The sequence below is a fragment of the Bos mutus genome, chromosome 9 (genome assembly GCF_027580195.1).
Source record: "Bos mutus isolate GX-2022 chromosome 9, NWIPB_WYAK_1.1, whole genome shotgun sequence".
NCBI classification, from domain to species: domain Eukaryota; kingdom Metazoa; phylum Chordata; class Mammalia; order Artiodactyla; family Bovidae; genus Bos; species Bos mutus.
The window spans coordinates 50,919,855-51,064,033 of NC_091625.1; the positions used below are offsets into that span (position 1 = coordinate 50,919,855).

General features: G+C 39.2%; 2 protein-coding genes and 1 long non-coding RNA gene across 4 annotated transcripts in view; 1 reads left to right on the forward strand and 2 right to left on the reverse strand.

The window, feature by feature from the left end:
* Positions 1 to 22,771: 22,771 nt before the first annotated feature.
* Positions 22,772 to 32,024, reverse strand: LOC138989168 (uncharacterized). The gene is made up of 3 exons (XR_011465379.1): positions 31,788 to 32,024; positions 28,093 to 28,159; positions 22,772 to 23,207 (listed from the first exon to the last, which is right to left on the reverse strand). It is a non-coding gene; the product is annotated as an uncharacterized lncRNA (long non-coding RNA).
* On the forward strand, positions 31,440 to 108,096 carry FBXL4 (F-box and leucine rich repeat protein 4). 2 transcript variants are annotated; one of them, XM_070376569.1, is made up of 9 exons: positions 31,440 to 31,594; positions 51,345 to 51,462; positions 52,107 to 52,690; positions 61,682 to 62,027; positions 71,190 to 71,434; positions 79,593 to 79,806; positions 99,456 to 99,527; positions 102,192 to 102,504; positions 107,909 to 108,096. In XM_070376569.1, exons 3-9 carry the CDS (start codon positions 52,179 to 52,181, stop codon positions 108,070 to 108,072), a joined length of 1,866 nt encoding a protein of 621 aa, XP_070232670.1. In that variant the 5' UTR covers positions 31,440 to 31,594; positions 51,345 to 51,462; positions 52,107 to 52,178; the 3' UTR covers positions 108,073 to 108,096. The 2 variants fall into 2 exon arrangements, with proteins under 2 accessions (XP_070232670.1, XP_070232671.1); XM_070376570.1 differs by having other exon boundaries at positions 51,345 to 51,433.
* A 35,823-nt stretch (positions 108,097 to 143,919) lies between these two features.
* The window catches only part of POU3F2 (POU class 3 homeobox 2), a 1,425-nt gene continuing 1,165 nt past the window's right edge, over positions 143,920 to 144,179 (reverse strand). Inside the window, exon 1 of the mRNA XM_070377129.1 lies at positions 143,920 to 144,179. This exon is cut by the window's right edge and continues 1,165 nt beyond it. Coding sequence (XP_070233230.1) covers positions 143,970 to 144,179 — 210 coding nt within the window. The 3' untranslated portion in view covers positions 143,920 to 143,969.

Below are 144,179 nucleotides of genomic sequence, written 5' to 3' on the forward strand. Positions count from 1 at the left end.
GGTTTGCAACCTCAAAAGAAAATCTAAAGAATATTTCCTGGAGTTTGAATATGCAAAGTTTTAACAGCTCCATCTGGTGCCCTGCCCTCTGATTACCCAGAATGTTGGCTGGCAGTTTGAGGGACGCATTTGATAGCCGGCCAAGTTTAAAGGTCTATTGGAGGTAAAACAATGCCCACCCTTTAACAAGAGCGCCATTGTTCCTTAACCATGAAGCTCTCTGGCTTATTTGAATGTCAACAATTCAGAAAAGCTGATGTTTGGAGCCATCAAATAAAATGTTTTTGTGAAACAGTTTATTATTTCAGTGGTAATTATTTGAATCATTCATGGTAAAGGATGTTTGCTAATGAGAGCTTGGCACTGGAAATTCCAGAGAGACTGAATGCTCTTTGTGCTGACAAAAAGACCCAAATCACTGGAGAGCGACTGACTGGACAAATCATTCATCTATGCAAATGCCAGCCGAAATGGTCAGATGCATTTATTACCCTCCTCATTATAGTAAACAAGGCAGGAATCGTGACTGGCAGTTATCAACTTGCCCTGAAGTGTGATTTGTTCTCCTACCACTATTTAAATGAGAGGAAAAAAGGCATGCCACCAGGGGCTTCATTGGTTTATAAAAGAGTAAATGTCACATAGCCCAGTGCTTAAAGACTTTTGATTGACAAATGTTTTATTTGACATATCAAACAATGATGGTTTTCATATCAAATAGTCCATATTTGTTAGCAAAAATCTTAACCCCTTGAAGTTTGGCCAATGCTTTTAGCTCACTTCTGCCAAAGCTTAGAAACTAGAACACAGATGGCAAGTTACATTAAAGGCAATACCAAATATCTCTACACATAATGTGCAAAGACCTAAAAATACTCTGCATTGGGTGACAGAAATGACACAGTGTTTTATCACAACACATATAGTGTAAAATGTTCTTCTGAACTGATAATGCAAATTAAAGTGATGTTGACCTACTTGCACTTACTAAGTATTCTTCTGCTGTTTAGTGCAAGATAAGCTAAACATTAAAGAATTTATACAGCATATGTCACAGTGAAATCTAAATTGTCTGGTGTAACTCTTCTTAAATGTCACAACAATGTCACAACATACTCAGGGTTTCAGGGCTTATAGTTAAAGCCACAGTACCCTCATATAACCTCTAGTTCTCATGTGTTCAAAACTTTTCCCTTCTTGTTTCCTGGGACTTGAGTCTTGTGTGCATTTCCACCCAGCGAATATTTACAAGTATACCTCAAAACACCTGAAACCTGCCAGGCGGATATGTGAGCTTATGGAATCTTTAAATCCAGGTTGTGAGTTGACAAATGCCTCAGGATGGCCTGCTTTCGGGACTTTTAGGATGGTGTATTCTTCCATGTGCTTTCCTTCCTTTGTTGTTTTATTTTCAGCTGTCACCACCGCTGGCAGTGAGGGTCTCCTCTTTCTTAGAACCAAGATGGAACTGTTCATCTTGAAAAGCCAGGAAATAACTGCAATCACGAGAAGAGGTTCTAAACACACCCCAAACTGTGGTATGCTCTCCTTGCACAGAATACAACACTAAATTATCGTTTGAGAATCAACTACTGGTTAGTGGTTTGCATTCCACTGTTTTTCAGTTGGGTAAACTGACACATTTTGTGACCTGTATATTATTACCTTAAACATAAAAATAAATTTAAGTCATTTTCATTGATATAATTTGAGCATCCCAATGAGTGTTTTATTTAAAGAAATAGTAGTGTTCTTCCCTTTAAATGTATGGTTGTAAAAGTAGACGTTCTCAAGTAAAATCATTCATGTCATCTTGGATCTAAACTTTCTCTACAGAAGTATTTCCACTTCTGTAAGGTGCAATCACAAAAAGAAAACATGATTATTAGGGGAGAACACTTTGTCCCCAAAGCTGCTGTTTCCTTCTATGTGGCGTGTGTGCTTAGTCATGTCCAACTCTTTGCTAACCTATGGACTGTAGCCCGCCAGACTTCTCTGTCCACGGGATTCTCCAGGCAAGAATACTGAAGTGGGTTGCCATTCTCTTCTCCAGGGGATCTTCCTGACTTGGAGATGGAACCCACATCTCCTGCGTCTCCTGCATTGCAGTCAAATTCTTTACCGCTGAGCCATTTGGGAAGCTCTTGGCCTCTATCATCCCCATCACTTAGGGGTCTCTCTGGGTGATGCACTTGGGAAAAAACTGAGTTTCTTTCTCTGCTTATTGCTTTGGGGGTGAATCTCCTGGGGTGCATTTTCCTGGGCTGCCTGGAGAGTGCATGAGCTCTGACGTGCCCCTAGAGTGGGTGGGTTGGATCTCCAGCCCCTCCTGAGATTGAGTAAATCTTCCTCATAATTCAGGCTGTAGCATGAGGAAGCCCACTGTTGAGTTCATACATGAATGTTGTTGCCTTCAGTAGTTTTATCAGAAATGTTATCACCTTCCCCTGACTTCTTTTTTTCTTAATCAGTTTGGAACTGGAGGGAGGAGGGGAAATATGTTAATACTAAAGTGCAATAAAGGCCATTACATTAATAAGATTGGGGGAACATATTTCTTCTCAATGCAAGTGTACAAATGCGTTAGGAAAGCTTGGAATTCAGCTGACTATTCAGAGAGGCTGGGGTTGAACAAAGAAAAGACAGGAACACGAGAGGCCCACAGGAAACTTTACTGAGGGGTGCTTGGACAGGATGGTGAGACAGGGAAGCCCCTCCCAGCAGGAAACTTCCCAAGATAGCAGCACAGAGAGTCCACCACCTACAGGGCACGAGGGCCAGAGGGGAAACCGGAGGGGCGCTTGGTGTCTAGTGATGCTCCTCAGCTTCCAGGCGGGGAGTTTCTGAGTCTGGGAGCTGTGAAGGGCAACAGTGGTGTGAAGTCTTTTATAGTTACAGGCTTTGTCTTATTCATGGTTAGCAGATACTGGGTGCAGTTTTGTGGGGTGTGTAAAGTAGGTAGGCTCCAAATGGCTAAAAATACAGTTATGTGGACTCTATTTAAAGCAACTGGATGTGTGAGAATTTGAGTTTGGCGCCGGCTGGCTGATGGTCTGAGTCTGCAGTGAAGTCATAACTTTGGGGCCATTTTAGGTGAATGAGTAGGGGCTGTATCTTGCTCATTGACATAACTCTGACTCTATTAGTGGAGACCTGGGTTCGATTCCTGGGTTGGGAAGATCCCCTGGAGAAGGGCATGGCAACCCACTCCAGTGTTCTTACCTGGAGAATCCCCACGGACAGAGGAACTTGGTGGGCTGCAGTCCATGGGATCGCAAAGAGTCGGACATGACTGAGCGACTAAGCACACAGCACACAGAGGTAAAAAATACCTCTTTAGGACTAATGCATTAGCTTTTGTTCTCTAATGCCCAGGAATGTCTCTGGGGGTGGGAGTTTGGGGCTCAGGTGGGAGTGCCTATAAAAGACCCAGAGTGAAGGCACTTTTCTCTTCAAATGAAGGCTACTCCTGAAGTCACACTAAGTCATGGCTGTGATTTCCCTTTTCTTCTTTCTGACTGGGAAGCTTCCTGAGGACAGGGACATTTAAACAGATGCCCCTTTTCAAGCTATGATTTTTGCTTGGCTTCCGTTAATGACTGCAGTTCTTCTTTGACATAGAGATTTACATGTGTGAATTTGTCTAATCAAACCTGGGTTAGTCAAACCCTGCCTTTTGGTTTGGAGCTATCATAGCAATTTCTTGTTTGCAAGGAATAATTATAATCTTTGCCACAGAGCTTTCAGCAAAGAGATGGTTTCATCTTGTCTGACAATCACTGCTGATTGCTTGATGCTATGTGTTATATGATGTTGCTGTTCTAGTTTGCTCCCCAAATCCCACCCTCATTTTCCAACTACAAGTTTGTCTTCATCCAGTTGACTCTGCCTTTTGAAATTCTGCTTCCTGAAATGTTAGCCTGGTCATCTCTTCATGATAAGGCTATGGCAGCCTTGTTTATGTTGTCTTTATGCTTTGCCATGTTTGTTTTATAATTAGGAAAAAACTGTAAATGTACACATAGAAAATATGCAGATTCAAATGATCTCATCAGTTGCTTTCTGGTTTCCCTCTTTTTGCTACTGTACTAGGAAAGAGAGAGAGAGGTATAATTTCTATACAATGTTGTGTTAGTTTCTGTTGTACAATGAAGTGAATCAGCTATATGTATACACATATCCCTTTCCTCTCGGACTCCCTCACCTGCATTCTACCTATCTTAAGTCATCACAGAACTGAGCTGAGCTGAGCTCCCTGTGCTGTACAGCAGGTTCCCACCTGCTATCTATTTTATGCATGGTAGTGGATTTATGTGAAACCTGATCTCCCCATTCATCTTACCCTCTCCTTACCCCACTGCATCCACATGTTCGTTCTTTACATTTGCCTCTCTACTACTCCCTGGAACTAAGTTCATCTGTACCATATATTTTATCTCTGTTGATTTTACTTTCAAACTTGTGACTCTTCTTGTCAGTGCAAGATGGTTGCCAAATGCCCTTGGCTACAAGATTTCTGGCTCATGCCTACTCCGGAAAGTGTGGGAGTATTTTTTCCAATGCTGTCCTTTAAATTCCTGACATTTATTTTGATTAGACCAGTTTATATTATGAGCTTGCCTTTGAACCAATCACAGTGATTATGAAGTTTGCCATTTTGAGTGGATTACACCTGGGTCTACCCCTTAGGAGTCTTCTCTAACCCGTGACAGTGAGAGCTAAGTGTGGAGAAGGGGTGCATCACTAATCAAAAATTATCCAGGCAGGGTAACAACAAATGTCCACTCTGTCTTTCTGGCCATCTTCATGGGAAGTGACCAAAAGAAGAGTTACTAAAGTCACAATGTTGATAGTAGTCTTAGGACTCTCTCAGCAAATATCTGAAACACCTTTCTTGTGTTGGCTACATAGATTTTCATCATGAAGACTTTTGAAAATGATTTAATTTTCCATAAATTTCATATTGTTTAGCATAGAGCACCCTTGAGTTCACTACAGTTTATTTCCTTTTAGCCTTTGAAATATATGAATACATATATGATCAGCCTAACTTATCTTTGGAGGGCTAATTAACAATGATAAAAATGGTAATTATCAATGGTAGTAAACTCTTTAGACTACAGCAATGATTTCTCCATCATACTTATATTTTTGTTGGAGTGTGGTTGCTTTTCAGTGTTGTGTTGGTTTATGCTGTACAGCAAAATGAATCAGGCAAATGTATACATATACCTCCTCTTCCTTGTATTTCCTTCTCATTTAGACCACCACAGAGCACTGAGTAGAGTTCTCCATGCCATACAGGTCCCACCTTACATATATTGTCCAATAAATTATGATAGAAATTTTATGTCACATTTGGAATATTTAGCTAAAATTTTTGACAAGAGAAGGAAATACTTAAATTATTACTATATTAAATTTAATGAGATTAATGCTTAGAAAATGTGGTGTATGTATTCTAGATGACTCTGGGACTAAATTAAAAAGTAACAATTTATTAAAACACATATAAAGTTCTGTAAATCATAGACACCTGCTAAATCAACTATTGATAGACCTATAGTAAGAGAGAGACTGACTATCCAAAAAGATAATGGCCAGGTTATAAATACAAATAAAACTCAGACCCCAAAATCTGCAGCAACCAGAGCAGGAAACCAATACATTATCTGCAGTAACTAGTCTATGAAACCAGCCCACTGTAAGTTAGGCTTGTACTCAGACCACTATCTCCAGTAACCAACCCAGAAAGCCAAACGCTAACCTCTGTAATGAAATGGCTGGGGCGTGATTAATAACTGACTTCCCCAATAGCTTCCCCAATTGTTGTCCCTACTCTCAAATGAAGATCAACCAGAGAAATATATACTCTTAACCAATCTCACAGGATTTTGAAGCCCCCTGAGGTTTCCCATGCCAACAGTCTTCAGTCAAGGCATACCTGAAAGTTCTTTCCTTTTCTGCTATAAAGTTTTCCCACTCCTCTGCCTGCCTTTGCCTCTCTGCCAGAATGTAAATAATGGTGGCTGACTCTCTTGGTATATAACAAGTTTTTGCATAATTATCCTCTGTTCTCATTTGAATGGTCTTAGTTTTTTCCCACAACAGTTATCTGAGACGTCACACAATAAATGAATGCATGTATCCTTTAGTGTTTGTTAAGCACGCAAGGAAAACTGTAATGCTGCCCACTTAACATTTATTAGCTGCATAGTATCAGTTATTTAAAAAATATTTATTACTTCTATCAGGGTCTTCATCTTGGCATCTCTATTTTATAAATGGAACAACTTAAAACTGCTAAATTGAGTAACCTATAATAACTAAAAGGCAGACTAAGAATTCGAACTTGACATTTTCGTTTCACAACTTATCTTTAAACAAACATATAATAGGGATTGTAAGAGAAAAATATAGCTAGAACTAGATTTAATTTTTTTTTTAAATCAAAATCCGAGGAGAGACAAGATTGAAGTTTATAAAATAAAGAGAAGTATGTTTACCAGGAGCATCCTTTGATATTTGAAAGACAACATAAGGCAAATGAAAGAAATCGCTATTTTATTTGGCTGGTATGAAGCATATTTCTTAGTTGCTGTGTTCTTTGCACTGGGAAAGGATAATAGGTAAGTGGAAGAATTGTGTACTTAAATGAAAACCAAAGGCCCAGTTCCTGTCCCAGGACTGATCTTGTCTACCTGAGTAACCATGGTCAAGAAACTTCACCTCTCTGGACCTCAATTTCCTCATCTTCTGAAATGAGGTTTCTAACCTCCATCTGCCAGTCTATCGTAAGAATTAAATGAGATAACGTGTGGCATCTGATCCATATTGGTTTCTTTTTTCCTTTCTGTTCATAGTGCTGTCACTCTCAGAATCATAGCTGTACATTGATTGTATAGTATCATCTTTATTGACTTGCCAGTCATCCTTTCCAGATTGTACTCCTCTAAGATAAGCATGGAGTCTTACTCATCATCTCTGTACAACCAGTGCCTGATGTGATACAAACACTCTGCTAGTCAAGGGCTAGTCAAATACAGGTGAATGTGTGATGTGTGATCTGGGACTTCAGGAAGCATATGTATATGCTTTATATATATCACTTATATATATATATATATATATATATATAGAGATAGAGAGAGAGAGAGAGAGAGAGAGAGAGTAACCTTTATATATATATATATATAAAACCTCTTTATTTATGTATATATATAAATATATATAAAGAGTAACATGCATGATTGAATGACTAAAAGAATGAGACAAGATAACAAATACTTAAGGGATAAAATGTGTGGCACTGAGTACATTAAAAAAAAAAAGTGAAGTTAGGGAACACATAATTGAGAATGAATGAACCATGAGGTAGATCTTGGCAAAGAAGAGGAATTGTGGGGCCAATTTCTTAAAAAAATGAAGTACAATTGTTGTACAAAATTATATGTTACAGGGGTACAATATAGTGATTCACAGTTTTAAAGGTTACACTGCATTTATAGTTATTATAAAATATTGGCTGTATTCCCTATGTTGTATATGTCCTTGTAGCTTATTTTATACCTAGTACTTTGTACCTCTCAGTCCGCCACCCTTATCTGGCCCCTCCTTGCTACCCTCTCCCCACTGATAGCCAGTAGTTTGTGCTCTGATCTGCTTATGTTTTGTTATAGTCACTAGTTTGTTGTATTTTTTATATTCCACATATAAATGATATCATACAGTGGTTGTCTTTCTCTGAGGGCATGATGCCCTCCAAGTTCATCCATGTTGGTGTGCAAAGAAGAGGATTTTACTACTAAAAGAAAGGTGCAAAATGTAATGCAAGAGCAAATGCGCATGCATACAGGTAAAAAGAGACAAAATGTCTTGGAGGAATGGTGAAATGTGATATTAACAAGCAGACTAGCCATTAGGGACTGAAAAAAAAGATTGCATAGTTATAGCCAGATCACATGGGGCCTTCAGTTTGTCAACAGGTATATTTCTGAGTACCTATCCATACCTATGGTTGCAACAGCCTACAGACTCTGCTAAACCCCCTACACCCCAATCCTTGCTGTTTCTTGAACATTCTAAGCACCATCCTGTATTAAGGCCTTTGCTTTTGTTGTTTCCTCAGCCTGAAATATTCTTTCCCCAGACATCTTTTTGGCTGTTTCCCTCACATCCTTCAGGTTTATGCTGTGTCACCACCTCCATGAGGCCCACCTTGATCTCCATATTTAATACAGCAACTCCTCCACCCTGCTTCTTTTCCTAAATCCTCCAGAGCCTCCTCTGCACTTTCTTATTCTCAAAGCTCTAATCATCTCCTCACATACCATAGATTAATTTATTTATTATGCTTATTGTTTTATATCCTTACTCAAGGGTAAACTTTATGAGTAAAAGGTCTTTGTTTTGTTCACAGATGTAGGCCAAGTGTCTGGCACACAGTATCCCCTCAATAAGGACTCACTGAATGAATAAATGAAGAAGTGGAAAATATCCAATTTTACTACAATGAAAACAAGATTGAGGATTCAAATTGAAGTAAATCCTTTGCCAACCAATGTTAGGAATATTGATGTTTTAGCTTCCCAGTTTAGTATTCTGACCACTTTGGTAATACATTCTCAAACCTAAACAGAATTTCAGTATTTACTGAAAGTCACTTGAACTCTATAGAGGTAAGGGTAAAAAGAGAAGGTAATGGAAGGTAATGGTGGCTCAGCGGTAAAGGATCTGCCTGCCACTGTAGGAGACGAGGGTTCAATCCCTGGGTTGGGAAGATCCCCTGAAGAAGGAAATAGGTACCTACTGCAATATTCTTGCCTGGGAAATCCCATGGACAGATGAGCTTGGTGGGCTACAATCCATGGGGTCGCAAAGAGTCGGACATGACTTAGCAACTAAACAATGCTGGGTGAAGAGCCCGAGACTTCACAATGCATTAGTTGATGCAGAACAGGAAACTGCATCAGTGAACTTTGTTTCAAGAATGTATTAAGAAAGCCTGGAGTCTTAATTCCTTTCCTCAGGAACGCAGAAAGGTCAGGAAACTGACAGAAGTTTTTGATCTCCCAGATGAAGTTTCCAAATGTTTTTCAGATATTTAAATGTGGATAAAAGGTCAAACTTCTCGAACAATAAGTTACAATCGGAACTTGGTGCGTTGAATAGTTATACAAACTAAATCACCATTCATCAGGGAGCAAGAGTAATGAAGGAAGAAAACTATGGCACTTAAACCTTGTTGGCACAAATGGCAATTTGGCAGTCAGCTCAATTCTGGACAAGAAAACTTATTTTCCCAATGATAATGGTTGTTGTAAATATAATGAGACTTTTGTGCCAAATGGAAAAATAATTTAGTCATACAATGAAAATTCAAATTGAAGTTTCTTATTAAAATTAATAATACTATTTATTCCTGTCATATGACACTGGTACTTTACCCAGGAATTAAAGTTGGAAGACAGGAATCATCTTAGCTCTTCCCCATCTTCCCCCATCATACATTGTATTCTACTAACCAATCAACAGAGTTCGTAAGTTTTCTTTTATTTTAGATTCCACATATAAGTGAGATCACACAGTGTTTCTCTTCTGTCTGACTTATTTCATTTAGCACAATGCCCTCAAGGTCCACTCATGTTGTTGCAAATGGCAATATTTCATTCTTTTTTACTGCTCAATTTTGATGGTGACTGCTTGCTCCTTGGAAGGAAAGCTATGACAAACCTAGAAAGAGTATTAAAAAGCAGGGACATCACTTTACCAAGAAAGGTCCGTGTAGTCAAAACTATGGTTTTTCTGGTAGTCATGTATGGATGTGAGAGTTAGAGTGTAAAGAAGGCTGAGCACCAAAGAATTGATGCTGTCAAAATATGGTGCTGGAGAAGACTCTTGAGAGTCTCTTGGACTGCAAGGAGATAAAATCAGTCAATCCTAAAAGAAATCACCCTGAATATTCATTGGAAGGACTCTTGCTGAAGCTGAAGCTCCAATACTTTGGCCACCTGATGTGAAGAACTGATTCATTAGAAAACATCCTTATGCTGGGAAAGATTGAAAGCAAAAGAAGAAGGGGGTAACAGAGGATAAGATGGTTAGATAACATCATGGACTCAATGGACATGAATTTGAGCAAACTCTGAGAGATAGTGGAGGACAGAGGTGCCTGGTGTGCTACAGTCCATGGGGTCACAAAGAGTCGGACACGACTTAGTGACCAAGCGACAGTAACAACAATATATTTATATGCAAGGCTATGGTTTTTCCAGTGGTCATGTATGGATGTGAGAGTTGGACTATAAAGAAAGCTGAGTGCCGAAGAATTGATGCTTTTGAACTGTGGTGTTGGAGAAGACTTTTGAGAGTCCCTTGGACTGCAAGGAGATCCAACCAGTCCATCCTAAAGGAGATCAGCCCTGGGTGTTCAATTAGAAGGACTGATGTTGAAGCTGAAACTCCAATACTTTGGCCACCTGATGCGAAGAGCTGACTCATTTGAAAAGACCCTGATGCTGGGAAAGATTGAAGGTGTGAGGAGAAGGGGAGGACAGAGGATGAGATGGTTGGATGGCATTACCAATTTGATGGACATGGGTTTGGGTAGACTCCGGGAGTTAATGATGGACAGGGAGGCCTGGTGTGCTATGGTTCATGGGGTCACAAAGAGTCGAACATGACTGAGTGACTGAACTGAACTGATACATTATATTATCAACAATATATGTATATATACATTATATTATACAATATAATGATTATATGTGTGTGTATGTATGTGTATAAACTTTCCTGGTGGCTTAGTGGTAAAGGGTCTGCCTGCCAATGCAGGAGATACAAGAGATGTGGGTTTGATCCCTGGGTTGGAAAGATCCCCTTGGGAAGGACATGGCAACCTATTCCAGTATTCTTTGCCTGGAGAATCCCATGGACAGAGGAGTCTGGCTGGCTACAGTCCATGTGGTCACAAAGAGTCAGACATGACTGAGGACATTCACTATATGTATATGTATATATATATATGTAAAATCACTTTTTCTCTCTCCATTCATTCATAGATAATGAACACTTAGGTTACTTCCATGCCTTGGCTATTGTAAATAATGTTGCAATAAACATGAGGATGCACATATTTTTTCAAGTTAGTGTTTTCTTTACTTCAGATAGATACCCAGAAGTGGAGTTGCTGGATGACATGGTAGTTCTATTTTTAATTTTTGAGGAATCTCCATACTGTTTTCCATAGTGGCTGCACCAATTTACACTTCCATCTACAGTGCTCCAGAGTTCTCTTTTCTCCATATTCTCCCCAACATTTGTTCTTTGTAGAATTTTTGATAATATTCAAAGAGAAGGGGGCGACAGAGGATGAGATTGTTAGATAACAGCGTGGACTCAATGAACATGAATTTGAGCAAACCCTGGGAGATAGTGGAGGACAGAGGAGACAATTGCATAGGCAATATCTCATTGTCCTTTTGATTTGTATTTCCTGATACCTAGTGATGTTGGGCAGGGTTTCACAGGGGGCTCAGTGGTAAGGAATCTGTCTGCCAAGCAGTAGACATAGGTTCAATCCCTGGGTTGGGAAGATCCCCTGGAGAAGGGAATGGCTACCCACTTCAGTATTCTTGCCTGGAGAATCTCCATGGACATAGGAGCCTGGTGGACTATAGTCCATGGGGTTGTAGAAAGTCAGATATGACCGAGCGACTAAACAACAGGAGCGACAGGATGTTTAAAAACAGCCCATGTTTTCTTCTAGGAGTTGTTATGGTTTCAAGTTAGTGATTTTTCTTTCCTTTCCTTTTATCACGGCTACACTCTAACTGGGGTCTCTGGCTTTTGTTTCTTGTTTAACCAGGGCCTGTGACTTGTGGCTTTCAGAATAATCTTCTTAAAATTCCTATTCCAACATTCAACTTAATAAAGATGTGTTAGCCCCTTCTAAGTGTAGTCCACCATGCTAGGTGTTACTTCTTTTTATTTCCTACTAGCGAATTTCAGACTAGTGGATTCTCCATCCTTCTCTCATTCAGCCTGGAATATGGGCATCTTGTCAGCTTCTTTCCAGCACATGTCAGTTTTGTCTGAATATCTCTTACCCCAAATCCTTTCCATCCCCACTGATACTATCTTAATCCATTCAGTTTTGCCTTAATTAATGCACTAATCTCCTAAATTGGCATGCATTCTTGTTTCCCTCAATCCTCATTGTGTGCAGAGCAATATTTTAAAAATATAAATATTAGTCTGCCATGGCCCTTGTAAATTTCTTCAATAGCTTCCCATTAACTCCAGGATAAATCCAGCCTTCTTAACATGCATGCATTATGTTTCTTGCTTTGGCCTTGTCTAAAGTTGATATGTTGAGAGTGGGTCCTTAGGTGTTTTTATGAGGGGCATCATTCTCATCTCCTCTCTGTGTCCCAGACCCAAACATTCTGGCTAAGAGAGAGATGGAGCATTGCTAGCCCAGAGCACATGCTTCCTTCTATAGCATCACATCCTGGCCTTACAAAGAACTGTCACTTTTCTAAAGTAGTCTAGTTAAAGATTAATATTTTACTGAATTCCAGAGTAGGAACTGAGAGCAGGTTCTTTTCCTCTAACCAAATGGATTCTCTAAGAACTGCACCTCACCAATGCCAGAGCAAACTCAGACAAGTTTCAGTGCTTCTTTCCAGCCTCCCTCAGACCCCATGAGTAGGGAGGGGCTGCATTTTCAGCCCAGAGAACAGTAGAAGGTTTTATTTTTCATGTCTCCAGGCAAGATGCCGTACTAGCTAGAGGTGATGGTGAGAAAAGAGATTGAAGTAGCATCATCCCAGGAACGATGAAAATGCCCCTTCTTAGCACAGCCAGTGGGCATTGCCTGTTACTTAAGGATGTCTGGATGAAAATCGCAGTGTTTACACTCTTCTCATGCTAATTGGGTGCAGAACATGTTCTTTTTTTTTTTTAAGTCAACCTGTATGACTGGTGTCCAGTATAAACCCTAAACACCAAGATTCAGTAGACATGCTTTTTTGGGAAACATTTTGTATGTGTTGTCAAATATCATTGCTGGGAAAGTTAAGTGTGTCCTTGTGCAATTCCACTGGAATGAGACATTTAGAAAATTGTGCCTGGTGTTTCCTGGACTTCACCCTATGCACCTTTACCCTTTTCTTGTCTTCTTTATATTTTCTGTGTAATAAATCATAAGCATGAGTACAACGCTTTCTTGAGTCCTTTCAGCAAGACATTCACCCTGACAGTAGTCTTGGAACTTGTGACATGGCTGCCTAGGCATAGAAACCACCAAAGGGTATTTTTAAAAAGTAATCACATGTATATTGTTACCCTGCTTATTTAACTTATATGCAGAGTTGCTGCTGCTGCTAAGTCGCTTCAGTCATGTCCAACTCTGTGCAACCCCATAGACAGCAGCCCACCAGGCTCCTGTCCATGGGATTCTCCAGGCAAGAACACTGGAGTGGGTTGCCATTGCCTTCTCCAATGCAGAGTACATCATGAGAAATGCTGGACTGGATGAAGCACAAGCTGAAATCAAGATTTCCGGGACAAATATCAATAACCTTAGATATGCAGATGACACCACCCTTATGGCAGAAAGCAAAGAACTAAAGAGCCTCTTAATGAAAGTGAAAGAGGAGAGTGAAAAAGTTGGCTTAAAACTCAACATTCAGAAAACTTAAATCATGGCATCGGGTCCTATCACTTCATGGAAAATAGATGGGGAAACAATGGAAACAGACTTTATTTTTCTGGGCTCCAAAATCACTGCAGATGGTGACTGCAGCCATGAAATTAAAAGACGCTTGCTCCTTGGAAGAAAAGTTATGACCAACCTAGACAGCATATTAAAAAGCAAAGACAGACACCTTTGCCAACAAAGGTCTGTCTAGTCAAAGCTTTCGTTTTTCCAGTAGTCATGTATGGATGTGAGAGTTGGACTATAAAGAAAGCTCAGTGCCAAAGAATTGATGCTTTTGAACTGTGTTGGAGAAGACTTTGAGAGTCCCTTGGACTGCCAGGAGATCCAACCAGTCCATCCTAAAGGAAATCAGTCCGGAATATTCACTGGAAGGACTGATGCTGAAGCTGAAACTCCAATACTTTGGCCACCTGATGCAAAGAACTGACTCATTTGAAAAGACCCTGATGCTGGGAAAGATTGAAGACTGGAGGAGAAGGGGACGACAGAGGATGAGATGGTTGGATGGCATCACCTACTCAATGGACATGAATTTGAGTAAGCTCCAGGAGTTGGTAATGGACAGGGAAGCCTGTTGTCCTGCAGGGAAGCCCTGCAGTCCATGGGGTCGCAAAGAGTCAGACACGACTGAATGACTGAACTGAACTGAATCATATGTTTAGTTCAAGCATCATCTTTTCATTTAAATTTATTGCATATGTAAACAATTTTCATCACCTCTTATAGTTTAATGCCTGGTTCATGGGTCCCCCTCAAAGGCTGTCTTTGCTTCACATACAGTCTTTTCCCCAATTAGCAGTGGCCACAGTGAAAGTTTGTTTTCACATGAAGTTGAAGCACATCTCATCCCAGCTTTTAAAGGGAGAAAAAAACAAAACAAAACAAAGCAGTTCAGGAGACTTTTTTTTTAGAAGCGGGCAAAGTACACTGTAGACCCTGCAGTCTTCATGGGCTTGTGTAGCATGATCAGTAAGTACCTCCCTCTTCCTTCATCCTACAAATTGTATGATGAACTCAGCTATAAATAAATATCCCAGACTATAGCACATCCCCAGTGTGGTTCCAGGTATAATGAAGGTAACATATTTCTGTCCTGCCCCAGTTTGGGTGCTCTTCTTATATTGAGCTGGATCACTGAATTTTTTTTTCCTCTCTCCCCCACTGATCAGGTCTTCAGTCATCTATGTTAAATGAGCACTTCTCTACACCAGATCTGTGATGCCAGTTCCAGAGAATGAATAGACTTCGCATTAGCAGTTGCTTCATCAATTATATTTTTTCCTGACATCATTTCTTGAAATGCCTGCTGTGACTGCCTGCTTTTCCAGGAGTGGGGCTTTCATACCTGTGCAGTGCTCTCTGCTCCCTGCCTTGCCTCCCTGTGGTCTGTCTATACCTACTCTGGTCCAGGGCAGTTACGTGGGAAGCACTTTACATCTCATGCTACATTTCTCGGGGGAGGGAGTAGCCAGAATTGGACTGAAACAGGCTCTGCACAAAATGTATGGCGTTTATGATACCTTGTGGCATCTCAGGGGTTTATTGTTTAACCATTTCATACCCATTTTAAGAGTAGGTGATAGTTACACTAAAAATGGATTGTCTGCATTTTCCTAGTTTAAGTGTATCAAAATAAATGCTCTTTTTTCATTACAGAACTATAATATGATTTTCCTCTTTTGATCTATTAATACATTTTTTACTATTGAACTATCCTTGCATTTTTAAAATTAACTTTGCTAGGTCATTCTGTAACATTTAAAAATATTCAAAGTAAACGGGCTTATCTTTTACTTAAGAGTTTTGTGTCAGTTCTTTTAAGGGCAGTTGGTTTGAAGTTTGTATTCTCCTTGTTAGAATGGATGCTAACTTCATATGAGGGAGAGAAACAGTTTCTTTCTTTATCTATGTTCTGGACCAGTTTATATAACATGGAAAAAATTTGTTCCTGGAAAGTTTGAAATAATTCATCTGTAAAACCATCTGCGTCCTGCACATTTTTGAGGAGTAGTTCTGTGACAACTTTATTTTTTCCATGAAAATTGATTTATTTAGATTTTCTACCTCGTCAAGGGCCAATTTTGGTAATTTATATTTTCTTAGACTACTGTTCATTTCTTTCTGATTTTATTATTATAGAGATGTGCAAAGCATTTTCTTGGAGTTCTTTTAATATCCTTTCTGTTCTCTTTTTCATTTCTATCTTTGTGTAGGGGCATTTCTGGCAGCATAATTGCTTCTTGTATGATTGTTACGAGTCAAGTCATTTTTAGATAAATTCTTTAGATAAAGTCCTGTAGAGAACAGTGTTAAGAATTAGAGCTCTGGCTCTAATCATACTATACAATGTTCATCATAAAAGTAAAGGCAAGGAAATTACAAAATATAGGTAATTAGAAGCAAATATTTATAACTCCATAAAACAAATATTTAGAATAAAATATATATTGCATATATCCCTTTTTGAGAATTTTTCTCTGTGGAATTACACTAGGTGAGTGTTCTTAAAATGAATTCAGAAAGTTTGGATTGAGATTGCTTTTCTCTGTTTCTTGAACGTTTCCTTGAATCAAAATACAGGTGCTTTTTGTTGATCAAGGTAAGATCTTCTGCCTTGAGAATTCCATTGAGCAGAATTTTTGAACAGGAAATTCTGGACAGTAGAGTTATTTTCATGATAATTCTATATGACTGATCATAGGGTACAAGGGGTAGAGATGAATCTGGAGAGAGAGGCAGAGAGCTTATTATGATGTATCCTGTATGTTATGTACCATCTACAAAAATTTGGGGCTAGATCCTTATAGGCAATGGAGAGTCATTGAAAAGTTTTAACCATTAGTGTAAATGATCATATTGCATTTTATAAATATAACTCTGTCAATGTGAGACATGGATTAGAAGGAAGAAAACATGAAGGCAGAGATACAAGTTATGAAGTAAGTTAGAAGGCAGAAGGGATAGATTCAAACAATATTTAAAAGATGAAATGGCAAGTCTTAAAGACCAATTGAATATGAAGATTAGAGTAAAAGAAGATATTTTTAGATTGGTTTCCAGATCACCCATGGCCTGAATGATTGGGTAAATGATGGCATCATTTGTTAAGGTAATTTAGAAAAGGAACAGATGTTAGTGGGAAGATAATAAATCACTTTGCACATATTGAATGTTCAGTGAATGTTCTATGGAACCTTCAAGAAGAGCTATGTGTGGGAGCCAGCTGTAAAAACTAGTCTAAAATTCAGCAGAGAGGTTTGAGTTGTATCATGAATTTTGGCACAATCAGAATACACTAACCAAAGGTATGAGATGAGTTTGCCTAAAGACTGTTTTGTGGAAGAATGAAGAGGGCCCAGGACCAAATCCTGGGAAATACCAAATTTAAAACAGTTATATTTAAATATAATATTTCTCCACTCCCTTCCCACATTAGGTCCTCTCTTCTGATGAATATATTTTCAAATGCTGGGGCTCAAAATTTTGAGTCATACCCCCCCTCTCCTCTTGAGTCCCCTCTCATTAAGTGTCTCCTCTCTGTCCCTGACTCTCCATTCTCTCAGTCCCTTACCTAGGGCCCCAGCATCAGCCACCTGGCAAGAGCCCTCCGGATATCAAAAAGCTCTTTTACCTGAGATTGTTTGGGTCAATGGCTTGTCAATGTTGTTTTTAAGTCTGTTTAAGGAATTATAAAAATACAAACATTCATATACCTTAAGAACCTATAAATTTACACTCATTCATCTTTTGATGTAGCCATGATATTTTCCTGACTGTTGATCCATTTATTGCTGTTTTTTATTATCCTCTTAAAGCCATATCCATAGTGAATACTAATAACAGTAATAATAAGTCTTTTTTGTAACACTTTCAATGTAGCAGAATCTTTTTATACCCTTTTAACTCAATCCTTACTGCAGTCTATGAGGTAGGTACTATTATAACCCTATTTTACAGATAAGGAAACTGAGGCACATAAAGGTTTATGCAAATTACCCAAAGTCATAGACGACAAATGGTAGAATTGGAATTGGATTTACTAAGTTTAGCTCTGTAGGTGCTTGATTACTGTGCTGTATTCCGAAAGTGGAAAACTCTTACAAAGTAACTTGACTATAGAATCTTTCTTGATGTTCCTTTCCACTGGTCCCTGCCCAGTCTTTTACCTGTCTCAGCCACCCTTAATCCTACAGTGTTTATTACACTCTTCAGTTCAGTTCAGTCGCTCAGTCGTGTCCAACTCTTTGCGACCCCATGAATCACAGCACGCCAGGCCTCCCTGTCCATCACCAACTCGCGGAGTTCACTCAAACTCATGTCCATCGAGTCAGTGATGCCATCCAGCCATCTCAACTTCTGTTGTCCCCTTCTCCTCCTGCCCCCAATCCCTCCCAGCATCAGAATCTTTTCCAATGAGTCAACTCTTCGCATCAGATGGCCAAAGTATTGGAGTTTCAGCTTTAGCATCATTCCTTCCAAAGAACACCCAGGGCTGATCTCCTTCAGAATGGACTGGTTGGATCTCCTTGCAGTCCAAGGGACTCTCAAGAGTCTTCTCCAACACCACAAGTTCAAAAGCATTAATTCTTGGCGCTCAGCTTTCTTCACAGTCCAACTCTCACATCCATACGTGACCACTGGAAAAATCATAGCCTTGACTAGATGGACCTTTGTTGGCAAAGTAATGTCTCTGCTTTTGAATATGTTATCTAGGTAGGTCATAACTTTCCTTCCAAGGAGTAAGTGTATTTTAATTTCATGGCTGCAATCACCATCTCCAGTGATCTTTCCCAAAGCAAGTAGTTTTGTTTTCACAGAAACAACTACTCTCTTTCATTTTGTACTCGGTTAACTTTGTCTTAAAGTATTTAATTAAATAAAACAATAGCAATTAAAGTTCACACACATTTAGTAGCAAACATCCTGACTCTTGGTCAGCAGGCAACTTATCTGGAAGGAGGAGGAGGAATACAAGGGCGTGTTAGAATATGTCTTCCTGGCCTCAGCATCCAGAGATTTGAGAAGCAGCATTGACAGCAGGGCTTAATGAGGTGTTTCAGTTAACAGGGGTCAGTTAAGAGAACTTCTACTTTTTCTCAATTTCCAGTCTCTTGCCATTCTGATCCATTCTGCTCAGGGCTTTCATTCTGAGTCATTTTTCTGAATGGTTATGTTGCTTTCTCGATCAAAAATATGCAGCCATTTCTCCAATGCCATGAAACAAAGTCCTGAGTCCATCAGAAAACCTAAATACTCAGCATGGCATTTAAAATCCTCAGTGATTTATCCCAAACCATATCTCTAAATACATTTTCCTCTTCCATGAGCCAGAAATACTAACCTATATTGAGCTTGGATTTTGAAAACTCATAATCAATTTTATTAATAATTCCCTTAAGCAGAGTCAGGGCTTTCCCAGTGGCTCAGTGGTAAAGAATCCACCTGCAATGCAGGAGATGCAGATTTGATCCCTGGGTTGGGAAGATCCCTTGAAGGAGGGCATGGCAACCCATCCCAGTATTCTTGCCTGGAGAATCCCATGGACAGAGGAGCCTGGAGGGCTATGGCCCATTGGATCGCGAAGAATAGAACACCACTGTTGTGACTGAGCACACACCCACGCAAGCAGACTCCAGGTTTCTATTAAGTCCACTGCCCCTCTGTATATTCTAGAAACTGCAATAGCTATAAGGGGTGTAGGAAAGGGTCAGAGAAAGGGACAAACAAAGCATGCAGGATAGGTTGGTTCTATGATCTCTCCAAGGCTTAGGGGCAGATCTTCCTGGTATGACTATGGTAAAATTTCTGGTTCAAATATGCCCTTCAGAACTTTGCCATTCTTTCCTCCAAGAGGTAGGATCTCTGTTTTCTGGTCATAAGTTTGGGCAGGAACTTGTTAACTACCTCTGCAAATAGTATATGATAGAACTGATGCTATATAACTTCCAAAACCAGGGAATAGAAAGGATATAATCTCCATTTGACTCTCTCCTGTAGGATGCTTGCCCTTTGAACTCTGCCACCATATTGTAATGAAGTCAGACTAGGTTTTTTTGGCTAAGAGACCACATGGAGAAGCCCAAGTGGAGAGGAACTCCAGCCCCAGTTGACAGTGTTAACTGCATGACATGTGAGCAAATGAGCCTCCAGAAGATTTCAGCCCTCAGCTTTGAAGTCTTTCAGCTGAGACCCAGAAAATATAGGACACAGGCAAGCTGACTCCACTATACTCTGTCCAAAAGCCCAACCCACAGAATCTGTGAGCATGATTAACTGTTGTTTTTCTCCATCAAATATTGAAGTAATTTGTTGTATAATCACAGTAACTGAAATAGGCCCTTTGTACAAATAAGTAAATAGTATGTTTAGGGATCCTTGTCTCAGAATTTTAACTTAGAAATGGTTGAAGAAATCCCTTCATTTGAGGACTACTTGCTCAATGTTCTTATCCCCAGCTCCTACTCTCATTTACTACTGGGTTGCACTGGACTATGAAGTGGTACCAGGGCCAGGACTGGCAGTCTCAGTTGACAGCCCGTCACCCCAGGGCCCTCCTGTGACCCCCTTGCCATCTTCCCTGTGCTCTAAGCTTGTCAGCTGGCTGCCAGCTCAGTATTGCCAGATGATTCTTCTTCCCTCTTGGGCACTCCTTAGGCTCCTAGTCAATGCTGACAATGTCAGTTAATGCCAACCTCAGTCATCTTGGGCCATTTGAAGCTCTGAAATTATTGTGTATGTGCTTTCTAGAAAATCATTCCTGCTTTGGAATTTCTTCACATACTAATCTGCATTCAAAAACGTTTTCACATCATGGATAAAAAGGAGGTAAAATGATCACAATATGCTGTAAACAAAAAAGCAAAAAAAGGATTGGAGATATTTTGCTTCTCTTGGCAGCTCTCTCCCATCACCAGTGCCAAAATGCTTCCTGCCTCTTTATTCCTCTGCAGGCTTTTCTTCATGTCCTTGCCTTTGCCTGGAAATCCCCAGAATTGTGAGTGAGTGAATGAGTGAAAGTCGCTCAGTCATGTCCGACTCTTTGCGACCCTGTAGACTATACAGTCCATGGAATTCTCCAGGCCAGAATACTGGAGTGGGTAGCCTTTCCCTTCTCCAGGGGATCTTCCCAACCCAGGGATCGAACCCAGGTCTCCCGCATTGCAGGAGGATTCTTTACCAGCTGAGCTACTAGGGAAGCCCCAGAATTGTACCTATCTTTTTATCTCAGTTAAAAACTTGTTGTTTATTCACTAAGTCATGTCCAACTCTTTTGTGACCTCATGGACTTCACAAGACTCCTCTGTCCATGGAATTTAATAAATCTCCACATAAGAATACTGGAACGGGGAGCCATTTCCTTCTCCAGGGGATTCTCCTGACCCAGGGCCTGAACCCACAGCTCCTGCTTTGCAGACCATTTCTTTACTGCTGAGCCACCTGGGAAGCTGACCAGCCCAAGTAGCCATGCTTGGTTTCATCTTATCCAACTTTATGCTCCCTCAGAATTTTATTAAAAAAAAAGTATAATACTTTAAAATCTTCTTCTTGTGATTAAGATATCTGTACACATGGATTATGTCCTTGACTAGAAAGTGAGTCTCCGTTAGTGTTTATTTCCTTTGCATTTAGCAGAATGTCTTTCACATGAGAGATCCTCAATACAAGCTTGTTGAATTAAATTTCTGAGTTAAATTTCTAAATGACAAGGAACAGTGAAATAATATAAGGTTATCATATTGTAATAAAGTTTATATGATATGCATGTATTTCTTATTTATTATAATAAGCTTCAGAAATTTAAAACCTATCTGTCATATTATATATATACCAAACTCAAGTCAAGGATCTGTCCTTGACTTGAGTTTGGTATATATGTGTATGTGTACATAAGTATAAATATATATATATATATTTATATATGATATAAATCAGTGTCTCATTTCCTTCACATTTCTGTAAATTATTGTTCTTACTATTGGGGCTTAACTTTGGATTTAATTTCAGAAATGAATTCAAAGGACTTACCTGGGAGGAACAAGGAATTTTAGTGATGGCAAATTATTACACACACCTGGTGTTTAGTTTGGATTGTTGGTAGAAGTGTACTCTAATTATTTGGTTCTGATCAAGAATTAATAAACCCTTACAGCAGCTAAATGTGAAAATTTGACCATGGAAAGTGATAGAAAATATGATAAGAAGAAGCAAGAAAAAATTTTCTGTGTTTTAACATCATTTAACTTTAAGTTAAAAAGTGTTATTAGCATATTTCTATTTCAAAATATTTGCTAGATATATTGAATAGCTTCTATTTTGGAAGTGAGATAAACTACATAAAATAATTGCTTAGAACAAGTACACATGAATGAATTGTTCCTTACTAACAATATGATATACATCTTCCATTCAAAGATATTAATATCAATCCTTTCATTATGCAAAATTTTTTCCAGCTACAGCATTTCAATTAACATACCCATCTATTTCCATATGAACAGGGATCTGTGCTAATTTTATACTAATTCCTAAGATGAATAATTGAGATATTGGATGCAATGTCTCAAAAAACTGAATCTTGTTTGGTGCTTGAAGTAACAAGTCCTGAGCCATGAGTTAATCAAGAAAACTATACATAGGTCCTCATTAACATACCAAGAATCAGCCCACCAATAACAAAATCACTGAACATGCACATTTAATGGTGCAAAATTCAATCACACTTAACTCAGCCTGAAAATATCAGTATCTTAATAATTCCTTGTGTTTATATAGACTAGAAACTTTCCTGTGCAGAGAGTGAAGTTCTTTTGCATATCTTTGATTAACCACATTTAAGAGCAGATGCCATTATCCACACTTTACAAAATATCAAAAAGGTGAAGTAACTTAGCCAAGGTCATAGTGCCAGAGAGAGATCTAAATCGCTCTAGACGTCTTGGCTTCAATTAACACTCTCCTGAAGTCAGAAGTAAACAGGACAAAATATATTTCTACACGTGGATGCTTCCAGGATATTATATGGTCTCAAATGGTGCTGTCACCAACCTCTGCCTCCCTCCCAGTGCTATAGGCAATGAATGAGGAAGTGTGAAAAGGGAAGGGGGCACCTGAAAGCAGTTTTGAAGCCTTGATTCTGGAAAAGGATATAAATGGAATCCAGAGATGTATCTATGCATCCAACTACTGTGAGCTGTGACTTGGTCATAAACATTCCATAGTATGATTCAAGGACTGCTGTAACATGAACATTTGTGATCATGGAATCAGGCACAAAGCACTCAGTTATAATACAGACCCTTTAAAAATGCTGGAGGATGATGGTTGCCATGTATGTGGTTCCGGGGAGCCCCGGATGCTGGTCAGTCATGCGATAAAGGGTAGAGAAAGTGTGAAGGGGAGATGAAATTGCAGAGTTGTCCCAGGCTCGCAGTATGTCTCCAATCCTTCCTCAGATGTTACTTTGAGGCCTGGTTAGTATTTGTATCTGGAAAGGGAAATAAAACAAAAAGAGAGAGAGAGAAAGAAAGTAGGAAAAAATAGAAAAACTCAAAAGTTAGGGTCACACTGTTGTATGGGAGAAACCAATACAACATTGTAAAGCAATTAGCCTCCAATTAAAAATAAATTTAAAGAAAGAAGTTAGGGTTGATACTAGATCTGGATTGGAAAATAAAAGGCATATCTGCCCTCACTCCTCTGTCCTGTGACACTGGAAGGGAAACCCGTTTGTCACCCTGGATTAGTTTATAAATCCTTCTAGTTCTATCATTACTGTATCCTGCTTAAATAAAGAGGTTTTGACAATTATAGAACAAGAAAATTTATTTCCCCAATGCTCTAGTCTGTTAACTGCCCTCCCTGAATGCGTGAAAGTGTGGTGGTTCTCTTAAAGGGATAGCTTAAGGCACATAAAGTGCTACAAGGTCATCTCAACAGCAACAGGTAAAACAGCAAGATGTGCTCTGTTTAGATATGTCAACAGCAAAGCTCACAGAGAACGTGAACTGACTTGATTCAACCCATTTCCAGAAGATGAAGGTATATTAGAATCCTGAAGGAAATAAGGCAGGGAAAACTTTGCCCATAAATCAGAAATAAGGCAGAGAAAACTTTGCCCATAAATCAGCAATTACTGGTAGTTGGTCAATATCACAGGTTTGATAAAATGCCAGAGCCCATTAATGATATGAGACCAGTAAGTCTTTGGTCACAAAGTCACAGCAAGACCTTGCTCAGATTTACCCTGAAGCTTTCTGGGCTTCGAGCTGTTGCTGTGAATAACAAATCTTTTTCTTCTGCTCTCATTTCTGTGCTGTACTTGGACTTGGTAAAAACAAAAGCAGGCCAGAGCAGAACAGCCCCTAGAGACTGACATTACTGGTTGAGAACTTTGACACACAGAAAGCTAAACTCCTCCAGTTCATTCAGTCTTGGCCCATGCCAGAATTGTATCTACAAAACTCTGCTAATACTGGCTGCTGGCTTCCTCAGTTACCTTGCAAGATGGATCAGAGACAGTGTTCTGAGACTGTAGGGATGCCCACTTGTGGCATCACTTATAGATTTTTCTCTTGCATTGACTCTTTCAGTAAAATGAAAATAGAATCTGGACTTGGTTGTTATTATTCAGTTGTTAAGTCATGTCTCGATTCTTTTGTGACCCCATGGATTGTAGCCCACCAGGCTCCTCTGTCCATGGGATTCTCCAGGCAAGATCACTGGAGAGGGTTGACATCTCCTTCTTCAGGGGGTCTTCCTGACCTAGTGACTGAACCTGCAGCCCCTGCACTGCAGGCAGATTCTTTAACACCGAGCCACCACTACTTGGCCTATTCCCAAAGAAATTTAAAACCATCTAAAGGAGTCACACACATGTTTAACAAGATTCTATCCATTCAATACCTTGTTTAAGACTTCAGTCAAAGTTGAGATACTGCTCTGTAATATTGGTACTTGGTCTTGCCAAATCCTCATCATTCAGATACAATATTCGCAAGTGAAACGGCCTAGAGCGTTCTCTTCAAAGTGTAAGTCAAGCCTCAGTAGCATCCACATTGCCTGGGAGCTTGTTACAAGTTCAGAACTCAGGATCCACCCAAAATCAGAATCTATACTTTAATATGATTTCCAGGAGATTCAAATGCTCAGTAAAGTTTGGGAAGTACTGGCATATATGACTTTTACTATTTTTACTACAAATGGTATTTGTCAAGCATTCCCTGAAAAGAATGCCTACTTAGATTCCTACTTACAGTAAGAGGCACAGACAGAACTGAAATAGAATAAACCACCAAACACAATTTCTATGTGAGGTCCAACTCTCAGTCTAAATGAACATAAATGCTTATTAGTGAGAGAATAAATACTGATATTGTCCTTCCCCTCAAATGGCCCCTCCCATCCTCAAAATATGACCTTCACAAAAAGTAGCTTAAAAACCCACTCTTTTGAATTTCAAATACTTGTGTTGTTTCCCTAAGGAGGTACTTTTGAATGATTGCATTAAGTTTGTTTTCTTGCTGCACTAAAGACTATGAAAAAATATTCATTATTAGGGAAAGAGGACATCCAAATATGAAATTAGCTCAAGACCTCTCATCCTACAAAATAGTCCAACACTATATGAATAGCAATCTACTTAGGAAATAGTAAATAAAGTGCTTGGTTCCATAACAGATCGATCCTGCTGACCATTGTTAAATCTTGCTTGGCCCATCTCCAAGATGTTTGTGCTATCCTGGCAGCCGCAGGCATTCTCAGGGGGCAGGAGGCCAAGAGGCAGGTGGAAGGGGGACCGCTGCCAGCAGATCATCCTGGCTTTTCACCTCTTCTTTTAATGACTTGCTTTGTGAGTTATTTGATTTGGAGGAAAGACCCCCTACTCTAAAGCAATCAGATCGCTCACCATTAAAGGGTGAAATGATAAACAAGCAAAAAAAAATAGCAAAAGGATAGTGTATAATAGGGAACTTTATCCTTGGTAACATTTTGAGAAACCCTTTAAAGAGGAAAGTCAATTTCTCCTCAAAACTTGGAAAACTTCTACAATTTATAATCAGAAGAAAGAGAAAGAAGGAAAGCTATTTTTTAAATTTGTTCTCCTATATTTCTTTGACATGGAGGGATTTTTCCCTGTAAGGTACTGAGGATTCTAGTTACAAAATCCCAAACAGTTATAGCATCATAAAGAAGGATACTTAAAAATGCACTTTTAGGGAGCTTCTTGTCAGACGATGTTTGTCCCTTTACACACTATCCAAAAAAGAAACATAATCTGTTGCCTCTATTTTATTACATCATAGACAAATGGGCTTCCTAGCTGGCTCAGATGGTAAAGAATCTGCCTGCAATGCAGGAGACCTGGGTTCGATCTCTGGGTTGGGAAGATCCCCTGGAGGAGGCCATTGCAAAGTATTCCATCATTCTTGCCTGGCAAATCCCCATGGGCAGAGGAGCCTGGGGTCTACAGACAGTAGGGTTGCAAAGAGTTGGACATGACTGGGCAACTAAGCAGAGCAGAGAGGTGAGAGATACCGCTGGATGAAAGAAATGCATCGTCAAAGGGTACTGAGTTTGGGAGAAGCTTTATAATAAAGATTCATCAATTATAAATATTTCATTTTAAATTATGCAGAATAAATTATTCTTGGGGCATGTGTACTCACTATATAGATGACATTATTTATATTAACTTGATGAGGAAAATATTAGGAATCATTGGTAAAAATAGGATATACTTCTCTATGTGCCAATGGATATAACCTAGAAAAAAATTTTTTCATATTTTTCTTTTAAATAAATACACACATTAAGTTACAGGGGGGCCAGGATATTCACACTTGTGCCAGGGCACGAATAAATGAATGAATACTGAGTGTTTATCTGGATAGTTCAGTCCCCCAAGTCTTCTACTGAGGACAAGTCTTCTACTGAGGATTAAAAACTTTGAATTATATGGAACATTACTACTGAAACTTCAGAAAGTCACATGTTACTTTTGCTTTATCAGTATGGCAGAGAAACTGATCTTTTTCTATTGATTACTATGTCACCCTATGTATAGACCACAGGGATCTGCCTAATGCAGACACACATGGACTCTTTCAAAAGCACCTCCACTTAAAACAGGAGTAAGTTGGAAGGAGAGAGATTGTAGCTTCATTTGGGCTCAGTGGAGGTCCTGACCACAATCTTCATTTTCAAGCTGTGTGTTCCATCTATCACAGAACCATAGGTGTGAAGTTACCTCAGGAAGAGATCTATTTTGTCCACTGCTTCCAGGTGGAGTTTCTCTTTTATTCTCCACCACTGACAATCTTTTATTAACGCTTAAAATTTTAAGTAAATGATCCAAGCTACAGAAGAAAGAACAGTACACGTGAAAACATTAAAAAAATTTTTGGGGGTGCTGCACTGAGTCTTTGCTGTGATTTTCTCTAGCTGTGGTGTGCAGGCTTAGATGCCACATTGTATGTCACTATACCTTAGGGAAGTCCCCTAAAATATTTTTTTTTAATATTTCAAGATATCCCTTCTAGGCCTATGTAAATTGTCTAAAGGTTTATCTGGTTATTTTAAGCCATGTTACTGGTTTGTAATTAGTATTCACTTATTATTGGGCTTCCCTTGTTGCTCAGATGGTAAAGAATCTGCCTGTGATGTGGGAGACCTGGATTCGGTCCCTGGGTTGGGAAGATCCCCTGGAGAAGGGAATGGCTACCCACTCCAGTATTCTCGTCTGGAGAATTTCATGGACAGAGGGGCCTGGCAGGCTACAGTCCATGGGGTCACAAAGAGTTGGACACGACTGAGCAGCTTTCACTTCACTATCAAAGACATTAGCAGTTGTAAGTTGCTGCTGCTGCTAAGTTGCTTCAGTCGTGTCTGACTCTGTGCCATCCCATAGATGGAAGCCAACCAGGCTCTCCCATCCCTGGGATTCTCCAGGCAAGAACCCTGGAGTGGGTTTCCATTTCCTTCTCCAATGCATATAAGTTAGGAGACTTATATTCAAGTCCTGGCTTTGCCAGAAATTTACCATAAGCCTTTGAATCAATTATTCACTTTTTCTAGGCTTTTCTCTCTTCTGATGACAATGGGAAGGGTTAGACTAGAGTGAATTTGAAGGTTCTATTCTGACATTTTGTGAATTTGAAGGTTCTATTCAGACTCAATTTCTGATCTTCAATACATTTTACTAAATATTAATAATATTCATATATTTGCATACTACTTTATAATTCACAAAGTGCTTTCACATGTATGATTTCTTTTAAACCTCTCCACTGCCTGTGAGTTAGGCGTATTTCATAGACCCGAGGACAAGCTCAGATAAGTTGTAGCCTACCCAAGATCACAGAGTTACTTACATAGAGGAGCAGGATAGTCAGGTCTTCCTACTCCCAAGTTCAATTTTCTTTCTATTGTATTCAGCTCCTTCAAGGTTATGATAGTAAGATAGAAGCATGATTAGTAAAGGTTTTGTTAAATCATAAAATAATAACGTGGTATCATTAAACAAAAAAGACTCTGGATTTAAAATCACAGAAGTAGGTTTCACAGACAGTTCTGACACTTTGATTTGGGGAAGTCACCTAACCTCTCTGAGTCCCAGTTTCCTTATCTGTAAAAAAGGGATTTGGACATGACTTTGGGGCTTCTTGCTTAAAATTCGTATTTTCTTTTTAATGGCTGTGGCTATATCTAGACTAATTTTGTGACACATTATTGCTAAATTGAAGCTTTTTACTAGATTGTAAGAAGTTAAAAAAAGTACACAGAGAGACCACATCTACTGCTGATTATTCATGCTCTTTCACCAGCTGCATATTAAAAACCTTGGACTAATATTACTGAGTGAAAGTCATTTTCCAACAAACTAGTTAACTTAAAATTTCACAGAGGGGTAAATTATTTTGGCTGAGTTATGTAAGAAATGTATAGGACTGCATTTTCTGAGAGGTCTTTTCAGAAGAGCTTGTTTAGGAACCAGTAACAGAAAACCTAAGGGTTTTCTCTTCATCTGCCTGTGAAGACATTTTGGGTCCCTTGGGAAGAATGATGAATGAGATCTCTGCCTCTCTGGTATATTATCTCATTGCCACGCTTACTCCTTGCCATGAAAGCTTATTACAACTGGTAGACATTTCTTTCTAAGATGAAGAAAAATCGCTTGAAAATAGAGGTTATGATGGTGAGTGCTTCAAGAGTTAGAGACAAAGAAGAGTTTTGAACCTGCTGCTTCTTTGCCCGCCTTCCCATCTGAGTAGAACACTGTAACTTTTGAAGCTAACATAGAATAGATCATAACCAGCTTGCTGAGCTGGTGACTTTAAGCACAATTAAGCTTTGTTGGGACTTTATTTATTTGTAATAGCACTGTTATGGCGTGGGATGCTATTCAGTTGCAAACAACAGTCCATTTAATAACCAGGCATTAGTTCATCTATCAAATCAGCGCCATCACGAACTGATAAGTATCACCCTTTGCCTTGGCCTCACTTGGCTCTTCTGCCCAGCAAACAAAGCATACAACGGCATGGCCCATGAGATGAGAAGGTTGGAGGGAGAACAGATTGAACAATGATGATCAAAATTCCATTTACTCACAGAAATGTAACTTTGCCCTAGTCTTTTCCTTTCTTTGAATATAACCTTATATACACTCCAAGCAGGACTTCAAATGCCTTTAGAAACAAAACTAAACCAAAATACTGCATGAAACAACAGCACCAACTACTACATTTCTTACTCACCAAAAAAAGAGAAAGGTATGGGAGGGCATGCAGAAGATAGGCACTGAAAGATATGAGTAAGAATTTCATGGTATCATCACTTCTAATAATCAAAACTAAAAACAACTCAATGTTGATCACGAGTAGAATAGGTAAATAAATTAAGGCATATTTGGGCAACAGAAACTCAATAAACTACCACACTTAAAAACATAAATAACTGTCCCAAATCTAATGTTGAGAGAAAGAAGTCAGATTCAGAAGAGTGTATCATGTATGAACCTAACTATATAAAGGCAAAAGTTAGCAAAATGCCTCTCTGGTATTAGAAGTCAGGAGAATAGTTACCTTTGAGGAAGTATAAACAGTAGTGATAGGGTTCTGAGTGCTAGTAATTAATTTTTTTATCTGAGTGGTGAATATATGTGTATGCTCACTTTTTATTAAACTCTTCACTTATATTTTGTGCCTTTTCTGAATATATTTTAATACTTCAATGAAAAGTTTATTTAGAAATTAAATGAGAACCTGTTTTAGGAAGACTGATTCTGAGTACTTCATGGACATCAACTCAAGTCTCACTGGCAACCATAAAAGGGTCAGTTTCATTTACTTGTAATTAATTTATTATTTGCAATCCACTCTTTATTTTAGAATAGATCTAGATTTACATAAAAGTTCCAATGATGGTACAGAGAGTTCCCTTATACCACTCATCCATTTTCCCTTTATTGTTAATATTGTATGTTAAATAGTGTGTTTGTTACAACTAAGAAACTAACACTGGTATATCACTATTAACTAAACTAAAATTCATTCATTACTCTACTACAATTAGTTTTCCCACTAATGTTCTTTCCATGTTCCAGGATCAAAAATACCATGTTACATGTAGTGGCCCTGTTTCCTAAGGCAGAGAGCTCTGGTCTGTGAAGATTTCTCAGTTTTTTTCCCCATGAAAAAAATTTGGCATTTTGTTCAGGTATTTTATTAGGATACCTGGACTTCCTGATGCTTTCTCAAGGTCAGACAGGGTTTATGGGTTTTGAGGAAGACTATCACAGAGATGAAGTACCCTTTTCATCACACCATGTCAAGATATATGCTATCAACTTGGCTTATCACTAATGGTGTTAACTTCCATCTGACCAAGATTGTGTTACCCAGCTTTCTCCACAGTATAGCTACTTTTCTCTCCTTTCTATATTCTTTGGAAGCAAGTCACCAGGTGCTGGCTACACTCAAGGAGAGTTGAGGGTAGAATGGGGATTAAACTTCAATTTATTTAAAAAATTTCCAGTTTTGTATACAATTTATACTGTACATCATATATTAGTTCTGTTCAGGTATATAATTTCTAAGAATAAATATACTTATTATTTTGCCTCTTTAGGAGTAATTAGATAGCAAGTAATGTGTAGTTTTATTCATTATTAAATATTTTTTCATCTTAATGGAAACCGTGCAATATGCAAGATAAATATGCAAACTAAAAAAAGGGTAATATTGTATCTATTGCAAATACATTAAAATGATTAAGGGAGACCATGAGATCATCTTCTTCAACAGAGGTAATAATCATGGGCTTCGTAATGTTGGGAGGGAGATGAGCCTGCAGAAAGGATTTGTCTGGGACAGAAGAGTTTTGCAAACTTGGTGAAGTATCCCTTTAGAACACCTATTACTTTTGTTCCCCTTTTCTTCTGAGAACATTAACACCCATAATCCTTGTGCATCCTTTGACCCAACAACTCTAGACTGAAGAAGCCCTAGCTCTGCTACATTACTGATGGAAGGCCGATTAGAGGAAGAAATTCTTTCCACAGCACATGTGCAACCACTGCCCCTTGAGGAGTAACTGGCAATTCGTAGGGTACCACTCAGGCCAGGACCGCAGTAGGAAGCTCCTCCCCTCGGCCTGGGAGGGGGCGGTCCAGACGCCGACGTGGCCCCGCCCCGTCCCTGGCTCCGCCCCTCAGCGCGGCTCGAGCGTCTTCCTTCCGGGTAGCCCTGGGCTGGGCTCGCCGCGGTCTCGCCGCAGCGCGGGAGCCTGGGATCCGCCCCCGCGCCCCGGCCTTCCCGCGCCGTCTGGTCGCTGGTGAAGCCCACGGCGTGCGCCTCTCCCGGACCCTACAGGGTACGGCCCTTCCTTTACTTCTCCCTCCTAGGTGTCTCCGTCTTCTTTCGGCGCTGGGGCTGGGCCGGGCCCGGGCGGAGGCGCTCTTTGGGGAGCCCGGGCGCCCGGCAGAGGTCCCCGCTCCGGCTTTCCGCCCCCGCCGCCAGCTTGCGTTTGCTGGGCTTGCTGGGGACCCTGCAAGCATCTAACTTACCTCTGGCGCCGCTTCTCTGCACGGCTGTCTGCTAGGCGTGAGGCGTCGCCCAATGCGGGCGGCGCAGGGTTGTTTACGCTGAGGGGTTGGCAGGTAGCGCTGACCCTGCAACCCCGAGTTGGCCACCCTCCCGCCTGTATACTTGTTGCTCCTGCGCGTGCTACTTTGATTTCTCTTTGGCACCCGATGGTTTTCGCCTAGTCAGGCCAGTGTCTTAATTCAGGACTGCCACGAGATGCCCGGCAGCAGCCCTGTTTCTGTGTTTAGAGCTATCATTAGAATGCAGTGAGATGGTGAGCATTCACTTGGCCTCCTTGTCAGCCTGTTTGCAGTGGGAGCGGTTTTGGATTTCCTTCATGGTTTCCCAAATACTCGTTGCCACAAAGCCTCTCATTTAGTCACTAGTTAAAATATACAAGTAATTAGAAAGTCAAGATGCTATAAACCTGTGATCAGGTAGTTGAGGGGGCGTCTGGCTTTATGCCTTGGAGGACTCACAAAGTGCGGGGATCTTGTTTGCTTTGATGTATTAGAGGACACAGTCTGCCTTTACTGCTTCTTGGCATGCACTCTCTGGTGTCTTAAGTTCAGAATATTAGTACATTTCCCCCTCTAAAGGTCACTTCATGCTTGTGTTGTCCTGTATTACATATTGTACCTGTTGGCTGAGTAGAGGGAGATTTTCCTGAGACACCAAGGCTTCTCTAGTCCTTTATTAGATACTAAGCTCTTGGGGGAAAGGGACAGTTATATTTACTCTTTCTAGTGGTACTGTGCGGAGAAGGCAATGGCACCCCACTCCAGTACTCTTGCTTGGAAAACCCCATGGACCGAGGAGCCTGGTAGGCTGCAGTCCATGGGGTCGCTAAGAGTCAGACACGACTGAGCGACTTCACTTTCACCTTTCACTTTCATGCATTGGAGAAGGAAATGGCAACCCACTCCAGTGTTCTTGCCTGAAGAATCCCAGGGACGGAGGAGCCTGGTGGGCTGCCGTCTGTGGGGTTGCACAGAGTCGGACACGACTGAAGCGACTTAGCAGCAGCAGCAGCAGCAGTGGTACTGTGTGCATCACCCCATAGTAGACACTCTACTTGTTCATTGAATTGGATCCTTCTTTCTGCACTTCCTTTCAGAGTACAATTTCTTTTCTTCCCTCTTACTCCCTTTTTACTACTACCCCCAAAATCCCTCCAAAGCAGATTTTGGGCCCTGCGTTTTCATACTCTTCCCTTTTATTATGGACGTAAAAATCAGAGAGGTCAAATCAGTATAGATAGTTATATCCTTTTTACCAGCACCCATGATCCAGTAATGCAATTATAGGCCTGTGTATGAGGCATCTTAAAATGTTGCTATTTATCTTTTACTTCTAACCATGGCCAGTAAAGGGAAAACTCCCTCTTATTTCTTAACTGTGTTAGTTTCATTGCCGCATCCTCTTTAACTTTTGCTGTGATGAACGTAATCAGTTTTAACTTCATGGGTCTAACTCTGGTATCCTCTTAAGAATGGTGTTTTGCCACATGAATTGTATATGAATATACTCCTTTATTTTCTTCTAGTACTTTTAATAGTCTTATTCTTCATATTTGGGCTTCCCAGGTGGCTCAGTGGTAAAGTATCTGCCTGCCAATGCAGGAGATACCGGAGATGCAGGTTTGATCCCTGGGGTGGGAGGATCCCCTGGAGAAGGAAATGGCAACCCACTCCAGTATTCTTGCCTGGAAAATCTCATGGAAAGAGAAGCCTGGTGGGCTAATCCATGGGGTTGCAAAGAGTTGGACATGACTTAGTAACCAAGCATTCTTCATATTTAAGTCTTTACCTCAATTATATTTAATATAAGCAAGGAAATAAAGCACCCCTTTTTCTCTCGTAGTTGTTAGCCATTGTCCCCATCAGCAATTGTAGAATTCCATTTTCCCCTACTGATAGCAAATACTGTTTTTATCTGAGGCCCTAATTCTAGTATATTCTTGAAACTTTTACTGATTAATGTTCAGCAATCTCTGGCTTCCTGTGCTGATACCATGCTGCTCTTATTACTTTAGTTTTATAATGTGTTTTCATGTCTAGTGCTTCAAACAGTGCTTGGCATTTGTAGACATCTCTAAATAGTTTTGAAATGAACCCATTTAGAGAGAGTAACTTGACTCCCTTTTTACCCCTTCCTTTCTGCCCCACCCCTTCCTTAAAGTGTCTTGCCTCTTGAAATTATTTTTTAGCTTGCCTTCCTCATGGTCAGTTGAATTATTAACCATTGTTAAATAAATCCCTTCTCTTGCTAAGTTAGAACTTGCCCTGTTAGAGTTGCTCCTCAGAATTATACCTAGAAAAGCAGCTTGATTCAAAATCTGGGTGTCTTTTGACTTTGTGTTGTGTACTAGTGAGTGTTGCTCTCCTCTTCAGTTAGGACTCAGGATGTTCTGTAGCTGGTTTCAGTAGCTCTAAGGGGTAAATTGGGTTTCCCTGATAGCTCTGTTGGTAAAAAATCCACCTGCAATGCTGGAAATAGATAGCTCAGTTGGTAAAAAATCCACCTGCAATGCAGGAGACCCCAGTTCAATTCCTGGGTCAGAAAGATCCACTGGAGAAGGGATAGGCTACCCACTTCAGTATTTTGGGGCTTCTCTTGTGGCTTAGCTGGTAAAGAATGTGCCTGTAATGCGGGAGACATGGGTTCAATCTCTGGGTTGGGAAGATCCGAAGATTCCCTGGAGAAGGGAAAGGCTACCATCTCCAGTATTTTGGTCTGGAGAATTCCATGGACTATAGAGTCCCAAAGAGTTGGATGTAACCCAGTGACTTTCACTCACTGACGAGGGATAAATGCCTGTAGACGTGATCCCTGAGACTGCCCCATGTCCATTTTTTTTTTTTTTTAAATGATTGAACAACTTAAATATAATGACTTTTCAAGTGTTGTTATAATAGATACTTAGAAATGTTATTAGATCATAAAATAAATGCATACATTCTTTTAGAGAAGCAATACAGAACTAGCCAAAGGATAAAGTAAAAATGTTGTGTGTCCATCTCTCTAGTAACCCCATTCCCCAGAGATCGTCACTTTTAATCATTTGTTCTCTTTTCCTTCCAGACATTAAAAATACATGTGTGTAAGTCTATGTGCGTTTCATAACTAGCAGTATACTATATATAATGTTAAGTAACTTCCAGTTAGTAATAATTGATGAACATCTTTCTATGTTGATGCGTATAACTATCTTTTAAAAGTCTTTTTGATATTTCATTGTAGGAATAACCTAAAATTTAACCAATCCCCTGGTGATATTTAGGCTATTCTGAATTTTTTTCTATTAGAAACAAAGCCTCACGGATTCCTACTGTGTGTATATATTTGCACATTTATTTAGTTCCTTAGTGTGAATGCTTAGACATGGTATTGCTGGGTCAAAAGTTATATACCTTTTTTAAAAAATAAAAAGTTACATATGTTTTAAATTATGATAGATCGTTCCATATTTCTCTTCAAAAGGTTGTTGTCAGAGTCAGTTTATACAGTTTCTGAAAATGTTGCCTACTGTTGCTGTATCATTGCCGGGAATTGTCAAGATTGAATTTTACCCTATTTGCAAGCTCACAGTTTCACGGATGCTGGTAGAAGACAGGAGCCAGCAATAACAGTAGCCAGAGATAATTATTTAAACTAATAATTATTTAAATTAGATAAGTTTAGATAATTTTATCTAATTAGATAATTAGATAAAATTATCTAAACTTTAGAAAGTTTAGATAATTATTTAAACTTTTTATTTTATATTGGAGTACAGCAGATTAACAATTTTGTTGTAGTTTCAGGTAGACAGCAAAGGAACTCATTCATATATATACATGAATCCATTCTCCCCTAAACTCCCCTTCCATCCAGGCTGCCACATAACATTGAGAGAATTTCCTGTGCTATACAGTTCTTGTTGTTTTTTAGTTGCTAAAGCCTTTCTTGGTTATCCATTTTAAATATAGCAGTATGTACATGTCAGTCCCAAACTCCCTAACTATCCCTTCCCCCAGCAACCATAAATTCATTCTCTAAGTCTGTGAATCTATATCTGTTTTGTAAATAAGTTCATTTGTGTATTTTTTGAGGCTTCCCTGGTGGCTTCAGTGGTAAAGAATCTGCCTGCAATGTAGGAGATGTGGGTTTGATCCCTGGGTACAGAAGATCCCCTGGAGAAGGAAGTGGCAGCCCACTCCAGGATTCTGGGAAATCCCGTGGACAGAGGAGCCTGGAGGGCTACAGTCCATGGGGTCCCAGTCCATAGGGTTTCAAAAGAGTTGGACACAACTTAGTGACTAAACAACAACAAATATTTCTTTTTATATTTTGCATATAAAAAATGTCCTATGATATTTCTCCTTCTCTGTCTGACTTCACAATCTCTAGGTCCATCCATGATGCCGCAAATGGCATTATTTCTGTATTTTTAATGGCTGAGTAATATTCCACTGTATGTATTTACCACATCTTCTGTATCCATTCCTCTGTCGATGGACATTTAGCTTCCTTCCATGTCTTGGCTATTGTACACAGTACTGCAGTGAACGTTGAGGTGCGTGTATCCTTTCAGACCATGTTTTTCTCTGGATATATAATTTCCCTGGTGGCTCAGATGGTAGAGTCTGCCTGCAGTGCGGGAGACCTGGGTGCTATGCCTGGGTTGGGAAGATCCCTTGGAGAAGGGAATGGCAACCCATTCCAGTATTCTTGCCTGGAGAATCCCATGGAGAGAGGAATCTGGCGGGCTTCAGTCCATGGGATCACAAAGAGTTGGACATGACTGAAGTGACCAACACTTTCACTTCACTTTCATGTGCCCAGGAGTGGGATTCTGGGGTGATATAGTAGCTTTATTTTTAGATTTTTGAGGAACCTCCATACTGTTCTCCTGGAGAAGGCAATGGCACCCCACTCCAGTACTCTGGCCTGGAACATCCCATGGATGGAGGAGCCTGGTAGGCTGCAGTCCATGGGGTCGCTAAGAGTCAGACACGACTGAGCGACTTCACTTTCACTTTTCACTTTCATGCATTGGAGAAGGAAATGGCACCCTACTCCAGTGTTCTTGCCTGGAGAATCCCAGGGATGGAGCCTGGTTGGCTGCCGTCTATGGGGTCATACAGAGTCGGACACGACTGAAGTGACTTAGCAGCAGCAGAAGCATACTGTTCTCCTTAGTGGCAGTACCAATTTACATTCCCACCAAGAGTGTAGGAGGGTCCTCTTTTCTCCACACCCTCTCCAGCATTTATTGTTTATGGATTTTTTTGATGATGACCATTTTGACTGGTGTGAGGTGATAACTCAATGCAGTTTTGATTTGCATTTCTCTAATAATTAGTGATGCTGAATATTTTTTCATGTGCTTTTAGGCCACCTGTCTTCTTTGGAGAAATGTCTGTTTAGATCTTTTGCCCATTTTTTGATTGGGTTGTCTGTTTTGATGATACTAAGCCTCAAGAGGCTATCTAAAATGCAAGCTTCCTGATGGGAGGGACTGGCAGTGTGAAGAACTGGTTCTTGCTCTGGTGGTTAGGGCCTTGCTCAGTAAAACTTTAATCTGTTTGTCTGCTGCTGGGTGGGGCTGTGATCCCTCTCTCTTAGTTTGGCCTAAGGACCTAGCCCTGGAGCCTACAGACCCTATGGTCCCGCTTACGGTGGCCTCCAAGAGAGCTCACATCAGTTGGTACTTCCTAGAACTGCTGCTGCCAGTCCCCTTGTCCTTGAGGTGAACCACTGCCACCCCACACCTCTGCAGGAGACCCTCCAACACCATAGGTAGGCTTGGTTCAGTTTCCTGTGGGGTCACACACAGCTCCTTCCCCCTGCGTCCTGCTGTGCCCAAGATTTTGTGTGTACCCTCTAAGAGTGGAGTCTCTGTTTCCCCCAGTTCCATGGAAGTCCAGCAGTCAAATCCCACTGGCCTTCAAAGTCAGATTCCTTGGGGATTCCTAGTCGCTTTGCTGGACCTGCAGGCTGAGAATCCTGATGTGGGGCTCAGAACCTTCACAGTAGTGGGAGAACTTGTGTGGTTTAATTGTTCTCCAGTTTGTGGGTCCGCCACCTGGCAGGTATGGGATTTGATCTTATCCTAATTGCACCCCTTCAGCCGTCTCATTGACTCTTCTTTGTCTTTTAACGTGGAGTATCTCTTGTGTCAGTTTCAGCATCTTTCTGTTGCTAGTTGTTCAGCAGTTAGTTGTGGTTCCAGTGCTTTCCCAGGAGGAGGTGAGCACATGTCCTTCTCCCATTCTTTTCTTCTGTCACTTCCTCGAACCCTGATTTCCACAGGGTGATGTGATGAGGGCCAGGTAGTTCAAGCATATGCAGTAGATTACATTATAGGAGTGAAACCCTGAGTTTAGGGAACCTGACTGTTCATAATAGGCTGCAAGCAAGTCTGCCTAACCTTTACCCTAGAGAGAGACATTATCTTTATTATGCTGGATAGTAAAAAAAAGATCTGCCCTCTACTGCAGAGGGAGACTTCTCTATCTGCCAACAATGTTCGCTGTATAAAGACCTTTGATAGGATAGTCTGGAACAGAGATTATCAGTGTCCCTGCTTATGAGATGTGCAGAAATGTGAGAGACCTGTGAAGAATTGTTCTGAAACAATCACTGCTAAAATTATCATTTTTTACATTTTATGATTTTATGGATGACAGGTGCTTTTACTGTTTTAATTTTGCATTTGTTTGCTTATTGATGGAGTTGAATATCTACTTGCCTGTTCATATTCTTTGCTTAATTTTCTGTTGATGTTCCTCTTTTTCATGTTACTTTGTAATAGCTCTTTATATGTCATGGCTATCAGTGACTTGGTACACCATTGCTAGTATTTTTTCATAGTTTATTCTTTAAATGCTTTTTCTGGGAGCTTTTGCCATATTGTTTTTGTTGTTCAGTCACTAAGTCTTGCCTGACTCTGCGACCACATGGACTGCAGACACCAGGTTCCTCTGTCCTTCTCTACCTCCCAGAGTTAGTTGGTGATGCTATCTAATCATCTAGAAAGTTTTAATATGTATGTTGTCAGTTCTGTATTCTCTTCCTTTATGACATCCTGAGTTTCCATCCCAAGGTTATTAAAATGCTCTTTGTACATACTCTCTTACTGGATATTTTGTGTTACTTATTTAAATTTTAAAAAATAGTTTCTTGGATAATACAGTTGACCCTTGAATAACATGGGTTTGACTTGCAGGAATCCATATACATATGGATTTTTTTCAGTAGTAAATGCTCAGTACTAAACAATTCACTGTTGGATGAACCTAGGGATACAAAACTGTGGATAAGGAGGAACTGTGTATATGCATGGCCAGTTGTAAGTTATACATGGGTTTTTAGCTGCACAGAAGGCTGGTGCTCCTAACCCCTGCATTGTTCAAGGATCAACTGTATTCTAAATTTACTTTTCTAAGTGTGAGACATTCTCCCAAAATATTTTTGATAAGCTGTCATTTCCCTGTTTTTTGGCTTGACACATTCCTTGTACCATGTCACTATTTAGTGTTTTCTCAAAACTGATAAATCAGTAAGCAGAATATATTAGTCTCTTACCGTGACTATGAATTTGATTGGATTCATCTTTATAGATGTTTGTTCTTAGTGGATTTCAATCTTACAAAATATAAAATATTTTTTGCTCTGTTTGATGATTTCTGATATTACTGTTGCTATCTCTGTCAGTTTTGTGTGTACTGGATAGATTTTTATTGCTCATATGTTTCTTTCAGTTACTTACATCATTTTGCTTTACTCTCTTATAAATATCAAGCATCATTTAGTCAGACTTTTATTTTTCCTTCCAACCTTTGCTCTCCCAACCTGAAAGTTTGTGTTTATTATTTATTTTGCTTTGTTAAAGAACTTTTTATAAAAGACAATTATAAGTTCACATGCAATTGAAAGAAAGAATAAAGGAATATCTTAAGTGTACTTCGCCCAGTTTCTTCCTGTGGTAACATCTTGCATGACTGTAACACTATAGTACACCTGGAGAATTGACATTGACCCAGTCTACACGCTTTACTCAGGTTTCCTCAGTTTTCATACCTTTGTGTGTGTGTTCTCTGACATTTTATGTAGATCTTGTCACCACCACCATAGTCAAAATGTAGACTCACTCCATTACAAGGATCCCTTGTGCAAAGGGACTTACTTTTTCACAGGAAAATTTAACCTATTCGTATTTACTTTTTTTCTTCCCTGAAAGTTTGGAAATTCTAAAATGATGTAGAACTGACTTTCTTTTGCCCTTATTCCTCCATTTAATGAGGCAAGACCTTGACTCTTTGCCTTCCCCACATTCTTGGTTCTATTGATTTGATTTCCTTTCATATCACTTCTGTTTTCCCCTAACCATCCTTTTCAACTTTACTAGTACTGCATCTGTAATGATTTAGATTTAACTATAAGGTCACTGGTCACTCGAATATTGTGTCTTCCTCTTTTAAAGTTTATTTACTTTAATTCATTTGTTTTTTGACTGGAATACTTTCTTGAGTAATGTTTTTAAGAAGAGTTATGGGAGGAATACTTGCATGTCCAGAAATAGTTTCTGGCTTGTTTTTCTATGTGAATAAAACTTTGAGTCAGTTCTTTTTCCTTTGTAATTTCTAAAATGTTCCATTATCTTTTAGCGTTTTTTGAACTTTCATCAGCCTCATCTTGAATTCACTTTATATAGATGTTGGGTTTCTTGCATCTGTGTTCCTATTTTTTCATTTAAATTTTCAATTTATTTCGACTACTATGATTTTAATTTCTAAAAATTAAAAATTTTTAATTAGCTTATACTTGTTTTATGGAGCCTATGCCATGTTAATTCACACTAAAGATAATAGTTATTATTTTAAAACACTTCTTCTATTTTTTGTGTTAACTTTTGTTGGAGACCGGTTGCTCTAATTGCCCAAGTTGCTTTTAGGTCTTTAGGATGGATGTCTAAGGCCAGGTGAGTTGGTCGGGGCTCTGAGATCAGGCTTTGCCCTGAGCATAATGAATGAGCAGAACATGTCAACTAGTAGATATTTATCAGGGTGTGCTGGTCAAAAACTGACTAATAAGCTAGGATGCCCATGAACAACCCAATTCTGGGATACCAGATCTCTAGCCTGTCTTGGTCCACAGCGAAGACTGAAAATAAAAGCATACAGAATCGTTTCATTGCCATAAGAATTCCTTTGTGTGGCCCCTTTGTAGTCATCAGATTCAATCCTGTCTTCTTCCCTAACTCCCCAGTAAACACTGATCTGCTTTCCTTCCCTATAATTTTACCTTTTCCAGAGTATCATATACATGAAATTAAACAATTGTGTAGCCTTTGTGTGTGTCTTCTTTCACTTACAAAATGCATTTTAAGTCATCTTTGCTGTTACCTGAGTTAGTAACTCATTCTTTGTTATTACTGAATAGTATTTCACCGAATAGGTGTAACACTGTTTATCCATTTGCCTGTTGAAGGACATCTTGGACATCTCCAGATTGGAATGAGAATGAATAAATCTGCTCTAAACATTTGTGTACAGGTTTTTGTTTGAATATAGGTTTTAATACATTTGAGTAAATATCCTAGGAGTGGAATGCTAGATGGTTTGGTAAGGGTATATAACTTTATAAACTTTCAGACTTACCCAGAGTGACTGTACCATTTCGTATTCCCACCACAAATGTTTGTAGCATCCAGTTTGATATCATCTTAGAATTGATTAATCTGTATTTAACTGTTCTCAGATTTAAGATATTAAACACTATCTGTCTTAGGGTTTAATCTTTTGAAACTGCTCCTAAGTAAAACATTTGCCAGGATACACAAAAGTATGTCATAAAAGAAAAATAAATGATAAATTGGACTTAAAAATTAAAAACTTTTCTAAAGAGAAGCTATTTTCTAAAGATAAATCTGTTATCAAGTAGATGAAAAGGCAAGCACAAATAGGGAGAGACTGAAAGAAGCCATTTGCAAAACATATATCTAGAAAAGATTGTATCTAGAATGTATAAAGAACTCTTACAACTCAATAAGAAAACAAAAAAAATGATTAATATAAAGACAATTAAAAAATGGGAAAAATACCCATTTCACTAAAGAAGATACATGTGGCAAATAAAGACATGAAAATAGGACACATCATTACTAGTCAATTGAGAAATGCAGACTAAAACCACAAGGTGTCATGACCCACCCACTGGAATGGCTAAAGATCGACAATAATAACTGTTGGTGAAGATTTGGAGCAACTAGAACTCTCATACATTGTTGGTGGGAATGTAAAATGTTACACTCATTTTGTAAACATTTTGGTTCTCGAAACAACCCAAATGTCTATCAGCAGGTGAATGAATAGGTCTGCTTAATAGAGATGATTCAGCAATAAAGGAACAAATGACTGATAAACATAACAAGAGGGATAAATCTCAGTTATGCTGAGCAAAATAGACATAAAAGTACAGACATATTTCACTTTATGTAACTAGAATAAAAGGTAGTCTAATTTATAGTGACAACAGCAGTATTTTTTTTTTTTTCCCTGGCACAGGGAATGGATGGGTGATTCAGTTTAGTTCAGTCACTTAGTCATGTCCGACTCTTTGCGACCTCATGAACCACAGCATGCCAGGCCTCCCTGCCCATCACCAACTCCTGGAGTCCACCCAAACCTATGTCCATTGAGTCGGTGATGCCATCCCCTTCTCCTGCCCTCAGTCTTTCCCAGCATCAGGGTCTTTTCCAGTGAGTCAGCTCTTTGCATCAGGTGGCCAAAGGATTGGAGTTGCAGCTTCAACATCAGTCCTTCCAATGAACACCCAGAACTGATCTCCTTTAGGATGGACTGGTTGGATCTCCTTGCAGTCCAAGGGACTCTCAAGAGTCTTCTCTAACACCATAGTTCAAAAGGATCAATTCTTCTGTGCTCAGCTTTCTTTATAGTTCAACTGTCACATCCATACGTGACCACTGGAAAAGCCATAGCCTTGACTAGATGGACCTTTGTTGGCAAAGTAATGTCTCTGCTTTTTAATATGCTGTCTAGGTTGGTCATAAATTTCCTTCTAAGGAGTAAGCGTCTTTTAATTTCATGGCTGCAGTCACCATCTGCAGTGATTTTGGAGCCCAGAAAAATAAAGTCAGCCACTGTTTCCAGTTTCCCTGTCTATTTACCATGAAGTGATGGACGGATGCCATGATCTTAGTTTTCTGAATGTTGAGCTTTAAGCTTTCACTTTCATCAAGAGGCTCTTTAGTTCTTTTTCACTTTCTGCCGTAAGGGTGGTGTTATTTGCATATGTGAGGTTATTGATACTTCTCCCCGAAATCTTGATTCCAGCTTGTGCTTCCTCCAGCCCAGATGGGTGATTGGGAGAAGAGAAATTTTTTATTGGGTTGGTAAAAAAATTTGGGTTTTTCTGTAACATCTTATGGGAAGACCCAAACTAGCTTTTTGGCCAACCATTATATCTTGGTCCTGGTGGTGGTTTGCATTGTTATATGTCTTTGTCAAACCTCATTGAACTGTACACTTAAAATGGAGTACATGTTTTAGAATGTAAATTATACTCCAAAGTTAATTTAACAGTATTATGCCATTTTAATTAATTGCTCTTTAGCTTGAATGGCTAGCAGTGAGTGACATACCTATGATTTTGTACTTGGATTTTTGTTAGGAAGGCTAACTAAATTCAGTTATTTTTTTATTAGGTAAAATACTTTTTATTTTAATGTACAAATGTATCACTGCTACTGCTGCTAAGTTGCTTCAGTCGTGTCCGACTCTGTGTGACCCCATAGACGGCAGCCCGCCAGGCTCCCCCGTCCCTGGGATACTCCAGGCAAGAACACTGGAGTGGGTTGCCATTTCATTCTCCAGTGCATGAAAGTGAAAAAATAAAGTGAAGTCGCTCAGTCGTGTCTGACTCTTAGCGACCCCATGGACTGCAGCCCACCAGGCCCCTCTGTCCATGGGATTTTCCAGGCATGAGTACTGGAGTAGGGTGCCATTGCCTTCTCCGAATGTATCACTACTATTTGGCTAAAATAAATTTACATTTACCTTGCGGTTTTAAGAGCTAGAGAGGTTTTTTTTCCTTTCTTCAGTGCGTCCATTTAAAATTATCTGCAACCAGATATTCTTAAGTTTTAATACTGTAGGTTTTAGTTAAATATACATCATGTGTCTGTTAAAGGTTTCGGGTTATTCTAATTTATAGTTCTTCCAACTCAGATGATTTATTCCTACTCATCATAAATAATTAAGAAAAATGTAAAACAGATAGCATTAGTGGCATTTGTAAGTAAGGTACTTTATAGTATCATGCCTGTGTGACTAGAAACTTCCTTATTTGTCACTTGTGAAATAGTATCTTTGGTAGAAAGAGGGTTTCCATGTCTATTGTGTCAGAAAATTACAATTCACTTATCCTACCGTTATGTGGCTTTTTTTTTTTTTAACATTGACTCCTAAATTCCTTTTTCTTGCTACTAAGATTGCTTGTGAAATATTTCATAAATTTAGATTTGCTTGTTAAAGTATAGGAAAGAAAGAGAAGAAATAAAGCATTGTACAGAACTAACCATTGTCAGTTCCTAGTTTAAGTTGGTTCTAAACCTCATCCTTTGTTTCTGACAAGTTTATTCCTAGTTTCACTTGTTAGACATTTCCTGCTTCATTCTCACCATTTGGGTGTTAACTCAGCAGAAATTCTGAAGAGCCCATTGTGTTCCATAGTTTTTGTATTTTCAAGGCCTACCTTGATTTCTGGAAGATTTTTGTTTACCTCTTTGGTTTTGAAGTATTTTCCCTGGCCTTCAGGTTTTTCTTCCTGGTTGCTTCTCCTTTTACTTTATTTGCCTGGGTTTTCAAATAGCCATGAAGCTGGTCTTTTTCTTTGTTCATCCACATGGTTCGGTTAAACTCTACCTGTTTATTCTGTATTGGGACCTTGTTGATTAAAACCTGTAGTCATAATAAAAATGTTGCAACTGGAGAAGAATTTACATAGAGGAAGAGAGAGGCACTTAATGTCATAATATTCCGCCCACAGTAGTCTCCTTACTGACACTTCCGTGTGTTTTCAATGTAGTGCCTTGTGAATAATGATGGAGGAAGAGGGATGCTTTTGTAAGACTCGACCTTTGGTCCTCCCTCGTGTATCTAATAGCAGAAAAATACTAACCTGTCTTTTTTACCCTTATTCTTATTTACTGCCCTTTTTGGCCTATCTCTTCTCTTTTACTCTGAAGTTATCTCTCTCTCTCTCGCTTTTTAAAGAACTTTTTCATCCACAGTTTTTTCCAGTCCTCCATAATCACCATATGGTCTTAACATAGATTTGGAGTGTTAAAAAAAATCATCATATTTGAGAAAATAGCTTCTTTTACCTCTCCAATCATGTCTTTCATGAATCTTTCTTTAATTTCAATCAGAGTTTCTTTGTGGCCAAGGTTAGGTCTCTTTTATGTATTCAAGGCTGCTTTTGTATTAACAGAAGTTACCACTTTTTTACATTCTCTTCAAATAGTAAAATTTCAGTATATATATACACCATTCCTTATTGGATGGCTTCAAGGAAGGTCATATATTTGATTCTTACCTATTGTGTTTCTGTTTTTGTTGTCCATTTTTCTCTTTTTCTCTGTATCAAGATGTGGAACATTGTTTTTTGCTTCTTTTTTGGGAGGGGGTTCTACATGTGCCTTATCTTAGAAGGGTCACTGGTTTATTTTTGTGTCTGTTTTAAACTTATTTATTTTAATTCTCTTCTGCCATCTACTCTGCTGATCTCAAAAAAATGAATAAATGTTTACTGAACATATATTGGCATGTGCTAAGCCATAAGGATATACTTCTCATTAAGAAACATTCTTTTAACTTGAGGACTTTGTAGTCTATTATAGTAGAAAAAAATATCTCAGCATGTAAGAAATGGTGGGCTTCCCAGGTGGCGCAGTGGTAAACAATCCATTTGTCAATGCAGGAAATGCAAGAGATACGGGCTCGATCCCTAGGGGTTAGGACTCCCCCCCCCCCCCACCCCGCAAGGAATAGGAGGTGGCAACCAACTCCCATATTTTTGTGTGGAAAATTCCATGGGCAGAGGAGCCTGGCAGGCTATATACAGTCCAGGGGGCCATAAAGAGTTGGACGTGAATGAGCACACACACACGTAAGAAATGAACACGAAAGATAAGAGCAAGGAAAAAGTGAGTAGTGGTTAAGGTCTGAACCTTAAAGGTGAGTAAGAGGGTGTCAAACAGAGGAAGAGTAAGGGAGTTTCAGAGCCACAGAGCCTCAGTGCGAGACCTGGGGATGCTGAGGTGTGAAAGTACTGGTGCAGCTGAGCCCTGGTAGGTGTTCTGGGTCTGTAGGAAGAAGGGTGGGGTGTGTGAAGTGGAAGACACAGGGAGAAGACTAGTCCAAGGTAAGTGGGAAGTTATTAAAAAGACAGCTTTCCTTTAATGGAACCTCTAAATATTTTAGGAGAATGAGGAGAGAGCAGTCTGAGGGAGGACACAGAAGTTACCAGAAAGGCAGGAGGAGATAGGAGAGCATGTGATTGCGTGGAAGCCTACAGAGGGCAGGCCAGGGGAAGAGGGCTGGTTGGGAGTGTCAGCTGCTATACCAAGTTCAAATATAACCCCTTTCTTTTCTTGACTGATATTTTCCCCCATTCCGCTATGTCTGGATTTCTGGACTCAACCTGAAAAGTCCTTTCCTCAAAGGAGTGTCTCTTGATCAGTTTCAGCAGGATTCAGAAATGACAGCATTTAAAGTTCAGCTTTTTTTCTGGATTTGTTACCACATTCCACCCTCCATGACATTTCGGTAACATCCTGCAAGGCTGCCGAAACTCTCAGTTTTTTTCTGTCACTTCGCTGACATGTCTCTGTGGGCTATTTTGCAAGTACGTATTGTTATGACTTGCCTTCAGTGTAGGACTGTGCCTTTTTGCCTAGCTTTTTTATCTTTTCCCATATCTTTTCACTTTAAAATAAGTTGAGAATCCTCTGGAGTTTTAAACTTGTTCTCCAGGTTCTTCCACTGAACCATGAACCTAAGCTTTCACGTTCATCGCAGTTACCTCCTTTTGTTGATTTCATGAAAAGCCCCCTTTCCTTCCTCCTGGTTCCTCTGCCCTCTTCTCTGCAGTTCCTGCCATCCTGTTTCTCTCCGCCTCATCGACTCCCCATCTCACTTCAAATCTCAGTAGTAAACATATGTTCTCCCTTGTCTATACCTCTTAATTTCTCTTTTCCACTGTTATTGCCTTCTCTGTAATTGTATTATTTAACTTTGTTAAACATTTTATAATATGAAAGATGAGGTTGAAAATAAAGTTGTATTATAATAAAATGATGTCGCATAAAGCAAGTTGTTTCCCAAGGAGTATTAAAGTCTCCTGATACAGTTGAAATAGCTGTTGTTTTGTATTCCTTGATTGTGCTAGTATAAGCGTTCAGTGTGTTGTGGGGAATTTTTTACTTTGTAATCATTGTTGACAAGTTATTGGATTAAATGAATAAAGATCATTGTATTTCTAATTCAGACATTTTTGTTAAATGGAAAATCGTGTTTTTATATGTTGTGTTTAATAGTAATGTAGTTTTTTGAATGAACTGGGAAAGAAAATGTCTCCCCAAAGGTATATATTCTAGTCACCCTCTTGGACAAATTTAGTGTACCAGACTAATGTTTGTTTACTTGCATCTGGGGGGAAAATCATTTTGTCTTTGAATTCCATTCTCCTCCTAAAGGGGAGTTACTGTATCTTTCACATTTGGTTCATTGCCCATTGGGATATTCATTGGTTATCACAAATTGCCTCAATGCCTTGGCAGAAGTCCAGACAGTACATGGACAATTTGAACTTGTGTATTGGTCGTTGCTGCCCACATGAGTCCTGAAACTGCGGCTCTATTCCCCTTTTCAGCTTCATTTCCCAGGGAAAAGTAGAGTGAGCTATCCTTTCTTCTCCATATGTTCGTCCTCACCCCCAGACACTGTTATGTGTCATCTTAGTTGACTGGGAAGGAGTTTAGAATTAATGAAGGATGTTAACAATGGACTTGTACATTTTCCTTTTTTATTTCTATGCCATGTTTATTAAAAAAAAAAACAGGTGTTAGCTGCATTATATTTTTCTAAATATTATGGCTGGTAAAAGAATAAATATATTAGGTTTTCCAGTGCCTTTCCTTCTTTTTGTCAGTATAACTTTATCTCATAGAAAATTAACCCTGTAGATTATTGTTATCCATAGTTGAAAAAAATAAAGCATCTTTTCTACACCAAAGTTCGTTGAACGTATGTATATTTATAGCATATATATAACACATGTATTCATAACTCTCACATATAATATGTATATTTATAACTCACCTTTATGTATGTTGCTGCAATGCAAAATTTTACTTAACACCAGCTTAAAAATGATACTGCCCACATGATAGTCTTGCTGCTTTTGATATTATCCCGTAATCTGATGGTAAAAGCTAGCTGGGAAACAGTTATAAAGTTTGTGGTTCAGTAGGTCAAATAGAATTTGTCTCAATCTTTTTGCCAAGAATGATTGTGCAAGATCACATGAATGATGATATCTTATTTTGCAGATGTTTCTTTGGTTTTATAAAACTATTACTTTCTGATAAATGCAGTTTTATAAAGAAAGTAAAAGGAGCTCCATTGCAGCAATTTATAGACTGTGGAGGGAGAAGTGATATCTAAAGATTATAGAGTCAAACCCATCCATCCACCTTGACAAATAGGTTTCTGTCCTTCCCTTGAAGATTTCCAGGAATAAAACACCCACAGTCTTCCCAAATTAGCTGAGATGTCAATTGAGTGGGATTTTCTGAATTTCACTTTTGCAGTTTAATTTTATTTCATTAATTCTTTTTCTTTCAAGAAAGAGGGGGACCAAGTAACTTCTTTGGGAAATTATGCTTCTTAATTTACCTGGGGGCCTATTTTGAAGTAAAGTATAAGTGGTAAAAGAAAGAGCTATGTCTTTTCAGGTTTTGGTGTTAAAGATTAGATTGATATTTGTGCATTGGTAAATTTTTTTCTTTGACAGATTTATCCTTGTGGTGGGTGGAATGTTTGAATAAAGAGGTGATATTCTAAATCATTATTTTCCCCACCTTTACAACCTGTCCTATACTTCAGCACTCCGTGTTGTCTGTCCTGAGATGAATCTGATTCATTGATTCATGGTTTATCAGGACGAGAACATGTAACGTGTTGCAAAAGTACCTTATTTATTTCAATACGTGTGTTTGCTACTCTTTCCCAAAAAAATTCTTGTCCAGAGTGTTCTATTGTTTCTTGTTCTTAGGGTGTAGGTTCTTCCATTTAGTGAGTCTGCCTACTGACTGTGTCATAGTGGCTCATTTTCTGCTGTGGTCTGTAAGTTTGTGCTGTGATGCATCTCTTTAAGGGTTTAGTCAGTCCTGTGTGTGGAAGCATCCCTGCAGAGAGGTTCCCATCTGCCTCTACCAGTTCAGGACCACTGTTTCTTTTTAGATCTTTTGGCTTGGGGATGGTATAGCGATTCTCAGCCATGAAGGCAGTGTGAATCTAGGCCCATACTCTGCGTGGTACTTGCCTAACAGGGTTCTGACTTCCCTCCGCTGACTTTCTCCCCACTGCCCACGTTGATGTCAAGTATCCTTTGGCTTCCTGGCCAGTGAGCTAAGCTTTCATGTTCCTGGTTTCACAGATAGGGTGATTTCTCCTGAATTTTGGCTTTAGGAAGATTCTTCCAAATGGGACCTGTGGCTTGAAATCACCTCTCTGCATGGGTGTGTTGAAAGTCCTCTTATTACAACCACTGAGACCTATAATGAGTTCCTTGAGCCATAGCTTCAGTTACTGTTGTCTGCTTTTTGATTTTCCTCTTTGTTTCTCACAACCGTAGGTTTTCCTCATTTGTTTCTAACTCAGCCCTCTATTTCCTGTTTTACTGGTTATATTTTGTCAAGCATTTCGGTGTGTTTGGATCTGGCCAGGACTGAGAGGCAGAAGATGCCATTGTATGTGCTGTGCTAAGTCGCTTCAGTCATGACTGACTCCTTGTGACCCTATGGACTGCAGCCTGCCAGACTCCTCTGTCCATGGGATTCTCCAGGCAGGAATACTGGAGTGGGTTGCCATTTCTTCCTCCAGGGGATCTTCCCGACCCAGGGATCCAACCTGTCTCCTGCATCTCCTGCATTGCAGTCGGTTATTTACCGCTAGCATCACCTGTGAAGATGCTGTTATCTAGTTTTAACTTATTTTAGATTTTTATAGTTTTTTTTTCTCATCATCTTCCTGTCAACATGTGTCATATTTCATGTACGGAGTACTTTGATAAATGAAGTCTTGGGCTATATTCCTTCCTCCAAGAAACTTGGTCCTGATGTAGGCCCTTGTGGAAACAAGAGTACGTACGTGATACAAAGGTGGTGCCAGATAATAAGCCTATTTGTGGAATAAAGGGGCTGGAAGAGAAATGGTAGTCAGGGAGATTAAAGTAAAATATGAAGGATGTTTAGAAGGTGACAGAGTTTACTGCATTAGATGTAAAGAAATGGGTCTGTCTAGCTTGAGGAGAGCCTTGAAATGTCAAACCAAGAGGTTTAGATTGTATCTGGTATGTAAGAACAAAAAGCTGTGAGAGGTTTTGGATAGGAGAGCTGTCTAATATTTTATAATCTTTGTATACTGTTTTGAAAGGCTGGCACATTGCTCTACTAAAGAAAAATTGCTGTATTTTCCTTCTTTTACTTAGGAGAGGTTAAACTCAAGGCTTCGTAGGTAGAAAAATGAGTATGCTTGATTGCCTTGTTTGTGTAGCCAAGAGGTTAGCTAGTCAGTCCAGACAGGGGCCAGGTCTGTCGTGAACTAGGAGAGCTGGCTGAGAACAGGAGCGGCCACCAGGGAAGCCCAGGCCTCTTCTCACGGGGTCTTCTTGACTATTAAAAGTTACAAACTTCTTCAACTTTACAAATCACTATTTGGTCCTATTAAAGTATATCCACCCAGGGACACATCTTACCCTTGGGCTTCCCTGGTGGCTCAGATGGTAAAGAATCTGCCTGCAGTGCAGGAGATTCAGGTTCAGTCCCTAGGTTGGGAAGATGCCCTGGGGAAGGAAATGACAACTCACTCCAGTAGTCTTGCCTGGGAAGTCCCATGGACAGAGGAGCCTGGTGGGCTATAGTCCATGGGGTCACAAAGAGTCAGACATGACTGAGCAGCTAAGCACTTAACATGAGTATATCTGCTGGTGTGGTTTGACCATAAGCTGTGGGTTTGTAACCTTCATGTAGAAAGGGTTCATTTATAATAATTTTGTTACATTCTATCATAAAATTAAAAAAATATATTATTCAAAATTATCCATGCAATTCAGAAAAATGTGACTGTTCTATTTGAGTGTTCTGTATCTAATAAGTAGCTGTTTCTCTATGATAATAATCTTGTTGGGATATTTGGCTTCCTAAGTTAGAAATAAAAATATTTTCTAAAACTCTTGTCTTACAGGTAAAAGAATGTCATATTGCAATATTTGCACCTGAAATCAGGGTGTAACTGTTAGGCCACATGGATGAGTGCCAACCTTTGCATTTCCGGTGTGTATCCTGTGACCGATCTGTCTGGGGTGAGTGATTTCTAAGAGGAGCTGGCAACCAACCAGATGCCAGCCAGCCATGGACTGCCCTCACAAATAATGCTGGGAGTTAGAATAAATTAAACACTGTCTGGTGATCTGTGATGTGTAAGGCAGTTAATTTAGTTGGTCTGGATTAACTGTCAGCTCTAGAAAACTATATTCCCATAATGTGAAATCTGTACTTAGCATGTTCAGAAGTGAGTCATAATTAACAATAGGGAATCATTTGTTAAAATGTGAAGTTATAAAATGCCTAAGATCCTTTTGGATTTACAGCAGTATTTTAGTGGTTTGCCATATATTTTAAATAATTTTAATTTTAAAAGTTCAAGGACTTAGTATTTCTTGAAGGATAGTTATAATTTTGTACAAAATGGGTTTTTTGGGTTGTACGTCTTCCTTTGCCTTATAATATCAGTTTGCTTCCCATATAGCATAAAAGTGTATACATTTTCAATATTCAGGTTTCTTAAAAGTACATTAGATTATTTAGAGATTCACACTTATAGTGCATTTTTTGTTTGTTTCACTCTGGGAAATTACATTGGGTAAAAAGCCTGTTTGTTACCTTATCCATGCATTTTTCTACTTATTTAAATTATTTTATTTCACCAAGCCATTCATTTTTTTAGAACATCCTTCAAAGAGTTCATGCGTCTTACTGAGGACACCTGACCTTTTGAAGCTTCATAATTCACACCTAGATGTCACCGGTCTTTCCCATGTTAACAGTTCTGACTATGTTTTATTATATGTGCCTTCGGCGCCGAGCCAGGACGGCTACAAGAGGAGAAATAATGAACAGCCATAGAACTGTAGAATCAAACAGCCGGACCTCCCCTCTGAATGCAGAGGTGGTCCAGTATGCCAAAGAGGTAGTGGATTTCAGCTCCCACTATGGGAGTGAGAATAGCATGTCCTATACCATGTGGAACTTAGCAGGTGTCCCAAATGTATTTCCAAGTTCCGGTGACTTTACTCAGACAGCTGTGTTTCGAACTTACGGAACATGGTGGGATCAGTGTCCCAGTGCTCCTGTGCCATTCAAGAGGACACCGGCAAATTTCCAGAGCCAAGACTATGTGGAACTTGCTTTTGAACAACAGGTGTATCCTACAGCTGTTCACGTTCTGGAAACCTATCATCCTGGAGCAGTCATTAGAATTCTAGCTTGTTCTGCAAATCCCTATTCCCCAGGTCCACCGGCTGAAGTCAGGTAAGACTCATTTTTTTTAATGACTACATTTTACTGCTGAAAGATGGTGGTGGTTTCAATACTGGAGGTCTTTTTTCATTGAAAGCATTCTCTTAGGTAATTTAAACAAATTCAATTTTTTAAAATTTCCCTTACTTTTCTGATAGGGAAAGAAGGATCAGATAAATTTAATGCATTCTTTATACCTATAATACCTCACTCCATAATAATCATGGATTGTGAGATTTTTGTGTGAGTTTACTGTAAATGAAAAGCATGATTTGAACTAACTGGAACATGAGCCAATCTGAGAAGTTAGTTGGAAGTATGATTTCTAACATATTTTCAAACAGGCATCATGTTATTGCTTTTAAACACTTTGGTTAACTCAAAGTCAGCCTACAGAGTAATACTTTAGAGGAGGTCCTTAGGGGATTAGCTTTAATGTTAAATGGATGTTTTTGTAACAAGTATATTCCTTTAAAAATAAATGCTGCCTTAAGTGTTCATGCATTCTCCCTAAAAACCTATTTATTTACATCATTGATTTGCATCATGGCGCCTCTCTCTTCCTGTCTTGTTTCTGTAGTTCAGCCTTCTGATTTTTTTCTAATTATTTGATTAGGTTATTATATTCAGTAATCTAAAAAGTACATAATGCATTCTTACACCCTGTTCTCCATGTGCCTAGGATCCACTCTACACTCAAAATAACCACTTTCATCCACTTCCTTTGCATTGTTCCAGAGTTTTGTTATGCAGATATAAACAAATACAAATATATTCATTTTACTTTTCTTTATACACAAAAATAAGCACACCATTTACATTGTTCTACACCTTATTTGTTTCACTTAGTGGTATTTATTGGATCTTTTCATATAAATGCAGAGAGCTTCCTTATTCTTTTCTACAGTTGCAAGTAATGTACAGTATATGTATACGCCAACTTATTAACCACTCCCCTATTGATGGCTTCTTAGTTGTTTCCATACTTTGCTATTATTAGTGTTAATACAATGAATAACCTTGCTATTGAGTCACTTTGCATGTGTACAAGCATGCATGTGGGTAACTTGCGAGAAATTTTGCGGGGCCAAGGGTCTATGTATTTGTAGTGTTAACACGCACCAGATTTCCCTTCAAGGAGGCTCTACCTATTTATATTCCCACCAGCAGTGTACATGCATGTGTGTTTTACCAAAGCCTCACCTGTAGAGTGTTTTAAGAAATTTTAGCATTTTTGTTAATTTGGTAGGTGAAAAATGTTATCTCATGTTAACTTTAAGTTAAAATTATTTTATCATCTCTGAGGTTGAATGTTTTCTCATGTTTAAGAGCCATTTATATTTCCTTCTCTTTGAACTGTCTATCATGTTATTAATTTGTCCATGTTCTATTACTTGTTGATCTTACCAGTTTAAAATCTTTTTCTTGCTTCATCTATTCATTCATTAAATATTTGAGTGTCTACCATGTACTAAGCATTGTTCTCTGTGTTGAGGTACATTAATGAACAATGAACAAAATAGATAAAAATCTCTGCCCTTATGAGCTTATTCTAGGCCAAGAGCAGTTTGTGGGCACTTGTTAAACTGTAGGAGCTCAACTGCCCATGGAGGAGGAGTAAGCACAGATCTGGTGTGGCTTAACACTCTCCTCCCTTTGAGTTGAGAAGAGGTCCTTGTCTCCTCAGCTCCAAGGAACACCTCCCAGGCTACCAGGAAGCAAATGCAGAATACAGCTCAGCTCAAGCTGGACACCCCTGGTATAATCTTTATTCATTATTATAAGAACAAGTTTGATAATTCATTGTTAACAATGTTATTAATGAATCAGTTTTTTAAAACACAGAAAACCGGTATCCTTTATTATACATATCCTTTATTATATTTTTTCTTTTTTTCTGAAAGGGGATGCTTTGAATTTCTTTGAATAGGATGCTTGCTTATGTGAAAATTGTTTTGTTGGAGTCTGTCATTCTCTGCCTCTTTCCCACAAAGCTATCTAGTTTTTCCTTAAAAAGATGAATCAGTATCTGGATAAGATATAAAACTTAATTTCTGCATAACTGATTGTGACTATAAATCATGCTCTTGGGTTCCTAGCTGAGAGTTGTAGTGTGTGATTGTGATGAAAATGACAACTTTATATTTACAGATGTAAGTCTACTTTGCCTAACTGATTTTTAGCCTTATTCCACAGAAAACACCATTAGCTTTTGAGGAAAAGAATCTAACTAATATATATTACTGCAGGATAGAAAAAGGGCCTAAAATTTTTACTGATTATGAAATCAGTTTCATTGTGTAAAAAACTTGTTAGAAAATACCCCACAATTTGTATAAAAAACCCCACAATTCTTCTGCCCAGATTTAGTAAGTGGTAGCATTCTGGTGACTCTGTCGGCAGTCAGAAACATTGATTGAACACCTTCTCTGCCCACTCACTGCTTGGAACAAAACAGAGGACTGGACTGATGTGAGTCTTGTTCTTTGAGTTTTACAGGCCAGCCTGGAAAAGGGCTGGGGTACTGCCGGGTGCCTGTGCTGACAGAGGAAAACCTGTGGGGCTCAGAGAAGTCCTCCCAGAGGAAGTGACTTACTTGGGACTGAGGGTTAAGTAAGGCTTTAGTTTGGATAGGAAAGGTGAAGTGAGAACAGCACGTGCAAAAGTGGAATCATAAGGTGAAATCCTGGTGTTCCAAGAAGTGAGACAAGTCCCAAAGTGGAGAGAACAAGCTGTCAAGGAGTCACAAGCTGTGGGAATTCGTAGAGCTCTTGGATCCAGTTTCCCAGAAGCGGACCTGAGAAGACTGTTCCTCCACCAAGGGTTTGTTAGGAAAGTGCTCCTGGAGAAACCAGTAAGGGAGCAGGGAAAGTGCTGTAAGGAAGGGAAGAAGGCAAGGATGCAGTGTCTGTGAAGGCCCAGTTAGCCTGGAGGCTGAGTTGCCAGGGAGCTGGACTCAGACACCCCTGCTGGTCTGTCTTGGGCTGTGAGCTGGGGGAGTGGGATGGGGATGGAAGTCTTCCAGAGACCTGCCACTCTCTGATGAAGAGGCTCTGGGAGCCCATGTAGTTCCCTGTAGAAGGCTGCAATTGGGAGCCCTAAGGAGCAAGGCTGCAGATCTGGGGTATGAGCATGGAACTACCAGGAAATAAGCTGAGCATAGGTAGAGAAAGTCAGCTCTAATACACTGGTAGACACAATATATTGATAATAAAAGAGAACTGGTACAGAGTTGTCAGATTATTTACTTTGCTACCAATGTCATTTTCATCACTGTCATTTCGTAAAAGAAACCCCAGTTTATACGGAGAAATTAGCATGCTCAGAATCTCAAATAAAGAGCAGTTGGCAACTTTACATGTATATGTGTGCGTGTATGTGTGTGCTCAGTCTCTCAGTCGTGTCTGATTATGACTCTTCGTGACCCTGTGGACTGTAGCCCACTAGGCTCCTCTGTTCATGGGATTTTCCTGGCAGGATTACTGGAGCAGATTGCCATTTCCTTCTCTAGGGGATCTTCGCGACCCAGGGATCAAATCTGAGTCTCCTGCATTGCAGGCGGTTTCTTAACCACTGAGACACCTGGGAAGCCCTCATTTCCACCTTAAGGCTTAGCAAGTAATCGAGTGTGTTGGAGTAGTTCAAGAATTTGTTGATGGGAAATGAATGTGTCCCAGAAAATTGAAAAGCAATCTTTCCCCATTTTGTCTGATTACATTTCTTATATTCGGTGAGTGAAATGGGAAAGTTACAAGTAGTCCTGTAAGATCTCAAAGTCTTTTGACTTCTTGCCTAGTGTTCTACCAAGAGAAAAGAAAATCGTATAGAGTGTCCTGGTCCTGAGGATAAGATCTTAATAGATGCTTATGTAAGAGTCAGAAAAAAGGCAAGTGCAGGGTTACACATTGGAAGAGAGAGAGACAGGGAAAAGAGAAGAGAAATTGAGGTCATATTAAATAAACTGATTGGAATAAAGCTATTTGGGGTTAAAATTTAGTGGTACTCTGAGTGTTGAAAGCATTTTCACTATATAGTATTGAAGTTAAGAAAGCAATGAGAAAGAAAATGGCTGTCACAGGATTTGCTGCCAAAGGAAGTTGCTTAAGCAGTGATTTCACGAATTGGTCATGATCTGGTCCCCTTGACTTTGTGAAGCATGATTTTGTCATTTAAGTCAGAAATAATCAGACCCTTTACTGGTTCTTTTTAAAGCAGATGCCAGTTTGTTATAGTGCCCATTAGCAGGGGCTGAGAAACACAGAGTGAGTTAAGTATACCTCTTAGAATACTTTAATTTTATTCTTGTTTTCCTATTCTCTCCTTTCACTTTCAGCTGGTAAAATGGAAGTGTTGGCAAGAGATCTTTCTTTGTGCTGACTACTAGATGTGCTTAGTAACCAGGAAAAATTTTGGTTACAGGGAAGTAATTTGCATCCATGTGCCTGGCTTCCAACCTGAATATGTTAGAAAACTTGCTTTATCCAGTTTCTATTGATAAACATCTCTCTTCCTGTCTTGTCCACCTGCTGCTTCCTGGGAGCCCTAGAGAGACTTTCTCAGTGGGTAACAGCAGGTCAACATTTAGAGACAGAGTGTCTAGTGTCCAAGCACTAGACACATAGTGGGCATTCAGTACAATCAAGAGAAGGAAAAATAAGTGGACTGGTGAAGAGAATGCTGATACCACCCCGGAATTAAGTGCTTCAAGTGCAGACGAAGCACAATCTGATGGGGATTCCACACTAAATTCTTTACATGCAACTGTAGATTTAAAACAATTGTTTGTCAGATTTGTCCAGTAGAAGAATGTACTGTATGGGCAGATAAAGTTAGCATGTAAATGTGCAGACTACAGAAGCCATGACTTGGAGCAGTTTAATCTCATCAGCGCAGCTCTGGGTCTAAAGGATTAAGAGGGTCAGGGCTGTCTCATGGAAAATTATGTGCAAGTGTGCGTGTTTGTGTGTATTATGTGTACACAGGCATGCACGTGTGCATTTATTTGTATCTGCGTGCTTGCTTTCACTCACTAGTTTTTAAAGTTCAGGCTTTAGTTTTCTAAACAGAAAGATTTTGGCATAGGAAATACAACCAATATTTTAAAATAGTCATTATTTTGTAATATAATAACATTTTATAACCTATGAAAATATTGAATCATTGTGTTGTACACCTGAAACTAATGTTATAAATCAACTATAGTATAATTTTAAAAAGATATTGATATATTCTCTTGTTGGGTAGATATTTTTCTAACTTTAAAATAATATAGTCTAGTTCTGGTAGAATTTTAAACAAAAATTCACTTTAGTGCAGATACTCCTAAATCAATTGTATTGGTCTCATAGTTAATGTTAATTTAAATGGCCACAGACCTATAAAATAATTTTTCATCTTTTTAGCACTTTTCTTAGTTACTTTTTAGGTTATCAAGAAAAATCAAAATAAAATATAAGTAATGATACCTGAATTTTTTTTATGTTTAGACATTTAAAAATATTTCTAAAAACTGATGATTTGATATTATTCTACTTCTATCATATTTAAACTTATGATTTATGTATAACTAAATATATAATATTTATACTATCTAAAGTCAGAAGCAAAAGTGATACTAAAATAGCATTAACCCTTATATGTTTAAACATGCTAGAAATGTTAAGGAAGTTGTTTTAAAGTATCATCTTAACCTTGTCCATTTTGCAAAGTAGAGAGAGAGAGAGGGGAGACTTTAGTAGATTAATACATTATTTCAATAGAATATTTCTGCTCTAATCAATGCTTGTTTTCAAGCTTATATTTGTAATTTTATAATGTAATTTGCATTATAATACAGGTCCAGCTCTGCATAAAGAACATGTTTTGTCTGTCTTTATTTATTGCAAAGGACCTGGCAGAGGTGATTTCTGTTTTACATTTTCAGTGTTTCTGTTAAGCTTCATAAAAACTTCTCATTGACACTAAACAATAAACGAGGCTGGTTTTGTCCACATGTGCTGTGAACCAGCACAGGCAGTTATTTCACAGGGTCCTGAGTGGTCCTTGCTTCTTCGACATGAGAAAAACTTCCAACATCACTTGATGTCATTTTCCAGCAGCAACAAAAGGATGAGCAGAACCAAGTCTGAGTTTTCTCATACCTTCTGCCACGTACCCCAGGATTCTTGGAAACAATCTGTCCAAAGTTAGGAATGCATTTCCCTACGAACATGGTTTTAAATATTTCATACTTCTGTTCCTATACGGCTAGCTCTGTTGAACTGCCTGGATCTTCAGTAGAGTGTTCAGATCAATACCATTGTTAGAAACCCTCAAGATTTTTGCATTTAGACTTTAGGAGCACTTCTTAATCTAGGCTGGCATTTCTAATTTGCTGTTTTGCCTGTCACAGAAAGTGAGAATGCTCATCCTGCTTTCGTTTGCTCCTTAAATCTGCCACAACCTGCTGTGTTCCTTGAACTCTTCCCCTGCCTCCCAAGGCTGGTTATACAGCGGGGCCAGTCTCTCTATTCCTACTTTCAGTTTGTCTCTAAATACACATACTCAGAGTCTCTTTATATGTTTGATGGGTTTTATTCCTAGTGTTCAGGAGAGAAGTAGCAAATCTCACAAATATGGGGTGATTATAAGGGTTTTGTTAACTGTAAAAGTTCCTACTGTTATTGTCAGTGATATGTTTACTGGAATCCCCATTGAGTTTGTGCCTTATGCCTTTATTCCTAAAGGTAGAAATTACCAAAATTCCCTTCTCCTGAAATTGGTGCTGTATGCATGCCCCATCTTGGCCTAAAGACCATTATGGTACTTGTATGTCGATGACTTCTATAGTCTTGGCTCAGATTTCTTCCCTGAGTTTCACAGTCTTTTGTATATTTCAGTTTCCTAAATGCTTTGCTGTAGTCAATTTTTACATAGGTATCAGTAAGTCATTGGGGCAAGGAAATGAACTGACAATATACTGGAAGGAAGAAAATTTGATATGATCAATAGGCATATGAAAACATTTTAAGTATTATTAATAGTGAACTATAAATTATGTCACAGAGATATGGGTCACTATGAATTTAGAGATTATTATTTTTTAAACAGAGAATACTGGGAACTCTCTGGTGGTCCAGTGGTTAAAACTCCAGGCTCCCAAGGAAGGGCGCCTGGGTTCAATCCCGGGTTGGGGAATTAGATCTCACATACCACAACCAAAGATCCTGAATGCTGTAACTGAGACTTGGCACAGCCAAATAAATAAATATATAATAAAAATAGAGGATGCTTTCAGTGGTTATTCTTATATACTGTTGGCCTAAGCTCCTTTGAAAATAGTTTGCAGTATTTATTGGGAGACTTAAAAGTGTACTTAGACCTTGACATAAAATCTTTATTTAAAAGTTCTGCCAGCTAAAGTAAATTTAAACAGCAAAAGAAGTATTTATTGAAGTATTTCTGTCCATGTTTTTAATTTTCTCTGATAGATTAGAAAAATGTATTAGAAAAAAGGTTATTTATGCCGTATATGTGAGAGTATATATATTTAATGATGCTTTGTTATGAAGAATCTTTAAATAATTTTGGAAAATAATTTTATAAGAATATCTATGTAAAGACATGGAATATGAGTTAGTCCTTGAAGAAAAGATGAGCTGATGATTGTAATTTAGGCATTTCATTGAGAGGAGAGGCAACATGAGCAGATACCTTTCTGTGAAAATAGATTTATTATCTGGAAAGTAATGAATAACCTGGCTGAATAGTAAAAGTTCATTTTGAAGAAATAGGAGAAAATGTTACTTACCTGTTAACGTGTTAGCTAGTTGCTAGGTATGGAGGATACAAGGATGACTCAAAGATGACAATAATGGAAATTTAGGAGAAGGGCATATGTGAGACAGTTTCATGAAAACTTTGATAAAACTTAATGACTGGGTAAAAGAAAATCAAGAATAATGAAATTTTTTTAATTTGTATGATGCCAGTAATAGAAATGGGAAAGGAGACCTTTATAAGGCAAGGTGGTCAGTTTAGTTTCCACAGTTGGTTTAGGGCACACACACAGGAGTGCTTGCTTTCTTTTTTTTTAGGTTAATTAATTTATTTATGGCTGCAGTGGGTCTTCATTGCTCCACAGGCTTTCTCTAGTTGCGGCAAGTGGGGGCTTCCCTTTGTTGCAGTGCTCGGGTTTCTTATGGTGGTGCCTTCTCTTGTTGCGGATCACAGGCTCTAGGCATGTGGGCTAGGCAGTTGTAGCACATGGGCTTAGTTGCTTCATGGCATGTGGGATCTTCCCAGACCAGGGACTGAACCTGTGTCCGCTGCATTGGCAGGCAGAATCTTATCCACTGCACTGTCAGGGAAGTCCAGGAGTGCTTTCTTTCATGTGCTTTAATACTTGGAGTTTACTTTTTCTGTAAAACTGAATGTTGTTTATGTACCTCTGACTGCTGCTGCTGCTGCTAAGTCACTTCAGTCGTGTCCAATTCTGTGTGACCCCATAGACGGCAGCCCACCAGGCTCTCCCGTCTCTGGGATTCTCCAGGCAAGAACACTGGAGTGGGTTGCCATTTCCTTCGCCAGTGCATGAAAGTGAAAAGTCAAAGTGAAGTCGCTCAGTCGTGTCCGACCCTCAGCGACCCCATGGACTGCAGCCTACCAGGCTCCTCCATCCATGGGAGTTTCCAGGCAAGAGTACTGGAGTGGGGTGCCATTGCCTTCTCCGGTACCTCTGACTAGTGATTCCAATTTTTAACTAACTGTGAAATATGCCTAAAATTACTTTCTAAGGAGTTTTAAAATAATTTAAGTAGTAAAAATATTTTAAGTATAAGGTCTATGGCATTTAGATTTAAATTTTTTTCATGTCCTGGTAATAATTATTGGTTCGATTGTATCTATCTGCTTTGTTTAATGGTTTTGCTTCATAGTGGAACATATTGGGCATGGGACCCTAACTTTATAGTAACAGAAATGTCATTCTAAATGGTATTATAGAGAAATTTCTTTCTTTGGCAGATGGGAGACTCTTTGGTCAGAGAAACCTACAAAGGTGAATGCTTCTCAAGCTCGCCAGTTTAAACCTTGTATTAAGCAGATAAATTTTCCTACAAATCTTATACGCCTGGAAATAAATAGTTCTCTTCTGGATTACTACACTGAATTAGATGCAGTTGTATTACACGGTATGAAGGACAAGCCCATGCTTTCTCTCAAGACTTCACTTATTGACATGAATGATCTAGATGAAGATGACTATGAAGAAAAGGATGATTGTGAAATCGACAATCTGAACAAAAAGTTTAGCAGTACTGCTCTCAGAGAAGGGCCAAGTAATGGATATTTTGATAAACTACCCTATGAGGTAAGCCAAAGATATTCAGTAGCAATATTGGACATACTATCATTTAAAAATATTTAGATATTAATGTTTATTTTGCTGAATGTCAGAGAAATTGGAGCATTAGTGAAGTATACATAATCTGATGTATTGTGTGTTTTGACTTTGGAAAAACCAGACAAAATTGTGTTCAGTAACTTCACCAGTTTTGTTTTGGATTGACTTCAGTGATTTTGGACAAATTCTTAGATATATGTTGTTTTATCACTGATTAATAATAACCAAAATACATAAAGCAGTAATAAATTACACTCCACTTTAATTCACACTTCCACAGCGTAAGCATGGGCAATATGTGTTTAACGTGATGCCAGTTATTTTAAAGATGATTCGTTGTGAAAATAGTATTAATACAGTTGTGAGAGGAATCCTCATGCTGTTTAATAGTGCACAGTGTCTCCAAGTGTAACTTATTCTTCTCTACTAACTCTATCCTATGTTCTTCTAACTAGCTGTAATTTTTGGTCTAGGCAGGTTCAGGGAGGTTTTCAGTGTGTCTCCGCAGGGTTGTTTCTGGGGTATATTTAGCACTCCTGGCTCCCAGGCATCCAGTGCCATTGGCACATCTCCTGGAATGGGGGTGGGGCCAGGCATTTCTGGCCCCTGCTGAGAAGAGCTGTGTGTGGTTTAAAATATTAATAATATAATCAGATCTTTTAAAGAAAATTTTCTAAACTCAAACTACCATGGAGAGGGCTATCATGTAGATGAAACTGACCAGGAAATCTCTGAGGATATTCATACTCTGAGGGTCTGAATAAAGGATCAAGAACAGAATTCTGGAATTACTACCATCTAAGAGTCAAATACAGGCGGACAAGTCAGAAAAGGCACTTGGGACAAAGATGAGAGTGTCTTAAAAGCAGCGATAGGAAGCTAAAGAGGCATAGAGAACATAAAATGGGTGTGGTCAGCCACACTACTGCAGAGCTCAGTGACGGTGGCCCCTGCTCTTGGTCATTGCGAGAGCTTTGGTAATCCTTTACCATTATCAGTTCAATGGAACTATGACCATAGGTGGGAGATGGGAAAAATTTACCATATCTGGTTAAGGCATCAAGGGGTGGGGAAGAAGCAGAGACAAAAATATTTGCTGTCTGAGCATAGGCAGAAAAAACCCTTCTGTTAATGTACTCTAATTATGGGCTATAACATGGATAAGACTGTTCACCAATAATGAATAATACTTGGCATCCTGACTAACACTCCAGTCCTTCATGTCATATTCAGAGAAGGGCATATCAAAATGAGGGAGAGTATGACATTTTTATAGATATTATTTGCTCTAATTTGTCACTTAAAAGGAGAAAAGATGGGTGGCAGAAGATGCAACAGAGTAGGAAGGTTGCTGTTTGTAACACAGGTTGGGAGAGATTTCAGCATGTTTTTATGCTGTAGGGAAGGAGACTGTAGAGAGTTAAAGCTTCTAGTACATGCAGGGGGTTTAGTCAATACAACAAAGGCATGTGGAAGAAAGGACATTAAATAGCCATGATGGAAGCAGTGCAACGTATAGAGAATTAATGTCCCAAAACACCAAGTGATTTCACAGTGAGTAAAAGGAGAAACTGTTTTCTAAAGTTACCCAAATTATAGGTACTTCAAGTTATTTTAAGGGGGGAAAAACCCACATTGAAATAATAAGCCAAGTGATATCATCTTTCCATAGTTGAAAATAATTGTATTATGAGTAAAATGAATTTTGAGGGCAGGTCAACTTTTTTGAGAGTCCTTTCCTACATTGCATGGTGTCAAATGGTACTTTAGACTAGAATGTTTTTGTTGTTTAGTTGCTAAGTCGTGTCTGACTCTTTTGTGACCCCATGGACTGTAGCCCACCAGGCTCCTCTGTCCATGGGATATCCTAGACAAGAATTACTGAAGTGGGTTGCATTTCCTTCTCCAGGAGATCTTCCTGACCCAAGGATTGAACCCACGTCTCCTGCATTGGCAGATGGATTCTTTACCACTGAGTCACCTGAAAAGTCTCTTAGGCTAGGATACTCCCATATAAAAACATGGTTGACAGACACTAGCTATTGGATGAGTAATGATTAAAGGGTATTGTGGGCCTAAAGCCTGTTATTTTTCACTTAATTAAAATCCAAAAGTGCTTTTTCACATGCCAATGTCATGGTCTCAGTAATTTCACTGTTCTTTTTTTATTTTGATATTTGCTTAAAATATAACATTAGGGGGCTTCCATGGTATCTCAGATGGTGAAGAATCTACCTGCAATGTGGGAGTCCCAGGTTTAACCCCTGGGTTGGTAAGATCCCTTAGAGAAGGGAATGGCTACTCACTCCAGTATTGTTGCCTGGAGAATATTAAGGATCAGGAAATGTTTTCACACAGTATACATCTTTTAATATGACTTTTGTTTGGAATGATGCCAGCAATTGCTGGGAGTTATTTAAATTACAAATCATCTGGAAAAAAATCAATTATTTATCCTCTGGTACAGGGATACATTTAACTTTTAATGCTTCTTTGTACTAACTGCTTTAAAATTTTACTGAAATAACTTTTAATATTGCAGTTAAAACACAAATATTTAAGGTCCTACTTTTGCCAAGCCTGGATGGATCATAGGTTCCTTCAGACATTTAAGAAGTGATCACTTTCTGTATTATTTAAACTTTTTCATGGAATAAAGAAAAAGGAAAGTTTTTAACTTCTTAATGAAGCTGATACATAGTATAGCACATAAAAATAAACTTACAGACTAATTTTACTTCTGCATCAAAATATAGTGAATAGAATTACCTAAAAATAAAAAAATCATTCAGGATGTAGTCCTGGAATTAAGGGTATTTAGGTATTAGATAATATATATGATAATATACAATACTATAAAATGGTAACATAGTCAAAGGAGAAAAATTCTACGGTCATCTCAGTAGATGTGCAAAATTGGTTGACAAATTGCAGCTGGATAGAAATCCAAATTTTTACCAGTGTCAGTTTAAAAGTAAATATTAAGCTAGCTATGAACATTTCATGCAAAGATGAGCTCGATAAAGGACAGAAATGGTATGGACCTAACAGAAGCAGAAGATATTAAGAAGAGGTGGCAAGAATACACAGAAGAACTGTACAAAAAAGATCTTCACGACCCGGATAATCACAATGGTGTGATCACTGACCTAGAGCTAGACATCCTGGAATGTAAAGTCAAGTGGGCCTTAGAAAGCATCACTACGAACAAAGCTAGTGGAGGTGATGGAATTCCAGTTGAGCTATTCCAAATTCTGAAAGATGATGCTGTGAAAGTGCTGCACTCAATATGTCAGCAAATGTGGAAAACTCAGCAGTGGCCACAGGACTGGAAAAGGTCAGTTTTCATTCTAATCCCAAAGAAAGGCAATGCCAAAGAATGCTCAAACTACCGTACAATTGCACTCATCTCACACGCTAGTAAAGTAATGCTCAAAATTCTCCAAGCCAGGCTTCAGCAATATGTGAATCGTGAACTTCCTGATGTTCAAGCTGGTTTTAGAAAAGGCAGACGAACCAGAGATCAAATTGCCAACATCCGCTGGATCATGGAAAAAGCAAGAGAGTTCCAGTAAAACATCTATTTCTGCTTTCTTGACTATGCCAAAACCTTTGACTGTGTGGATCACAATAAACTGTGGAAAATTCTGAAAGAGATGGGAATACCAGACCACCTGAACTGCCTCTTGAGAAATTTGTATGCAGGTGAGGAAGCAACAGTTAGAACTGGACATGGAACAACAGACTGGTTCCAAATAGGAAAAGGAGTTCGTCAAGGCTGTATATTGTCACCCTGTTTATTTAACTTATATGCAGAGTACATCATGAGAAACGTTGGACTGGAAGAAACACAAGCTGGAATCAAGATTGCTGGGAGAAATATCAATAACCTCAGATATACAGATGACACCACCCTTATGGCAGAAAGTGAAGAGGAACTCAAAAGCCTCTTGATGAAAGTGAAAGTGGAGAATGAAAAAGTTGGCTTAAAGCTCAACATTCAGAAAACGAAGATCATGGCATCTGGTCCCACCACTTCATGGGAAATAGATGGGGAAACAGTGGAAACAGTGTCAGACTTTATTTTTCTGGGCACCAGAATCACTGCAGATGGTGACTGCAGTCATGAAATTAAAAGACGCTTATTCCTTGGAAGGAAAGTTATGACCAACCTAGATAGCACATTGAAAAGCAGAGACATTACTTTGCCAAAAAAGGTTCGTCTAGTCAAGGCTATGTTTTTCCCGTGGTCATGTATGGATGTGAGAGCTGGACTGTGAAGAAGGCTGAGCGCCGAAGAATTGATGCTTTTGAACTGTGGTGTTGGAGAAGACTCTTGAGAGTCCCTTGGACTGCAAGGAGATCCAACCAGTCCATTCTGAAGGAGATCAGCCCTGGGATTTCTTTGGAAGGAATGATGCTGAAGTTGAAACTCCAGTACTTTGGCCACCTCATGAGAAGAGTTGACTCATTGGAAAAAACCCTGATGCTGGGAGGGATTGGGGGCAGGAGAAGGGGACGACAGAGGATGAGATGGCTGGATGGCATCACTGATTCGATGGACGTGAGTCTGAGTGAACTCCGGGAGTTGGTGATGGACAGGGAGGCCTGGTGTGCTTCGATTCATGGGGTCGCAAAGAGTCAGACACGACTGAGCGACTGATCTGATCTGATCTGATGAATTGTCTACTACCAGGTATTAGTAACCAAGAGCTAACATCATATTTAATTATCAAACACTAGAAATGTTCAGTATGGTAGTCACTAGCACATGTACTATTGAGTACTTTATGTCTAATCTTAAGTAAAATAAGCTGAAAATATACACGTAAGATTTCAAAGACTTAATATGACAAAAAAAGATTTAGTTTCTCAGTAATAATTTTTAGGTTGAGCACATGTTGAGATGATCATTTTAAATATCTCATCAAATAAAATACATTAAAATTAGTATCACCTATTTTTTAATTTATTTTATTTTTTAATTTCATTGAGGAATAATTGACAAATATAATTATTTGTATTTAAAGTGTACAACATGGCTTGATATACATTGTGTATAGCAACCCACTCCAGTGTTCTTGCCTGGAGAATCCCAGGGATGGTGGAGCCTGGTGGGCTGCTGTCTATGGGGTCGCACAGAGTCTGACATGACCAAAGTGACTTATTAGCAGCAGCAGCAGTGATTACCAAGATCAAGATAACTGACACATATATCACCTCCTGTTTTTAACTCTTTTGTGTGAGTGTTTGTGGTGAGAATGCTTAAGATCTACTCTAAGCAACTTTCAAGTATACAGTACTATATTATTAACTAGAGTCTTTTGACTTCTAACAACTTGTAGTTACTAAAAAAATTTTAAATTACATATGTGCCTCACATTTTTGGCTCACATACAAATTAGAGTCAGGAACAAGACAACAATTTTACTTAACATTGTTCCGGATATACTATCCAGTGCTGGAAGATGGGAGAAATAAATAAGAGGCGTGATTTTTGAAAAGAAAGCTGTAAAATTATTGTCATTTGCAGACAATATGATTATGTATTAGAACACTCAGGAGAATAGACGAAAAACTATTCAGAACAATAAGTAAGTTGGCAGGTTACAAAATTAATAGATTAAAAAAATCAATAGATTTAAGAACTCTAGGATCAAAAAAGATAGTTAAATGATAAATTATGTCATGCTCTTGAGTAGGAAGACACAACAAAGAGATCAGTTTTCTTTAATAAAATCTATGTGTTCAATGAAGTTCCAGGTAAAATGCAAACATAATTTGTTTACTTTTTAATATAAAAGTTCACCTAAACACTATGAAAATACTCAGGAAAATTTTGGAAAAGAAGAGTGATGGAGGGAGCCCTAGTCCCACCAGAGAATAAAATATATTATGAAGCCATAGTACTGATATTTGTGGGTGAACAATGAAGGTAGATTCTCACATAAACTTTTTTTAATATATTTATTTTAATTGGAGGCTAATTACAGTATTGTGGCGGTGTTTGCCATACACTTACATGAATCAGCCACGGGTGTACATGTGTCCCCTCGTCCCGAACCCCCCTCCCACCTCCCTCCCCACCCCATCCCTCTGGGTGTCCCAGTGCACCAGCTTTGAGTGCACTGTTTCATGCTTTGAACTTGGACTGGCGATCTGTTTCACATATGGTAATATACATGTTTCAATGCTATTCTAGCAAATCATCCCACGCTTGCCTTCTCCCATAGAGTCCAAAAGTCTGTTCTTTACACTATGTCTCTTTTGCTGTCTTGCATATAGGGTCATCGTTACCATCTTTCTAAATTCCATATGTATGCATTAATATACTGTGTTGGTGTTTTTCTTTCTGACTTACTTCACTCTGTATAATAGGCTCCAGTTTCATCCACCTCATTAGAACTGACTCAAATGTGTTCTTTCTTATAGCTGAATAATTTTCCATTATGTATATGTACCACAACTTGTTTATCCATTTGTCTGCTGATGGACATCTAGGTTGCTTCCACGTCCTGGCTATTGTGAACAGTGCTGCAGTGAACATTGGGAATACGTGCCTCTTTCAATTCTGGTTTTCTCAGTATATATGCCCAGCAGTGGGATTGCTGGGTCATATGGCAGTTCTATTTCCAGTTTTTTAAGGAATCCGCACACTTTTCTCCATAATGACTGTACTAGTTTGCATTCCCACCAACAAAGTAAGAGGGTTCCCTTTTCTCCACACCCTCTCCAGCATTTATTGTTTGTAGACTTTTTGATGGCAGCCATTCTGACTGGCGTGAGATGGTACCTCATTGTGGTTTTGATTTGCATTTCTCTGATAATGAGTGATGTTGAGCATCTTTTCATGCCACATGTAAACTTTTAAAAAGACAGAACAGAACTTACTTATTTGACCCAGTGGGCTATTGCTATGGGAGAAATAAATGGAATAGAATAGACACCAACAAGAAAGAAGGAAACATTGGGAACTCCCTTGGCAAGAGTTACATTTCTGTAGTTAAAAGCAAAACAAACAAAACTCTAAGATGACAGTGCCCTACTATTTTTGTGCTGTTTTTTTGTTATTATTATTTTTTTTTAATGTTTTTCCTTTTCCTGCCTTTCAGGATGGCAACATTAAAAGTATTGATACTAGTCTGGATAGGTTATGAGTGAATGGGTACTTTTATACACTGTTTGTGTAAATTGATGCAAACATTCTGAAGGGCAATTTTGTGTTTATATCAAAACTTTTAAGTGCATGAAATTTACCCTATGATATATTTGCAAAATTTATCAAGATATGCATACATACACACAATGATATTGCAGTGTTATTTACAGTAGGGAACAAACCAGGAAATACATCAATGAGAAATTAGTTGAATTAGTGTGTCATATCTACAAAGTGGCATGGGGTGGATTTGTGTGTGCAAATGTAGAAATATCTGCAAGATACATCATTCAATGAGAAAAGCAAGGTGAAGAACAGTGTATAAAGTATCATTCTTTTGGTGCAAATCCAGGAATAGAATTTCATGCATATTTATCTGGAAAAGAGCAGAAAAACTGTTAGCAGTGTTTACCAAGGGGTTGAGGGATTACTAGATTTGAGGGTAGAGAGGGAAGAACTTATCATTTTATACCTGCCTGCAGTGTTTGGGTTTTCTAATATTTTACCTGAATTTTCTCTTGTTATTTGTTTAATATTTTGCGTGTCGACAGTTTGCATGTCATCTGGATGGTGAGAGTTTAGACTAATTTTTAATTTCCCTGTATTTCCCTGTTTTTATAACACAAACACCCACACCCCTTAATGTTATTTTCAAAAGTCAAGTTCACATGTTAAAAATAAATAACAAAACACCCCAAGCCTTCTTATACTTAATATGTGTATAATCAGTGTGCATTTTTATATGTACTTTTTAAGCTTATTTTAAATATATTGTTGTCACTCTTTTTTGTACTTTGGCCTCACACAGAGTTACTCTGACCTGAAAATAACACCGGGCTTACATAGTTAAATAAATTGATGAAGAACATTTAGGTTAAAGGGCATAATCACAAATCAAAAAGTATAGCTAGATAAGTGCACTGCATTAAGTGAAAAAGTCATCCTTCTCTCTCATCTAGAGGTTTCTTTTTTTACCATTCAGCAAATACTCGATTTTTTTTCTTTGTGTTTCTTGGTTCAGAATAGGCTACTTAGCTATGATTCTTTGAAAATTAGTTTAGAAGCCCCCAACTGTTCACCATTAAGAAAAAACAAATCTTGAACTACTAACAGTTCAAAGAAACTATTAGAATTAGAGATAAATATCTTTTTGTTTCCTCCTCCTTAATACTTTTTTTGGTATTTGTTAGCTACCCCATCATCATTGCCAGTGGCTTTAAGCAGGCTCCTGATTCCTCTTCCCTGGAATTCTGCAGTTGCCCCCTGGCTGGTTTCCCTTCCTGCCTCCAGGAGTGCTCCCTGCAATGCTAAAACACAAATCTGACTCTATCACTCTGCAGCTCAAATCCCTTAGAGACTCCTCACTGCTTTTTGTGTAAATCCAGTCTCCTCTGTGAGGCTCTCTGACCTAATCCACCACCAACTAGTCTTTCCTCTCCCCAGTTTTGCCTCAGTCTTTTAAAGTAGAGCCTTCGTGGTCTAAGTCTACTTTTACTGCGGTTAAGCTTGTATCTTGTGTCAGGCTCTAGTGGCAGTCTATGCTCCTAGCAAAGTTATTAAAACAGTCATTGTCCTTATCAACATCCCACTGAACTCTGAACACCCTGAGAGGGGGAGCTCTTCTATCACCAGTGATAGATGTGTAATCGATGTTCAGTAAAGGTTAAGTCTGTGAAAAATTGTATTATTCAATAGATTACCAATATATACTTTTTGCACTGTTAAAAAAAAAAAGAGTAACTAACATGAATTGAGTATACAGTGAACGCTCTTGAAATGTAATATATATAGCCTTATGTATGTATGGGTACTACTGATGTGGATAATTCTGTTGAATATTGATTTATTTAGTATGTGAAAATACTGTTATAAAATGTATGATACTGTTCTTTATTAGATCATATCATATGCTTCATAAAGTGATACTATTTTTTCAGTCTGAGTGAACTTGGTTTCTCTGTTTTATGTAGCTCATTCAACTGATTCTGAATCATCTTACGCTACCAGACCTGTGTAGATTAGCACAGACTTGCAAACTACTGAACCAACATTGCTGTGATCCTCTGCAGTACATCCACCTCAATCTGCAACCGTACTGGGCGAAACTGAATGACACCTCTCTAGAATTTCTGCAGGCTCGCTGCACTCTCGTGCAGTGGCTTAATTTATCTTGGACTGGCAATAGGGGATTCATCTCTGTTGCGGGATTTAGCAGGTTAGTGCCAAACCTCGTTGAGGTTATTTTACCAGCAGACTGTACTTACTATATAGTAGTTAACATAATAAAAGTTTGAAATTATGTACCATGTACTTTATAGAAATCAAGAGAAATACATTTGTGTATCTTGTTCAGAATGCTTCTGCTTACAAAAGTGGATGAGTTCATTTCGCCATCCTCTTACATCTCAGCTTCATAAGATGGAGGGGAAATTATGTCCTTTACCTCAAATTGTTCAAAATCCCAAGTAACTTTCAACAGAGCTCCTTTTTTTTTCTTTCTCATATTTTCAGCACAGATGATTAACACATTTTAAGAACTATTTCCAAATCAAAATCTACCTCTCTAATGTGATTTGTCAGAAATGGAAAACAATTTATTATAGAACATTTTTAATTAAATCTTAATTACATGTGCAATACATCACCCAAATTTAGAAGCTCATTTAAACTAATTATGTTGAAAATGCAATTGCATGTTAAATAGGCGACCACACTTGCAGACCTGCCCAGGTGTTTCTGCTCCTTTCTATTTAAGCGTTTAGTTTCCTTACTATTAAATGTCACCTGTTAAACATTTGAAAGCCTGCATGCGTGCATATTCATTTAGCAATGCCATAGTCATTTTTTCTTGTGATACAAACAGGTGTTTTTCTCTTAACCTTGATGATGGTTATTCTCATTGTAAGTTACAGTATAATCCATTTCATTAAGTTAAATAATGAAGAAATAGACACTTTGGGGAAATTACCTGTTATTTTTGATTAACGAATAATCGCCTATCGTGTTTTTAGAAGTTAGAATGAACTACAGCTTTCCCTACACACATCCCCAAGTGGATGCATTCCAGTGGCTTATGAATTAGAAATTTGTATTTTGAGCTTTGTTTCTCCTTGACTTAGAGTATAAAATTAAAGATGCAGTTCCAGAAATAAATATTTGATACCTTAGATTCAGATGAAATCATGTTTGAAATAGCACCAATGTGTTCAAAATGCTAATATTAATAGTTTGTGCATCAAATTAAAAAAACACAGGCAATAATGGCTTACAGCACATGTTGAAACCATGGACGCACTGGGTTTCTTTCTTTTCTGCCAGAAACAGAACTAGAGGAAGGGGTTCTTAGATAAAGTGTTCTGGGATTTGAGGGTCAGAATCTAAAGATTCTGTAATGTGCTGTGTATACAAAATTATTTTTTATTATGTAAATTTGCTTAAGAGGGGATATATATATATATATATATATAAAATAGTAGGTATTATATATATGTAAGAAAATGAGTTGTTCTTTTTGGCAGTGTAGTTTTGGTGAATTTTGATAGAATCCACATTTTGAAAATTGCTGGATTTTTGACAGCTCTCCATTGGAACACAGCTTAGTCCTTTCTGTTTCCCTTTCTGCAAACACACCCTTCATTGGCAAATTGTCCTCACTGCTAATGGGACCAAGAAGAACTGAAGCTAATGATGACTGTGGGTATTCAGAGAGTGCACTATGGATCATAAACCAAGACTAACCGAGAGCAGATAGAACCATTGGTATCAGTAAGCATTATTTTACCTTATAAGGACTTTGGGGTATTTTAATTCCCCTCATAGCTCTTTCTTAAATGTTTCCCACTATTTGGGACTTCTTATGTGTGTGTTTTCACTGTTGGTGTGTAGTGTGTAAGGCATTATGGTGAGTATTGTGGACCATGTGAAGAGGTAGATGATATAGTTCCTACTACAAAAACAATACAGATATAAAGATAAACATTTAAACATATCATTCCTATATTTTTATAAATAAAATAGCAGGGAGGCAGCTAATGAGTAAAGACATTAAAGAAAACTTCGGTAATGAATGACCAAGTCCAACTTCCTAGGCAAAATGTGGCATATACCCATAGTATAATGAGTAAAATATAAAGATAATATTAAATCAGTTTTTAGAAATTCTCTTTTTGTAGCTTCTTCTGGTGCATTAGCAGAAACATAAGTTGTTAAAAGAAAACTTCACAATGCTATTTTAAGAATTTTAGACGTGCAGTGGATAAAGATCTTCTTTTATAAGTTTAAAGCTCCAATCTACTTTCTCACCAGCAATTTCTCTTCCATTTTCAATTTGCCCCTTTAGTTGCTGTGGATCTGTTTGAATAATCACAAAAGTACATACATAAATTTAAGTTTTCCGTATTTCACAGTATTTCAGCCTGTAAAACCATATATCTTGATAGCATTCCTTTGAGCATAGTCATTGTTCCCATTAAGAAAAGAAAAAGTTGAAATAACAGAGAGAGAGTCTTTTTGGGGATGGGAGATACTGGAGCTTTGCCTACTGATTACTGTTGGCCCCCTTGACTTGACTGCTGAATTGATAGTCATTATGGCTTGTAGGCAGCATTCCCAGAATAAACAATAAATATTCATGGCTTGATTATTAATGAATAATCTATGAGTAAGTGTGGTCTATTTATGCTCATTACTGTGAAGAAGGCTTATTTATAATACTTTAAAGGGAAAAAAAGTACATTTTTGAACTAGAAACCGATGATGATGAGTTGCCTTTTGAGCAAGTCTTTGGGAAAAGTTTGATATAGGTAATTTTTGTTGCCTAAAAACCTTATCCTCACAAACTGAAACTGTTTCACTGCATTTTAAAGAAGTTAGAAATTTATTTTATTCAAAATAGCAGAGGAAGTGGAATAATGAGAACTTAAAACTTTTAATCAGTTATTAAAATCCTATTCTATCTACAGATTTGTGACTTGTAACTTCAAGTCCTGCTCATGTATATCATTATTCATTAAAGTCACATCTATTGTAATTACACTTTCCTCTTGCAATACACTCCCTAAAGTCTTGGATATTCCTTTGCCACCCTGTTTGTTTGTGCTCTGAGGCTTAATTATACCATTTTGATGTTCAAAAAGCCTTAGACTCATTTTTTTATGCTATAGTTTTTCTTCAGATAGTTGCTCAAACTAATCACCTTGAGCGCCACCTCAGTTATGTAGAGATTTCTACCCCTAGCCCATCTACTTGTTCCCTTCAGAAAACATTGTTGGATGCTTTTTACGTTTAAGGATTTGATGTTTTGACACAAAACTACAGTTTTATGGAATAGAGAGCTTTTTGCGTATTCATATATTTGTTTATTCAGTTGCCTGCCAATGTTTTACACTGTTGTATCTTTTTGATGGTCAACTCCTAGAGATTAAAGACCATTTACGACAGTTTCTTTTCATGTCCTTCTACCATTGCTGGATGGTGCCGTACACAGTTAAGCAAGAAGTTTTGTTTTTAATAACTTTATTTTGGATCTGATATAGTAAATAATGCTCCAGCTATTTGGAATTAAAAATATCTTAAATATACTGTTTTATAAAACTCAGTGAATAGGAATGCCAGGGATTTCTGTGTGTTGATTTTATATCCTGCAACTTTACTGTAGTCATTGATTATTTCTAGTAATTTTCTGGTGGACTCTTTAGGGTTTTCTATGTAGAGGATCATGTCATCTGCAAATAGTGAGAGTTTTACTTCTTCTTTTCCAATTTGGATTCCTTTTATTTCTTTTTCTGCTCTGATTGCTGTGGCCAAAACTTCCAAAACTATGTTGAATAGTAATGGTGAAAGTGGGCACCCTTGTCTTGTTCCTGACTTTAGAGGAAATGCTTTCAATTTTTCACCATTGAGGATAATGTTTGCAGTGGGTTTGTCATATATAGCTTTTATTATGTTGAGGTATGTTCCTTCTATTCCTGCTTTCTGGAGAGTTTTTATCATAAATGGATGTTGAATTTTGTCAAAGGCTTTCTCTGCATCTATTGAGATAATCATATGGTTTTTATTTTTCAATTTGTTAATGTGGTGTATTACATTGATTGATTTGCGGATATTGAAGAATCCTTGCATTATCAGAGAAATGCAAATCAAAACCACTATGAGGTACCATTTCACACCAGTCAGAATGGCTGCGATCCAAAAGTCTACAAATAATAAATGCTGGAGAGGGTGTGGAGAAAAGGGAACCCTCTTACACTGTTGGTGGGAATGCAAACTAGTACAGCCACTATGGAGAACAGTGTGGAGATTCCTTAAAAAACTGGAAATAGAACTGCCTTATGATCCAGCAACCCCACTGCTGGGCATACACACTGAGGAAACCAGAAGGGAAAGAGACACGTGTACCCCAATGTTCATCGCAGCACTGTTTATAATAGCCAAGACATGGAAGCAACCTAGATGTCCATCAGCAGATGAATGGATAAGAAAGCTGTGGTACATATACACAATGGAGTATTACTCAGCCATTAAAAAGAATACATTTGAATCAGTTCTAATGAGGTGGATGAAACTGGAGCCTATTATACAGAGTGAAGTAAGCCAGAAGGAAAAACATAAATACAGTATACTAAGGCACATATATGGAATTTAGAAAGATGGTAACAATAACCCGGTGTACGAGACAGCAAAAGAGACACTGTTGTATAGAACAGTCTTATGGACTCTGTGGGAGAGGGAGAGGGTGGGAAGATTTGGGAGAATGGCAATGAAACATGTAAAATATCATGTAGGAAACGAGTTGCCAGTCCAGGTTCGATGCATGATGCTGGATGCTTGGGGCTGGTGCACTGGGACGGCCCAGAGGGATGGTATGGGGAGGGAGGAGGGAGGAGGGTTCGGGATGGGGAACACATGTATACCTGTATGGATTCATTTTGATATTTGGCAAAACTAATACAATTATGTAAAGTTTAAAAATAAAATAAAATTGGAAGAATAAAAAAAAAAAAAAAAAAAAAAAACAACTCAGTGAGGGCCAGCTACAAAACATGAGATTAGGATTCAGAGCCATGGATATTTATACCTAATTCTCCTCTTTACCTTGAAACTTCAGGCAGGTTGTAAGGTTTGGTGCCTTTTATTTTGTGATGAATAAACTCAGATTAAATCATTTATTCACGTAATGTTAATTATTTTAGGGTACAAATTACCATTTAGTAAATTACTTCTTATGTACCTGTATCACTCTGGACAAATTAATTCACCTTATAAGGATAGGCAATTTATTTCTCTCTCCAGAGACTCCTTTTCTCATAGCAGGAGACCTAGTTTGGGATTGTTTATCTGAACTTAGGTTTTCTCATAATATCCTCAATATCAAGAAATACTTGATGAGAATTCATAAGATGAAATGAACAGGCTTCAGGAAATAAACAAGCTATAGTTCTCTTTTCAGGTGACCAGTATTACAATTGAGATGAATAAATAGATGACTAAGATCTGTAATTATGTGTTAAAACTTTATGAGGAACATTAAGGAAGGAAATGAGTTGTGTTCAGCTAATTAATTGATTCTGCTATTTCTGCCTTCTTGTAGTGGAAATATGAAAAAGCCGGTGGTGTAGATCTCATAAGTTAAGGAAGAGTTGACTATGGGGATATTGACTAAATAACCTACTCAATAAAAATATAGGATATAGAAAAAGGGAGAGAGTCATAAAGGTGATATAAGCATGATCATTGTCATTATTGTGCTTCCAAATTCTATCATTCATTAAATCAATTTGGGAAGTTTTCTAGTCTATTAACAGCTTTCTGATGATTGGCTTGCTATCTTTAGAAGGGAAGAGTTCATTAACGAGAGAAAAGAGACAAGGGGTGTCAAAGCATTCCAAGTCTAATACTAAAAAGAACTGTAGAACAACGTGCTTTGCCAAATAATGAAGACCTTCAATAGATAAGATGCCTAAAGATTTTAAGAGTTAATATACTCATTTAACTTTTATAATCTGCAAATAATTTTAGAAGGATCAAATCCAAATAGGATACTCTAGATCTCTGGTGCCCTACATTCATTTCTAGATTGCTAGCTTCTAAATGATGATGAACTAGCCATACCTACAATATATATTCAAAGTAAGGTAAAAATGTTCATTTTGTTATATGTCCTAGTTTGACCCTCTTAAAGGAAAAATACTGAGTCCATAGAACCTAGTCTGCTCCAGAGTAGAGGAAATTTAAATTCCTCAAATGCATTTTCATAATTGGAAGAGTTATTAAGCAAATTCATCAAGTGTTTTTATGCATCTGACATCATGCTAAGTACTAAGTATACCACAGATAGACTCAATGTAAACAAATCAGTAAATAAGGAAATTATGGTTAACAGAAAAAGGAATTTTGGTTGAGAAACAGAGGAGCTGAGTTCATTCAGTTCAGCGTGTAGAAGATACGTTGTTAATTTAGTACCCATTGCTTCCCTTTGAAATAGATCCCCAGTCTGAATATTGAGCACCACAATCAGCGCCACCACCTCCATCCAGTGCACCATCCCCTCTTCCCTGAATATGGTTATGGTGTCCTGATGATCTCCCAGTTTTCACCCCTGTTCCCCTTCAGCTTATTCTCCACACAGAAACCAGAGTGATCCTGTTAAAACACAAGCAAGTGGTGCCACACCTCTGCTCAAAAACCCTCTGATGTCTGAGAATCCTGTCTCCCTCAAAATAAAAGCCTGAGTCTTTATAGGATACACACTGTATGACCTGCCCCTTACCACTCCGATCTGCTCCCATCTGCCTCTCACTTTGTGCCTGCTTGCAGTTCCCAACTCTAGGCGTTGTCTGAGGTGCCCTGCCTCTGAGCTGTCATCCTTGCTGCTGCCGGCTTGCCACTTCTCTGGGGAACTGCTTTGCTCCCCCTCTCGCTTCTCTTGACTCACCTCAGTGAGGCTTCCCTGTCTACTCTTCACACTTTCTGTTGTCCTTCTCTCCTTTTCTTTTCTTCTTGGCACTCTTCACTCTCTAATATACTATTAATTTTACTCATTTATTTGTTCATGGTCTGCCTCTCCTACTGAAATGTAAGTAAGCTCCATGAGAGCAGGGACTTTGCCCACTGCCAACTTCCCAGTGTCTAGAGTAACGCAGGGTCATAGTAGGAGCTCAGTTAATATTTGTTGAGTGAATCCCTGAAGGTGCTTGATGTAAACTGTCCTTTTAGCCAGTACAGTAGCAGAGAACAGTAGTGAAACACATGGGAGGAGATCAAGGTGAGGGGACAGCTTGAAGAGTGCACGAGAGTTTGAAGGAAGGGGAGGGCGTGTGAAATGGTGTGAGATGCCCCAATAAATCAAGTAATACAAGGGCTGGTAAAAAAGGCCCTTTGATTTAGCATTTAAAAGGAAAGGATGAATTTAGGGAAAGCAGAACATAGACTGCAATGGATTAAGAATAAGCAGATGTTCTTGGATGTTTGGGTGTAAATAAGCTGTGTGGGCTACTGACTTATATGCAATATTTAAAATAAATGTGTAGCGATTACATTTTTTATTGTTTGTGTGTTGGCTAAGATTTCATTGTTAATATTTGTGGGGTACTCTGGCCTTTACAGACTTCTTTCATGTTATTGTAGAATGTTCAAAACCACAAGCAGTGTGGTGAGTGCTGTTACATGTTTCTAGCCTGCCTTCTACTGCTGAGGGAGTGCTGTGTGTGTGCGGGTGGGAGTGTGCACAAATGCGCGCACATGTGCACACACCCTTTGTCACATCCGCCTCTGCGACCACATGAACAGAGGAATCCACCAAACTTTTCTGTCTATGGAGAATCCCTTGGACGGCAAGCCTGGTGGGCTGCCGTCTGTGGGGTCGCACAGTCGGACACGACTGACGCAACCCAGAAGTTTTCTGAGTTGAGAGGAGGCTAGTCTGATCTGTTTTGAGGTCATTTAGTTAGAGCGGTCACTTTGTGTGCCTTGTTCAAAATAAATTATCCAGTACTGTTTAGGGTACTGTTTAGGAAGAAATATCTTCCAGAAGTTGAGAGTTTTGTTATATTTTGTTTGTTGGCTCTACCAGCTCAGGTGTGAATTACAGGTAAGTAGAAGAAATACACCCTCTTGCTTTCTTAATTTCCCACTTAACAGTAGCTGACTTTTTATGTGATATGAATCCATTTTATCTTCTCAGGTTGATTTATTGTAGCCTAACCATGCCTGTTTCGGCAGGCAGTAAATGAGAATTTAAGTGAAACAAGTTTTTTTTATTTTCCCTGATAGAAATCTATTCTGAGGGTGTCTGCTTAGAGTTGATATAATTCCAAAGTGCTTGCAAAAAATATGTTTTAGTTTTATGAAATTCACACGGAGCATTGTGTTTACAGGTTTCTGAAGGTCTGTGGATCTGAATTAGTGCGCCTTGAATTATCCTGCAGCCACTTCCTTAATGAAACTTGCTTGGAGATTATTTCTGAGATGTGCCCAAATCTACAGGACTTAAATCTCTCCTCCTGTGATAAACTACCACCTCAAGCTTTCAGCCACATCGCCAAGTTGTGCGGCCTGAAACGACTCGTTCTCTATCGAACAAAAGTAGAGGTAAGATTTATACTTTTAGTAATATAATGACCAACGGAATGATCAGTTGCCTGTAATTGCTCATAATAATATGATTTATGATTTTTAAATAAATTAAGTTTATGACACCACCTGACTATCCTAAAACAATTAGAGCTGATTCAGTCATTTCATAATTAGTCTATAGTATTTTTTTTTGTTGTTTCTTTGTTTTTCAATTTAGGAAAATGTTACCCTCTGTGCTCTTAAAATTTTTGTAATGCTGTTCATGTTTCTAGGTAAAGAAGCAAGCAATAGGCTGAGGTGAGCTGAAATGCTGGCAGGGAATTAATTCGTGAAAGTGCTGGGAGGAAAGTGTGTAGGAGGACGTTTGCTTGGAGTGAGAGGAAGCAAAGTGGAATTCATCCAGGAGCGAACTTCACAGTTAAAATTCCTAATACATAGTTTGGGAGTCTCATTAAAGAAGAGTGGAGTCACGTAATATTTATTGATCTCCTTGCTTTTTTTCCACTTAGCTCTAGGACATCTTACCAGACCATTATATATATTACCACCTGACTCTTTTCATTAACTGTGTAGTTTATGTTTTACCATGATCAACTCAGTTAGTTGTTCCCCAAATGGTCAACATTTCAGTTTTCCCAGCTGTTTTTCTTTTACAGACCATCTAGCATTAGCATTATTTTGCACAGTTTTCTATATACTGGCTATTGTTGCTATAGGATAGAGTTCTGTAAGTAGTACTGCTGGTCAGAATGTAAACATCCACTTACTGCTGTACACCTGTTTCCTCTATTCCAGTCTTTTTGGCCTTCTTTCTGTCCCTTGAACATTCTGATCCAATCCCAGCTCATGGCTTTTTGTCCTATGCCTGTCTGGAATATTCTTCCAGCTTGTTATATGGCTGTCCTCTTCTCAACTCAGTGTCCTACTTAAATATTTTTTTTTTCAGAGATGGTTTCTTAGGCATTGATAAAAGGTAGCCTCCCCACCCTCTTCTGGTTGGCTCCTGTCATATTATATCACCTAGTGTATTTTCTAACAACTTTAGACCATCATGTTGGTTTTCTTATGATCATCTGTCTCCTTATACTAGGATATATGTTTCATGACAGTAGGATATATGTTCTTATGATCATCTGTCTCCTTAGACTAGGATATATGTTTCATTCAGTTGTCTATCTTTTTCATTGCCATGTTCCTGATATCTAGTATAGTATCTGGTAAAGATTGGCCATTCCGTAAATTTTTAAAGAAATGAATAAGATAGACAAATTACTTTTCCAAAATGATGTACCAGTTGCCTCTCCACTCTAGTGAACCCTTGCCTGCTTTGAATGTTGCCTTGGCCAAATATTTTGAGAATCATTTACATGAAATGTACTTAGAGGATGCCAAATACATAATAAACTCTCAATAAATATTATCTGCTAAAACAGTAGTAAGAGTAATAATCATTATTATGGCAATTCTGTATACGTTTTGCTGTGTGGTAGGGAAGGTCTTCTCTCTCTATTCTTTTTAAACTTAAAAGAAATCCTTGTGTATTATTATTCTTCCAGCTATATCTTTCAGCAAAGATTTTGTTGGGAGTGCCTTTATTATATTTCATTTTGCTCTTTAATAAGATTTCATATCTGTTCATATATGTCTTGTTTTACATTCAAGAGCATGTTATAGTTTTCTTCATTTAGATTTTATATCCTTCTGGTTAAATTTATCCCTTGTTCTTCATAGTCTCAGACACTATTTTCTTTCATTTTAATTGGTTATTTTTCATATAAAGAAAAATTGAGTTTTGTATATTTATCTTGTATCTGCTCCCCTACAGTTCAGTTCAGTTCAGTCGCTCAGTCGTGTCCGACTCTTTGCGACCCCATGAATCGCAACATGCCAGGCCTCCCTGTCCATCACCAACTCCCGGAGTTCACTCAGACTCAGTCCATCGAGTCCGTGATGCCATCCAGCCATCTCATCCTCTGTCGTCCCCTTCTCCTCCTGCCCCCAATCCCTCCCAGCATCAGAGTCTTTTCCAATGAGTCAACTCTTCTCATGAGGTGGCCAAAGTACTGGAGTTTCAGCTTTAACATCATTCCTTCCAAAGAAATCTGAATGCTTATAATTGTTCTAATAACTTATATCTTTTGAGTTTCCTAATGATGTAATTGTATAATCTGGAAATTAATATACCTTTTCTTTCTCTTCCAATGTTTAAAGTATTGCTACACTAAGTAGAACTTCATAAATAATGTAGGATAATAGAGTCACAATAGGTATACCAATCTTATTTCTAATATGGAGGGAATTTTTTCTTTTTTAAATATTTATATGACAAATATGTGGCAGGTACTGGTGTAGGCACTGAGACTTCATTAATGAACTAGACAACTCCTCATGTAACTTACTAGTTTTATCTATTGTTTGATGTTATTTGTGATAAATATCATTTGAGTAAGACTATTTTTATCAAAAATGTGTATTATATTAAATTTTTTTAAAGCCTCCATTACCACCCTGATCTTTTTTCTTCTTTTATTTGTTAATATAATGACTTATGCTGGACAATCCTTATATTCCTGGGATAATTCCTACATGTTTTAGCTTAATACATAGCTAGGCTATTTTCCTAATATTTTTGAGCCAAATTGCCTGGATTTGGATTCTACTTTGGATATCACTTACTAATTATATTACCTTGAGGAAATTTCTTGATGCCCTGTTTCCTTCTATATAAGTGGATATAATGATAATATACCTTTCAAATGGTTGTTGTGAGAATAAACATGATTTAATATACATGAAGAGTTTACAACAGTACCTGTTTCACAGTAAACATTCTTTAAGAGTTAAGACTTATTTATCAATACTTTTTACATCTACTTTCTTAAATGAAATTGAGCTGTGTTTTTCCTTTTCACGCCATTTTATCATGTTTGGAGCTTGGAGTGTAACATCTTGTCAAAAAGGATTTGTGACATTGACATCTTCTTTTTTGATATTTGTTATTCAGTTGCTAAGTTGTGTCTGACTCTGTGCAACCCCAGGGACTGCAACACGCCAGGCTTCCTTGTCTTTCACTATCGTCTGGAGTTTGCTCAAACTCACATCCTTTGAGTCGGTAATGCCATCCAATCGTCTCATCCTCTGTTGCCCCCTTCTCCTGCCCTCAATCTTTCTCATTCCAGTGAGTCAACTCTTCGCATCAGGTGGCCAGAGTATTGGAGCTTCACCTTCAGCATCAGTCCTTCATGAATATTCAGTGTTGATTTCCTTTAGGGTTTATTGATTTGATCTCCTTGCTGTACAAGGGACTCTCAAGAGTCTTCTCCAATACCACAGTTCGAAGCATCAATTCTTCGGCACCTTCTTTATAGTAACTCTCACATCCATACATGACTACTGAGAAAACCATAGCTTTGACTTTGTCGGCAAAGTGGTGTCTCTGCTTTTTAATACACTTTCTAGGTTTGTTACAGCTTTTCTTCAGGCAGTAAGCATCTTTCAGTTTCATGGCTGCAGTTACCATCTGCAGTGATTTTGGAGTCCAAGAAAATAAAATCTGCCACTGTTCCACTTTTTCCCCATCTATTAGCCATGAAGTAATGGGACTGGAATGCCATGATTTTAGTTTTATGAATTTTGAGTTTTAAGCCAGCTTTTTCACTCTCCTCTTTCACCTTTCAAGAGGCTCTATAGTTTCCCTTTGCTTTCTGCAATTAGAGTGGTGGAATAACTGTAATAAATGAGTATTATCTGTTAGATAGAATTTACCTATAAAACTATCTGGGTGTATAGGTTTTTTATTGGTAGATCAGAGTAGATATCTTTAGCTTGACATAGTTTTTAAACTAATCCACAGAAATGTGAATATAGTATTCCTGACTTGGGACAGAATTTTAGCTAGAGTTTAACTGGTGATTTGGTGGAAAGAAGACTTTGATGCTAGTTCTAGCCCTACCAGTAACAAGCTTAGTGATCTCTTGGTGATCTCTTTCACATAGTCTCTCAAGTTCCAGGATTCTTTATCTGTAAAATGAGAAGACTTTTGTCCCTGAATGCCAGTTTAAAGATAGTGTTAGTCCATGTTTTCATTAGTCCATGGTGAAGTGACTCACTATTTATGAGGGTGTAAAATTGTCAGCTAACTTTTCTTGAGTAGATTTTGCATTCTGAAATTATGACACACCTGTGTTTTACTGCTATATTTACTGTTTTATATTGCCTTGTGTGCTGTAAAGTTTGATACCCTCTGAGCAAGATAACACCTCATTTAAAAAATATTCTGATTAAATTTAACTTTATGAAGAAATGTAGCTTCAGTTCAGTTCAGTTGCTCAGTCATGTCCGACTCTTTGCGACCCCATGAATCGCAGCACGCCAGGCCTCCCTGTCCATCACCAACTCCCGGAGTTCACTCAGACTCAGTCCATCGAGTCAGTGATGCTATCCAGCCATCTCATCCTCTGTCGTCCCCTTCTCCTCCTGCCCCCAATCCCTCCCAGCATCAGAGTCTTTTCCAATGAGTCAACTCTTTGCATGTGTGGCCAAAGTACTGGAGTTTCAGCTTTAGCATCATTCCTTCCAAAGAAATACCAGGGCTGATCTCCTTCAGAATGGACTGGTTGGATCTCCTTGCAGTCCAAGGGACTCTCAAGAGTCTTCTCTAGCACCACAGTTCAAAAGCATCAATTCTTTGGCTCTCAGCTTTCTTCACAGTCCAACTCTCACATCCATACATGACCACTGGAAAAACCATAGCCTTGACTAGATGGACCTTTGTTGGCAAAGTAATGTCTCTGCTTTTGAATATGCTATCTAGGTTGGTCATAACTTTCCTTCCAAGGAGTAAGCGTCTTTTAATTTCATGGCTGCAGGCACCATCTGCAGTGATTTTGGAGCCCAAAAAATAAAGTCTGACACTGTTTCCACTGTTTCCCCATCTATTTCCCATGAAGTGATGGGACCAGATGCCATGATCTTCGTTTTCTGAATGTTGAGCTTTAAGCCAACTTTTTCACTCTCTACTTTCACTTTCATCAAGAGACTTTTTAGTTCCTCTTCACTTTCTGCCATAAGGGTGGTGTCATCTGCATATCTGAGGTTATTGATATTTCTCCCGGCAATCTTGATTCCAGCTTGTGCTTCTTCCAGCCCAGCGTTTCTCATGATGTACTCTGCATATAAGTTAAATAGGCAGGGTGACAATATACAGCCTTGACATACTCCTTTTCCTATTTGGAACCAGTCTGTTGTTCCATGTCCAGTTCTAACTGTTGCTTCCTGACCTGCATACAGATTTCTCAAGAGGCAGGTCAGGTGGTCTGGTATTCCCATCTCTTTCAGAATTTTGCACAGTTTATTGTGATCCACACAGTCAAAGGCTTTGGCATAGTCAATAAAGCAGAAATAGATGTTTTACTGGAACTCTCTTGCTTTTTCCATGATCCAGCGGATGTTGGCAATTTGATCTCTGGTTCGTCTGCCTTTTCTAAAACCAGCTTGAACATCTGGAATTTCACGGTTCACGTATTGCTGAAGCCTGGCTTGGAGAATTTTGAGCATTACTTTACTAGCGTGTGAGATGAGTGCAATTGTACGGTAGTTTGAGCATTCTTTGGCATTGCCTTTCTTTGGGATTGGAATGAAAACTGACCTTTTCCAGTCCTGTGGCCACTGCTGCGTTTTCCACATTTGCTGACATATTGAGTGCAGCACTTTCACAGCATCATCTTTCAGGATTTGAAATAGCTCAACTGGAATTCCATCATCTCCACTAACTTTGTTCGTAGTGATGCTTTCTAAGGCCCACTTGACTTCACATTCCAGGATGTCTGGCTCTAGGTCAGTGATCACACCATTGTGATTATCTGGGTCATGAAGATCTTTTTTGTATAGTTCTGTGTATTCTTGCCATCTCTTCTTAATATCTTCTGCTTCTGTTATGTCCATACCATTTCTGTCGTTTATCGAGACCATCTTTGCATGAAATGTTCCCTTGGTATCTCTAATTTTCTTGAAGAAATCTGTAGTCTTTCCCATTCTGTTGTTTTCCTCTATTTCTTTGCATTGATTGCTATGGAAGGCTTTCTTATCTCTTCTTGCTATTCTTTGGAACTCTGCATTCAGATGCTTATATCTTTCCTTTTCTCCTTTGCTTTTGCTTCTCTTCTTTTCACAGCTATTTGTAATTTGTAAGATTAAATTTAACTTTAAGAAGAAATGTAGCTTAGTTCATTATTAAGTAAACCTTCAGAAAGAAAAGTAGGGTAAAAACTAATAAATTATATAACTTGCTAGGCATCTTACATCTGGGTTGATTTGTAAAAACGTTTCCCATGATATGCTTTTGAAATGTTACAAATTCACATCATCTAAGTGTGAGGGAATCATTAAATAGTCTACAATTTTCTTCAATTTACCTCCAGAAGCTGATAGTATATGATTATATATTTCATAAAAAGTTTGATTTTATAGAGATTGAGAAGATTTCATAGCTCAAGACTGGAGACCTTATACATATGTATCCAAGTCTAAATAGCATCAACTCTGCTTCCCCCAGTCACTTAAACATAGATGTGAAATCACTGTATGATTTCATTAAGTAAAATTTGGTTTGTACCATATGTTACTACCTATTAAAGTTTGTTTTTATTAATCCAGCTGCCAAAAGACCATAAAATCATTTTTAAATTTATTCTAGATGATTTTTCTGACATTTAGTACATAGAAAAAATTATAAAATTGATTTTCGTTGATCTGCATTGGACTTACAATAAAATAAAAAATAATCTCATTTTAGTGATACAAATGGCAAAATTCAAAATGGAGAAAAACCTACCCAGGCAGTGTTGACTTTTAACAGCTTCCCAGCTCTGTATTCAGTGCTCTCTGCCTATACTTTATTTACATCTGTTATCTTGTCATTCTCGGGATCTGCATCAGACTCCCCTATAGGCACTAAGTGACTCAGAGGAATAAAGGGAAAAGACAACACAATCAACTGGTCTCTTTTAAAACAAACCAAAGTGACAACACTGGTAATCGTATCAATCTGTAAGCACCTCCCTTGTTACTTAAGCAAAACATTATGGGCTTCCCTGGTAGCTCAGATGGTTAAGAATCTGCCTGCAATTTGGGAGACTTGGGTTTGATCCCTGGGTCAGGAAAATCCCCTGGAGAAGGGAATGCAGCCCACTCCAGTTTTCTTGTCTGGAGAATTCCATGGAGAGAGGAGCCTGGTGGGCTATTCTCATGGGGTCACAGTTGGACAATGGCACCCCACTCCAGTACTCTTGCCTGGAAAATCCCGTGGACGGAGGAGCCTGGTAGGCTGCAGTCCATGGTGTTGCTAAGAGTCGGACACGACTGACCGACTTCACTTTCACTTTTCACTTCCATGCCTTGGAGAAGGAAATGGCAACCCGATCCAGTGTTCTTGCCTGGAGAATCCCAGGGATGGGGGAGCCTGGTGGGCTGCCGTCTATGGGGTCACACAGAGTCAGACACGACTGAAGCGACTTAGCAGCAGCAGCAGGGTCAGAATTGCCCTATATGCTGGTAGGTAGAGCCTGGTATGCTGATGTGGCACTTCCCTGAGCCAGTGGTGAAACAGTGGGTCCAGAGCACTACGCTTCTCTCTACCTGACAGATTTTACCAACAAGACCTGCTGCAGTGACCACTGAGCCTCATGTATAACCTTGTTAGAAACTGGGGTTGTATCACAATGCATTTTGTGTGTACTGTCTGATTGCTGCTTTGGTAGTCAATTAAAATGAAAGCAACCTTAAAACAAGCCCCAAGTGTCATTTTGAAACCCAGCCTTTTATGCCCTGGCCTAGTTCATTAAGATTTTTCTCCCCAGCTCCACTGCTTTTGATTATACCATAGCTAGTACCCTACTGTGGAGAAGGCAATGGCAACCCACTCTTGCCTGGAAAATCCCATGGACGGAGGAGCCTGGTGGGCTGCAGTCCATGGGGTCGTGGAGAGTCGGACACAACTGAGCGACTTCACTTTCACTTTTCACTTTCATGCATTGGAGGAGGAAATGGCAACCCACTCCAGTGTTCTTGCCTGGAGAATCCCAGGGACGGGGAGCCTGGTGGGCTGCCGTCTATGGGGTCGCACAGAGTCGGACACGACTGAAGCGACTTAGCAGCAGCAGCAGCAGCAGCAGCAGTACCCTACTGTGAGAAGAAACAGCAGTAAGATCTTTAGCAGACTTTAACTATGGTTAAAACTGCTCAGCAGCAAGTTCTGGGTATCTGATTCAGACATTATTTTATAATGTAAAAATTGGGAAGATATTTGTTTTTTAGTCTGTATCAGAGACCCACATCATAAAACAGTTCTCTTGGTTTTCCCACTTTAAAGATTTATGTGCTTGAGAAAGTCACTTATACTAAGCTGAAAGTTTACCTTTTAAAAAATTTACCCTATCACATAGGCTATTGAGAAGACCAAATTAGATCGTACTTGTAAATAACATCACACTGTAAATTAGATAGACTTGTGTACATGTGAAAATGATAGTATAGATTTTTTCAGCATAATCCTACAAATTATTCCCAACTTTGTGAAGTATTCTTATAGATCCTCCTAAATAGGAATATCTTTTCCATCATGTGCTATGGGAGAAGGCAATGGCACCCCACTCCAGTACTCTTGCCTGGAAAATCCCATGGATGGAAGATCCTGGTAGGCTGCAGTCCATAAGGTCGCTAAGAGTCGGACACCACTGAGGGACTTCACTTTCACTTTTCGCTTTCATGCATTGGGGAAGAAAATGGCAACCCACTCCAGTACTCTTGCCTGGAGAATCCCAGGGATGGGGGAGCCTGGTGGGCTGCCGTCTATGGGGTTGCACAGAGTCGGACACAACTGAAGTGACTTAGCAGCAGCAGCATGTGCTATGAGGGACTTAGGTTAAATTACTGCTTTCATGCTTCTGATCTGTTTCTGGTAAAAGGAAAGTACATTCCTAACTATAAACTCCATAATGAGAGGGATCATGTTTGACTGTTTATGTCTTTACAGCTAGTATGTAGAACATTGTCTGGTATTCACTATAGTGAATATATATAGTAGATACTTGGTAAACCTGTGTTGAATGAATGAGTGATAGCTCTTGCTTGTCAATTTCTCTTTTCTTTGTTCGATAAGTTCATAAGCATCAGATAAGTTTGTCTTTCTACAGAATAACCACATCAGCTAAGCAGATGGATGGGAGATCTACAACTTGGAAAACTTGTAAAAAATTTTTTTGAACTTGTATTTGTTCAGAATTTTTAGCTCTAAAAAAAGATAGTGAAATATATTTCTATTTGTTTTGTTTATTTTATCAGATCTTTTTCCTTCCTTAGATATGTTTAGGATTGTGATGAAAAATTACTTCATCAGAGATGGCAAGTGTTTTTTTAAAACATCAAAAAAAAAAAAGAGAGAGAAAAAATCATTAGATAATCTCTTTTCAGAGTTACGGGTATATATACATTGATTGAATTTCAGTAGATGCAGGGCTGTAACTGTATGCCTGATGAAAAGATAGTGCAAAGGGATGGAGAACAGAAATGACCCATATGCTGAGGTTAAGACCCTGTTTAATGCGTGATCTCAGAATAACTAGTGAAACGAGTGGTTAAATGCAGTAATTTTCTTTTTACTGAATTTGGTAGGTCCTTGATGATTGTATAGGCAAGACTTAAGGCAAAAGATGGGGACAAACATGAAGAAGACTTTAATTGTAGGTAGTTTCTTCTACCATTAATGACAAGGAAGTTAGGATAGTAGAGTGAGATATGTAAGATTGGAAAGATTTTTAAGTTCTTTTTGTTCTTTTTATCTCTATTCACAGGATTCTTGTTACTTATGATAAACATTAATTACAAGTCCTTCTTTAGCCATACATGATGATATATTTTTGTGAGAGAGAGCTGTAGAAATTTAACTCATGAAATAGACTCTTAAATATTTACAAGGAAAGAGCTTTTATTTTGAAATAATTTTAGACTTACGAAAAGTTGCATACAAAATAGATTGCTCTACTTTATGCATATTTTTTCCTGAACCATTTGAAAGTAATAAAGATATAACTCTCCTTTACCCCTAAAGGGGCATATATCTGCAACTATTCTTAAATACTTGTTCCATGGGCTGAATTGTGTCTCCCCGAAATTTATTATGTTGAAGTCCTGACCCCTAGTACCTCATAATATGACGGTATTTGGAGATAGGGTCTTTCAAGGGATGATTAAGTTAAATGAGGTCATTAGGGCGGGGCCTAATCCAATATGAGTGGTCTCCTTATGAGCAGAGATTAGGTCACAGACACACAGAGGGGAGACCATATGAAAGCACCAAAAGTAAATGGCAGGTTTCAAGCCAAGAGGAGAGGCCTGAGAAGAAATTAGCCCTGCTAACACCTCGATCTCAGACGTCTAGCCTCCAGAATTGTGAAAAAATTAATCTCTGTTGTTTAAGTTACCCAGTCTACAGCATTTTGTCATGACAGTTCTAGCAAACTAATACAACTTGTACAGGATAGCTTTTTAACATACTGCACAAAAAGTGACTTCAAGAGAAGGCCTTCACATTGTCTAAAGCAATCTGGATTAGTGTTAGGAGTTTCAACCTATTTACTTTTTCTTTGTTTTGGGGGAAAAAATATCTGGAGTTGGGGGTGAGTTGGGGTGTGCAGGTTGCTCAGTAAGAATGTCATTCTGTTGCTTAGCAGCAGACAAGAGAACCAAGAGTGTTTTTTTAAAAGTTGGAGTTATAAATGGAACACCTGCATCCAGTTTTGATTGCCTCGCTTCAAGAATGATAGAGCATAAATTGAAAGAATTTGAAGAAGTGAAAAAACTGATTATAGGTTTTGTAGGGGACTAGTATATGACAGTGACCCGTAAGTGTGGTACAGCAACTGTTTACCTGGCTCACTGCGCTGGGACAACAGTTTCAAGGGCCCCACTGCCTTCATCTTCATGGACTAGAGGACAAACAAAAGCAGTTAATCTTTACTTCTGTTGAATATAAAAACTCACTTCCTGTTTTCTTTTTTCTGTGCTGGTTTATATATAAGTAAAATGTGTACCACTCCCATCTGTTGATGAGAGCACCTGGGCTTTCCTACAGAAGAAGCATGTCTTTTGAAAATAGTATGATTTGATTTAGTGCCATGAATTTGCTTTCTGACACATAGATAATGATGTTCTTCTGGCTGCATTCTTACTTGATTTAAAGAACACATTTATGTATATTGGTAAGTAGAGCACACATGGCCTTTATATTGTTTATTTATTTTTAAAAGCTTTTGGCCAAGTCACAGGACTGTGGGATCTTAGCTGCCTGACCAGGGATCGAACCTAGACCTCCTGCAGTGGAAGTGTGCAGAGCCTTAACCACTGGACGGCATGGAAAGTCCCTGATCTTTCTTTTAGTAGAGCGAGTGCAGCTAACAAACTCAGGAGGAGGAATGGCCTCTTGCCAAAACCAGTGCTGATTACTAACTGAGATCAAGAGGAACACTTGAAGTAGGAAGAACCTACTTTGGTCACTTCTGTTGACTAATACAGGCTGTTGTTAGCTGTATCTAAAATGCAGTCCATTTTAAACAGCTTCATTTAGCTAGATAACATGTAAACCGTGGAAACAGTGTCAGACTTTATTTTTGGGGGCTCCAAAATCACTGCAGATGGTGATTGCAGCCATTAAATTAAAAGATGCTTACTCCTTGGAAGGAATGTTATGACCAACGTAGATAGCATATTCAAAAGCAGAGACATTACTTTGCCAACAAAGGTTTGTCTAGTCAAGGCTATGGTTTTTCCAGTGGTCATGTATGGATGTGAGAGTTGGACTGTGAAGAAAGCTGAGTGTCAAAGAATTGATGCTTTTGAACTGTGGTGTTGGAGAAGACTCTTGAGAGTCCCTTGGACTGCAAGGAGATCCAACCAGTCCATCCTAAAGGAGATCAATCCTGGGTGTTCATTGGAAGGACTGACGCTAAAGCTGAAACTCCAATACTTTGGCCACCTCATGCAAAGAGTTGACTCATTGGAAAAGACCCTGATGCTGGGAGGGATTGGGGGCAGGAGGAGAAGGGGATGACAGAGGATGAGATGGCTGGATGGCATCACTGACTCGATGGACATGAGTTTGGGTGAACTCCGGGAGTTGGTGATGGACAGGGAGGCCTGGCGTGCTGCGATTCATGGGGTCGCAGAGTTGGACATGACTGAGCAACTGAACTGCACTGAACTGAAAACAAAAGATATTAATAATTATTTGTTTTTAAACAGAATCAAGAATTAAGATTTAAATAACTTCTCGTATATTATATTCCAAAACTAACAAACTTTTTAAAGTCCTTAATATAGGTCTCCAGGAAAGAATTTGTCTATACTTCTTTTCTATCTTGGATGGGTTTATAGAAGTGCCAGGGGAAATATGAGGCTTTTGGTGGAGGTGAGTGTTTGTGACCTGTGTGATTGGCTATGATTCAGCTACAGTGAGAAGCCTTTTGGCTTCTTGGGGGTCAGATTCGTTATCATCCACAATCATTACAGTAAGCAATATACCAGGTATAAGCAATCTACCTGGTAAGGACACATTTGTTAGAGACGGCTGATTAACACACTCTTTCACTGTTAACACATCACAGGGGAAACCAAATTACAGTTATGAGACCTGTATAGTGAGTTTAGAATGAGAACCATGAGTGTTACTTATGTGACTTAAATGCTTCAAGACTTCAGCACAAAGCAGATCGATAACTTTCTCTTAACAGGAAGGAAAGGTATGCTTTTGGAAGAAGATAGTCTTTGGACACGTGTACCCTCTTCACCTGAGCATCATTTAGATGAACAATGTCAAGTGTTCATCTTGTGTGCTTCACCAAGTGTGCTTCAGACTTGTCTCCAGTGCTCTCTAAATAATCCAACCCTTAACCCTCAGATCAAAGCATTCTTTCTCTTAATGTAGGCAGTAAGGTTACAGCCCAGTTCAGCTGGTATGCAAAGTGCTATGACTTTTTGACTGTACATCTCTGCCATCATCCATCATGGGTTGATATGGAAAATGATTGGTTTAGTCATCTGTGACCAAAGATGTGTTCAACTGTATTATTATAGGAGAGATTCACTACCATGGTAAAAATAAACTCTGAAATGAGACTATCAGTTCAGTTCAGTTCAGTCGCCAGTTCAGTCGCTCAGTTGTGTCTGACTCTTTGCGACCCCATGAATCGCAGCACGCCAGGCCTCCCTGTCCATCACCAACTCCCGGAGTTCACTCAGACTCACGTCCATCGAGTCAGTGATGCCATCCAGCCATCTCATCCTCTGTCGTCCCCTTCTCCTCCTGCCCCCAATCCCTCCCAGCATCAGAGTCTTTTCCAATGAGTCAATTCTTTGCATGTGTGGCCAAAGTACTGGAGTTTCAGCTTTAGCATCATTCCTTCCAAAGAAAGGAATGGATCTCCTTCAGAATGGACTGGTTGGATCTCCTTGCAGTCCAAGGGACTCTCAAGAGTCTTCTCCAACACCACAGTTCAAAAGCATCAATTCTTCGGTGCTCAGCCTTCTTCACAGTCCAACTCTCACATCCATACATGACCACAGGAAAAACCATAGCCTTGACTAGACGGACCTTTATTGGCAAAGTAATGTCTCTGCTTTTGAATATGCTATCTAGGTTGGTCATAACTTTCCTTCCAAGGAGTAAGTGTTTTTTAATTTCATGGCTACAGGCACCATCTGCAGTGATTTTGGAGCCCCCAAAAATAAAGTCTGACACTTTTTCCGCTGTTTACCCATCTATTTCCCATGAAGTGATGGGACTGGATGCCATGATCTTCGTTTTCTGAATGTTGAGCTTTAAGCCAACTTTTTCACTCTCTACTTTCACTTTTATCAAGAGGCTTTTGAGTTCCTCTTCACTTTCTGCCATAAGGGTGGTGTCATCTGCATATCTGAGGTTATTGATATTTCTCCCGGCAATCTTGATTCCAGCTTGTGCTTCTTCCAGTCCAGCTTTTCTCATGATGTACTCTGCATATAAGTTAAATAAGCAGGGTGACAATATACAGCCTTGACGTACTCCTTTTCCTATTTGGAACCAGTCTCTTGTTCCATGTCCAGTTCTAACTGTTGCTTCCTGACCTGCATAGATTTCTCAAGAGGCAGATCAGGTGGTCTGGTATTCCCATCTCTTTCAGAATTTTCCACAGTTTATTGTGATCCACACAGTCAAAGGCTTTGGCATAGTCGATAGAGCAGATAGATGTTTTACTGGAACCGTCTTGCTTTTTCCATGATCCAGCGGATGTTGGCAATTTGATCTCTGGTTCGTCTGCCTTTTCTAAAACCAGCTTGAACATCTGGAAGTTCACGGTTCACGTATTGCTGAAGCCTGGCTTGGAGAATTTTGAGCATTACTTTACTAGCGTGTGAGATGAGTGCAATTGTACGGTAGTTTGAGCATTCTTTGGCATTGCCTTTCTTTGGGATTGGAATGAAAACTGACCTTTTCCAGTCCTGTGGCCACTGCTGAGTTTTCCACATTTGCTGGCATATTGAGTGCAGCACTTTCACAGCATCATCTTTCAGGATTTGGAATAGCTCAACTGGAATTCCATCACCTCCACTAGCTTTGTTCGTAGTGATGCTTTCTAAGGCCCACTTGACTTCACATTCCAGGATGTCTGGCTCTAGGGCAAGGCAAATGTGTGTGATTTAGTCTTAGGTTTTGTTGTTTCACACACATTGGTTTTTAGAATTTGACTCTGGAAAAGGTCAGTTTTCATTCCAACCCTAAAGAAGGGCAGTACCAAAGAATGTTCAAACTACCACACAATTGCACTCATACTTGCAAGGTAATGCTCAAAATCCTTCAAGCTAACCTTCAGCAGAACGTGAACTGAGAAATTCCAGATGTACAAGCTGGATTTAGAAAATACAGAGGAACCAAAGATCAAATTGCCAGCATTCACTGGATTATACAGAAAGCAAGAGAATTCCAGAAAAACATGTGCTTCATTGACTATGTGAAAGCCTTTGACTGTGTGGATCACAACAAACTGGAAAATTCTCAAAGAGATGGAAATACCAGACCACCTTAGCTCTCCTAAGAAACCTGTATGAAGTTCAAGAAGAAACAGAATCTGACATGGAACGATGAACTGGTTCAAAATTGGAAAGGAGTATGACAAGACTCTATATTGTCACTCTGCTTATTTAACTCGCCCAAGATAGTTTCTTGGGCAAACTCTGGGAGATGGTGAGGGACAGGGAAGCCTGGTGTCCATGAAGTTGCAAAGAGTCAGACTCGCTGAGCGACTGAATAATGACATGATCTTGAACATTCTCTTTTTAGAGCTCAATCACAAGTCTAACTTTTCTACCACAATGTTGATCTTCAGGTTTAACCTATTAAAGACAATATTATTTTCAAGTTGTGGTTATGTATCAGTATATAAACTGTATCATATTATATATTTAAACAGTATAAAAGAAACAGTTTATAGTAGGTGATTTATACAAACATCTATAAAGTAATTGAATTTAAATATCCTAAATATAGTTAGTTTCAAGTACTTTAAATAGTTCTTAAAATACTTCAACTTTTAGTTTATATTTCCCTTACCCAAATTTATTGATATTGGAATGCTGGGCCCCCAAAAAATTAAATTAGAGAAAGAGAAATTCATACATGTATGTGTATCTTAAATTTCAATAATTGAGTTATTGTGTTCTTAGGATTTCTTTGGTGGTATTTCTTATGTAAATTTATAAATATTCATTAGTGAATACACTTTTCTAACATCTCATCTCATTACTTGTAGTTACTGCTCTGATGTGTTTGAAACATCATCAGTGAAAGCACATTTGTGATAAGGTGATGTCACTAGTCTATTTTAGTTAATGTATGTTTGTGATATATAGACTTGTTATCTGTTTCATTAATATGCTGTCTAGGAATCATGTTTTAGAGTAGGAAATACTGATTTAAAAAATTCTACCATCCTATATTAAGAGTGTTGTAAGTAAGGGTTGTATTCGTTATTAAAGATAAGCAACAATTTTTAACTGTAAAAAATTTTAATTGTAAGATGTATTAACTAGTTAAAATAATTATAAACCTATATTAATGTAAAATAGTGATCATAATATTGCAGATGTAGATTATATAAGGTCTCATTATATTATAAAATGTGCATGATGTATATATAATTGTTATTCTACTAAGCTCTAAATCTGGACTATCTAAAACTTATATGTGAGTATAATAAGCATCAGTTATCATTTTATTAAGTATTTTTGCTTAGCACTTTAGAAGTCTGGAAGAAAGGAGATTATGATAGGAGATTACTTTATGGATAGCATCACTTAAAAAAACCGTCAATGAAAATTTGAATTTCTATCTTCTTTCATCTTTTACATATGCTTTTTAAAACTTTTTATTTATTTATTTTTGGCTGTGCTAGGTCTCCATGGCTGCAGAGGCTCTGTCTAGTTTCCGTGAGCAGAGGCTCTTCTTCAGGGTGATGTGCAGGCTTCTCATTGCAGTGGTTTCTCTTGCTGCAGATCAGGCTCCAGAGTGCTAGGGCTTTAGTAGTTGTGGCATGTGGGCTCAGTATTTGGGACTCCTGGGTTCTAGAGCACAGGCTTAATAGTTGTGGTGCAAGGGCTTCGTTGCTCCACGGCATGTGGGATCTTCCTGGACCAGGCAATGTACCAGTGTCTCCTTCACTGGCAGGCAGCTTCTTTCCCACAAGCCACCAGGGAATCCCTCCTTTATTTCTTAATAAATTTCCTTGTAACAAGTAGAGGCAGTAATAATTCCCTGTAACCTATAGTTATCCATTGGATTTTGAAGCTGCTGATCAAGGCCAGTAGGTAGATTTCAGGTAGAATGCAAAAGGATTCTTTCTTTATGAGTGGAAATCCTACTTACCAGGTGCCAGCATTCATCTAGAGCAGGGGTCCCCGACCTCTGGGATCTAATGCCTGATGATCTGAGGTAGAGCTGATGTAATAATAGAAATAAAGTGCACAATAAATATAGTGTACTTTAATCATCCCCAAACTGGTCCCCCCAACCCTGGTCCGTGGAAAAATTATCTTCCAGGAAACCTCTCACTGGTGCCTAAAAGGCTGGGGACTACTGACCTAGAGTATGGTTTGAAAATTCTGTAGAAGGAATTAACATGGATCCAGTCATTTCTTAGTAACTCCCTTCCACAGTGATTTAAATAACGTTGACCTTTGTTTAAAAATTGCAAACTCATTTGAAAATGAATCTGCTGCTTTGCATTATTAAAGCTACTAACTATTTAAATTGTATTTTAATTTTATAGAGCTACTCTTATGCTTATATTGAATTTTACAGGACTAACCAGCAGAATTTGTCAATTTGGGGACCTTAAAGGTATCTTAAATCTTTTAAATGAGAGGTTCATAAAATTGTTCAGTTTTTATTTCTGAATACCTTTTTTGTAGTACCCTTAATGTAGCTTTAATCCATCTGTTTGTGTGTTCTAGAAGTGTAGAAGTGCTTCAAATAGTCATTAAGGTAGAATTGTTTTCTTAAGTTGGAGGTGGGCCCGTTCATTCTGAGGATAGTAAATATTTTCGACCTTGCAGGCCATATGGTCTCTGTCTTAACTACTCAGCCCTGCTGCTGTAGAGTGAAAAGTTATAAACAATACAGAAAGAAATGGGTGTGCCTTGTTTCAACAAAACTTTATTTATAAAAACAGACAATAGGCCAATGAGCCGTGTTTCATCGACTCCCGCTCTAAATCATTGAGTCTGTGGTCTCTCTAAAATCAGGTCATTTTATGCCTGGAAGTGAAGAGGCAGTTTCTGCTTTTTGCTTTATCATCAATAGTAGTACTTTCATTCTGAATACTAATAGAATAGAGAAAAGAAAAGATACTAAAGATACTCTAGATTGGTTAACTGGATTTGGAGAGATTGCCGGCTGATCTATAGAGGTGTGCTCTATACCTGGGAAAGATTGAAAGCAGGAGAAGGGGACAACAGAGGATGAGATGGTTGGATGGCATCACTGACTCGATGGACATGAGTTTGAGCAAGCTCTGGGAGTTGGTGATGGACAGGGATGCCTGGTGTGCTACAGTCTATGGGGTTGCAGGGTCGGACACAACTGAGTGACCGACCTGAACTGATACCTGGGTATTCCCACAGTCTCTGGTTTATCATGAGCTCTGCTGGAGAAAGTCAGGAAACTGTTAACTTGTGCTTGCTCACCTCAGTGCTACCAGTCAACCGTTTTATTTATCTCTATTTGACTCCTTGTTACATTCCTCACAGCATCTCTTCCAAGGTCATTCTTATCCCCTCATAGCTTGGTATCAGCATTTGATCTCTCATCTCTTATTTAGGAAAGATGTGTGGTATCATTCAATATGAATCTCTTATGTTCTATGTTAGTTCCTTTTTTAAGGTAGGAATGAAAAATGATCATTTTTATCTACAATTAAATGAAGTTTTAATTCTCAATTTAATATGCAGACTGTGTAAGTTATTGTAAAATATTTGCCTAAATAAGTAGAATTAGCTGTGAACAGTGAAGGAACTCAGCCATACATGTACATGTATCCATTCTCCCCCAAACACCCCTCCCATCCAGGCTGCCACATAACATTAGGCAGAGTTCCATTACTATTCAGTAGGTCTTTGTTGGTAATCCATTTTAAATATAGCACTGCTTTTTTTTTTTTTTTTGGTTTTGTAACACTTGAAATAGATTAAACAGAAGTTAAATACTATCATTTTAATTTTGTTAGATGTTATTTATTTAGCTCAAATATTTAGAAAGTTTGCCACGTTTGAGTAGTAGTTTTTTTTTAGTTTATAAAAGAAAAAACTAGTAATCTGAATGTTTTGCATTGTTTTAAAATTTGTCACAGTGGGCATGTAATCAAGTGAGATTTTGATTGTTTAGAGATGTTTCAGGAACCATGATTATGTAGCAGTCTCACACACCTTTGGGTTTCTTTAGTGGTGAGACTGTTTTCACTGCCCAGGATGGATGGGCTGAAATGGCAGGAACATGACTAGAAAGCTCACGTTATATACGTTTCAGTCAGCATGTTGCTAGTGACAGGTGCTCGATGGTTGTTGGGATCCTTGTCAACAAAGAGAATCCTTTGACATTAAAGTCACTGGCTCCATCCTGATTTGGGGTGGCTATTGGCAGTTCCATCAGGCTGCAGCTGATCAGTGAATGTCAAAGCTGTGCTGTTCTACACTGTCACCAGCTCTCGGTGTGTGTGTGTGTGTGTGTGTGTGTTTTAGGAGGGATGGTTTGGCTTATCTTGTTATTTCGTCTTCACCAGGCTTTCAAATTGCTTACCTTTGGGAAATGCACTGAGAGGTCATAGGGAATATAAGTGTCTTTAGGACATGCAAAATCATATACAGAGTGACGACTTATGTGGAGACGAGTAATGATTACCTTGACTCCAAGCCAATCAATGGTGTGAACACCTGGGGACTCATTAAATGGCATTTGTGGTGTCTGTAACTGAGGTTTTGAGCTCTGTTTCAGGAAAAGCAGTGACAGCCCCTAATGTCTAATTGACCTCTTTGTTTCACTTTCTTTCTTTTTCCTTATTTGCGTCTGATGTGGGTCCCAATGGCAGCAAACAGCCCTGCTCAGCATTTTGAACTTCTGTTCAGACCTTCAGCACCTCAGTTTGGGTAGTTGTGTCATGGTAAGTATTGGAAAATTATTTTTTCTTCCCATAGGTGAATTTTATCCTGACTCACCCCACACCCACCCGCAGCTTTTCAGATTTATGGTTAACAACTGTGCACCCCACTTTCAAACATTTTTCTTAAATTGAAGAGTTTGTCTTTGAAACATGGACATTACTTATCTGTGAGAACAAGGAGAGAAGTATAGTGTGGTGTAAAGTGGGTGGTTCTGCCTCAAGTAATATGTTATCTCAGACAAGCTATTTACCTGTCTGGGCTTCTTTACAAAATAGTGCATCAGTCATACCCAAAGGCCAGTAGTTTGGTAACTTTTTCACGAGGCTAATTTTAGTTTTTGAGATCTGAGATTATTTCCTGGAAATGTTGATGATAGTAGATAATTTCATTTTGTTTGCTCCTGTGTTTGTTTTAGTGCCCTTATTGAGTAAGATAAAATGATGGCCACAAGCCTATGTTGATGCTCACATATTTTTTGAAGCGTCACTGGTCTATGAAATCCAAAAGTCTAGGGACTCTTGGAATAAATAATCTTGAGATTTAAAATTGTAGTTTACATGCCATTAAAAGAGTTCATGGCATGAATTAAATGTTTTTCAACTAAATGGCATGGTTAGTAGATAGTGCTGACACTTAAGGGACAGCAGAGCCCTTGGTGTGTGTATGTATGTGTGTTCTGTGTACGTGTGTGTGCATACACACTCAAAGGAAATGCATCTCCCAGTGTAACTAACTGTAGAGCAACCTATTCCTTTTTATTTTCATTTCCTGCTCCTGCCCCCGCCTCCACGCACACACTCAAAGCCGACTCAGGAAATCCTAAATCATTCCAGTTTTTCATCCACTTATTAGGAAGACCTTAATAAGCAGGATGAAGGTAATGGCACCCCACTCCAGTACTCTTGCCTGGAAAATCCCATGGATGGAGGAGCTTGGTGGGCTGCAGTCCATGGGGTTTCTAAGAGTTGGACATGACTGAGTGACTTCACTTTCACTTTTCACTTTCATCCATTGGAGAAAGAAATGGCAACCCACTCCAGTATTCTTGCCTGGAGAATCCCAGGGACTGGGAAGTCTGGTAGGCTGCCCTCTATGGGGTCGCACAGAGTCGGACACGACCGAAGCGACTTAGCAGCAGCAGCAACAACAGCAGGAAGCCATTTCATGGGCTTCTGTTGGGTCCTTCTAGTTTCTCTTCTACATGAGCTCAGTGACATTCCGTGGCACTTTCTGTGACAACACACCAGCCAGTTACTGTCACTTGGATCTTTGCCTATTGTTAGCCCGCCTTCTTTAGAGTGGTAAGGACCCTGTTTTAACTTTGGCTACAGGTTTCTGCCTGTTAATTACCTCCCCATAAAGTAGAGCAGCATTCTCTAGAAAAACAGGCCTCTGATCACAGGCACTTTAGAGTTGGAATTATGTATGTTTATAGTTGGAATTAGGTGTAGTAGCAGGCAACATTTTCCAAAGTTGACCTATGGAACGTTAGTCTTAAAAGATATTCAATTTAGAAAATTGTGTATCTATGAGAAAGAGTAGGGCAGATAGGAATTCTGGGTCAAAATTAGGAAACAATGCTCCTATATCCTCGTCCTGACATTTTCAATAGTATTTCCTACAATAGACAGTTTGCCTTTTCTTAAGCCAGTATTTTCTAGCTTTACCTGACACTGAACCTGTTTTTCCATATCACATCTATGAACATGTCCCACTCACTCCCAGAGACCCCGGCAGCCGCTACTCCCTCCTTCAACCCCTGCCACTGTACTCACTGTCATAGCACCTTGTTTGTTATTTTACTTATCACTCTCTGAATTTATTTTGCTCACTTATCTGTCTGTATGTCTTTCCAAGGAATGTGAACATGGTATTTTTTTTTTTTTGGTTCACTGTTGTTGCTGATATCTGGAGTAGTGCTGGCACATTGTAGATGAAACTATGAATAAAGAAATAAAAGGAAGTAATCATTGGAAATGTTTGCTGTTTCATTTCCTTTTGATGTCTGGTGATAATGCCAATACCTGATTATAACAAAAGCAAATAAAACTCTTAAAAGAATCTGTTTAAAGAAACATCATTAAAACAGTCAAAGTCCATGAACAATGTTTAATTCTTGATTAGTAGAAGCTTATCCCATGATCATGAGTTAAATCACTAGACACCTCTGGTAACTGACAACAGCTAATGTATCACCATCTAAATTATTTTCAGGTTGCATTTTCAGTCTCCAAGGACCTCATGTAACCAAAACTAGTATCCTTATTAGTACTATCAACATATTCACTTACTATTTTAGAGCCTATCAAAGTACAGGCCTTTCTCAGGGAGATCTTACATTCCTATCAAAGCGGCAACAGCACTGTCAGAATGGGAGGCATACACGAAATAATCCTGAGGATTTCAGGCTGCCTTTGGATTTAATTCATTAACATCCTGTCTGGAATTCTTTTAAGTGGCTTTTTAAGGACGTGATTACTCTTGCTGTTTTATGAAACAGCGGCCGCTCTGGGAGATGAGCGAGCAGATCTGTATTAACCTCAATGTGGGGATGTTTACATGGAAGCAAACAACAGGAGGTGATTAAGGATGTTTGAACATGCTCCAGACAGTTTCTGTTTCTGAGCATAGTATGGGAAAGACTGAAATTACTTGATTTCCAGATTGAAGACTACGACGTGACAGCTAGCATGATAGGAGCCAAGTGTAAAAAACTCCGGACTCTGGATCTGTGGAGGTGTAAGAACATCACTGAGAGTGGGATAGCCGAACTGGCTTCTGGGTGTCCGCTTCTGGAGGAACTTGACCTCGGCTGGTGCCCTACTCTGCAGAGCAGCACCGGGTGCTTTGCCAGACTGGCACGCCAGCTTCCAAACTTGCAGAAACTCTTTCTAACGGCTAACAGGTCGGTGTGTGACACAGACATCGAAGAACTGGCCAGTAATTGTACCAGATTACGCCAACTGGACATATTAGGTAAGGTGCAGTCTGTAAGTTTTGTTTTAAAGCCTTGACATAAAAGCTAATCTCAGACATTTTATAAAGAAAAAAAAAATCTTGGATGCAATCAAAATGTTGTCTTGATAATTATAACTGTCCTTAAGTAAGAGAGGGAGGGCAATAACAGAATTTTATCACTGAACTTATCAGAAAGCTCTGAATAATCCTTAGTTCTTGGTCTAGTGAGAAGAATGAGAGTTTGGATGAGCCGTGTTCTCCATTTTTATTGACAGATAAGAAATAATCCGTTTGTGTAATGAATTCAAGACACACACACAGCTTCTTGATGTTAAATTCTTGATTAAAGAATACGGTCTCTATCCCTGATGACTGTGCTTTTAGGAGTAGTTCTACCCTAAGGCAGAGCTATTGAAAATCCTTCCCAGTTCTGGGATTCCTTGTGTCTTTATTGCAATTTACAGCCAGAAACTGTGTGATATTTTGTTACTTCTGATGTTGGCCAGAATTGCTAGGATGCCACAGTTATAATTGCCCACACAGTTGTGAACCCAAAACACTTGCACTGTGTTTCTGGTAATCTATTAATACTAATAGAGTAGTCCTTGAAGTGCTAGTTATATCTTTTCCTGTTTATTCAACATTTAACCAAAGGGAAACCTGAAGATTTTCAGCACTGGTGTTTCTGGTTTCACTTAAAATCTCTCCACAGTCCAGGCTTATGGTACCTTTGTAGGTATTGCTTATATAGTCACATGTTACTTATCAAAGTTACTTATAAGGCAGAAATTGTTTCTTAAAAACTTAGGAATGGAAAATTAAGCATATGGGATTAATAGTTACAAACTAAGCAACAAAGATATATATATGCTAGAATTATATCCAGTATCTTATAATAACTTATAATGGAATATAATCTTCAAAAATTACTGAATCATTATACCATATACCTGAAACTAATACAATATTATAAATCAACTATACTTCAGTGAAAGTAAATACATTTTTAAAAATCAGTAAAAAAACAGTTGATTAAAAAAAATTTAGGAAAAACTTCTTGTTTATTATATACACACTTTGGGCTAGATTCTTCGTCTGTGTTATATTCTCCTTCATCTTCATAGCTCAGAAAGCTGGATATCATTTGTCTTTTCATAGTTGAGGGTGCTGGAGCCAGCAGTTGACATGTAGCAGAGCAAGGGTCAAGCACAAGGATTTTGACCCCAGGATCAGTACTGTCTTTTCAAAACACCACGCCCGCTTAACTTGCTTGTTTCTTTTCCTGCGTATTCACATTCTCCCTTGAATTAGCCTAGACTTTTTTATAAGATAAATATTTTGGAATTTTCAAAAAAAAGTCAGTCACAGGGACAATGAGAAAAAGCAGCCAAAGGCCTTTAAAAATAATCATGCTGTGGTGGATTCATGTTGATGTATGGTAAAACCAATACAATATTGTAAAGTAATTAGCCTCCAATTAAAATAAATAAATTTATATTAAAAAAATAATAATCATGAATTCCATCAGGCTTCACTTCAGAGGATGGTGCCAGTGTTGTTTAAAATCTATTTTACAGTTTCCCATCCAAAAAAACCCTCAAATAAACCCTGAAACATACACTAGAGATGGAGAGTAGCCAGTATCTGAAAGAGATGCAACCAAACTACAAAGACACAAGTAACACTGATCCCAAAACAAAGCACAGTTGTTATGGACCATGGGTTCTGTTGTCAGATAGTGTAAGTTTGGTCTATGAATGTATGATTTACTTGACGGAGACATAAAAGAAACACAGGTAAGAAGTATCATGACTTCTTTTGAAATATTTGTGACTTGTATGAGCAAGGGAGTATCATTATTTATTTTGCTGAGTATAATTATATAATTTTCAATGGAAGATGACCATCATGCAAATATATTGGAGCATCTTATTTCAAATATAAAGAGCACAGTAAAAGAATATCACTAATAATAACTAATAATGTTAACACCAAAGTGACTGTATGCTTTATACTGTTCTGAGCATATTTTAACTTATTTAATCATCATCATAACCTCATGAGGTATTAATAGATATATTAGCCACAGAGGAGAAAACAGGTGGAAACAGGTTAAATGATTTGTCCGGGGCTCCTGACTAGTAAGGAATCTGGACTTGAACCAGAGTCTCTGCTTCTAACCACTGTGCTGTATTTTTATTGTTTTTTGGTTTCTTTTCACCATTTAGTGTTAGACTCCTTATTGTTTTCTTTTAAAAGGGATTCTTAGTTAAACCATGCTGATATTCATTATTTTATTTGTCATTTTGTGATTAGCACATATGAATGTTAAGCGGCATAACTTCTTCATACTAAACGTACTTATCTATCAGTACAAAGCTGAATAAGATAGAGTACCTGTCTTCAGAGAGTTGATAACCTAGCAAGAAGGAATAAAACAGGCATATAAATAACTGTAATGCAAGCTAGAAGCAAGTCCATCTTGATGAGGCTCAAAGCAAAGAGAAATATATATATATTTATATATATATCAGAGACATGGAATCAGAGAAATATGGATGATCAGAGAAATAAGGAAAGGCTAATTCAAAAGGCTAATAGGGGACTGCCCTGGTGGTCCAGTGGTTGAGAATCCGTCTGTCAATGCAGGGGACACTGGTTCGATCCCTGGTCCAGGAAGATCCCACAGGCTGCGGGGCAGATGAGCCCATGTGCCACAACTACTGAAGCCCAGTTGTCTTAGAGCCCATGCTCTGCAAGAAGAGAAGCCATTGCAGTGAGAAACCCACGTGCTACAACTAGAGAGTAGCCCCTACTTGCTGCAACTAGAGAAAACCCGTGCTTAGCAACAAAGATCCAGCATAGCCCAAAATAAATAAATATATAAAATAAAAATTTTTTAAAGGCTAATAGGTATTTTAAAGATAGACTTAAAAAATGAGCAGGAAATTGGGGGAGGAGGGCATTTTAGGCAGAAAGAATAGCATGAAGCAAAAGCAGAGGAGTTGAAGTCACAAGACTATCTTTAGAGAATAGGCAGTCTTATTTGATCTAAAATGTTGGTATAATGGAGAGTAACATGGGGAGTTTTGAACACCAGGATGAGGAATCTGCACAAAATTAAACAAGGAAGAGCTCTTACTGGGCTTCAGTTAGGGGTATGAGTGATGTATTTAGAGCTATGTTTTAGGAATCCTTACCTGGAAGTGAGTAGTAGGTGACTTGGAGAAGGAAGAGATCAAAATCAGAGAGATTGGCTGCAATAATCCATCTAAGGAGGGTCTACACCAGGGCGATGGCATTGGGAAATTAGCCAGCACCCCTTCATCCTTTTGTTGAGTACACACCTATTGAGCATATACTGTTTGGCCTTGTTCTCAACACTGGAGATACTCAGTGCCCTGAAAGAGCAAGCTGCCTGAAAACAGGACTGTGTCCTAAGGAGACAACAGAACAACAGCACAGAGTGCCCTGGAAGAATACGACAGGGGACACCAGCCCAGTTAAACGTTCAGTCTCTGACTTCCTTCCCTGAAATTCTCTTGGGCTTTAGGAGCTCTGAATTTATCAGGAAAGTCTTCCCTAGTGGCTCAGTGGTAAAGAATCCAAGCTGCAATGCAGGAAACACAGGTTTGATCCCTGGGTCCAGAAGATCCCTTGGAGGAGGAAATGGCAACCCACTCCAGTATTCTTGCCTGGGGAATCTGATGGACAGAGGAGTCTGGCGGGCTACAGTCCATGGGGTCACAAAAGAGTTGGACATGACTTAGTAACTGAACAACAACAGTTTATCAGGAAACTCAGATTCAAATGACCAAGACTGGCAAATAGACAATGGTCACAACCCTGGGTGAAAAACTTCACAGGCTTCGGTGAAGTTTTCTGATCTTATATAACGAAATCCCCATCAGGATAGCTTACAGTATAGTGTTAATCTCTCAGTTGTGTCTGACTCTTTGTGACCCCTTGGACTGTAGCCCACCAGACTCTTCTGTCCATGGAATTCTCCAGGCATGAATACTGGAGTGGGTAGCCATTCCCTTCTCCAGGGAATCTGCCCCACCCAATCTCCCACATCGCAGGCAGATTCTTTACCGTCTGAGCCACCAACTAAAGCATATGAAAAAGACAATTATCATGAAGATACAGGTATCCATCTCAGATCCCTTGGGTAGAAGCTGGCTGTGGTCAGACCTCAGAAGGGACTGAAAACCCTCAAAAGTCGAGGGACCTTTTTCTCTTTTTCCTTCCTTCTCCTGTCTTGCCTGCTGAGGCCCCCGTCCCCCATGCCCTCCCTCTGCTGCCTTAGGCGCTGTGTCTGCATCTCCCTCTGGTCTTGCTTTGTTCTTCTTTTGTCATGCTGGCCATCTCTGCTTCTCTGGGTACACATGGCCAAATATAGCAATCCTGACCCAGTTTTCCATGTCTTTAGTTCAAGAGATTGAGTGGGCACTGGAGACTTTACTGAATCCCAATTCTGAATTCCCAGGAGGATCTGCATTGGTTTGTCACAGGGTTGGTTACAGTCAGGATCGCAGTATAGTCACAGCTTCTAGAGTCTGTGGCAGGAAGGGGAGGAGATAGGATTTCTCAGAGCAAAAGGCATAGACTACTGTTTCAGAAACTTTAATCCACATCCCACGAATGTATACGCAATACCATTGTGGGTTGTTGTTTTTTTTTTTCCCTCTCTAGAAAACCTGTAGTTACTACACATGACATCTTAGAGCCTAGTCATATTTGGTATATATTGAGTACCTGCCATGTATCGGGTGCTTTACATGATTTATATGATTTATATTCCATCTGAATACCCCATAATCACTTCAAATTTATTATGAGCTAAATAGTACTCATCAGCCATCATTTGTCTTCCAGTCATGCCATCTTATACTTACTGTAAAACTTACCAAGTTGTATTGTACTTATTTGCTTTCAACTCTGGTCAATGAGTTCTTTAAGGCAGGTACATGTCTTACTCATCTTTGTATCTCCAGTGCCCTGAGACAGAAGTTTCTACAGGGTAGTCGCTCAGTAATTGCACTGCATGGAATTAGAGGTTGAATCATTGTAAGTATTGAGGCCTGATTTGACCCACGGGTTCAGGAAAATGAGATGTGCAAACAGTTTTGAACTGGGGTGAACAGAAATAGGAAAGTCTGGAGGAGCTGATTGGAAAGGGTAGGAGGTAGGAATGAAAATCAAATGGGTAGGTTATTGATGAAATTCAGGTCCTAGATTGACCAGCTTGGCTGGAAAAAATTTTTTTACAGGACAATTTCAACATTAAGTCTTTTAAGAAATGTTTTTAATTTTTAAAAGGCTATTTTAAATGTATTTTAAATAATTAGCAAAAGGAACTCTTCATCAGGATATTATATAAATGTTGTGTAATGTTTTGTTTTGTATTGTTTTTAAACAGGAACAAGAATGGTAAGTCCGGCATCCTTAAGAAAACTCCTGGAATCCTGCAAAGATCTCTCCTTACTTGATGTGTCCTTCTGTTCTCAGATTGATAATAGAGCTGTGCTGGAACTCAGTGCGAGCTTTCCGAAAGTGTTCATAAAAAAGAGCTTTACCCAGTGACTTCATACATGTCCTGTAATAAAATGAATGTGCTTTTGTAGGATTTTGTTTTGGGGTTGGTTTTGTTTAGTTTTTATAATGGTGGGCATGTCTTAATGTCCCATTAAGACATTTGTGGATTTTAAAGAAAAATGTGGAATTGTCCCTTAAATCACTGCATCAATGATTTAAACAAATGTTTTCACAAAATAATGTAAGCACTTTCCTTCAAGAATATTTGAGTGGCTCATATTATTTTTATCTTTGGTTAATCAGTGGTATAATGCTTTAGTCAGTAACTACATGTTTGATAAAAGTAATATGGAAACATTTTAACTTATTTTGAAAGGAGCACTTTGGACAATAAAGTATCATGATATTTATGCAAAAATAAAATTAATTTTTCACACCTCCATGTAAGGATGCCTTATTAATAATGAGTCTTATGACCTGGCCAGTATTCTGTTTGGTATGTACAAAATTGTCAGAGTTGTTTGAAAGAAGAATCTTATTTTTCATCTGTTAAGGTTATTTTTTAAGTTGATGTACTAATTATTCAAGTTGAAAGTTTTTAGTTTCTCCACTTTTCTGATATATTTATCTATTTTACTGTTGGATAGTAAGAGTATAAAAAGATGGGCAAAGATAAGAACAAGAGGTCCTAAATGAAATAATTTTACAACTGCTCAGCAGATGCCTTAAAAATTTGCCAGAGGGAAAGGTTTAAGTCATCTGAATTATATGTGGATTTTATTTATTTGTTTTTTCTGTGCCCCAGCACCTTAAATAATCAGAAACCAGCTATAGTGGAGGAAACAAAGAAAAGAAACATTGTTTTGTTAATTGTAAATTGATTTAGTTCTGCTGCTAAGAAAGTAGACAGAAAATATTTTGTGGAATGAAAAAGCAGGGCTGTTCCAAATACCAAACTAATATTAAATGTTTACTGTAACAAAATTTATTTTCCCACACAGGGCAGAGTGTTAATTTCCAATATCCACACATCCTAGAGTGATCCTATAGAACTCTGCTGTCCAACACAGCAGCCACTAGCCACATGTGGCTGTTTTATTTAACTTGAATTTAATTAAAAATTCCATTCCTAGGTTGTACTAGCCACATTTCAAGTGTTCAGTAGTTCCCTGAGGCTAGTGGTTATCATGTTGGACAGCACTACTCTATAATTTCTTGTTATAAGATGTAGTCATTTAAGAAGAAGCATATTTGGGTTAAAAATTAGCATAGTTAATATATATCTCTAGGAAATTTTTGAAGATAATCTCAATAGTATGTATAGGAAAGCATTTTTACCCCTACCAGAGTTCTTAAGCTAGTGAATTTATACATGTGGGAAAAAAAGTAGGCATTCAGTAAATAGTTGTTGAATGAATAAGAATATATTATTGAATTCAGCCATATGTCAAATTTTAAAATTATAAATTACAAGTAGTACTGTGCCTATTCTTTTATAGAATATAAAGAATGTAGTATGTGACATTTAAAATATTAAAATAGTAATCCAGTCTCCTCCACATAAGAAACCATTGTATGAGAGTTGCTGTCCTTTTGATACGCCCCACATCTTCTGTTTGATGGCAGAAGCAAAGGGCAGTAAGAAAAGGGCTTGCTTATTCTCCATTACTATCTTCAAGCACTTGCTTTTCACTCAGGAATGTATGTAAGCATCTTAAATGTCTTTTCCAGTGGAGGATGGGATTTATAATTTGACTACCAACTGGGTGAAGTAGTGCTTTTCTGTTAAGCTAACAGCTATCATTGAATTAATACTTCCTGTGAGGCACTGTTTCCTGTGGATTGCATTTATAACTCATTTAGTCTTCATAATAACCCTGTATGATAGATATCATTGGTTACTCCCATTTACAGGCGAGGAAACTAAGACAAAGAAAGATCAAAGAACTTATCTCATGACCATAGCTGCTACTGGCAGAGCCAAGCATACACACTCAAGCAATCTGGCCTTAGATACTGTACGGTCAGTCTGTGCTTTAAAAGTGTCCAGGTGAGGCATCTGGTTCTAGGGCAGAGGTTGACAAACATTTTCTGTAAAGACCTGGATACTGAATATTTCAGGCAGTATTTCAGGCAGACTTGGAGACTGAATACTGTGGGCTAAGAGGCAAAAACTTGAGATTATTTTGTAAGTACATATGTAACTAAAGAGAAAATGAATTTCCACAAAATTTTTATTGACAGAATTCAAAACATAAAAATAATTGAAGTTTTCTGTATTGTAGTTCTACTAACTGAAAGAAATACTTTGGAGGAGGGTAACGTTTCACTTATTTGGACTCAGTGTTAATATTTACTGTCATCAAAATAGAAAAAAATTGATTGTACATATTCATCTGTTAATGTTCATCTGCAGTAAGATTTTACATATTTTGTCTTTGAAAATATCTTTTCATATAGATAAGGATTGCCAAATACATTAATCCATGAGAATATGATTTTCATGGAGCAGATTTATCACTTGGAAGGCATTAATAGAATTTCATTAGGTTCTTTCTTCCCTTGATATTTTCCTTTCAGGATATTACATTGCAGATTATTCACTTCCCGACTCACTTCCTGATTGAAGTTTAGGTGGAAGTTCCTCAATTGCACAATTGAATAGATTTTGACAAGTAGGTGTTTTCTTTATACTTACATTCAGAGATCCAGAAAACACTGCCAGACCTCCTGTTGGAACTCAGAAAATACATCTGCTGCAAATTCATGTGAGAATGGAGCTCCTGTCATTTGTCTTACCTTTCCATAGCACAGGAAGTAATAAAGCAGCTCTGTGTTAACTTTAGGATTCGGTGTTAGTTGTCATCAGTATTACTTTGTTGTATTAAGTTTCATGTAGAAGCACTCTTTTGGTGGTTTCACCTCCAGAGCTTCTGATTCAGTTGTTGTTGTTTAGTCACTAAGTGGTGTCTGACTCTTTGTGACCCCACGGACTGTAGCCTGCAAGGCTTCTCTGCCCATGGGATTTCTCAGGCAAGAATACTGTAGTGTGTTGCCATTTCCTTCTCCAGGAAATCTTCCTGACCCAGGGATGAAACCCACATCTCCTGCGTTGTCTGGCAGATTCTTTAACACTGAGCCACCTGGGAAGCCTTCTGATTCAGTAGAATTTGCGTTTATAATACTAGTTACGCATTGCTGCTCTTGCTGCTCTTGCCTGGAAAATCCCATGGATGGTAGAGCCTGGTAGGCTGCAGTCCATGGGGTCAGTAAGAGTCGGACATGACTGAGAGACTTCACTTTCATGCATTGGAGAAGGAAATGGCAACCCACTCCAGTGTTCTTGCCTGGAGAATCCCAGGGATGGCAGAGCCTGGTGGGCTGCCATCTATGGAGTCACACAGAGTCGGACATGACTGAAGCGACTTAGCAGCAGCTCCTGCTGCTCTGAGAGCCACGCTTTGAGAAACACTGCTCTACAGTTCTCCTTAAGTCTGAATTTTTCCCTTAATCCCAGTGAATCCAATATAGTGGGAATAACTATTGTCATATTGTTGTGCACTGTTTGAATTTTTGGTTGAATTCTTTACAAAACATTATCAAGCCTGCAACAAAAGCTAAATTCCAAAGCCATTCAGTATTCTGTAATAGTGGTTGAGGGCATTTCTTCTAGTTCAGAAAAATCTCAGTATCAGCTCTGATCTCAAAAACTCACAATAAAACTACCACTGTTTAGCTAACTGTTGTATGAGAGGACAAATAAGGATACTCAGCTTCTTTATCTGATGAAAAATAGCAGAACTAATGATGGTTAGATGAAGTTTTCCACTGACATTGCTATTCCAGTAGCACAATAACACAATATTAAATCATATATATTTCATGAAGTACTTGTTGATGAATAATACAGTAAACAATTATAGGTTTTAAACTGCATTTTCACAAGCTTTGTAAATTTGACCAACTAAACCTTTTGTTTTCTGCTTTAGGTTATTCTGATTCTACTTTAGGTTATACTGAATTCATATTTTCTTAACTTCCTAGAAAATATTCTTGTCTGTAATTGTTCCATGCAGACCACTCATAGAAACCAACTCTTCAGTCACTTCAACCTTGGCATTGACTCATCAAATAAATAATGATAACTTGGCAGTATCAGTAACATCTGTTGACATGTCAAGAGCCAAGGAGAACCACTCAGAATCATTTGCTTTGGTTTTGTATTGACTAATGATGTTGTTCCCAGTGTTCTCAATTCTTTGGTCCAAAAGGCTAATTTATTAGTCTTAAGCAGGTTTACTTTGGACACATTTCTTCAGCTGATGAATCAAAAACAATTTAATTAACTCACCATTAGTAAAAGGCTTTCCTTGCTTGGCTAACAAATGAGCCACTTACAAACTTACTTTGCAGCTTTATTTTCATTTTTTAATTATTGCAGACATTCTGCTGTGATAAGATACCTTGTTTTAAATTTTCTAATTTTTCTGGCCATTGCATTCCTATGAATTGAGACTATTGTGGTGAGTGCGTAGTATGGTAATTCCCATGTATGTAATAGTCTTCCAGAGTGGCTACAGTGTCACTGCATTTTAAACACAATGCTTTGCCCTCTAATTTGGTAACAAAATAATCCATACTCCTCCGTGCCTTAAATACATGACACTTGAATTTACTTTTCTGTTTTGTTGTTCCAACTTTATGGGTATGCATTAGTAATAAAAACTTTTAAAATATTGTGGAATGACAATACGTGTGGCTTTCAGAATGTTGGTAGTAATAACTGTATCACTACGATTTATAATGTGCCAAGCAGCAGTGCAAAATGATGAGAGCATCAGGTAGGTCTCTGTCGCTGCTACTCAACTCTGCCTTTATAGTCTGGAAGCCACCATTGATAAGTGAATACGTGTAGTAACATTCCAATAAAACTGTATTTCTGGACACTTAAAGTTGAATTTCATGTAATTTTCATGTGTCACAAAATATAATTCTTCTTTTGATATGTTTATTATTAGCTTTTTTCTAATGGAAATGGTAAAAAACATTTTTAAGTTGCAGTCTGAATTTGGCTTGTGGGCCTAATTTTTGACCCCTTTAGGAGGAGATTCTGAAATCAGTTAGTGCAGCTTTGCCCATTCCTAATTTTATAAATCAGAATCAAACCTGTTCTCAGCTTTTATCTTTTTCATTTTACCATTTAGATTTTAGAATTAAGAACAGTATTTTGCTAACTTAAGCTAAACTAAGCTAAGTGAAAGTAGCTCAGTTGCGTCTGATTCTTTGTGACCCCATCGACTATACAGTCCATGGAATTCTCCATGCCAGAATACTGGGGTGGGTAGCCATTCCCTTCTCCAGGGTATCTTCCTGACCCAGGAATCAAACCAGGGTTTCCTTTGTTGCAGGCAGATTCTTTACCAGCTGAGAGACCAGGAAAGCCATTTTGCTGACTTAGAGAAAATAAAACTTCTGTCATGACAAGAATTTTGGATCTTTTGATTGAGATATTTTTTGTTGAGGTATATTTGACAATTAAGAATGGTATATATTTTAAGGTATACAATTTGTTAATTTGATATACATTGTGAAAAAAATCACCACATTCAAGCTACTTAATATATTCTCCTATTCAGATAGTTAACACTTTTTTTTTGGTGGTGACAATAAGATCCACCCTATTAGCGAATTTTAAGTATACAGCGAAGTATTGGTAACTCTAGTCACACTGTTGTACATTAAGGCTCCAGAACTTACTATGCTTAACTGAAACTTTGTACTTTTTCACCAACATCTCCCCATTTCTTCCTCCTAAGTCCCTGGTAACCACTATTATATTCTCTGTTTCTATGAATTTGACTATTTTAGATTTCACATAGAAGTGAGATCATGTAGTATTTTTTTCTCTGTCTTGTTTCACTTAGCACAATGTCCTCCAGTTTCATCCTTGTTGTAGATAGCAGGATTTCTTTTTTAAGGCTGAATAATATTCTATTTTACACATAGATGCACCACATTTTTTTATTAATTCATCTCTTAACAGACATTTAGGTTGCTTCCCTATCTTGGCTTCTGTGAATGTGTGAATAATGCTGAAATGAATGTGGAAGTGCAGATTCTTAGAAATGGGATTGCTGGATGCTGTGGTATTTCTGTTTTTACTTTTTTGAGAAACCACCATATTGTTTTCATAAAGGCCATACCAATTTATATTCCTACCAACAGTGTACAAGGGTTCCCTTAATAAAAGTGAATATGTAGATTATCCATTAAAGTTTAAAGCCTGATGACCCATTAGTGCTAGCATTGTCAACTGACTTTTTAAATTTTTTATTATTATTTATCTTAGAATTTTGGTAAGACAAATGACCTTCCTGGTGGCTCTTAATAGACAAAGATATCTCCCTGACTCTGGGAGCATAATTAAAGGATCCTCTCAATTTAAATTGCTTGTATAAAAATAAACAATATGCAGCAAAATGTTTAGGCAGTTAAAATTCTTCCTTTCCTTTTGAGTGATTAATTGTGAGCCAATATGTAGCAAAGCAAAACTGATTTCTTGGCAGAATTGTTTTTATTTTTTAGCGTTTCCCTAGGAATTAACTTAGAAACTGAAAACTCATAATTTGCAAGTGTAAAAATACTAACCAAGAAAGTCAGTAAAAATTACGTACCATGTATATTATTAGTGAATTTTCTGGATTTTCATTTTTTACTTAAAGGTATTAAAGGATGCTTTTTTGCTTTAAGGTATTAAAGGATGCCTATTACTGACAGTACTTTTCAAAGCCATTTATCAGTGTTGCATCTTAGTTCTCCATTTAGCACATTTAATATTGATACTTCAGAATAACTCTTTTTTTAAGTTACTCCAAAAATTTTGTCAGTGACCCCTAACAGATTGTTATCTATTGCCAAAACACTATTCTAGCAGCTCTGGTTTTATACGTGTAGCCCAGTTCTCTAGCAGTACATTAATGTCAATAAGCAAATGAGGTGATTGGCACCTACAGCTGCAAGTCAAAAGGGAAGAGATAAATTAATCAGAGATGATTTATTATGTATATTTTATATATTGCTTTATGAATGTGGATAGAGGCCAAGATTTTTCCTTTGGCAGAGCAGAGTGTCTTTAATATTTTTGTTTATAAGTCTAAATTTTTGGCTTAAATTTTTGTGCATATGAATACAATTAATGGTTGATTTGATTTTGAAAGGAAAAAGGCTATTATGTTAAAATAGACATTTTCAGATGAAGGAAGATTTTTATCAATGTATTTGGTAAAGTAGATTAGTGCAGTCTTAGCTGTAAAATTTTTAAGGAAAAATTTTAAAGCAAAACAGTCATATGATCAGATAAGTTATATAGATTACACCAAAGGAAAAAAAAAAAAGCTCTGTTACAAATGAGAAATCTGTACAGACAACTGACTGAGATGTTTAAAATTTTATTTGTATAAAAATTCTGTTCAATGCCTAATGATTTTTATTGTTCATATTATTCTGTACTTTAGAATAATAAGATAAGCTTGAGTATCTCATTAGCTCACTTTCAAAACTGATCATTTCAGGACACTGCTGAATATAATGGAAGGTTTGGGTAAATAGGTTTGTGTCACAGTTTCTATGAAATTAGACGAGAATAAGCCTGGAAGATAAGCTATCATCTATGTGCTGAACGGTAGCAATCCATCCTTATGCTATGAAATGCCATTGGCTCGGGTGCATATTGTAAACTGTAAAATTACATGAGTCTGCAATTAAACTGTAAACTGCAGTCACACTGTTATTTACTTTTCCTTTATACTTTCTCAGTAGTTACCCCAAATAAGAGTTATTCACTTGCAGTTTGTTTAATTTATTAGTTTTGTATTGTTTGGTATTGTTATTAGTTTAATATAGTGTTTGCCTACTTTTAGTTATAAAGTATTGTGTACTGTGGTACATGCTTTTTGTAGAAGCCAAGTACTTCCCTACCAGTTAGCTCCTAAGTTGTTCCACAGTTTTTAGTCACACCCAAACTACTTCTAGTGAGCTAGACTGGAATAAATGTCAAGATAAAACACATTCATCCATCCACTTAGTCAACGGTATGTATTGACACTGGTAGCTCAGTTGGTAAAGAATTCACCTGCAATGCAGGAGACCCTGGTTCAATTCCTGGCTCGGGAAGATCTGCTAGAGAAGGGATAGGCTACTCACTCCGGTATTCTTGGGCTTCTCTTGTGGCTTAACTGGTAAAGAATTTGCCTGCAATGCAGGAGACCTGGGTTTGATCCCTGGGTTGGGAAGATCCCCTAAAGAAGGGAAAGGCTACCCACTCCAGTACTCTGGCCTAGAGAACTCCATGGATGTATAGTTAGCTCCTAAGCTGTTCCACAGTCTTTAGTCACACCCAAGCTACTTCTAGTGAGCTAGACTGGAATAAATGTCATGAGATAAAACACATTCATCCATCCATTTAGTCAACAGTATATATTGACAACAAAACTATTTTGATATGTGTGCTAGGCAAAGATTAGGGGTGGGGCAGGTTTGCAGAATGTGTATAAAAACAAAGTAATTTTCAAAAATGGTTATGTGCCAAGAAGAAATTTTATGGTGAATAAGTATGGGATACAATGAATTCAACAAAGTTAGGTTTCTTTACTGCTGAACTTTAGAACCTCTTCTATATAATGGACATGATAAAGGTGAGATAGAGTGGAGATTTGTAGTGATTGCCAATTTTCCAGGGAATACCTGTAAACATTTCTTGGAAACTTTAATTTCTTAGAGCACAGTTTGGAAAATGCTGCTAAGCAGCATAATATAGTATAGTATCAAAAGTATTCACTACAGTAATTTTTAATTATTTGCTAAAGATTATGCATTGTAATTTGTTTCTATGAAAAATATTTTTAATTTTTATTTAAGAAGATTAGGAAGTTGACTAATACTTTGATGATATAAATTAAAAAAAAATTCTGAGCATGATTACTTTATACTTTGGCCCATAATTTCTAACTCAATTTTTATTCATATATTAGATTTTCAGAATATGTGTTTACCATTGGTATCCTAAAATTCTGTGAAATATGAATCATGGTCTACCCATTGGAAATGCATAAAGGAACTGCTGCAGCATCTGATTATTTTTAATATTTATTTCAGTATTAATAACATTGAATCATAATAGAATTTCACTGTCAAGTTAATTTGTATGTTATACTAGCCCATAAACTATTCTAATAATCAACTGTGTAGTAACAGAAAAAACTAGAAATTTTAGGTTAACTTTATCAGTGACTATTTTTAAAATATTTATATATAATATATTTTTAAAGGTATAGTAAGAGCATTTACTACTGTCATCTGTTTTGCTAAAGTCTTCAAATAAAGGAAGGTAGTAATTTATTATGAGAACCATTTCTTCCCTAATAGATACTTTTACATGAACCCTATTCATGAATTGGAGAAGGAAATGGCAACCCATTCCAGTGTTCTTGCCTGGAGAATCCCAGGGACGGGGGAGCCTGGTGGGCTGCCATCTCTGGGGTCGCCCAGAGTTGGACACAACTGAAGTGACTTAGTAGTAGTAGTATTACATGTTAGTTACCTATATATACATGTATTTATTTCAATCTCACAAATAAATGTGTGTTTAATTTCTCTTATAAACCTTTTTAAAGTAGGAAGTTATATTTCAGCAATGTGTTCTACAGAATATTTATAAATTGATGCTAAGATTACAACAAAAGCTAGAAAACTGTTAATACTAACACACATTCTGGCATACAGTTGTTCTTACTCGAGAGATTTTTTGCTGACAGACACCTCAAATAAAGAACTGAGAGTGTTGAAGCCCTGCTAACTTGTTTAAAAGTCTTAAAGATAATCATACCCAATAAAGTCTAAAATAAATAGGTATACATTTTTATAATCAGAAATATTTCTAAAGTTGAAAGACCTTTAACTGTGTTTTCAGCATACGTTACTCTTACTATTTGTCAGCAGTATCTGGCCCTGTGTATCTGCCCAGAAAGTAGAAAAACTTGTAGACTATTGAATGACTGTTCAGCTTCTGTCTTCCAGAGTATCTTCTGACTTCCCATCTGTGGGCACTCCTTGTCAAAATCAAGGGTCCCATGTCTTATGCTGGGCGCACCAATTTTCTGTCTCGAGTCAGTGGAGCAGCTCTCCTGGTGCTCTCTCCTCACTGCCTTCTGTTCTTCTCAACCTCTGTACCAAGCCACTGGTGGTGGTGCTGTTCAGTCACTAAGTCATGTCTGACTCTCTGTGACCCTGTGGACTGTAGCCATGCTCCTCTGTCTATGAAATTCTCCAGGCAAGAATACTGGAGTGGGTTGCCATTTCCTCCTCCAGGGTGTCTTCCTGACCCTGGGATTGAGCCCACATCTCCTGCAATGGCAGGCAGATTCTTTACCACTGAGGCCGCCAGGGAAGACTATAAAAAGCCACTAGCTCCCATTGTAATTCTGTAGCTTCAAATCCTTACCCCATAAATCAAATTAGAATGTCTATTTTATTAATGCTTTGAACATTAAAATATGAAATGTTAAAGAAGTTGAATTTATAACCCTATTGGTACACTGATAAGTGTTTAGACACCAACTTTCTGGTGGAGGGGGGAAAAGCCCTGATTTGTAGTGCTTTCCAATTTTTGTCTTCTAAACTCTCCCACTGTGACTGATTTCAGGCTATCAAGGTGAAGCCCTTCAAGGCTGAGTTGGGATGAGATTCGCACACTGTGAACTGGCTTCAGTTCACACCACCACCGGATGATATTATTAAACACTGATAGGCAAAATACACCTATTGCTAGCTTTTTCCCAGAGGTGATATTAATATTATCTGTAATCAAGTGGTCCTTCAAACTCTATGAAAATTTTCCCTGCCACTGAATACACTGAAAGAATAAAATTCAAAAATATTTTGTCTGAGCTGATATTCAGTAATCGGTAGGAGAATGAAGAATATTAAGAAGAAAAACTTTGAAAAAAACTCATAAGAGAAGCAAGTTGTTTCTTCTACTGTGAAACCAACACTGGCCATGAGATTATAATTTTAAAAAAATATTTCCTTATATTTCCATGGACTCTGAAAGTTATATCCCCAGATAAATTGTGACATTTCCTCTCTGCATGTTGGTGCAATTTTATATTATGAAATTGTCATGTAGATTCATTACACCTATTTTCTAGACACAAATGACCATAACTGAAATATGTACCTATTCATATACTGACAGCTAAACTATGTAAGATCATTCTATCACTAATATATCACAGGCACATTGATAAGATATTTACACATTTTTTATAACAAAGATTTGGGGCTTGGGAACCTCAAAACTTTTGATATTTTTCTGCTTCAGGTACCAGATTTTTGCTCTGGATATGGAAGCATTTGTGTGCTAGCTTTATCAGGTTACAATGAATAACAATCTCAAAATGTCAGTGGCTTTCAGTAACATCTATTTCTCACTCGTGGCAAGTGGGCTTCTCTGGATTGGTTGCTGTGGCTGTCCTTCAAGGTGTGGTTCCGGCTCAGGTCTGCCTCACCAGGACCCAGGCTGAAAGAGAAGGGCTCATTTGGGATATACCCTTGCAGTGGCAGGGGCCACTGATGCAGGAGAATTGGCAGCAACAAGAAATGCATCCCAAAGTGTTTAAGTGTGTATGTGTGCGTGTGTGCTAAATAGTTTTGGTCATGTCCGACTCTTTGTGACTCAACGGACTGTAGCCACTAGGCTCCTCTGTCCATGGATTCTCCCGGCAAGAATACTGAAGTGGGTTGCAATGCCCTCCTCCAGGGGATCTTCCAGATCCAGGGATCAGATCCACATTTTTTTATGTCTCCTGCATTGGCAGGTGGGTTCTTTACTACTAGTGCCACCTGGGAAGTCCCTTAAGTGTGAATAGTGCTCATCAAGTCTTCATATTGTGTTGGTCAAAGAAAGTCATGTGACCCAGCTCAGTCATTGGGCAAGAAGGCTACTCATCCTATTGGAACCATGGTGAGTCATCACCAGCAGTGTTGGGAACAGGTAATTCTGAACACTGATACCATGTGCATGCACGTGGGTGCTCAGTAGCTAAGTCATGGTGGACTCTTTGCAACCCCATGGGCTAGACTCCTCTGTCCATGGGATTTTCCAAGCAAGCATACTGGAGTGGGTTGCCATTTCCTCCTCCAAGGGATCTTTACAACCCAGGGATTGAACCCAGGTCTCCTGCGTCTCCTGCACTGGCAGGCGGATTCTTTACCACTGAGCCACCAGGGAAGCCTCGGTCTACCACAAATATGTGTGGTCACTATGAGTAGCCCAAGTATGTCAAAGTAATATGAAAGAAAATACCATGTTAATGTTTTTAAAGAAGAAATAGATTACTGATTACATTGGTTTGGGTTCAGGATTTTTGGAAGGATTCTCACTCTTTGTATTTTTCTATTTCATTTTTTGGAAAATAAAAAGATTCCCAAATATTACTATCACTTAAGCCTGTATGAAATTAAAAATATGATAAAAATCACAGGAATATTTATAGACAAGTGATGGTGTAGTGATGGAAACAGCAGAGGCAAAATGGGAGCCATGTGTCCAGTCTGGACTGTTTGGCTATTAATTCAGTTTTTCTGAGTCTCAATTTTCTCATCTGTAAGAAAGTTGTTCTACAAGTTTCCTAAGGTCATTCTTACTGTAAATGTCTCATTCTAATGGTTTCTTATTGTCATCTAATCAACAAAGCATATCCTTCTACAATTTTTTATTATAGTTTAACTCACTTTTTCTTAGAATTAAGAGAATTCCAGAAACATCTATGTCTGCTTTATTGACTATGCCAAAGCCTTTGACTGTGTGGATCACAATAAACTGTGCAAAATTCTGAAAGAGATGGGAATACCAGACCACCTGACCTGCTTCTTGAGAAACCTATATGCAGGTCAGGAAGCAACAGTTAGAACTGGACATGGAACAACAGACTGGTTCCAAATAGGAAAAGGAGTACGTCAAGGCTGTATACTGTCACCCTGCTTATTTAACTTCTATGCAGAGTACATCATGAGAAACGCTGGGCTGGAGGAAGCACAAGCTGGAATTAAGATTGCTGGGAGAAATATCAATAACCTCAGATATACAGATGACACCACCCTTATGGCAGAAAGTGAAGAGGAACTAAAAAGTCTCTTGATGAAAGTGAAAGTAGAGAGTGAAAAAGTTGGCTTAAAGCTCAACATTCAGAAAACTAGGATCATGGCATCTGGTCCCATCACTTCATGGGAAATAGATGGCGAAACAGTGTCAGACTTTATTTTGGGGGGCTCCAAAATCACTGCAGATGGTGATTGCAGCCATGAAATTAAAAGACACTTACTCCTTGGAAGGAAAGTTATGACCAACCTGCTGCTGCTGCTGCTAAGTCGATTCAGTCGTGTCCGACTCTGTGCGACCCCATAGATGGCAGCCCACTAGGCTCCCTCGTCCCTGGGATTCTCCAGGCAAGAACACTGGAGTGGGCTGCCATTTCCTTCTCCAATGCATGAAAGTGAAAAGTGAAAGTGAAGTCGCTCAGTCATGTCCGACTCGTAGCGATCCCATGGACTGCAGCCTACCAGGCTCCTCCGTCCATGAGATTTTCCAGGCAAGAGTACTGGAGTGGGGTGCCACTGCCTTCTCCTAGGTAGCATATTAAAAAGCAGAGACATTACTTTGCCAACAAAGGTCCATCTAGTCAAGGCTATGGTTTTTCCAGTGGTCATGTATGGATGTGAGAGTTGGAATGAAGAAAGCTGAGTGCCGAAGAATTGATGCTTTTGAACTATGGTGTTGGAGAAGACTCTTGAGAGTCTCTTGGACTGCAAGGAGAGCCAACCAGTCCATCCTAAAGGAGGTCAATCCTGGGTGTTCATTGGAAGGACTGATGCTGAAGCTGAAACTCCAATACTTTGGCCACCTGATGCGAAGAGTTGACTCATTGGAAAAGACCCTGATGCTGGGAGGGATTGGGGGCATGAGAAGAAGGGGATGACAGAGGATGAGATGGCTGGATGGCATCACTGACTTGATGGACATGAGTTTGGGTAAACTCCAGGAGTTGGTGATGGACAGGGAGGCCTGGTGTGCTGCGATTCATGCGGTCGCAAAGAGTCGGACACGACTGAGTGACTGAAGTGAACTGAATGGGATTTTAATTTTCTTTTATTCATCTTGTGCCCAATTAAAAAACAGATTTGAAATAAAGTAATAGAATACAGTCCTACTTGCTTTTATCTTAATATTTAAACTACTACTCTTCTGTTACTCTGAGATTTGCTGGTTTAAACATCACTGTATATAAGAATCATCTGGAAACTTGTTTAAAATGTAAATTTCCAGTCCTCAAACCCCTGGAGACTTTGAGACTAGATAGAATCTAGAAAACAATATTTTTAGAAAGCATCCCAGGTGTCCAAACTAGTCTAAGCAGTACAAATCCTATAAATTATTTCGGAAATAATAATTTTTTACAAACCCACATACTGGGATACTATATACTTAGCATAAGAATTTAAGATTAGTTAATACCACGCTTCTCAATTATACATTCATTATTTGGTTTTTGTATTTTGTCTTTGGGAATTTAGTTTTTCTGTTATCACATTTAGTGTATGGGACCTCTGTAAGTAGTACAATTATGTTCATATATAAGTTTTAGAGATGTGGAAACCAAAATATCTTAATATTCCTTTGAAGTAAAAGTGCTTTGATTAGTATTAGCCTTGTCTAAATGCATACAGGGCAGATCCATCTCAGGATAAATAGTACCACAAAATGAAATATTGAATACTACAAAATTAGTACTACTGCTGGATTATTACGTCCAGTCCTCTGGTTCTTCCCTTGCTTCCTTTCAGTCTAATCTCGACATCCATATACTTCTTGTAACTTGTACTCGTGTCATTTCTCTGCTTAAAATTCTCCAGAATAACAGCCAAAGCCTGTATTCTATCGGATCTTAGCTCCTCAATGGCCTCCCCCCCGCCCTCAACATCTTGCTCTTTGATGAAATGCTCTTCCCAATATATCTTCTCCATGCCAGTTCTGACTTTACTTATATCTCTGCTCAAATATTGCCTACAAAAATCAGACCCTTATTGATAATCCAAAATAAAATAATATGGGCTCTTCCATCCATCATGACTATTTGACAAACTGTGGATTGATTTATATTTATCCCCTACCATTTTTAGCTTGATAAGCACTAAGAGTGCTTTGTTCACAGCCCAGTCTTCAGGGTTTAGAATAATACCTGAAACATAGTAGGTACTCAGTAAATATTTGTTGAAAAAAATTTTGGAGATGATCCACAGCTTAGCCTGTCTCTAGTAAAAGGCACAGCTATTAAGATCCAAGTTTTATAAAATAGGCAATGTTTTAAAAGGCAGTTATATTTTCTCTTAATGTCTCATCTATTTTGAGTCATTTTAATTTATTACTTTCAGATTTATCATCTCTTTTGCAAACTCTCTACTTTCCATCTTTTTCTAGTCTATTGTTTAATTATGCATGATACTTTATTTTGAATGGTGGCAATTTAAAGTTGATTTTTCATTTCAACAAGTTTTAATTACTTAATTGAAATATGAAACTTCAACTATGAATTCAGTGTTGGTGAGAGGCATGAGATTTACATTCCCATAAAACCGCACACTTACCTTCATATGAAACATATATGCGATAGTACATGAATGGGTAATAGCATTCAGGATTTCCTTTGAAAACTAGAAAACATCTTGATTAAAAAACAAGAGGATAATTTATTCCTCAGCATCCTCCGATACATGGCCTCTAAAACCAGCACATATACTGGTAGAGGTTTTTGTACCATAAAAATAAGCTGATTGGGAGAGAAATGAGATTATTCAAACAATAGGTCTAAAGCACTTAGAAAACTGAAGGAAAAAAGTAGTTGTTGAAATGTTTACAGCACTTTTAGTAGAATAAGATTAAAACACATTAAAATAGTCTGCTTCTTTGGGCATTTTCCCTGTCCTCACCTGACTTTCCTGCTTGTCGCTTACTGCCTGGTCTGATGCCTAGATATTCCCTATGTGCTAGTGTACTGTCAGGTATTAAGGTTTGGGTCACCTCACCAGGTAGAGAACCAGAACCAGCAGAGATGCTTGCCAAAAGCAAAGAGAACACGGACTGGGTAGTGGAAGAAAGCAGTTATGAATACCAGCCAGGACCACGTGACCAGTTAGAGAAACAAGGACTAAGATTGCCATATTTCCTCCTTATTTTGCTATGAATATGTCTCTGTGTGTATTTATATAGCAAATAGCTTGGTTGTTCCTTATTCGATCTCCTTATCAGGCAGTATAAGATATATTATCTTTATATCAGGATATTTAAGTATTGTTAACTTTCCACCATAGTATTTAAGTTACAGGATATCAAGGAGAGTAAACATCTAAGGACCCTGTATCCTCTTCTGGGGAAAGGGCTAGTGCATTTTTGGTTGTACGCAGACAACCTTGTATACAACAAGGTACAGTTGTACCATGTTAGGCAGAATTGTGACCTTCTTATTGTCTTTAATAGGGGCTTCCCAGGTGACTAAGTGATAAAGAATCCACCTGCAATGCAGGAGACCTGGGTTTGATCCCTGGGTCAGGAAGATCCTCTGGAGAAGTAAATGGCAACCCAATCCAGTATTCTTGCCTGGAAAATCCCATGGACAGAGGAGCCTAGTGGGCTACAGTTCATGGGGTCACAAGAGTCGGACACAACTCATGGTTTCAGGAGTTATGTATGGATACCAAGTTGACCAAAAGTGCATTTGTGATGGTTAATTTTACATGTCAACTTGGCACTATGGAATGCCCAGATTTTTGGGTCAAACATTATTCTGGATGTACTCTTCGTGTTTGGGTGAGATTAACATTTAAATCAATGTATTTCAAGTAAAGCATAATGCCTTTCTAATGTAGGTGGGCCTTATACAATCAACTAAAGGTCTGAATAGAACAAAAAGCTTAGCCTCTTCCAAGCAAGAGAGAATTTCTCAAGCATACTGCCTCAGACTTCATCAGCAGCACTGGCTCTTCCTCTTTCTCTAGCAGACTGCCTTTGGACTTGAACTAAAACACTGGTTCTCATGAGTATCCAGTCTACCAGTCCACCCTACAGATTCTGGACTCACCAGCATCCATAATCCATGACCCAATTCCTTATAATACTGTGTAAACATATGTACATGCATGAAGTACAAGTGAAAGTGTTAGTTGCTCAGTCATGTCCGACTGCACCACCCATGAACTGTAGCCTGCAAGGCTCCTCTGTCCGTGGGATTCTCTAGGCAAGAATACTGGAATGGGTTGCCATGCCCTTCTCCAGGGGATCTTTCCGACCCAGGGATAGAACCTGAGTCTTCTGCATTGCAGGTGGATTCTTTACCATCTGAGCCATCTGTTAACCCCATGTACATGCATACGTATCTACCTACACATATATCCTTTCTCCAGAGAACACTGACTAATCCAAAAAAAGGTTATGACCTATATACAAGAAAATAAAGACATTTTAATAACTATATTCAAAACATTGTATAGTATCAATGACATGTCATATGACCACTCAAAGCTAGCAGAAGTTTCCATTACATATAATTTGTATCATCATGCTCTTGCCTACTTTACAACACCTTTACTTCGTTTTTAATGAACATCATTTTTGTAGGACATTTGTTCTTTTATAAACTTGAGATCCAGCATATATATTTCTTTATCACTAAAGATATTTGTAAATTCTATAAATTAATAGAACACTGATGCACAATGAAATACATTTGAAACTTTATGTATTACCAATAATGGTAACAATTTATTTCTTATAAAATAGTAGAAAATGTTTTTGTTGTGTATAGTGCCAATATCTATAGGCTGAATACAAGATAGGAAGGGAAATAAAAATTAGATTTAAATATGTTGGTGAGTACAGATGTTAAATCAATTACAGATAAAACTGGGCCACAGAAAAAAATATGAAATTATGAGATATATTTTCAGAATCATTTCAGAAACTTCTATGAGCTATCAGGGCTGTGTAGAACACGTTACAAAACAACATATAAGAAATTAGACTACAGCATTGGTAGGCTTCCTACAAGAAAAAAAGCAATTTTTGAAGTTCCTTCAAGGACAAAAGATAATGGATGTTTTTATAGTTTGCATCTGGGCTAGCTCTATTAGCATCATTAGTGGTAATGTATTCCAGAAGCCATTTAATGTAATTATGCAGATAATATTTTTTCGTTAAGAATGTTGTGGAATTTCAAATAAGTACATTTTTTAGATGAAATCTTCTAATCTTCTAAGAGTAGTTTCCTAGAAAGGTCTATTACCTCTACAGTAAGAAATAGGGAAACTGTAGGTTAAGAGATAAATAACCTTTGTTTTTGCAACTCACTTAAATATCGATACAACCTATTTCAAGTTGTTAAGTCAGGATAGAAGAGAAAGAGTTTTCCAAGTATACTTACTCCAAGTCATAACCAAGAGATGATAAAAATGCAAGTGTTACTGTATTAAAAGTACATTGATTATAGTAGACATTTTTTATTTTATTTATTTTGCCTGTTCAAGCCAAATTTAACCATTCTTGAACCACCACCCTGATTTTCTTTGGGAAAATTTGACTCTCGGACTCTTAGAACATATGATTAGAAAGCAGCTGATTCTTTGGTTTTAGAAGTTAGTGTGTGAACTCAGGACTGACCAGAGCATTGCAACCCTCCTTACACACACCTGTACACACACACACACAGATTGTTTAAAATGATGGGCAATAAAACTAATTCTGGGCCTCAGGTAGAACTCTTCAAGCTGTGGCTCCTTTTTGTACTGAATACAAACTTACACCATCTTCTGACCAGCAGTTCTGGTCACCAGAATGCATTCAGTTGCCAGGAGATGAAATGAGCCAGAATCAGTCCTGCTGATGCCTTTTGTCCTCCAGGACTGAGTCATTGCAGAAGGGTTATGTTGTCTGATTGAATAAATTCCCTATTTTGTTTTCGGGTTTTGTTTTGATTTTGAGGGTTTTAAAAGCCTGTTTGATTGAATTTCGGTTTAGTTGCAAATGGAAGCATCCTAACCATCAGATCCTACTATGCTGAAGAATGTTCTTATAGACAACTCTTCCTCCCACCCATTTCCTACAAAGGGCAAGTTCTCTTTGTCTTTTCCATTTGTTCCCTCTATAGAGTGCCATCCCACTTCCTGCCAGATCCCATTGCCAGGCTCCTCTGTCCATGGAATTTTCCAGGCAAGAATACTGGAGTGGGTTGTCATTTCCTACTCCACAGGATCTTTCCAACCCAGAGATCAAACCTGAGTCTCTTGTGTCTCCTGCATTGCAAGCAGATTCTTTACCACTGTGCCACCTGAGAAGCCTCTCATTTTATTAAAACACTGCTAAATAATTTTCTTACCTTAAACTTCCTAGCTTTGGATTCTCCTCCAACGAAGATTTTTAATTGAGTCAGCTTACACATAATACCTACTGCTTCTATTGTTCTGGAAATTGGTATATATTTGTGTATTTGGATTATAAACTCCTGTGTAAGTATAAATAATACTGATAACAGAGGAGTTCAGGGCTCCCACACATACTTAGCAATAAGTACAGTGTCATATGAGTTGGTTGTGTGAAAAATTTCATCTAGTGTAGTTTCAGTTCATAGACATCCCTCAGAGGACTGTGAGTTGGGAAGGAATGATGCCCCAAGAATTTTAAAATATTTAATTGTACTGTGACATTGAACTGGTAAGACTTCCCTTTGTGAACATTTTCTTATGACTTCAGCTTACTGTCAAATGTGCCTGTCCATTTGCCTGACCAGTACAAGCCCATTCTCATATTACTTTCTTTCAGTTGTTTATTGCTGCATTGTAACCATCTGAGAATGTCTGGTTTAAAAGAATAATGATGTATTGTTTCTCCCGATTCTGTGGATTGTTTGGGCAGTTGGTCTGATCTTTCGTGAGCATTCTTACGGCCACCTTCAGCTAGCTGATTGGCTGGGCTTGCATTCAGCCAGGTTGTTGGCTGAGGCACCTCACTTCTGCTCTCCCATCAGAGGTTCCAAGAGTGCAAAAACAGAAGTTACAAGGTCTTTTAAAGATTAGCCTGTAAGCCATGTAGAGTCAGGTCTATGGCTGCATCTTCTTAATAAAGTGAGGACTAGCCCAGCTTAGGTAGGAACAGTGGTAGAAGAATAACTCTATCACTTGATAGGAGGAAGAGTGGCAAAATCTCATTGCAGAAAGGGGTGCTGCATAGGGCCTCTAGTGTGACCATCTTTGGAAACAGTCTACCTCACTCTTGTTTTTATTCATAATGGAGAAAGAAACTAGGATACTTTTTATTTCCTAATACTCTTGACACATACAGCAGAATCCTTCCTGTTGTATTCATAAAAGTACTCCAAATGAAAAGTAGTAATTTTTATTGGAAAGTGTTTCTGAAGGGGCAAGTATTAGAACGTACAGTTATTTAAAATAACACATACCTACTAGTCTATTTTGTTTTTTTTGGCTTATATACACAACTAAGCAGATAGTTTGTAATATATATAGGTTTTGCTCTTATTGAAAAAGGCAAAACATACTGTAATCACTAATTCTGCCTCTTACTGTTTTGTAGAACTTCAATTTTTGAAAATATAACTGGTTTGGAAGAGCAAACAGGCCTTTGAACCAATATCTTACATTATGTAAGCCTGAAAAGTGTAGCAGCATTTCTAAGATGCCTTTGCATTTGAGATATTTAATATATTTTTTATAAAGTGTGGTTTATTCAAAAGTTTTATATCAGTTACATAAGGTTTTAAAACATGAAAAATAAACTTATGTGTGTAAAAATATCTAGAAAAATATTTTAAAATTCAAGTGGCAAAACTATATTCAGGATGGCAGTTCCTCTGGTAGGAAAGAGAGGAGAAGGCCATTAAGGAGCTATAACTGAGGGGTGAATAACATATTGTTTTATTTCTTAAATGGGGTAGTAGGTGTGCAGGTATTTGTTATATTTTCCCTAGACCTTTCTATATGAAACACTGCAAAATTATAAAAAGAATGTTATCTTTATAGTTATCATCTGATTAAGACAGCATTCAGATCTATGCTACCTGAAACTCTTTCAGAAGTATTTTTACAATTGGTTTCTAAAATGTTGCCTCCCTATACAGATTATGCTGCTAAGGCAGCCCCCATGCACTATCATTTCATAAAACCCTTTTGTCTTCTTTTCAAATTAATTATGTGATGACAAGCAGACAGACTCCATTGCATATATACATCTTCCAACTCAGAGCCAACAGCCTGGCCAGTTTACTTCATTGTACCTGAGGTTTATTATGTGGTATTTTTTATAAAATATTGCACAGGATGGGCCAGGCTTGTAGTAGTATGTCTACACCTGAAAAAAAGTGCTTTTGAAAGGACTCCAAAAACTTTAATTCTCTTGATATATTGGGACTACATCTTATTCAGACAACTATTGCAGAAAATAGTTTCCCATTTTTCTTCCAATATCCTCCAAATATTAATTTCTAACAAACATTTTCAGGTGAAAAGTTCTTTTCTGAATACCACTTATGAAGCTCCTAAGGAAAAAAAAAATAAAAATAAAAAAAGGTCCTCTTTTCAGCTTAGTTTTAAACAGGAAATAGAGCCAGGAGGGAATTCCCTGGTGCTGCAGTGGTTTGAATTTGGCACTTTCACTGCTGTGGCCCCGGGGTTCAATGCCTGGTCTAGAAACTAAGACCATCCCAGAAGCCGCGGTGTGGCAAAAAAAAACAAACAAAAAACACTGTAGGTTGACTATCTGTGGCATGTAAAAGAGAAAGAGAAATGAATGATGTGGAAGGCAGTTTGTGCTCTGGTGTTTAAGCCAGGCAGTCTCAGTTCCTTTATACTATAATCACGAGAATGTTGACACACTTGTATTCCACTGGCCTCTACTCAAATTGCCTGTGTTTCTCCTAACAAAAAGCCATCCAGTATACCATTCCTATCTTTTGACAGCTAGGAAATCTGAGAAAGGGGTTTCTGTACCTTAATTGGAAAGTAGTATTAAATGTATACAAATATTATGCTCAAATCTAACCCCTCTAGCTATAGATGACTTGACATGTTAAATAAGGAAAGTTTAATGTATGTCCAAGTTTCTTTAAAATAGACTCCTTTCTTTAACTCCCTTGGAAACAAATAAAGATTTGGATGGAAATTCATGGTAGAAGATACATGAAAAAAAGAAGTGATATGGCTCACAGAGGCTTCTGGCAAGTTACAGGAAGCCTGGCTGAGGTCCTTTTGTAAAGGTTTCTCAGTTTGTGGATCCCACCTACTAAGTATGAAAACCGTGTGGCCTCTGATATATGTTACTTTTCTCTTCCTTCCTATTCTCTTCAGCTCAGTTACAGAAACACCATTTAGGAAAGAGCCTCACATACGGTAGGTGCTTAATGAAAATTTCCTAATTGAAATTAGGTTGATTTTACTAGGGTCTGCCTTAGAGACAGGTTCAATAAATTGGGAAATGTTGCTGAGAAACCTATCCTGATGGCATGATGTGTGTGTGTGTGTGTGTGTGTGTGTGTGTGTATGTGTGTGTGTAAGAGAGAGACAGAGAGAGAAGAAACTAGTGAAATTAGCACATCTGAAACTAAAGTTTTTCTACAACTCCCCTCGCTTCTATTTCTCAATCCTTGTCCATCTAATCCCCCTCACCTGTGATCATGGCCTGGCCATTCTCTCTCTCCTTTCCACCAGCTGCTGTCTCTTGCAGACTTCTTCGACTACTTGGAGTCAGGACTCCGGCAGGCCCCCCAGCTCACCTCCTTGCTTTCTGTTCTCCCCAACCTACCCAATGCATTGCCCCGCCTCTCTTCCTTCTTGAAGCGTGACTGTCATCCGATCACCCCTCTACAATGGCTCTTAATTGCCTTTCGAATCTAATTAAAACTTCTTCAAGACCCTCTTCTAATTAACTCCATAGGAGGCTCCCTTAGCGGCCATCTCAAGCCGGGTGCCTCCTGTGCTCTGGCCCAGCGACCAAACCAGCTACTTCCTTTTCCTGCTTCCGCTCCTCTCCTTGGGCCCATCTCCTCCTACCTAGAGGGACCATTTTTTTCTTTTTATCTGCCAAGGCACTCTGTTTTTTTTAACAGAAAGAGTGCTAAATTACCTTTCCCTCCCAACTTTGATTACTCCAACTAAGGATCCTAATCGGTGAAACGTGGGTGTGTCCTTTTGGAAATGCGTGTGTTTTCACGTCCAGGCATTAGCAACGCCTTGTTTCAGGGAGCAGCGCCCACACATTGGTTCAGGACTCCATGCGTTTGGTAGAAGGCTTGCGGGCTTGGGGCTAGTGTTTTGGTTTTTCTTGCAAACAGTGACGGTTCATCTAGTGTGCAGTCCTTGGTTCCCGCCCGGAGACTTCCCCGTTCCGCCTTCTCTTCTCTTCCTCGCCCGCAAGGCGCGCTGCCCCTGGGGTTTTCAGCAACTTCCGCAGACCCTCCGCCCGCATCCCGGCGCGGAGGGGCCGGGGAAGCCCCAGGGCTCCCCAAGCGTTCAGAAGGAAACCATCTAGGCTACAGACCTTGGAGCGCGGCTGGGGTCCCCCGGGAGCGGATCGCGGGTCGCGCAGGTCATTTCCCGGCGGGAACACCACCTCGTTTGAGCTGGGCGGCTTCTCCCGGTCCCCGGCTGCAGGATGCTGGGCCCCCCGCTGCTCCCTTCCGCGTGGCGGCTCGGGCCGCCAACCGATCGCCTCTTGCCTCCCCCACTTGAACTCCTGGGGAGACAGTGTTTGTAAAACTTGGCCCTGGCCCAGCCCCGTCCGCCCCACTTTGCCAACAAGAAGAGGGAGGGCAGCTCTGAGCGGCCTCGGGCGAACCTCGCCCCGCCTGCACTTCAGGCGCCGGGCCCAGCCCGCGCCTTCGGGTCTCCAGCCGCGACAGGCGCGCGGACTCCGCTTTGCCAGGGTGCGACCCTCACCTGGGATTCCAGCTCTGGTGAGGCCCGGCGTCACCGGGAACCTCTGTCCCTACCCGGCTGCGCGCCCCACGGGGGCCTTCTGGCGCTGGCACAGGGAGGGACTGGCCGGGCTACTCTCTAAGGTGGTGGAAGGGACCTGAGGGTGGTGGCAGGACTCTCTGAGTCGGATGGGACCCCCCTGAACGGCGGAGTGGGAGATCGGCTTCCGACACAGCCTCTCCGGGCAACTCCGGAATGTCGCAGAGCTCCTGATGGATGCAAACTGTCTTTATTTGCAAGCCTAGTGACTGGATGTGGCCCTCAAGCTTTGGACCTCTCTACAGGTGGGAGGCCTGCATCGATTCAGGATGAGCTGCTGGTGGTTAGTGCTGTTGTTCCTGCTGCTACTTTGTGTGTGTGCCATTGGCTTTAAGTGTACCGTCCCACTATTCCCTTCCTGACTAATGCGGGCTGCTATAAATGACACCCAGAAAAGGACGCAATAAATGTGAAGAGGTTGTAAGATGTTAAAGATATTGAGTAGTTTGCAGGCGTCCTGGGCTAGGCCTGCCATCAGGGTGCGGCTAAAATTGTTGTGGTTACTAATATGTGGTGCCAGAGGTCCTCTTGAGGGTTATAGCTACCAGGGAGGGTCTGTGGCTTGGTGATCAAGAATCCACCTGCCAATGCAGGAGACATGGGTTCCATCCCTTGGTGGGGAAGATCCCCTGGAGTAGGAAGTGGCAATCCACTCCAGTATTCTTGCCTGTAAAATTTCATGGACAGAGGAGCCTGGCAGGCTACAGTCCATGGGACCACGGAGAGTCAGACACGATTGAGTGACTGAACATGAAGAGCCTGAATATCCTAAATACAAAAAATCGAGTGCAGCAGCAGCCCAGTTTTAAAGCTAACCAGAATTGGTGATGCCTTTTCTGGATAATGCAACTGAGATGGCCATGAATTTCTCTTTCCCCACACTGGTAGACATAAGACTGCATCGTTATTTTTAAGTGAAAAACTTTTCTTGTTGGATGGTCACAGCCAGAGGCTCCACTGGAGTTGGCAACAGTAGCCCTTTCCATTAGGGTTGCACTTTTATACGCATTCATGGACATTCTTTCATTTGAGCCTTACTTAAATCCTGTTGGAAAGAAAGAAGTGGTATTAACCACATTCTGCACAGGAAGAAACTGAGATTCAGAAGTGTCCACTGACTCCCCTCAGGCTGCTCATACAGAAGTGCACAGCTGGTGCACAAATGCAGGTGTTCTGACTGCAGGCCCAGTTCCAGCTCCATCAGTGCCGCCAGGCCTTGATTTCCTCTTTTGCCTCTTGTCATGTTACTTGGGAGAAGGCAGAGAGGAAAATCACCATCCATGATGAACATGCCTACACAGTCAGAGAGGAACTAATACTGTGGGCTCTGAAGGAAGCAAAGTTCAGCTCCAAATGCTGAGCTGGTATCTCTGGTTAGGTGTTTCGGGGAGGAGGAGATGTTTTCCCTATTCTGGAAAGTTCTTTCATGGATGGGTCTCTATTCAAGTGAAATATGGAAACTCTCTTTTGAACCCTAAAACTGAACAAACTTACTAGACAGGAAGAAATCACAAGTGAAACCTGAATTGAAATAGCATTCACTGGGCTCCCTTTCTCCTGCTGTTAACCATTTTGTTTAGCCTGGCTTTCTGGTCTTTGATGGCCCTGAAAATCTGGGGCTTCTGTGAGAGACTGAAGACTTGCCCACCCCAGTCCAAACATGCAGGAACCAAGGACTGGGGGACCTGGTCTTTTATCTTTCTTTGGGAATTTTTCTGGTGTTGAATGTATGGTCTTTGCAGATAGTTTTTCAAACCCCTACTTAGGAACTAAGTGGTATACAAACTATCAATACTTACTTTCTAGAACTGGATGTTTAGAAACTTTTGAGTAAGTCAGATGCATAGAGTCACCTTCACAAGTGTTTGGTTAGAAGGAACTCAGGGAAGGAATATAGACAGAGGAGGCAAAGGAGGAGGATAGGGAAGGAGAATTGGATCTTCAACAAAACATTTGAATAGATTTAGGAGGCTGTAAAATTCAAAGTAATTCTGAGCCGGTGCCACTGTGGGGCGCCAAAGTTCTACTCGGCTAAGGCCTGCGGTCTTCTTGGGTGCGAGGACAGACGTCCTGGAGAACAGATGCACCGGGGGAAGAAAGAGGGGAGGAAGGAGGGAAGGGAAAGGAGGGGTGGGGCTGGGGTGTCCTTTATTCTCCAGTTAAACTCGCCTGGGAGACTTTGTTACATAACAAGTCTGTGCGTGGAGGCAAAAAGACTTTGTTAGAAGGAAGGAAGGAAGGAGGGTGTGAGTTGGGGGAAGCTCTTAGAAAAGATCTCGGACCACTGAGCTGACCAAGGAGCAGCGACGCACCCCTTCGCTTCAGGACTTCTTGGGTTTCTTCTCAAACAGAGGCCACGACCACTTTTAAAGGGGACGTGCGAGGAGGGGCTATAGATTTGGAGAGGCTCCTCTCTCCACTATCACACCAGCTACTCCGCCCAACCTCTCCTCCTCCCAGCCCCCCACCCCCCATTTGGGGGCTGCCGCCTCGGAGAAGCCGGTCCCTTTCTCCTCCGGGACGCCGCGGGGTTGCCCAACTCCATCTGCAGCCCCCCGAGGACTCCTTGGCGGTGATAAAGGGCGGCCACCCCAGCCCCCGAGCGCCGGGATGCTCAGCCGTCAGCTGTCGGGAGGCGCTGATTTCATTCCCGCGCGGCTATCGCTGCAGGCGGCTGGGGGCGCAGGGCGGGGGCCGGCGGGGGCGGGGTGAGGGCAGGAGGCGGGAGGCTGCCGCCGCAACCCGGGTAGACTGAACGCCCCAGCCCCGCCAGGGTTTATTACATCCCCGCCACCGGCAAAGGTTAGGAACGCGCATTTGGAGATGGGATAATCCGAGTTTAAATATTAACAGTAAAAGCAGAGCCGGTGGAATATTTACCTAGAAACTGAGCAGATCTCCTTCTGCCAGGGGAGAGGAGCACGCAGGAGGCCCCGGTCTCAGGCCTGGGGCTCCGGCTGGGCTTTTCCCAGTGGCATCACGGGAGCCACCCAAGACTCACCTCGGGAGCGTCCTCGGATTGTAGTTAAGTGGGGAGGGCCGCGGACCCCCCCTCGCTTGGCCAAGTGGATCGGAGTCTGTGGGGCTCGCTCCGAATCTTCTGCTTTGTCATATTCTTCTTTTTAAGGGCCTCCCTGACCAACAAAAGGTGGCGGAAAGTGCGTTGGATCAATAGCAAAGATTGTTATTTAGATAACGAATTAATCTCCCTGTTATAATACTTTTTATAGTGAACTTTGCACCCCTTCCATAAGAAAAAGGAATTTAAAGGGAAAAAAAGTCTCAAACAGGATTAAGGTTTTAATTACAATTCCCTATCGAAATAGTATGTTTGATGAGCTGATCTTATCAATTAATAGTAACATTAAAGCTCAAGAAACAGATTCACGGGAAATATGCTTCAGGACGTCTCTTAAAAGTAATCGCACCTGGGCAACTAACGAGGCAGCGGGCCAGCGAAGCGGCGTCCGAGCAGGTTTCGGACCCGCGTCTGCTCGGACTTGGTCAGTGCGGGGCGCGCATCTGGGACTCAGGATGGGGTGGGGGCGGCGGACCCAGCTCTACGAGACGCGGCCGCGCGGGTGGGAGGGAAATAATACATAACAGACGCCTCTTCCAAGCCGAGGCTCACATCAAAGTTGGGGCCCCGCAAGGGCCATGCAGTTCACTGCGTTTGGGTCAGCGTTATATTCCAGGGGCAAATAAAGTAATTTGAACATGCACCAACAGTTTTCCATAAAATACGAGTTAAAAGAAGTAATAGAACTAATCACTGTCTCCTCAAATCAAGTAGAAAACATTTCAATGCACTAATTAGAGTAATTAGAATAATAAGCCTCTGCCTATATGTGGTAAGACAATGTGTACAAACAACTTTATTTAATGTATACTGGTAATCAGCGATGCGTGCCTGCTTGAATGCTTAGCGCAATAAAACTACCCTCCGTCCGCCCAAACAATCAAATACAAATTAGTTTAATGATTGTGCCTGCTGAATGTCTTAGAAATCCACAGGCAGAGGCGAGTAAATAGAAGCATCCTTGTTTGCGTGCGTCCCCGCCCGGACCGGCCCCGGGGCCGGGTGAGTGGCCGCGGGCGGGCGCGGCGGGAGCGAGCAGGAGGCCCGCGCGCGGGGCGGAGGCCGGGCCAGGCGCCAGCACGGACCTGCGCCCGCCGGAGCCCCTGCCTCTGTCCTGGCCGCCTTCCCACCCCTCCTAGGCCGGCTTCCCGCCTTGGGGCCCAGTCGCGCACCTCAGGCCCCAGGAACCCCAGTGTCCCGCTGGGCTTCCCCTCCTCCGGAGGCGAAAGGCCTTGGTAGAACTCCCTGCGCCCGTCGACAGGGGTTTTAAGAATTGAGTTATTTCCTTCCACCAAGCGACGCTTCCCAGGAGCCTTGGGGGACCAAGGGACCATCCGCCTGGGCATTGGGTACCCAGACCCCAGAGGAGAATCTCGGGCCTCGGGTGGTGTGGCGCGGCCCCTCCCCGCTCGCTGCCTTCAGCTCTAACTTGGGATGATGGGGTGTCCAGAGGGGCTCCCAGGTTCCCTTCTCTGGGGAACCGAGTTTCCTCCTGTATAGATCTAAAAGTGACTTTAGGCCCAGCAGGGAGAGATCAATGTCCGGGGGTTTAGAGATTCGTTTTTCTCCCAGTTTCAGCGTTTGGGAGCTGAGGTAACTGGCAGCCACAAGTTTGACGGCTGTGGGCTGAACACGCTACACAAGATCGCTTATCAGCTCTCGGCTCCCCTGCTCCATTCCTTGGCCCTCCCCGTTTCCCCACCCCTTCTCCCCCAAAAGCGACAAACAGGAAAAGGCCCAATTATCTACTTCACAGGCAGCTTATCCTTTTTCCCTCCCCAGTTGTCTTGCAGTTGCCTCCTCTGCCCTCTTCTCTTGGGGCTCCTTCTTCCACGATTGCCTCTATCAATCAGAAAACCGTGTCCTGGGCCCAACTTTGCAGAGACAAACGGAAAAGCTGCGCAGGCAGAAAGCTAGGAGATTCACTGCCCCTGGACCCTCGACCCTTAGTCACCTCTGTGCCCCCATGGCATCTATGCCCGGGCCAAGCGCGCCCCCGGAGAGACCTCGCCAACTCAGCGCGACTACAACTTCCCCGGGGGCGGCGGTCGCACCCTGGGCATCTGCCCTCGTTCTCCTGACCATCAGATCTCCTCTCGCCAGATAACCAGATCTGCCCGTCGTCTACCCTCTCTCGGCCTCCCAGGATCTGCCTGGACAAGGAGTGTGCTGGAATGGCCCAGAAGGTCTGGGCTGTTCAACCTCCCCCTAAAGGGTTGAGGCGTCCGCCTCTGGAGCCTCAGAGAATCTCCATGTCTGGCGAAAACACTTAGAGGTGGTTCTGCATCCCTCAGCGAAGGCCAGGGCTGGAATCGGGAGAAAGCGGGGCTCCTCTCCCTTCTGTCCCCCAACCGCCCAGCCGGAGGGGGATGAGGGGAGCAAACCGGGTCTACCTTTCCAAGCTGGGCTCTCCGAGGTAGGGGGCGCGCAGCCGGGCTGCGGTGTCTCCCGGGCGCCAAGCCGAGACCCGCGCGCAGGACACTAGTCCGCCTGGCTCAGTCGCTGTAACAACTTGGAAGGAGTATTGTTAGGAGAGCAAACAAATAAACACAAAGTTGTTAATGTCAAATTATTCTCTCCAGAATCCAGTGCTGTGGAACACAAAATTCCTCGGACGGAATGAGATTTCTTAAGAGCAGGACGGAGGACTCCCAACACTTTGCACAAGGATTTGCCCAAACAGTAGAGCCCAGTAATTCACAATGGCTGATTTTACAAGCCCGCAAGAAACTTTTTCTTTTTCCCACTCTGCTGCCAAACTTTGGCCATATTTAGTTGTGCGTGGCTTTTTTCTTTCTTTCTTTTTGAACAACAAACCCAGAGGAAACACTGGTGGGAGGAAAAATACATGCTCCAAATCAAAATGGATGCAGATTCAAATTTACTCCACCGCGAGGTTTCCTATCACCGTCGTTCTGCACACTGAGAGTTAATCGTATACAATTTATAACAATCAAAATCCCCTCCATATTACTCAGATGGGGTCCAAGTGCTCCCCTGTCTTTCTGAAATCAGTGACAAGTGAGTCTTTGTGGGGCATTTATTTTCTTCTTTTCTCTAGATGACAGCTCCCCATTCTGAGAGCAGAGAGCTGTTTGCTGCCAGCTACACACCACCCCAGAGCCCAGGCTCCTCATAGGCGAGGCGCCTAAGGAAGTCCCCCCCACCCCAATCCCAGACAAAGAGCTATAAAAACTCAGAAAAGACGTGGAAGAAATGAAGTTTAAGATATAGATGCACTTTTACTGATGTATTAAATAACATTTAAGACATTAAAAAAAGTAATACATCTTCATGTTATCAACAACCAGAATTCTGGGAACAATGAGAGAGGCCAGGGTTGTTTTGATGCGACATGATATTGTATTTAAAATCTCTAATAGCTAAGCCAAGCAGAGTTGTTATTATGGTAAAGGGAAAGTACTACATGATAAAGTTAATTAACTTTTTTTCTTAAAAAAAAGGGGGGGAGGAAACATATTTCCTAGCTTCCCACCAAATACAAGAACAATGTGAAAATATTTTGATTTTTCTTTATCTCCATAACCAAGCAAAGCCTTAAAGAAAACTAAAAAGCCATTTTCTGGCCCTCTGTACTCACATCTACATAAGGGGCATTGAAATAAGTCTGGCTTAAGTTCTACAAAGGTGAGCAAGTTTATTCCATAATTTGCTAGTTAAGTGGCAAGCCCCTGCCACTTGTGCATTATTTCCCATCCTGAATCAAGTGGTGATAGGTACCAGGAACCCTGGTTCTCTCCTACCACCATCTGCCCCCTGTTAAGAGACTATGCATCATTGAAAAAGTAAACTTCCCTGAACAGGGAAAACATTTGTTTAAAATTTAGCTGTAGGTCCCATTTAGTCATGTTGTCAAGATTTGTCCATAGTACTTCAAGATGCATCTTTTTCTTTTCATTTTAAATAAACACCGTCCCTTTTGCCTCACTGAGATATACAAGCAGACCCCAAAAAACACTTATACCTTTGACCTTCCCTTCACCATCCTTCTTCCTTTTTTCTGTATAAGCTCCGTTCTTTCCCTCATTCTTTACCTTGTCTAGGAATTTAATAGAATCTAGAACTGAGTTCTATAAACTGATTGAAAAATCAACAAAGACAAATCACAGAGACCAGTGATAAAAAGATCATTTCTCTCACCCTGCAATCCAGCACTATCCAAGTCGCTGCTTCCACAGTAAGGCAAATAAAAGGCAAATGAATGCAGCATATAGACACACAAGGGCAGGTACCAGTGCGTTCACATACCGCCCCCCCCCACCCCCATTGTTGCTGTTGCATCTCTTTATTAGTTGCTTTTGGAGAAATAAAATGATAGAAAGATGAGTGCCTTTATTAAAGCCATTTCACCAGAAAATTTTGCCAACCAGTGTGGCTCCCCCAGTAGGAGCTGGAGGGGAAGGAGAATATTGCTATTGTTGTTGCATCTGAAATATAAAGGAGGTAACTTCGTGGGAACCGAGAATGTTTAGAAGTGCCAAGCATAATATTATTTATGGCCATTCCCTCCAGCTGACCATCACATAACTCTCCCACAGGATTGTTTCTTCCCCATCTTACACCATAAATTTTAAAAGGAAACACAGGAACTCTTTCAGGATGGCTGTATTCTGTGTTATTGTCTTTAGGAAAACGAAAGGGTTGGTCATGGCTAGTCTGCATTTTAGGGATGACTGCCCCACAGATTTCTCTCAGTGGCAATGACGGAGTTTTTCATCTTAGCATGCCATACACTCCCCAAAAGGGCATCAAAAACTGCCAGAGTAGTTCTAGAGTCGGAATGGCAGGCGTGGGTCAAAACCATGGCGTGTCCGTTTAACACGTGACGGTTTCCAGTCAGTAGCCCCTGTGGCTAAGAACAAAAAACACCTTCTCAAGGTCCACTCAAATGCCCTGCAGAGGGCACATGCTGCTTGTTTTCTGCCTACAATGGAGGGGGATATTGACCCAGAACTCAAATCTATAGCCAGCTTAAACATTTTACCCATCAGCATGACTGCGGTCACAAAATACTTCTTCTTTCTGTCACTTCTCTTTCAGACTATTGATAAGGTCATTTGGCTGAATCTGTTTGGGACCTGGGTATTATTGACTAGGAGTTAGAAAGGATGATCAGATGTAATAAGCCCAGAAACTACCTTTCAAATGGGCATATATACTTAAACCACTGTTCCAAGGAGGGTTTTAAATACATCAGCAAACTTGTAAACTAATGCAACACTGCTTGTATTTCTCACTAACCTTAAAACTGATTTTGGTTAAGTGTGATGTTCCCTCTAAGACTATCTGAAACAATGTTATTCACATCCCAATCTTGAGTCTCTTTCATATGTTCTTTTCTTTTTCTTTTATTTCCTGTTTCAGATCCTGTTTGCTTGGCTGATGAGAAATAGACACTACCGTATAAACCATTGCAAATCCCATTTTTTTTCTGTAAGCCTGAAAGGAAAAACATATAGCACCCACCTCTAATCACCTGGCAAACACACATAGTGCATATTGCCAGAAGCATTCTTTGTTGAAAGATATTTGTTAATCATGAAAAAGAATAACTCTCTTAACTAAGCCTTGCTCTTCTGTAGGTCCCAAATTATGTGAGGACATGTGGGTAAAGATCAAAGTTCACCTAGTTTCATGGATGCTCTCCAAAAAAGCACAATCAGATAAGGTAAAGCTAACCTAGAAGAAAGATGCAGGGACACTGCAGATATATCAGAGGACAAATATCTCTTTGTCAGACCATGAAATGGAAACAAATTGAAGCTCAAACCCAGGGACCATTTCAATGAAATGCTACAGGCATAGTAACTGCAAGGTTTGGGACCGATAGTTTTTGCAAAGAAAAGTGAACCAGAAGAGTAATTGCTCTTAAAAAAAAAAAAAGCTCCTGAAAGTTATAAACATGAAATCTGGCAGTATATGCATAAAATTTATTCCAAAACTTTATGAAGTATAAAGGAAGGGAAGTGTTTACACACAACTCAACTCAGTCAGTATAAGGTCTAGGGTTTTCCCCCCTTAAAACTTGGCACTATTTTTAAAATAAAATAAAGATATTTCAATAATTAGAACAAACTACGAAGGTATTGTGCATTTCTGTTTTATGTAGATAATAAAATATTACTTTAACATAAATATATAAGGATCTCTGCGTTTTTATTTTCCCCACAAGCACAACCAAATGTACCAAAACAAAGTATTTTTAAAGAGACTGAACAAAAAAAAATTACATCCCATATAGATTTTGCTTACCTACTCATTTAAAGCTACAGAAAAACAGTTTCCAGAACCTTTTTGCTTTAAAAGAAATAAATATACATTGAGGCAGGCCACTTAAAAATGATATGAAAATATTTCCCTGGGTAGCATTTAAAAAAAAGAAAATAGACAAAGAAACATTTAAACTATTTCTGCATTTCAAAAGACAGATATTAAACATATATACATAGTGGTAAGGTTCAGTGGTAACTTTCATCTTAGTAAACCTATGAGAGTTAGAGGCTACAGACACATCCCCTGAACTCCAGCTTCTGACCTTACCCACTTGGTAATAAGAATTTGAAAATTCATTTCCTCCCTTTACCATTGGCTCTATGCCCTGCTCTGGATTGCTTCTCTAAAGGCCAGTTCCCACACCTCAGGAACAGGCGGCATGATGCACCCCCAAGGAGCTCCATGCCCATCTCCTTGAGACCTTCACTGGGGGAAATGAAATACAGGCAAATAAATATGCCCATTTATAAGCCATCATTTATCTTGCAAAAACACTGAAAATGAAACAATCACAGGTGTTTGAAAAGACAATATAAAGCATAGTTCCTAAAACCTTAACTACTAATTGCAATGCTAATTTGATGCTGAACCATCATTTTCTGGTAGTGAGAATTTAATTTTTTAAAATAAAAATTTGTCTAAGACCTAACCAGGAAAAAAAGCCCCAAACTTTTAAGGTGAATACAAAGTATTTTCCCTTTTAGCGCCCTTTTGTGCTGATTATTATTTAATATTTTAACTGATCACAGTTTAATGGTATTTATTTTCAGTAAAGTTACAAGTTTTTTTTTTTCCCCACTTAAACTTCTCAGCAGAGTCTTTTGTTAAGGGAGTCAACCGTTTTCCATCAAGATAAGGTCAAAAAAAAAAAAAAAAAAACGCACTTAAAACTGTTAACAAAGGGAGAGTAGGAAGGATTGAAAATAACATTGTTTTCCTATACTTCATTTGGCTTCTTTAGTAAAAGAGGGGGGAAAGCTGTCCAAGTCAAACTGGTATGTTCTGCAATAAATTACATACGAATAGGGTGTGGGACCTTATATATGATTTGATAAACAAATGAGCTAGTGAAGACAAAAGTCAGCCTAGAGTGGAGATATTCTCTGTAGGCATGTGGGTATTTTGTGTGCTAAGAATCATAGTCTATGCATATACCATTAAGTTCCCAGATTATTTTATGTTAAAAAAAAAAAAAAGCTATTAGAGGAACAAAGTTTAACTGCTGCTGTCAGCACAAATAATTCCTCATAATTAAGTTATTAAAACTGAAGGCAAACAACTGAGCGGTGGTGTCTGAAGATATATATTTCCCTTGTTCCTTTCAAGGTGCCACTTTCCTTCTGTTGGACAACTCTGAAAATATATTTAACCTCGGCATTTCCTCTGAGCTCTTTCACAATGGGCCCCGCCTGATAAAATGAAGCAATCAGTCACTCACTATCGATTTCGCTTTTTCTCCCCTCCACAACCTCCCCCAGAAACACTGCCTGAAAATGAAGTTTACTTTGTGGCTGGTCACCGAAACCAATGCTTCACTTTCATTTTTGTATTCCAAACAGGATTCTTGCCTTGGATAAAGCGGGTAGAACATGCCCATTTCCTGAAAGCAGAGAATTGTTTATTTTGTATGAAGACGATCGGGTTTGCTTTGGTAAAAGGAGCAAATAAACGTTATCCTAATGTAAGGAGATGGGATCTGAAGGTAACCAAAGTTCACAAACAGTAGGAATAAGGAGGGGCAACACAAGAGCATTAGAAATGGAGAGTGGCCAAAAGCTGGCTTCAACTCTCTCCCAGAAATCAAACCAAACCCAACCCGGCAATTTCAAAATTAACGGTGGGAGAAAGAAAAAACATGCTCGTGACTTTGTTCATGTAAACTTCAATTTTCCTGCAGTGCAAATTTATGTGGTTAAGTTTTGCCTACATCAAAGAACGTGTGTATTTTTCCCTCTTTCCTGATGGGGATCCACATTGAATAAACACAGCAGCATGTGCCAACACCGAGCATCAGGAGCTGTGTTTTGTATTTACTACGGTTTGGTGGAATTTTTTCTTTTTGGTAATTTATTTAGTTTTGCCAGGTATTTAACTCAGTGTTCGCCATCTCTCTCTTTCTTTCTCTCTCTCTCTCTCTCTCTCTCTCTCTCACACACACACACACACATACTCTGCTCACTCTCTCTAGGAGACACTCCACTCCATTGCCTGGGTACTAGTCTGTAAAGGTCAAAACATCATTACACCTGCTACCGTTTAAAGGATAGTCCAGTGCCTTAGTTGTTTTCCTTATTATTATTTTTTTTCTTTTTAAGGGACGGGGAAATAATAATTAAAAAGAAAATAACAATCAGAAGTTAGAGAGGGAACAAGGGGGTCGGGAAAGGGCCGCGGACCAAAGGGGAGGGGGAGCCCCGCGCTCTGCCCCTCCCCCTCCCGCTCGAGTTCACTGGACGGGTGTCTGCACCCCATGGTGTGGTGGCGTGTCCCTACTCCCCCCGTACACATCCTCGGCGCCCGGCAGAGTCCCTCCGGGAGGGGTCATCCTTTTCTCTTTCTGTCTCCTGTTACAAAACCAAACTCTCACCACCTCCTTCTCCAGCTGTAAGCTGTCCGCGAGGGAGGTGATCTCCTGGGCCGAGGGCTTGGGGCATTT

Bases quoted from the DNA above. Each gene is read 5' to 3' on its own strand.
- FBXL4 (XM_070376569.1), top strand. From the start codon at position 52,179: ATGTCACCGGTCTTTCCCATGTTAACAGTTCTGACTATGTTTTATTAT. The intron at 52,691-61,681 runs GTAAGACTCATT...TTTCTTTGGCAG, and splicing joins GGTCCACCGGCTGAAGTCAG to ATGGGAGACTCTTTGGTCAG. The intron at 62,028-71,189 runs GTAAGCCAAAGA...TGTTTTATGTAG, and splicing joins TTGATAAACTACCCTATGAG to CTCATTCAACTGATTCTGAA.